We start from the raw sequence: 131,559 nt of genomic DNA, 5'->3' as shown, positions 1-131,559 counted from the left end.
GTTCAGCAAATGTCCGTGATCCTGAGACAGCAAGTCCAGACAGCTGGGAAGAGTTCATGGGGCTGCCACTGCCAAGTCCATGAGAGTGCCGGACCAATGCTGGTGAGGCCAGGCCATGGTGATCATAATGACTCGTGCCTTGTCCTTCTTGATCTTGAAAAGGACCCTGATGATCAGCAGGACTGGCAGAAAGGCATACATGAGATCTCTGACCACGACAAAAGGAAGGCATCTGACAGAGCCACCATTGAGACCTTATAACAAGCAGAATTGATGGCATTTTCTGTTCTGTCTGGTGGCGAACAGGTCCACTTGGGGAGCTCCTCACCTTTGGAAGAACATCCGGGCAACCTCCAAGTGGAGGGACCACTCGTGGTGATAGAAGGACCAGCTGAGGCAATCCGCCAGCGTGTTCTGAACCCCGGGGAGACGAGAGGCTTCTATGTGGGTAGCATACTGGTTGCAGAAGTCTCAGATAGGAAGAGCTTCCTGACACAGGACTGAGAAACAGGCTCCCTCTTGTCTGTTGATGTAGAACATGGAGGCCATGTTGTCTGTCAGTATGTGCACCACTCACCAGATAGAGGAGGAAGGAACACCTCGCATGCCAGGCGGATGGCCTTGAGCTCTCTGACATTTATGTGACACAACAACTCCTCCTGCGACCATAGTCCTTGAGTTTGAGGGCACTAAGGTGCACTTCTCAGCTGAGGTCAGATGCATCCGACACCAGGGACACTGTGGGCTGTGGAGGCACAAATGGAACCCCTTCCATCACTGGATTTGGACTGCACCATCATGGGAGGGAAGACGAGTAACCGGGGCGGGACCATGAGGAGTCTTTCCAAGGGGTGTCTGACTGGGGAATAGACCGATGACAGCCGCATTTGAAGGGGCCTCAGCCGCAGCCTTGTGTGCTGGACTACATAGGTGCATGCAGCCACGTGCCCTAGGAGTCTGAGACAGACCTGAGCTGTAGTGAGCGGGTGTGTGGTGACTTGGGCACTCAGAACTGACATTACTCTGAATCTGGCTTGTGATAAGAATGCTGTGGCTTGGGTAGAGTTGAGGACTGCTCCGATGAACTCTGTCCTCTGAACACTAACCAATGTTCGTTTACCAACGGGCCTAGGGTGCGACAAGTGACTCAGAGCACCTCAATACTGCGCTGAACCTGCCCTTTGGAGTGACCCTTGATGAGCCAGTTGTCCAGATAGGGCTAGATCTGGACCCCCTGATTCATGAGGTAAGCTGTGACTACTGCCTTGCACTTTGTAAATACTCTTGGTGCTGTCGCTAGGTCAAATGGGAACGCTGCAAACTGATAATGTGTCTGACCAAAAACCATAGAAATCTTTTGTGGCCGGGAAATATTAAGATGTGAAAGTAAGCGTCTTTTAGGTCAACGGCTGCATACCAGTCTCCAGGAAGGGGATGATGGAGGCCAGGGAGACCATATGGAACTTCAACTTTTGGAGATATTTGTTGAGGTCTCACAGGTCCAGGATAGGGCATAGGCTCCCTTTGGCCTTTGGAATGAGAAAGTACTGGGAGTAAAAATCTTTCCCTCTTCATTTTACGGGAACTTCCTGCATGGCTCCCAGCCGCAGGAGGGCTTGTACCTCCTGGCAAGCAATTGCTTGTGAGAAGGGTCCCTGAAGAGGGACAGGGAAGTGAGGTTGGAAGCGGGGGATAGAACAAAATTGGAGAGTATATCCTGCTGCCACAGTATTGAGGCCCAGCAGTCCATAGCTATGGCGGTCCAAGCGAAAAGGTAAGGCAACAAATGGTGGGAAAATAAGGGGTGAGACAGATCCTGGTTCGAGGCTGGGAGGTTGCCCTCGAGCGTCCCTTCAAAATGACTGCCTGTTCTTAGGAGGGGCCCGAATGAGCCCCCACTGCTGACAGCTGACCTTGGCGGTGCCTATAAATCCTTGTTCTTTTTGTGGTATGGTTCCGCTCTGGCCTCGCTCATAAACCTCTGAGCGTGTTGAGGCTTAAATTGCTTCCTAGCGTGGGTCAAGGTGTACAGGCTCAGCGAGCAAAGTGTGGCCCTAGAGTCTTTCAGGCTGTGTAATCTGCTGTCCATTTGTTCAGAAAACAGGGCCGAGCCACTGAACGGGAGGTCCTGGATCAATTGTTGGTCTTCTGCTGAGAGGCCAAATGACTACAGCCATGATGCCCATCTCATTGACACCGCCGATACCATGGCTCTGGAATCTGCTGTGTCTGAGGTGGCCTGGAAGGAAACCCTTGCAATCGCCCTACCCTCACCCAGCATGGCACTGAACTCCTGCTTAACGTCCTGCAGGATTGAGTCAGCAAACTTGGCTGTGGATTGTCATACATTAAAATGACATCTGCCGAGCAGGGCCTGGTGGTTTGCTATGCAAAGCTGTAGGCTGGCTGTACAATAAATTTTCCTGCTGTATAGATCGAGTTGCTTGGCGTCTTTATTTTTGGGGGTCGAGCTCCGTTGATCATGCCTGTCATTCTCATTGGCCGCTGTGACTACTAGCGACCGGGGGGAGTAGTGCGTATACAGGTACTCGAACCCTTTTGCAGGGATGTAGTACTTACGCTCTGCACCACTGCAGCCAGCACATCGAACAGGAAGGCCTCTGCTTTGGACATTTCCTCAGCCTTTAATCCCAGGTTCGCTGCGACCTGTCTATGCAGCTCCTGGTGGGATTTGACAACATCCTGGGGCACCGCCTGTGAGGGGCCTGCTACTGCCTCATCAGGAGGAGGAGGAGGCGGCGGCAGCCAGCCCAGGGGGAAGGGTGGGTTATGCGTCCCACCTGCCTGGGGAGCCACATGTCCTGGAGGGAATGGTTCCTGGGCCCCTTGGCCCGACCCAACCTCTGAGCCTGGGACAGGGTGAGACACTGATGCTGAAGGTCTTCCGACACCCCGGAGACTGATAGTACAGTCTGAGGTCCTCCAGCTTGGGAACATGCCCACGGGTTATATTCCTGCCAGGTCCATGGCCACTGACCTTGTGGCCATGCACTTGTAGACTCGCCCGCTGGCTGCGCAGGTGGTGGTAGGTCTCTGGGGGCCATCAAATCCTCGCTGTCAGAGATAGAGGAGCAATAATCTTCCTCTGGTGACCATGTCGGAGTCACCATAGGGTAGGCTTCCCCACTATATCTGGCGGCCTTGAACCTGCCCTTCGGGGAGCGGTACTGGGAATCCACAAAACCATGCCACGTATCCGGCGATCACTGGTGATGTGCATAGGCCCTGCAATAATCTGGAGAGTGATGCCACCTGTTTTGAGCATAGTGTGTCAGTTCCGATGCCCAGGAGTGAGGGGACCATCCGTCACGCAGTGGTGATTGGTGATGGGGCTCTGGTGACAAGGTTCTGGTAACCAGTGTCGTGGATCTGGCGAGGCTCTGAGGAGCGGTGCCAAGACCCCTGAGAGCATCAAGGGGGCTCTGGCGAGCAGTGCTTGGACACTAAGAAGAGATCTCCAGGGCTCCGAGGACTGATGGTGTGCTTCTGTGGCCCAGTACCGTGGGTCCAGTGACTGGTGTCGGGATTCCCAGGGATCGGTGCCTTGACTTCGGTCATCTGTGTTGGGAACTCGATGCCTGGTTGTGGGCCTGTGTTCTGGGATGCAGCTCCAGAGGTTGTTGGCATGGCTTTAGGGAGTGGGATGGGGCCAGGGTATGTTGCCTCAGGGATGACTTGTGCAGGGGTACCATTGAAGGCTTTCCTCTTGAAACAGGTGGGAGGGAGGGGTCCATGGGCCGTTCTTCCTGCGGAGTTGGCGGCACCAGGAGGGAGAAAATATCTCTTGCTATCAAGGCTTCTGGGTGGATGGCACTGTGAGGTACTGCGTGCCTCTAGCACTCTCAGGAGTGGGAGGCAGCTTGTGGGGTGGAGTAGGTCCCATCAGTGAGGCTGTCACCTGGCTGGGTTCCAGGGACAGTGAGATAGAATCATAGAATATCAGGGTTGGAAGGGACCTCAGGAGGTCATCTAGTCCAACCCCCTGCTCAAAAGCAGGGCCCATCCCCAATTAAATCATCCCAGCCAGGGCTTTTTCAAGCCTGACCTTAAAAACTTCTAAGGAAGGAGATTCCACCACCTCCCTAGGCAACGCATTCCAGTGTTTCACCACCCTCCTAGCGAAAAAGTTTTTCCTAATATCCAACCTAAACCTCCCCCACTGCAACTTGAGACCATTACTCCTTGTCCTGTCCTCTTGTCCTGTCCTCAGATAGCCTGAGTCCATCTGGGTTCCACCTGTGCCTTGTCCTTATGGGTATCCGGGGAGCGCCCCCTTCCCATGTGTTTTTTTAGGTCTTTTGGCTGGTACCTAAGGTGAAAGGACAGCCCATGGGAGAAAGTATAGAGCTTCCATTGCACTTCAAAGCAGTTGGATACAGCTGAAGTATGCACAGGCAGCCCTAATTTGGGCCTACACCATGTTTGAAAATCTTACTTCCAAGGATTTTAAATCTACCATGTGAAAAATTTCTTCTTTGTCTCCACGGCATCATTCAGCTATGCTGGAGGAAAATTAAGAATTACTTAAACTGTGATTGAGGTTAAGGAAAATTAGTCCTTCCTCTCCTTGAACCACCAAGTGAGGGACTTCAGACAGTCTTAAAAAGAGCAAGCAACTCTTTTGCCATTTCACCTTTTCCTCTTCAAAAACTGATTTTGAAGAAGAGAAGGGTTGACGGAATCAAGCCAAGAATACAAGACTGATCCATGATTCCAAGATAATCCAGAGCCAGGTCTCCTCAGGAGGCATAGGAGAAGAAGGATAAATTTCTCTTTGTGATAGTCAGTCTCTTCCTCTGCCCAAAAGGTGATGAAAGTGGTTTTGTCAGACTATGGTATCAAATTCTAGAGAACCACTCATCCTAGATATTTTTCCAACACAATTTCTTCCAATTCTTTTAAATAAGTTATTTCCTACTTACTAGCAATTAGAGCCATAAAATGTGTACCTAAAGTGGAGCAATGATAAATCTATTTTACATTCTTCCCAATTTCCAAATGCTCAGCTGGAAATACTGGATCTAAAATATTGGAACAAATCTGGCAAGAGGATAAAATTCCCAGTAGAGAATCTGCCATCTATGTTAGCAGTAATTTCCAAGAGGGTCTTATCTACATATGTCAGGGAAGCCTACCTCCAGCTGTGTCATGGAAATTCTTCTTGATTGAGTGCTTGCTCATGTCCATTACATTCTAGGTATGTGTGCTCACCATATGCAATGGTGCCGGAAGTTTTTCCTCAGTGGTATCCATAGGGGACCAGCTCTGGCACCCTCTAGAGTGGCCCGCGTATGCACTGGTATAAGGGACGCTGCCAGCTCCCTCTCTCCTTCCCTTCTTACTGCCAGTGACTGTGCTGGAACGCTCCCCTTCATCTAGCAAGCAGTTCCCATTCACAAAAAGGAGTATTTGTGGCACCTTAGAGACTAACCAATTTATTTGAGCATGAGCTTTCGTGAGCTACAGCTCACTTCATCGGATTCAGTGGTTCTTTGAACTTTTTCTTTGTAAACTGTTGGATACAGCTGAAATATGAAGTGCAGTGGAAGAAGCTCTGTACTTTCTCCCACAGGCTGTCCTTTTCATCTTGGTTCACTCAGGAAAAGTGCCATCCCCAAGGTAAAATGGCTGTGCCTAAGGTGGATGCAGTACTGCTTCCTTGAGCCATTATTCAGGGAGGCATTACTGCAGGCATCTGAGGCAAATTGGCAGTCTGTTTTAGTGGTAGGTATTGTGTAAAACTTCTGCACCTGACTTGAAAGACTTTCATATTTATTAGGCTATTCCCACTCTTATTTGAGGAGTTATTTTTGGTAGTCTCACTTTCTTTCACATCACAACTGTTCTGCAATGGTGGAACCTCATCAGCTTTGATATCAAGAGAAATCATTCTGAGTAGCATTACTAATTCAAAGCGATCTGCTTAGATACTTGTTTCTTCCATGGTCTCAATTTGGGATCCGAGAGGTCTTCATCCTCAGAAGAGGAAGATTAAACCCATACTAGATTTTCAGAAATTACCTCTTGTAAGGGAGGTAAACAGGTATTTTTAAGTAACAATTTTCTTGAGCTTTTTTAGTTTTGGTCTGCTGTGTTTGGTCTTTCCTTCTTTTGAAGGAGCGATCTAGACTCTAAAGGATGTGAAGAAAGTGGGCTCTCTCCCACTTCCTCTTCTGTTCGGTTCTGGACAAAGCAGTGGAGAACCTAAGCTTTGCACAGCACACTCAATTCTGGGGATCCTTTCTGAGAGGATGAACAATCCTTTGGAGGGACCCACATGTCATGGTAGGAGGGATGGACTGAGTTCAAGCAGGGTGTTACTCCTTTGAAGGGAGTAATTCCAGTAGGATGGGGCGTGAAGTTCCTCTCCTCCTGGAATAGGGTTCAATCTCTTTCTCAGCAAGGAGTAGAGGGGGAGGATGGAGCATTGCAAGGATAAGAATAATGTCTCCTATGGCTAACATACTCAGGAGATGGGATCTCAGAAGATACCATTTTGTTAGAATGAATAGGAAAGCAAAAAGACCAAGGAACTGTCCAAACACCGGTGTTTATAACAGGCTCTCTCAGGTCACTAATTGTGGTGGAAGGGCCAGAGAGAAAGAGACGAGGGCTTAAATGGAGATGTCTGCCCTGGAAGTGGATCCAGGCACTATTACTGTAGGATCAGTGCTGTTTAACTCAGTCAGGTTTCCTGGAGATAGCTACAGCAATGGTGAAGAAACTGCTGTCTGGGCCCAACACCGTTGGGGGCAAAGGGAGCAACCAGAGGTAAGAGGAACAGGATCAGCTACCCTTTTGGAGCACCCTCCTAAGTTAGTCGCCGCCACCTCCTCAGGAGAAGCAAAAAACAAAAAATACACTCGGGCAAGAAATTACTGGTGAAAGGCATTTAGTGTACTGCTTCATTTTAAAGTGCCATCTTGACCTGTTTTGGGTGAGGGACAGCTGCCAGCTGCAGACCAAACCTGTTAGGCAACACAGAAATTAAATATCCCACCACATCAAACACCAAGGAGGGGAAAGAAAAACAAAACAGGTTTACAAATTAAAGCATATGATCTGTGAATTTGCCTGAGACAGGGCCTTTCCTTGACTAACAGGTCTGGTCCTGTCTCATAGGTAGGGCCCTACCAATTTCACGGTCATAGGATTTAAAAAATAGTAAATTTCATGATTTCAGCTATTTACATGTGAAATTTCACAGTGTCATAACTGTAGGGATCCTGACCCAAAAAGGAGTTGTGGGGGGAAGAGGGGGTCAGAAGGCTTTTGTAGGGGGGGGGTTGCTGCTGGGAGCGGTGCTGCCTTCAGAGCTGGGCAGGTGGAGAGCAATGGCTGCTGGCCGGGAGCCCAGCACTGAGGGCAGAACCACCGCCAGCAGTAGCGCTGAAGTAAGAATGACATGGTATGGTATTGCCTCCCTAACTTCTGTGCTGCTGCTGGTGGGGCGCTGCCTTCAGAGCTGGGTACCTGGCCAAAAGTCGCCGTTCTCTGGCTGCCCAGCTCTGAAGGCAACGCAGAAGTAAGGGTGGCAATACTGTGACTACCCTGCAACTCCCTTTTGGGTCAGGATCCCCAATTTGAGAAACTCTGGTCTTCTAATGCAATCTGTATAATATAGGGTAAAAGCACACAAAAGACCAGATTTCACGGTCTGTGACGCATTTTTCATGACCATGAATTTGGTAGCTGATAGAAATAGAGACAACCCATTGTCTGAAGTGGTAAAGCTGCAGATGTCGGAGAACAGTATTTCAGCATTAGTAGTGGGGGAGTTTTCCCCCGTAGAATGAGACAGCGCACTTGATTGAGAAGTTGATTGGACTGTTCCAATTAACAGCTTAAAAAATACCCTAATTTTACAATACTGGAACACTTAAATGAAGGATTCCAATCCCCCTTTTTAATTTAGTTTTCTGTATATAGCAGCATCTAGAGCCAAAGAAGCTTGGATTAAAAAATATAGGACCACTATGCTAAAGCTGATGAGCAAGTGAGCTCAAGGCAGCCCACTGCCTTGACCAAAACTCAGTGAGCTGGAGGTGCTGAACTTCACAAAACTCTGCACCATGAAATCAGTCTAGTGAGTTAGACATATTAAGCCACTGACTGTGCAACAAATACTCTGTCTTGACAGTCATACAAGCAAGCTAGAGACACTGCATTAATAGTGTCAAGGAAGAGGACTGACATCAGCCCCAGCAGCTACTGGAACTATAAACGTAACCTCACAAGGGCCTATGTCTGACATTGGCTCAACACCTCTAGCTTGCAGAGAGATAGTGAGAATATCCAGACAAGTTAGAGCTATTGACCTCACAGAGGACTTATCCTTGAGATCAACCCAGCAAACTACTGCTGTTCTGCCCGTAATCTTCAGAAACCTGTGCCTTGACATCAGCACCAGAGCAAGATTCTGAACAAGAGACTTCAAAGAAACTTGTGCTTTGAAGTCAGCCCAACAGAGTAGAGGCGTTGAGCCAGTAACCACAGTGTGTCTTGATAGCTTGGCATTTGCTTAGCAAATCTTCAGGTGCTGAGTCAGGAACCTCAAAGAAGTCCATGTCTTGACATCATCACAGAAAGGTACTTAGCTAGTAACGTCATGAAGGGCGTTTCCATCAGGCAGCAATATCAAGTTGTTGAGTTAGTAGCTACAGAGGCTTGTGACTTGACATCAGCACAACAATCTGGAGCTCCTCAGCAACGAATCAAACTAAGAACTCTATGGAAGCTCCCCACCTCTTACAGAGGTCATTCCTTGCTCTTTCTGCCTCTTCATGATCTACAGAAATGAAGATTCTGGAGAATTTGAAGTGAGAACAGCAGGATTGACTGGCTCTTGTCCCCAAGCTTTCCTGACAAATGGTGAGGGTCCCACTCCTACTTCGATTTACTTTAAACCACTGTTCTTTCCATTTTTCTCAGCAGCCAACACTGACCCTATCTGAAATTAGCTCTAATGTACCTAATATTAATGATGGTTTGTATGGTTAACCTTAGTCAGAGCTATATACCGCAGAGAACATTTTCCTGAATTGTTCTAACTTCAAGTAAGAATTAAACTTTAAATTATTTGTAAAGCTTTCAGAAAAACTCTGCTATATTATTTCATTAACTGCAGGTAGGTTGCTATACAATTACTTATTTAAAAATTGTTATATGTAAACAGAGTCACAGGATAGAGTTGTTTTATATATTTATTAAAAACCTAGACATGTTCGGTGCTTTTGAAAATCCCACCTAAGTTTTTGAAGAGCACAAGTCCCAATTAAAGCGAATGGAACTCATGCTCTTCAGTCACTTTTGAAAATTCCACATTACTGTCTTAGTAAAGATTTACATTCCTGCCCTCTAGTGGCCATAACTGTTCTACACCACCAGATAAGAATAAACCTTCTTTGTGTTTGGAAAGCACCTACCACATTCGTGTCTGCTATGGGAATAAAAATATATTTTCAGTGTTACACTAACTGATCTAAGCAATGCTCTGCCTTTACTCATTTAGATAAAATGTACTCTGAAACACCTGTACAGTAAAGGATAGGCAATTGTTTTGAATTCCTGGATTTGGAGATTATTACAGGTTTTACAAAACTGCCTCACACATTCAGGCCAATTATCCCTTTTCAACCTTGACCATTTTTTGGACCAGCTGATAGTGTTTTAAGTGCAGAACTCTAAAAGTAAAATCTTAGTTTAATTCTTCTCTTATACCAAAAGAAGAAAAATTTCTGATCAACATCAATACCAAGCTGCAAATTACTCCAATACTCCACTCTTTTAATCTCTGTTAAGAACTTTTCCATATTCAGAACTACATTATGTTCTACTGTAATCAGTTTATTGTAATATGAATTCTTGTACTCAGAAAGGTTGATTGATTTACTTACATTATGCCTGTAATTACTATCATGCTACCAGAAAACCAGTGAATTTAAATTTATTTAGTGTTAAATGGGTATGGAATGTGGTACAGTACACGTAACACACTTCAAGATGAGTAAAGCAGACCTAATTGCACAAGAGATAAAAGTTTCACCTCAAAAGTCAAGACTATCAAACCATTACAATTTCCACCTTCAGAATGCAAGGTATATCATGCAAAAACTAAAACAGACAAAAACAACATTGTGGTGCCACTTAAATGCTATCTTACCCCAATATTTTACAAGATATGAAGTAATCATCCATAATGAAATATTTTAGCAATGAAACTAAAATATCAACATTTTAATCATATTTACCAGATTTTGCATGACCACCAGTTCCAGCATTACACTAAACCAAGAAGTGGTCAACATCCTGGGAAAAAATACCTTAAATTAAAGCACCTTTTATTCACTGTCAATATTGCTTTCTGCGAGAGTTAGATTTCATGATCTTATTTATTACTCAGATTCTTCACATAATTTTGTACTTTTCAGTACACTTACTCATGGACAGAATAATTACATCATCACCATATCAGCAAGACGATTTAGTAGTCTTGACTAATTATTACATTTAAAACCATGTTAAGGTTATATGACCTGCAAACAAATTAACTTATGGGACAGAGTCCTAGATGTAGAAATATAACCAATTAAAATATGCTTATTCAGTTTAAAATTCAGCCCATGGTATCAACTATAATTGTCTGCATTTTATTTACATATTTTTAAATATGTAGGTAAAAATTGCAGATGTAGTAAAAATAGAGAATGCAGATAAACTATGATGGGGTGAACAAGAGGGCAGTGCATTCATTTATCTGTAATGTGCCTTGATCAGGTGGTTTATCTCCTTTGCTCCCTTCTCCCCCAAGACATAGTCATGTGATAACTGTAGCCAATAACTGCGTAGAAGAGTAGCTCTTTCTGCTCATGCACAAGTGTTTTATCCATCAAGCTGAATGCAAGAAACTAGGATCCTACAATCCTATCTATTTCACTCAGCACAAAGCACTGCAGCAGCAAGCTTCTATTACTGCTGAAGCTACCAGCCTGAGCATAAACAAGGAGGAAGCATAAACAGAAAGACAGGGATGGTCTAAAGATGTCCATCCACCCCATAATGTTTATATTGTGTGTGCACCCACAAGTTATACGGGCTAACCATGATGTGCCAGAAAATAAATCAATTTATTCATTCTCACTAGACATTATGTATTCAGCTTCCTTGTGTTAATTTAAAGTATTAGGGACTTATCTAGAAAGACCTCCTTGAAGTAAAGTTTCCACCTACATTCAAGGAAAATCATTTATTAGCCATAATTCACAGGATCTAATAGCCTTGAAATAAGACTACTGATTAACTACAGATCTAGTCCAATACAAATTCTAGAAGACAATTTAATGATCATGAAATGTGAAATACTGGTAAACAGGTGAGAAAATACTTCAGTAATCGAATGGAGTGTCCTACTTTCATAGGCCATGATTCTCTGGAATGCATATTTCGTAAATAAAACCACAGGAGTATCTTTTGAAAAACTGTTGAAGCATTGTATAATTCTAAAATGGTTAATTAAAATCAAATTTATATTCTCCACCCTCCCAACAGACAAACCCTGGAATCAAAGACTTCTCCTATTTATGGTGTATGATGAAACATAGATGAACAATGCAATGTTTGGAAAAAAATACTTTGTACAAGGTTGCAGTTCTAAAACACTTATATTACAAAGCAATGTAAATAAATACCATGCTAGTACAAAAGCTCTTATTTACAATTTTACAAATGAAATTGTATTCAGTGTAAATGCAGTGTTTTAAAGAACACAGTATAAGTAAAATGAATTCCTGTGTGGAATATTATAGTTTCTGCTCGATTTCAATGTAGTATTATATAAAAAGCATAGTTCAAGTTAATTTATGCTTATAATTTAATACAGACAAACCCAGTTTACCTGGAATGGTAACTGTTAAAGTGCTGAAAAAGAGGAAGTTTTTGAAATTTTAGAAAACACACTGTACATTATTAAAGCTTTATCAAGTCAAAATGTTAATTTTTTTCACATTTTCTACCACAATGCCTGTGGATAAAAATTTTTCATCAATTCAGTGTAATTTAGAAGTTGTTAGGTATTGGTATCTTCATGTTCAGATCTGTTGATTTCCAAAAGCAATTTGCCTCAAGCTTCCATGGTGGCTTCAGGTTTCATAATCTGGTAAGTAATCAAATATTCTGGATAAGCCTGAAAAGCAAATGATTCAGTAAGGTTAATTTTCTCAGCAAATTCAGAACACACATTTTACAGGATTTCTTGCCATCTGAGGAAAAGATGCAACATTTATGTCAGGAAGAAAGGAGAGCAAAATATCTGCCAGAAGTTTTCAGTAAATAAGGACCTCTGGTTCTCAACTTTAAAAGCTTAGGTTTTATTTATATGCATTGAAAAAGAAAGCCCAATAAATCCAGAAAAGAGGCTCAGTGTCAACGGCATACCAGTGAAAAATGGCATTTGGGCTTCTTAAAATTAAGTATATTTTGACAAGAAAAAAAACCCACTACCTGTTCTCCTCTGTAAATGACGTATTCTGCTAAAGCTAGTCCATTTACACTAGGTCGACCAGTAACTGAATGATGTCCTGGAGGAGAATGAGCCATTTTCATTGCACTAAACTGCAGGAAAGACTTGCCCAATGTTACACGGCAAAACAGCAACTGCCTATAGTAAAGAAAAACTTTTACAACCAAAAATGTTTGGAAAATAGGAAAAACATTTCTTGGTCATTCAAAAGCTTTATTCAGGGAGAGCTGTAACTTTAAACCACTTTAGTCATTTTTCATATTCCACAAATTCTGAAGTTTTATCCATAGTATTATGTTCCCCTTTTTAAGTCCTGGTTCCTTTCCCCAACCTCCAGAGATTTTTCTGACCACACACAATGCATGTTATATTAATAGTTTGTGGAAACAGAATGTTTAATAGTGAACTCAAAAACTGCCACCTTAGTTCTTTATTTTTTGGCACAGTATATGTCACTCAAACAGATGAAGTCTACATAAAAATATGCAGTAGTTCCTGACACTAAAATTTGTGTATCTATCTCAGAGAAGGAAGCCAGATTCAAACTATCATCAGGGCCAACTACAAACAGGTCTACTATAAACCCTGGCTCAAATTAAACCCACTATGTATTAGAATTTGTCAGTATATTAGATGTGGTTGCTTTTTTTCTGTTTTATAAAAAGGGATACAAGGACACATATTTCCTTGTGTATCTCCAACTGGTTATCTAAATACTTGGATAAGAAATGTAATTATGCTTTACACACCACTGAAGTTCGTATGCTTGATTTCTACTTTCTTGGACATTTGCTTTCCGTGGCACAACCAGCAACAGTACAGACTATAAAAGAGGAACAACCAGTGTCCCACATGCTCCTGGAAGGGATGGTCAAGAGACCTACAGCTAGCCTGGAAAGAGAGTGTGGGCAACAGAGAGGACCAGAGAACAGGAAGACTAAATTTCCTGTTTCCTCCCCAAAGGAAGGTGGCTCTTATGGCAGCACAGCTCTTCATACACTCTAAACAAAAATGCATTTGCTGACCAGATGACAAATTGGCTGGTCAAGGTGGTAGCTCATATAGCTCGAATGACATTTCTCTTTGTTCTGTCCAGGAAGCAGCAACTGCCCAAGCGAAGTAAGTCCGGGAAAGGCGTCTCAGCAGCTTTGTAGGTCAACTAAATACTGGAGCCAATATGCTGGGCTGTGCTCATTCAAGACATGTCTTGCCCCTTTTCAAACCCTTCATATAGAGCAAGCAGTAAGTCCCTCTTATCTGATCTGCTGAAGGGAATCCTGAGTCCTCCTCAAATCTAACGAGTGCCATACCTTTCTCTTCTTCGGCTGGGCTACCAAAGAAGCTTGGAGAGTCTTGCTTTGCTTCAAATGAGAAGGGACACAAGTCTTAGGAAGGAAACTGAAGCAAGTCCCAACTACCACTTTCTCTCTCTTTGGAAGCCAGTGGGACAATGGTAGGACAAAGCTGCAATTTCATCACCATTTCTGGTTAAAGTGACAGCCAACAGGAACACGGCACAGTGAGAAAGCTTAAGTCTGCTGAGTGGAGAGGTTTCAAAAGGAGGTGCTAAGTTTCTGAAGCATTAGATTTAGGTTCCAAAGGGTAACCAGAGACACACAAGAAGAATGCTTTTAGGAACCCAGAAACTGGTGGGAAGGGAAGTTCTACCTTGCTCTTCCTCAGAGCACTAAGGATCAAGGTCTGAACCTACAAGGTGGGGTCAAACATTACTGAACTCATCTTGAAAGAAATACAGGATGATCATAATCTCAAGTCATCTAGCGGACACCTCCCTCACCGTGAACCACATAATATGCAAGTACTGTGCTCTTCTAGAAGTTGCCTTGTTTGTATACCGTCTGGCAGAAAAATATTTATTGATCAATTTTTACTGTACCTTTCATACTTTTAAAAATCTCTACCAAATCCTCTCTTCATTTCCAGGCTACACAATTCTGGGTTTTGGGATCTGAAAGGAGGTAAGTCTTGCAATGTCTTTAACTATCTCCATTGCCCCTCCCTGGCTCTTAAGTTTGCACTACAGTTTTAAAGGGTGGCAATCAAAAACTCATATAGCAGTACTATCTGTTTTAACTGTTACTGCATAGGCAGACATCTCTACTGAGCTACAGTCTTTCTTCAGAGACTCTGCTGGGGACTTGATTGCCTCTAACACAAGCTGCACTTGAAAAATCAGATTTCTTGGTATGAATGATTCTGGTACAAAGTATTGTAACTTACCTGTGGCAAGCATAACAAGATCTATCTTTGTGAACTGGGCATCCAGTGCCACCTCCAATTCCATATACATACTGATTGCTTTTGGAAGAGTTTTCAGCAAAATATATCCCAGCTCCAAACATTCCACCTATGTATGCATGTCTCTCATCAAAACCTTTATGAATGATTGCATTCACAAATGGGGAACCTAGAAGTAAATTAATAAGGAAAAACATTTAAATTAATCACCTACAGTTTTTATGTAATCATTAATTATTAAATCATTTCAAAAGCCTGTTGATTGTTATATCCTCCTTGTCAAAAACCCCTAAGATTTACCAGTAAAGTTACCTTTTGTTGAAATAGATAAATTTTCAGCAAGTCAGAGCAACTATGTGATGCAGTATCAGTCTGCCACAGCAAGCATTTAATATCCACTGTATTACAGCAGTGTACGCTGTTACATTCACAAAACATTAGACACCTAGGGACAATTCCTGACCTGTCTTTACAGAGAAAGCTGCATAGGTGCTCGACACCCTTTCTGTAGAGCTTAGTTCTACAAGTCTCCCTGGACAAGTCGGTTTATGGGGGTTTTGGTTGGACATATTCCTGGAGACTTCATCGCATGACATAATCTTTAATCAAATATTAATCTTGAATTCCTGGAGACTCCAGGACAATCCTGGAGGATTGGCAATCCGAGTGTGAATTATGGTGCAGCACTTTGGTGTGCACTGCTATTCATACGAGCAGTGTGTACTGAAGTGCTGCACCATAACACTACCATACGGATACTGTGGGCACAAACTAAAAGGTTCCTAGTTTGCATTAATGTAAACTACTCAGGGGACTTACAGTGCAACACTTTGGTGTGAACTGCTATTCACACCACTGTGGTCCAGCCTGCGGGGCAACGTAGAGAAGCTCACAGATTCCATTTCTTTACAACTCTGAGATTCACTAGAGCTGCAGAGCTTCCTTCAACCCTAAGGCTGTAGTAGCTGCACAGCAGCTCTGCTCACATTCAACAACTGAGGGTAAGGAGAGGGATTCTTAAAAGTATAGAAATGTATGGCTGGAAAGTACCTCGAGAAGTCATCCAGTCTAGCCCCCTGTGCTGAGGCAGGACCAAATTAACCTAGTCCGTCCCTGATAGGTATCTGTCCAACTTGTTCTTAAAAAACACCAATAGTGATTCCTCAACCTCTCCTGGAAGCCTATTCCAGAACCTATCGGCCCTTATACTTAGAAAGTTTTTCCTAATCTCTAACCTAAATCTCCCTTGCTGCAGATTAAGCCCAATACTTCTTGTCCTACCTTTAGTGGATATGGAGAACTGATCACCATTCTCTCTGCAACAGCCCTTAACATATTTGAAGACATCTCAAGTCCCTTCTCAGGCTTCTTTTCTCAAGACTAAAACATACCAAAGTTTTTTAACCTTTCCTCGCAGGTCAGGTTTTCTAAACCTTTTATCATTTCTGTTACTCTACTCTGGACTTATTTGGCCACAACTTTCCTAAAGTGTGGCACCCAATACTCCATTTGAGGCTTCACTAGTGACAATTACTTTTCATGTCTTATGTATAACACACCTTTTAATACATTCCAGACTGATATTAGCCCTTTTTGCGACTGTATCATATTGTTGACTCTTATTTCAGTTTGTGATTATAACCTCCTGATGCTTTTCAGCAATACCACCACCTAGCCAGTCATTCCCATTTTGTCGTTGTGCATTTGACTTTTCCTTGCTAAGTGAAGTATTTTCTACTTGTCTACTTTCATCTTGCTGATTTCAGACTAATTCTCTAATTTGTCAAGGTTGTTTTGAATTCCAATCCGATCCTCCAAAGTCCTTGCAGCCCATCCTAACTTGGTACAATTTGCAAATTTTACAAGCATACCCTCCACTCCATTATCCAAGTCATTATTGAAAATACTGAACAGTACTGGACATAGGACTGACCCTTGGGACGCCACTAGATAGATACAGCTTCCCAGTTTGACAACAAACCATCAATAACTACTTTAAGTACTATCTTTCAGCCAGTTGTGCACCCACCTACTTGTAATTTCATCTAGACCACATTTCCTTAGTTTGCTTATGAGAATGTCATGTGGAACGGTGTCAAGAGCCTTACTAAAAATCAAGATATATCATGTTTACTGCTTCTCCCCATCCACTAAGCCAGTAACTCTGTCAAGAAAAGAAATCAGATTGGTTTTTTTTTCTTGACAAATTCATGCTCACTATTCCTTATCACCCTATTATCCTCTAGTGCTTACAAACTGACTATTTAATAATTTGTTCCTGTACCTTCCTAAGTATTGAAGTTAGGCTCACTAGTCTGATTCCCCAAGTCCTCTTTGTCCCCTTTTTAAAGATCGGTACTAGTACGTATGCCCTTCTCCAGTCCTCTGGAGTCCTCCATGAATTCTCGAAGATAATTGCTAATCATTCCAAGACTACTTCAGCTAGTTCCTTAAGTACCTAGGATGAGTTTCATCAGGCCCCACTGACTTGAATACATCTAATTCAGAGGTTCAGGAACAATGTGAACTAAACTGTAAACTCTGTATATGATGGAAACCACTTAAAGTCCGGGACTATGGCAGTGTTCCAGTACCTATGATCTGATTTATGGTAAATATTTTTTTACCACATCTTCCTCTGCAAAGCAATGTTTAGTTATTTGAGCTGGGTATTGATCATAAAATTTAGTCTTAAGTTACCCATTCAGATTTGAAGGTGCGTTGTTTGCACTGCAGCACTTATCTCTAGAGAGACCTGATGAATTCAGTTTCACAAAGATGCACCTTTTTACTAAAAAGGTTTTTAAAATTACTTGTAAATATAAAGGTAGTTATAGTATTATTAGGACTGATTTTTTCAGAGGAGATGAACAAGAGGCGGCATGACAGAATTGAGACTTACGTAAAATAAGAAATGTTATACTGAAAGTAAATCAAAAACTCTTATTTACCTTCTGTGTAATAAAACAAGGAGACGTGAAATAGAAATAGAAAATGAAAAGTAATAGCTTTTATTTTTAAAATACACAGACTCATTAACTTGTAGAACCATCATAAGATATCACTGAAGTTAAGAGGTTGGCAGGATTAAAAAAGGGGAACACATATGTAAACATCCATTATCACTTTAGACAGATACAGAATTTATAAGGGATATAAGTGCTCATGCTTCAGGACATAATCCAACCACTATTTGACCAGGTTAGGAAGAACTTCCCCTATAGATGGGTTATACCATTAAAGCGTTGCCTGCGCCTTCCTCTGGGCTGATACTGGCTATTATCAGAGAGAGAATACCAAACCACTAGTCTGATCTGGTATGATAATTTCTGTTATTCTTATGCCCATCAAAAGCCTGCATGAAAGAAACATTAAAGTTACACTGTTAAGCACTCAGCTGGGAAATGACAAAGTTGCATCAGCAGCAGCTGACCCCTTTGTATGTAAGCAAGACTATGATCTTTAATTACAAGATCACATACTATTTGTCAGCTATGTCACATTTTTCTACAGCTTTAGATATACATGGTTGGCATCTTTTAATGAATTCTGGCATATACATAAATGATTTTATATGACAAACTATTCTTACACAACACACTACAGGTGAGTATAACAAGAATGATAGCAAAGGTTTGTTGGTGTATATAAATCGCAAGTCTGTCACCAAGGTAGTATAGTTTCATTCTGATCCCAAGTTATAGCTAAGGCAGACTGTGCTACTAATTTGGAAAAAATTGCAAACTACATGGCTGCTGACAATTCCTCAGAGAAGATAACTATGTAAAAAAAAATCTGTCAGAAATATGGAAGACCATTATTATTATAAAAATAGTGTAAGTTTATAAGAATGAAAATATATAAGCTACCACACAAACATGTATATCTGTGGTTATAGAAGAAAATGTTAAATTGTATTGGAGAAGGTTTGCAATCATGTAACTATTGTAATGCATATCCACAAGGGGCAGAATTAAGGTTGGACATGCAATCTTAATTCACATTCTGAAATTAGTCTGAACTATTTTTTTCCAAATAAAAAAATCCAAGGTGCTTACAACGGACACCACTGGACCACCATATCACACCAAATTATAAGCTCTGCAGGAGGGAGCTGTGCAGATTTTACTTCAGTGAACGTGCAGCTGAGTTTCTTACTATGCAGGTAACTTAGCTATTTAGTGAGTCACTGTGCATATGCAGGGGACAATTTTCAATTGGTTATAACTGTCAAATCAAAACTTAACTTCACTGGAGCTCAAGACAACATTTTTGAACAAGGGCTAATATGCCGAATGTAAAAGCCATCTTGGTCAGAGAGTTAGTAAAACAAATTGCAAGAAACCTTCCTTACTCCTACCCCCTTCAAACTGAATCTGCTGACCTGTTTTTCTATTTTTGATCAAACTAAACACCCCCCCCCCCCCCAAAATCCACACTTTTCTTGGGCAAAGGCAGGAAAATTTCAGCAAAAAGAGCAAAAGATTCAAAGTTACAAGGCAACTGAAAATGGGAATTAGAATAGATACAGCTATAGTTGTCACCTCTGCATAACATGCAATATTGATAACAGGATTTATCAAAATTATGAAAAACTTAACTGATTTACATTTTTATTTCCAGTTGTTAATTATATAGCATATTTACCTAAATTTTTGGCACCAACAAAAAATATTCCCCCTAAAGGTTAACAGCACTGATAATGGAAGAAAATTAAAATTTCAAAGATCTTACCATGAAACAGCATCCTTTCATTTGCATGGTTATGGTTTTCTTCAGAAACTTCTTTCCTTCTGTGAGTGTATCTTTCCCAGAGTTTTTTGTTACACACTTTTTGAATCTGAAATAATTAAATCAGAATTCAAATTCTAATTTGAAGAGAAGACCTTCCAATTTTTTGCTTTATCATTTTACAGACATTTTGATGAACAATGGCTATATCACAATAGATCCACTCCAAAACTGGGAACATGTAGTCAAATTTCTAGAGAAGAAATAAGATCATCTCCCTCAGATTCTAAGGAATCCAATTAGTCTTCTAGCATGATATAGTGAGTAAAATCATCATCATCATCAACTTAAGTTAAAAGCCATTCTGTTCTAAACCACTGTTCAGTGATCTCTCTAAAGTTTTAGACTGACATTTATCAGGCTTACTCACAACTTAAGCATTTTTTGGAAACTTTAAACAAACTAGATAAAAGGGATTTTTCAGATTGCAACCCCCAATCCATCCAAACTTTGATAAAATAATTCTCTCCTTCCATTCAAAGAACTGCTAAACCCCTTCTTTAGATTTCTTTACTGGCTTCCTCACTTTCCATATTAATTCAAGCTGCTTATTACCACCTTTACGGAACTGAACCATGTCCATCTCTGTTCTCAGTCTCATTCTAACTCCTGCCCCTCCAGTCCCGGTGGATAAAAACTGATTATTTTTCAAAACAAATTTGATTTTTTAAACTTTAAATTAAATACATTTTTCTTTTAAAAATAAACAGATTTAAAATTAAATTTTAAATAATTACAGCCTATATTAAGGCCTTACCTTACTATAACAAATTACAACTATTTATATAAATAAAAAAGTAATACGATGTATCAATGAGCCCTCCTCAAATCTTAATGAGTTAAAGGATGATGCTTTTTAAATCAGGGGGAAAACATCTTTCTGAAGTTTTCTAAATATATCACAATGGCCACGTTCTGCATTCGATAGCTATATTATTTTCAGTCATTACAAGGGCTGTGTTACAGGGCTGAATTGCTCCCAGAAACTGAAGACAGGAAATGACTATCCCGTATATGAGAGAGGCTATGCTGCAGAAAGCATGTTTTCCTCTTCCAACCTATATGAATAAAAAGCAGGCGGGAGAGGAGAAGATCTACTAATTCTAAAATCCTGCAGGACAAGGGATCAGATTTTAAACACCTAAAAATGCAGATAGGCACCTTATGGGGTTTTCAAAAGCACTTAAATAGATTAGGTGCCTAACACCCACTGATTTCTACTCCAATGATTTCAATAGGAGTCAGGCACCTAACCTTCATAGTCACTTCTGAAAATTCCACAAGGTGCCTATTTGCATCTTTAATTGCCAAAATCCTTTTGAAAATCTGATGCATGGTGATCGGAAACAATCCGTCAATTCACTAATTACAGTTAATACTTCCTTTGTTTAATAACTTTATTTTTAGAAGCAAAACATGTTTTAATAAGTTTACTTTATCTTATCTATACAACATATTTAAAGGTAACTTTATTTAATAACATTTTTAAATGGAGTTTTTATGCATTTTAATAGATTTCCAATTTCCATCCAAATGCAGCTTGACAGATGTCTCAAGTATAAAATTATCATCGAGAAAATAAGAAAATGATCATTTTCTAACATAATAAAATATAAACATTAAAAATCAGAACAAACGTACATTGAGCTATATAATTGCTTAAATAAATGTGTAGACAGTGTGTATCCTCCTGGTTAGCAAAAAAAAGCACCAACATTAATGTAAAGTCTATAATTAGCAGCAAGTCAACATATTTTAATAGTCATACCAACCAATGAAAATGAACCTCTCTTTTGGAAAGTAACTAAAAAGTACAAACGCAAAAAAAGATTAAAATAGATTATTTAAATCAAAGTTTATTACTTTCTGATTTAAATCTGATTTAAATCACAACCCTGAGTCTCCCTCACTCCAAGCCTTCCCATATGATCCCTCAGCCTCATTCTCTCACTTTTTGCTTTATGCTTTTTTCTCCTGTCACACCCTTAATGTGCAACCACCTCTCAATTTCTGTGTATTAAGCACTCTGCCTTTTGCTTCAAACTTTTCTGCCTTTCTCTGTGAAGCCTGTACGTGAACTTCTCAAACCACTTCTTAATGCCTTTTGGCACCTAATCTGTTTTCCTATATATCTCTTAGATTTCTCTATGGCAGGTCCTCTTCTTTTTATGTGTTTTGTAATGTACAATGTACATTTAAGGTGCTCAATAAATAAAACTACAAAAAGTACTTGATTGTAACAAAATTACTTTCAATCAAAGGGTTGAGAGCATAGCTATCATTTAAGAACTACAAAAATGTGACGGTACCTTCAGAAAATTGTATTTGTTGAACACTCCACCAGCATGCCCACCATCTCTGTGCTCTCGGACTGTACTCTGCATCTGAAGAATAAGAGTTTTATGGCTGTATGTTTTGGACAAATACTCCAATATTCTTAATTATTCTAGTTCTTAATTTACACTATTTACCTTATCACATCTACTTAGAATCACGTGCTGTGCAATTATTCAAATACTGGGCAGAAAGTAGAGAAAGAATTGATTAGAAGCTGGGTCTGGTATACAGGGAAATGACCGTGGTGAAGATTTCCATGCTGCAGAAATAATTTTACTTCAGATGGGGACCTCTCAAGTATGTTACTAGAAGGAGTGACATGAAGAGAGATAAAGGGTCTCTTCACTTACACTTTGGGCTGGAGTAGTAATGTCTAGCTCAAGAAGACACAAAATGTGGTAATTCTCATTGAGTTAATGTACTAAAAACAGACATGCAACAACAGCAGTAAGAGCAACGGAAGGGGCTAGCTGCCTGAGTACATACCTAATGCCTTGGATCGATACACAGCCTGTTGCAGCAGCTACACTTACATTTTTAATATGCCAGTTCAATTAGAGGTAGTGCGGGTATGTCTCCTCAAGCTGGAAATTACACCTCCAGCTTGAAGTGTAGACATACAGTAGCACCTCAAAGATACGAACTCCAGAGTTATGGACTGACCGGTCAACTGAACACCATGTGAAACCGGAAGTAACCAATCAGGCAGCAGCAGACACAAAAATAATAATAAAAATAAAAGCAAATACTGTACTGTGCTTGTATTGCATCTTAAAGGTAGACACATCTGGGCTGCCTGTCCCCACCCCTAACTTCACCCCCACACGCAGGGCACCCACTTACAGCTAGGAGTTGAAGATGCTAAGATTCGCAGGCAAAGCTGTGAGCCCCCGCCGCCAACCCAAGACAGCTGGAGCAGCATTTCTGTGGGTACTCTTTTCAGCCTGCCTCTCCCGGCCAGGGGGGTGTTCCCCCCCCCCACACCTGCTGCTGAGAACGGGTCATGCTGCCCCCCGTCTCCCCCTGCTCCCACCCTGGTCCAGAGGGGGACAAGCTTGCAGGGAAGAAGCTGCCTGCAAGGAAGCTGTCTAGCTGCCTCTGGAACCTGTCCTGAAGTGTGAACCTGGCCTGAAGTGTGAACTGCTGGAGTCAGAGCTGCATTTTGTTCAGAGTTATGAACATTTCAGAGTTACGGACAACCTCCATTCCCAAGGTATCCATAACTCTGAGGTTCTACTGTATGCTAAATTGTGGAAATGTCAAGCATGGATCATAACAATGGGACAGCACTGACAAAGAGAAATGGAATAAGTGTCTTGATGTAAGCTTTAATCCATTATGTAAGCTTTAATCCAATATTTGAGTCTTATATTAATAATCTACTGGAACTCATGCGTCTATCCATAAGTGACAACGCCAAAAAGAATTTGAGATGCTAGGGAGCAGAACATACCTCCTCTTCCACTGACTGAAATTCCTTATCATCAGGAGAGAGATCTATGAGAATTGTTCCACTACCAGAAGTATTCAAAGTCAGGTATGGGTTAAGACCTATAAAGACAATGAACACACATATTTCAGACGCAGAGAACAAAAATTAAAAACACAGGCATAGCTCAATTTCTCAGGAATGAAAACATGGAAGATGCCATATAGAGACAAAGGTCAAGAAAAAGGGGAACATTTGTGATTTTAAAGTTATATTAACTTTCAGTTTAAGTCTCATTTCTGCCATGGTTTTGGGATCTTAAGTAGTTTAAAGTTTTAGTTTTTTAAAACATGTTTTGATTTGCCTTTGTAATTCTGCTCTTCTGAAGATATCATGCAGGATTCTCATTTCATGGCCTCAGCTTCCTAGCTAAACACAGACAGAACCTATAGGTTCTTAATGGTAGTAGTGGTGGCCAGGGGCATAAGCCAACCCCTCATCCCCACAAATGATTGTGCACCACCTGAGACCTCTGCCAACCCTGAAACATTCCAGTCAGTCAGTTCCTAGCTGAGTACCAAGTAAAGGATCCCTAAAGTAACAGGCCAGTCACCTAACATTTTACAGAAAAATCATACCACAGAAGCAGAAAGACTTAAAGTACAGGTAACTGTGACCTAAACAGAAGCCCATCCAAACTCTGAGGGGAGAAGGGGGGGGGGGCAAGTATGTGTGACTGCTGCAAGACTTCTTTTCCCATCTATCAATAAGATTTCTCACATTGAGCATTAGAGCATCTGCTCAAATACATCAGGCAAGTGGCACTCTTCTCTCTCAGAAGTCACATCATCAGAGAGAGGGTCCTTAAAATGGGATAGAATAAGGTGTACCTTTGTCAGGGCCCCTGTTACTACAAGAACTAGTATCTAGACTAGAAGTTCCCAAACACGTTCCGCTGCTTGTGCAGGGAAAGCCCCTGGCGGGCCAGGCCGGTTTGTTTACCTGCTGCGTCGGGAGCTGCTGGAAGCTGCGTGGGCCGAGGGACGTATTGGCCACCGCTTCCAGCAGCTCCCGTTGGCCTGGAGCAGCAAACCACGGCCACTGGGAGCCGCGATCGGCCGAACCTGCGGACGCAGCAGGTAAACAAACCGGCCTGGCCCACCAGGGGCTTTCCCTGCACAAGCGGTGGAACAAGTATGGGAACCACTGATCTAGACATATCAGAGCACCTCTGAAGTACCGTATATACTCGATCATAAGCCGGTTCATTTATAAGCCGACCCCCCCAAGATGGACAAATAAAAATGGAAAATTTTTATGACGCATTCATAAGCCAACCCCTATAATTCAAGGGTCAGCAAACTTTGGCTCCCGGACCATCAGGATAAGCTGCTGGCTGGCCAAGATGGTTTGTTTACCTCAAGAGTCTGCAGGCACGGAGGTAAACCTAAGTAAATAAAGTGTCCCGGTGTTCCAGCTGCTTACCCTGACGGGCCAGGACAGCAACTGGTGGGGAAAATTCTTTTTTTGGGGGGGTGGGGGGGAGAGAGAGAAGATGGTGGGAAGGGATGGGGAGAAGCTGGGGGTCAGGGGAGTAACCCCTGTGACCATCCCCCACATGACCCCATCCCTAGCCCGGGACCCCCACTCTCTCCCCATCCCATCCCTTCCCATCTTATCTGGGGAGGGCCAGGGAAGGATGTCTCTGGCCTTGCTGGAGCTGCTCTGGGAGGCTGGGCAGCACGGCTGCAGCATGCTCCAGCAGGCCGGGCAGCACGGCCACAGCCTGCTCTGGGGGGCGGGGCTAAGCGTCACAGCTGCAGCCTGCCAGCCCCAGAGCTGCAGCTGCTTTGGAGGCTGGGGGAGAGCAGCCTGGCCAGAAGCAGAGACACTGGCCCTGCCTCTTCCCTTCTGGCTCTGCTGGCTGTGCTGCCTTTGCTTGCTCCCTCTGTTGGGGGGAAGGGCTGTGTCCCACCTCTCCCCTCTCTATACCTGTTCATAATCTGACCCCCTTCTCTGATGCTTCCCTTTTTTACTAAAAAAATTTGGTTTATGAACGATTATATACAGTAGATAAGACATCCCCTGCTAATTTGGCATGTTCTGGCTGTCACAAGCAGTTCCTTCTTCCTCAGACCTCCCATTTCTCCTTTGAGAAGGGGACCTGATCCATCATTCTCTAGGAAGAAAGTATGCAGAAATGTTTAGAACATACTGACCCAATGGTCTCTGCTGAATTGCATGTGCCCAATTCATATGCTTTGGAAACTACAAATACAGATGTGGGCATGAGAGCATGTCCTCGCTCTAGCATATCCTTGTGTTCCACAAACATCCTAAGCCACAAGGTTGATGTATTTCTGGTGCAGTTGCCACAGAATCTAGTTATCTATGGGGTCAGGATGAGACAAGGTAGTTCAGCATGAAATCTAAGGACTGAAACAATAGTTGCAACCAGACTATGTGCAGAAGGCACCAAAAACTGCTGGTGATGAGATCAGGGCTTCACACACAGGAGAGAGCTAACTCTCAAAGCATAAGCTCTGACCTCTGCACAAGAAATCTCTAACTGTGCTGAGATCTACTTTGGGTTATTTACAGTATTTACCACCTTCACCTGCAAGTGTTTCTAGCTCAGATTATGCTGCAGAGCAGTAAGAGAACTTTAAAGCAGTCCCCAAACCCAGGAAGCCAAAAGTTCAATGCTGACTATCTCCATTGAAAGTTCCAAATACACCAACAAACAACTGCAGCTTGATATGGAGACCACCATCACTTCTGATAATGACAAGAATTCTGAATGAGTTGGCAAGTAACTGGCAATCATTTATTGGATTTAAGAACCCAGATAGGTGCTCTGCACCAGAAGTTCTTATGCTGTGGCCTGCCCAGGATACATGAGCAGGTAGCTGCAGCAAGATACTGGGTTCCTCATCACTGCTCTGGGCAGCTAGATGCAGGTACATCCACAACTGACTGCAGCTCAACACTGGGCCTCCCAGCAATGCTTTTGGCCAGGAGCCCATGATGTTTGAACAGTCAGCAAACACTTGACTAGGAGTTTCCCTCTGGAACTCTCTGCTGGGAGTCTATGCTGACTGGTTTGTGGCTGGAACCTAGCAAGTTATATAAAAGTGCCTGGAGGCAAGACACTTTGACTTAACAAGAAAAGCATCAAAATGAAGCTCCAAAAGAAAGTTCTAGTTAACCATGAAACAATACTACTATCTCCAGGGAAGGGTGCTAAAACACTGATGGAAATGTGCTAAAGCACCAGATCATTGAGCCAAAGTACAGAGACCTGAGGAAAGTTCCACAGCTTGAGTATCAAGTCAAATGAGGCTTCAAGGCAAAGCTCTAAAATATTCAGGTAAGGAGTTGAACATCTAGAGATGACAATGCTAAGGCCTTTTAAGACAAAAAAGCTGAAAATTTCTAAAGAACCTGTGCAAACTGCAAGACCAAGGCTCCAGGGACCAGTTGATGTTCTTTGGCTAGAGTGTTTGACTGCAAATTCAAAGACAATAGATGAGACCCAATTGGAAAGCAAGGACACTTTCTAAAAGGATACTTGTAGCAGTGTAAAACTACACTGGCACAGGAACAGATTGGCCGCTGAAGAGATAGCTCCCACACAGAAGACCTTCACTGACAGCAATCAAGAAGCAACTGACTGTTCAAGGGACAGCTATTGAAGCTCTAGGGAGATACCTGAACATGGTGAAGTGGTTGTCTTGTGGCCTTGACTACTACTGCTTCCCTTAACGGCCAAAAAATCCTTTAGAGTATGGGGAGTTCTGCTTGTTTTATACTAGAGTCCAGATTTGGGAGCGAGAATCCACAGATGGTGTCTAGAGAAAAAAATCCTACCAATTCTAACTAATTTTATTCCATTTCTATGAAATGTAGTGAGACAACAGTAGCCAATGTTTCAATATGACAGAATCAATACACTGTGCTCTTTATTTTTTTCTTCAGCTGTAGTCCAGCAAAACATTTTATTCCTATGATTGTGCTGTCATCAACAATGCTGCAAAATAAAGAGATTTTAGCATAAAACTCAATGCAAGTTGAAGTTGTCAAACAAAGCAGCTATGCTTATTTCAGCTCCACTGGAAAGACACCAACTATTTTTTAAAAGAAAAATATTTAAAAACTTCAATTATCTTTTTGGGAAAAAGGGGACAGCCTGTGTCACTCTGAAAAGTGAATTATTATTTACTATCTGTATTGTGGTAGCTCATAAAAACCCCAGTCACTGACCAGAATGCCATTGTGCTAGGTGCTGTATAAACAGAACAAAGAAATGGTCCCTGTCCCAAAACATTTACAATCAAAATTCTCTAAATCTACAATCCAACTAATGAAAGTAAACGTGGACAGTGACCATTATAAAGGAGTCAAATATTAAAGACAATTGAATGCTGGTGTTCATGATAATTTGTGCCACTAGTGAAAGCTTCTCACACAAGCTTCAGATTGAAAGACAGTGTAGCACAATTTTACATTTTGTTGTATAAAGAACTGCATTATCAGCTCTTTCTACCAAGAGATGATTTGGAACAAAACTGGTAAAGTTTATAAAAATGAACTCTATATTAAAGCAGTATCACTTCATTAATTCAATAAAAATATACCTTGCTGTCCAGAGATCAATCTCTCAACTCCTTTAATGATTTTATGCCTATGTCCATATGCATTGATACCAATTTCCTTTAACTCTTTGTGGCCCATTTCAACCAATACATCCAGTGTTATCTAGAGCAAAGCACAATATAATTTGTTTAGATTGCTGTATACATTTTAAAAAAAATTTCATGACAAATATTTCATTAGAAAGGATCAATTATAACCTCAGAAATAAAATTTATGATAATTTAGTTAGGTTATAAAAAAGAGTAGTGTGTAGATATGCAACCCCTGGAGACCTGTATATTGTGCAGCAGAAGTCAAATTAGGGAAGTTTTAAAACAAGCCATAGTTATGAAGCAAGCTATAAAACAAGAGAAGATATTTTATAAGTATATTAAATTAAAATTAGACTAGAGTCACATTCTGAATGTTTTAATGTAACAGTTCATCCTTGGCTTTGCATCTACTGTCTTCCCTAGCATGAAATTTTGCTTTTGAATAGCATAAAACACGCTACAAGTCATAGTAGAATTGCTGTCATCTTCCCCATTTTTTTGTTCAACACTTTGCATGACTCTACCTAAAAAGGTAGGCCAGTGGTACTGCAAGAATCATTTCCCTGACTGGGAAATTTCACTTTCAGGATATATTACCAAGCTAACAGAATAGTCTACACCTTCGTAATTACTACACATAATTTCATGATATTCACTTCCTATTGACCTCATCACCTGTGCTAACATAACAGAAACAAAAACTTAACCTGTAGGTCTTAAATTGCAAGCGCTATCACTCCTCCCACTTCAAAAAAGGAACACACTGGTAAAGTTTTCTAACCCAATATTTGTACACAGCTACTCACTTGCTCTCTCTCAAATACGTCAATCAGATGTTCAAGTCCAAGATTCCTCACAAACTGATTTATGCTAAAATCTACACCTGGAACTGAATATAAAGAAGAATATATAAGTTACTTTCACATTCATATTATCTACAACACAGTATATTCCATACTTATGCTTCTGCAATAAGGGGAAATACAAGAATTTTTAAGAGACTTGGTAACATTAAGAAAAATATTTAAGTTACTAATAAGATTATATATTACTGTTTCTGGTGGCACCTAGAACACACTAGGTTCTTTATAAAAATAAAAATACATGATCCTGGCTTCCAAAACAAGTAAGTGTTTAGCTACTAGTACTGCATATTTAAGCAATGAACAGAAGTTATTAAAGCAACCTTGTCCATAAATCATCAGTCTTGCAAATACATTAGAACCTATGATACCATTTCATTGTGTATAAGACCATTCCAATAAGTATTTATTTAATTTCTATTTAAAATCTGATTTATCAGTAAGAGTCTATCCGGACAAAATGCCTGAAGACCCCTGTGCAAGAGTTTTTTTTTTTTTTGTTCTTTTGGCTATCCGTTCCTTATCAAGCCACAGTTGGAAACAGAGATAATAACAGAAGGCAAAGGTAGTTAATGGATAAATTGAAAATTCTAGTAAGAGCTGAAAAGTACCCACAAAACTCATTAAATTAGATAAAAATACTGAAAAAGAAAAAAAAAAATCAACAAAATCATGCTTTATTTAAATTTATATAAACTGCTTAAGAGTCATTAATTCACATCTACAATTAGAACAAAAGAAAACCTCACCTTCCTTTTTCTCTAGAACGGTTGCTCCCTCTGCACTGTTTGTACCAACAACTGAAGGGAGTTCAGAAAAGCTACCAGATAAGTTGTCAAGGCTACTGGCAGCAGACAGACTGGATGGGCTGGATGGAACGGAAGACAGGCAATCAGCAGTGGATCCGGTGGTTTGAGATACATTTATAACCTGAGGTTTGTAACAAGATGGCAACGCAGAAGGAGGCATAGCAGCTGTCAACAGCGTATTAACATCATCTGCCTAAATATCAAAAGACAGTTTATTAAAATGAAGGAAGCCTTCCATGCAAAGTTATTTTCTGGAATAAAGGTAATTAAATACTTGAGAAAAATTAAGCCCAAAGCCATAGCGAATAAATGTGTAAGTAATGCAAACATTTCAACCAACTAAAAAGCAATCTTTCACTTAAACAAGATTTTAAAAAAACTTGTTCTAAATTAAAAGTGCAATACATGAATGTTTTGATATTTGAAACTTTTTTCCGGATAAACACAAGGTCAAACAAAACTCATTACTAGTTTACTTTAAAAACAAGAAATCCCAATTTGAAGCAAGACGATCCATTCAGCATTACTTTGAAAATGTGAAGCTTTTGATTGTATTATAATAATCTAAAACAAAACCTTAAACAGCCTGCTTAAGTTTTATAAAATGAGAAGGTTTTAATAAAGTTAGACTAAATTTCACCTCTAATGCAGTTTTTTGTGGCAAAATATTATATTAGCCAGTAAAATAGGTAGATCAAGTACCCAAAGTAAAATTAAAAATAGATAAATGTCAATTCTGGAACAAATCAGTGTTTGTTTTCTTTCTCCATCAGGCAGTCAGAAGAACTTTGCAGCAATTTTGTGCAAGAGAACAGAGAAAGAAGATGTATGCGGGTGTACTCGCTTGCATAAACACCCAAGAAACCAGAGTTTATAAATTGTGCACTAACTCCAAATTTGTACTTTGAATAAAAATGACTAAAAGCATCTTATATAAACCAGGTGAGCAACCGCTAGCTGCAGCTAAGCACAGATTTCTCAAAAGATCCCATCACTTACGGTGACCAGGTCTAATGGTGTTTGTCCTTCCTGATTTTTCAGAGTAGGATCAGCTCCATGTGCCAATAACAAGGCACAAAGCTGTGTCCTTCCTTTCTGGGCTGCTTCATGCAAAGGTGTGAAAGCCCATTTGTCCGTAGCATTCACACACGCATTATACTTTATAAGTAAAGCTGCTACATCTACGTGCTGGAAAATAAAATATCCTGTTATATTCTGAGATGGTAGTTTAATATACTGAAACTCTCAGAATTATTAAACAACCCTTTTTGTAACTCATTCTGGATTTTCCTAGAATTGATCTAAATTACAATAAGGTCAGAAATAAACACTAACAAAACAGAAGAGACTATTCTGAACTATAATGTACCTGTGTATAATTAAGTCATTTTCTTCCATAAAACTGAAATAGATCAAACCAGAATACCAAATACAAACTCCTTTAAATTGAAGGAGTGCCAGAGGGGGCTTGAATTCAAATCCCTGAATCTGAAAGCAGCCCAGGCTGCATCCAAACACAAAAGGGCCTTATTTCCTGCTTTGGGTTCACAGATGTCTGAAATCTCACCAGATCACCCACAGAAATGTAAGTGAAATCTTTACTAGTGAAATTCTACTAGTATTCACATGTGAAAAGCAGTTTTACGGGACATCTTTTAGGCTGCTTGTTTTTACAATAGTTTTTGAATTACCTTTCTCAACATAATTTCCAACAGTGATTTTACAAATTTAAAAACTATTGCAGAAGTGAAGACAGTTGAATTTGAGCTGCAGTTATAATTAACTAATTCCAAATGAGGTGATATTATAACACAATGACAAAAGCTTTTTAGAGATTGTCAGGCTACATAATTAATGCCAATAAAAGCATCAAGAAAAGGAGTACTTGTGGCACCTTAGAGACTAACCAATTTATTTGAGCATGAGCTTTCGTGAGCTACAGCTCACTTCATCGAATGCATCCGATGAAGTGATGCATCCGATGAAGTGAGCTGTAGCTCACGAAAGCTCATGCTCAAATAAATTGGTTAGTCTCTAAGGTGCCACAAGTACACCTTTTCTTTTTGCGAATACAGACTAACACGGCTGTTACTCTGAAACCTGTCAATAAAAGCATCATATCACAACTTTTTACAAAAGTTTCAAACTGTTCCAAAAAAGATAGTAAGTTAGAGATTCTTACCCCATAAGATGCTGCATTATGTAGAGGAATTAACCCTCCTTTATCCTGTGCATTCACATCAGCTCCATGCTGTAACAGGTACTCTGCAACCTCCAAATTGTTGTAACCAGCTAACAGGCAGTTAAGGGAGGAAGGAAGAGAAAAATCGTCACCAGAATAATTACGATTAAATACAACTTTTTTATTTTTAAATCACATCTGAGGGGAAAAAGTCTGCAAATAAATCGCCAAATTGTGTTATGTTGTGTGAAACCATTTACTACAGCTATGGAACAAATTAATCTTGTGTATTCAATTCCACAATAAGTGTCACTTAATCAATTTGCAAAGAGTACTCCAGTGCTATGTTTTTTTAATAGTTCAAATATTTAAGCAAGCACATACTCAAATTCAACATCTTTACTTGAAAATAAATGTGTTAACTGTCTGCACCTAGACATTTAGCATTGAGTATTAAGATTTTCCAAAATAAAAATTAATGGATTTCAAATCAGCACTGATGTTGGAAAATCTAAATTGTCCTTTTACCAAGAGTTATATTTCTAATAGAGTGAGCATTAGAAAACTTCAGGTAAGCATCTTCATTCTGATGGAGAAGAAAATTCTGCTTCCATTCCTGACAGAAACAGCCCACTTTGGCCCCACCCTTCTCTGTCTCTGTTCTCCAGCAAGTTTTCTTCCACCTTCCTTCACCTCTTCTGCTGAATCCCTCTGAGCTGTCAACCCCTTGCAATCTGCCAGTTCTGGTGGCCCCAAATTAGCACAGTCACTGTACTGGAAGGGTATCAGCTACATTATGTCTCTCCTTGCTGGTGCCTGGTTTTAAGGAGAAATTGGGGAGGCAAGGTAAGCAGGAAGGGTACTTGTCAATAAGGACAGAAATTCATCATTACAGATGAGAATCCTGATTTGGTGTGTCTCACTAAAAACTCACTAGATTTGACAAGATCAGCTTAATAGTTCAGGTTACTACAGATAACATACCTGACACCAAACCAAAAAAGCAATATAAAGAAAAGTTAAGCCACCTAACAAAATACCCTCTATTCCTTTACCAACAGATAGTTAAGCAGCATACGTTTTTACACCTTACTTTTGCGTTGCAGATAACAAACAACTATCTAATAACATTTGTGCATTAACTTACTAGTTTTTTAAAAATAGGAATGTTTAAGCATTAGCTGTAACATCCCCATGCAAATCCACACAAGCCCTGTTTTGTTCAATATCTTCATTAATGATCTGGAGGATGGCGTGGATTGCACCCTCAGCAAGTTTGCAGATGACACTAAACTGGGAGGAGAAGTAGATACGCTGGAGGGTAGGGATAGGATACAGAGGGACCTAGACAAATTAGAGGATTGGGCCAAAAGAAATCTGATGAGGTTCAACAAGGACAAGTGCAGAGTCCTGCCCTTAGGATAGAAGAATCCTATGCACTGCTACAGACTAGGGACTGGAGTAGCTACGCAGCAGTTCTGCAGAAAAGGACCTAGGGATTACAGTGAACGAGAAGCTGGATATGAGTCAACAGTGTGCCCTTGTTGTCAAGAAAGCTAATGGCATTTTGGGCTGTATAAGTAGGAGCACTGCCAGCAGATCGAGGGATGTGAACATTCCCCTCTATTCGACATTGATGAGGCCTCATCTGGAGTACTGTGCCCAGTTTTGGGCCCCAAACTACAAGAAGGATGTGGAAAATTGGAAAGAGTCCAGAGGAGGGCAACAAAAATTATTAGGAGGCTGGAGCACATGATTTATGAGGAGAGGCTGAGGGAACTGGGATTATTTAGTCTGCAGAAGAGAAGAATGAGGGGGGATTTGATAGCTGCTTTCAACTACCTGAAAGGGGGTTCCAAAGAGGATGCATCTAGACCAGTGGTTCTTAACCTGGGATGCACGCATCCCTGGGAGTGCGAGACATGCCAGATTTTTTTAAAAGGTAAATAATTGAAAACACAAATTAAGCACAGGCACGTAAGTACAACTACTTTGTTTCATCAAACCTATGTATTTAACAACATTAGACATTTTTTAACAATTACTGTAATATACAATCAAAAAATATATCTAGGTTTAAAGAACTGACCTACTTCAACGATTTTTGATAAGGGGTGGAAGAACATATTTTGATTTTTTATAAGGGGTGTGAGAAGATATTTTGAGAACCAAGGGGTGCAGGCTGCAGTAAAGGTTAAGAACCACTGATCTAGACTGTTCTCAGTGATACCAGATGATAGAACAAGGAGTAATGGTCTCAAGTTGCAGTGGGGGAGGCTTAGGTTGGATATTAGGAAAAACTTTTTCACTAGGAGAGTGGTGAAGCACTGGAATGGGTTACCTAGGGAGACGATGGAATCTCCTTCTTTAGAGATTTTTAAGGTCAGGCTTGACAAAGCCCTGGCTGGGATGATTTAGTTGGGGATTGGTCCTGCTTTGAGCAGGGGGTTGGACTAGATGACCTCCTCAGGTCTCTTCCAACCCTGATATTCTATGATTCTATTCACCCCATGGCCCCTTGGAATGGCAGCCTGTAACAGTCTTGGGCCAATGGACTTGTCACAGGAGATCCTCCTGAGGTAAACCATGAGAAGCTTATCGGATGCAGAGGCTGGCTCAGTAAGAAAGCTTGGAGCTTAGCACATCAGGAGTTTGCCTAACAGTTCTGCCTCACCCTGTAGAGTTTAGGGGCTGTGACATTGAGAAGAGGACAAATGGAGATTGCTGTGGGGGGGCTTTAGGGAGGGTGACAGAAACAACACTGTCAAATAAAAGCTTTCAAAAATAATGAGACTGGCTTAAATATAATACAATTTAGAAACAAATTGCATTTTTGTTTGCCTACTGATTTTTGAGCCTTTAGATATAAGTCACCCACCCCCAAATTGGGTATGATCATTTTGGATTCAAAGGTCAATTTTAAAGGGACAAAAGTGCCAACCACTCCTCTGGCTGCTTGGAGAAGACTCCACTTATCCAGGTGCCACTCTGTCCTTCTCCCCATCATTATCCTGCTTCTCCCTCCTGTCCCACTCACATTCTTCCTCCGTGCTACCTACAGTCTTATGTCTTCCATCTGCTCCCTTAATATTTGCTCTCCCTATCTCCTCAGTTTCCTGTTCCTCACATTCTCCTTCCTGCCTCTATTTCCTTATACTTCTCCCAACTTACTCTTCTTGTCTTCTCTGTCTTCCCTCCCATATTCACTTGCTCCTCACAGCGCTCTTCTCTGCTTCTTTGGTAGAACACAGTGCCACCATCTTCCCCGAGGGCAGCTAGTTTTCACTATCTTTGCAAAGAGCAGCCTAAATTTCCTCATGACCAGGCTGTATAGAAATGGTGACTATCTTAACTGATGGCAACCTATAGTTTTAATTCCCCTGAGAATAATGAAAAACACCTACCTAGCCAGTGTTAGTTCCAGTCCCACCCTAGGGCAGAAATGTGGAAAAGGTTCCAAGACACGTTGCTAAAATTTGCCTGTCAGTATATTCTTTTATTTTGGGGGAATGTAATTAAAGTATTTTTTGAAAAAAGATTAGACATGCAAATGAAAGGGGCTTAGGGCTGCCGCGAGTAGAGGACGAATTATGAGGAAGGAGATAAATAGGGATGAGTGGTAAGGAGGAGAAAGGGGCTGGGGGAAGGGTTGGGAGTTGCAGTAGATGGGAGGGGAGGGGCACTGGGAAGGGAGACATGGAGATGAGTGGCAAGGGACTGGGGAAGAGCAGCAAGGGCACCTGCCAGTCCCACATTCTTGCTTCCCAATGTGTGCACCATAGTCTGGAAGGGCTATTTCTCCTTGGAGGTCTGAGTCTTTCTCCTTACCTGCACATGTGTGCCAGAAATAGGGAGGCCACTGCCCATCCGTGGGGGTCTGGCCTCCCCTCATGTGAGCCGGGATAAGGTGGTGAGGCTTATCTTTCTAGGAGTGTCTGAGTCCCTCTGCCTACCACCCTTTATGCGATCTGGGGGCTCCAGCCCCTCTGGGGTGCCAGAATTTCTCTCTCTAGCTGCCTCATGAATGCTGGGATCTGGGGGACCTTGTCGGGATGGGGAGTAGGGGGGAGCGGGAGGTGCCAAAGACTTCTCCCTGCAAGCATCTGGGTGAGAAGCTGAGAATAGGCATACCAGGAGCATGCATCAAGAACACACTGCATATCAAAGGCTCTCCAACACTAGGGGTCAAGGGAGGGGGAAATGGGAACATCCAAGAACATGAATGGAGCAGTTCATACATCTCAACACTTTATTCATCTCCATAAGGTGTTCTCATTCAGTTGAGACCATCACATTGAGATGAATAGGTCACTTCACACCTCTCAGAGTCTCCTAGGCTTTCAGGATTATCCTGTCACAGTAGTACATTTCCTCTCTAATAAATCTAACCAAGGGCTTGTCTACACTACCAAGTTTAGTTGACAAAACTTATGACGACTTTTGGCTGTCGACATAAACAAAAATCGCCAAAGGGTGTTCACACTTGCTCCCTCTGTTGAGGGATCATGTCCACATTGGGGACATCATCATCAACAGGATGAGCAATGCACCGTGGGTATGTATCCCACAGTGCAGTGTTGTGGGAAGGAAGAGCTGATTCTCTCCAAGTTCTCCCACAGCCCCCTCAGCAGCTGAGAGCAGCATCATGAGTAGCTATGTGAGCTCTCCATGATGAGGAATGGCAAAGCAGCACATCAGTCTGCCCCCCTCTTCCTGAAGCGGCAGAACGGGAGCATTCCAATTATTTGCTCTCTTTGTTCCCCAAATGGAGCAGCACACAGATACTTCCCCAAGCTTTGAAAGGGGAGGGGTGCAAGGCAGCAGAGATCAAAACACTGAGCAGAGCAATCAGGGCAAGTGTTGTGGAATACTGGTGGAAGACAGTTCTGTGAACAAAACCATCAGGAGTGTCTACGCTGGCTCTTCATCGACAATAAAGGGAGGAGAAAAGACAAAAGTCTCTTGTAGGGGTGGAAGTTTTTTGTCGCCAAACCTGGGCATTTTTCGTGACAAAAGTCCTATCGTAGTATGTACGCTCTTGCTGTTTTGTCACCAAAAGGCAGTTTTTGGTGACAAAACTTGGTACTGTAGACAAGGCCCAAGTCAATGTACAGAGTAACAGCCGTGTTAGTCTGTATTTGCAAAAAGAAAAGGAGTACTTGTGGCACCTTAGAGACTAACCAATTTCTTTGAGCATAAGCTTTCGTGAGCTACAGCTCACTTCATTGGATGCATACTGTGGAAAGCGTAGAAGATCTTTTTATACACACAAAGCATGAAAAAATACCTCCCTGCACCCCACTCTCCTGCTGGTAATAGCTTATCTAAAGTGATCACTCTCCTTACAATGTGTATGATAATCAAGGTGGGCCATTTCCAGCACAAATCCAGGGCTTAACAAGAAAGTCTGGGGGGAGGGGGGGTATTTTTTCATGCTTTGTGTGTATAAAAAGATCTTCTACATTTTCCACAGTATGCATCCAATGAAGTGAGCTGTAGCTCACAAAAGCTTATGCTCAAATAAATTGGTTAGACTCTAAGGTGCCACAAGTCCTCCTTTTCTTTTTGCGAATACAGACTAACACGGCTGTTACTCTGAAACCTGTCATTATGCAAGGCACTGCATTTAGCTGTATGGAGTGGAAATCTATCAACTGCATGAAAAAACTTGTACAGATACAGACAGACATCATCTTCCTTTCCAAATGCAAACAGATGGACATCGTACCAAAAGGACTGAAGGTAAAAAATCCATTACAATCTACATACCATGCAGACTATGCTGACAGCTTGTGCCACAAGCTCTCAAAGAAACTGCGGAACCACCTGATCAACATCCTCTACAGCAAACAGGGAAAGATAAAGAATGAGCTCTCAAAAATGGATACTCTCATAAAAAAACAACCTTCCACACAAACTTCCTCGTGGCTGGACTTTACTAAAACTAGACAAGCCATTTACAACACACACTTTGTTTCTCTACAAAAGAAAAAGGACACTAAACTTTCTAAACTACTACATGCCACAAGGGGCCATAGCAATGGTTCCCTCAACCACCCAGCAATATTGTTAACCTATCCAACTATACTCTTAGCCCAGCAGAAGCAGCTGTCCTATCTCGGGGCCTCTCCTTCTGCCCCTCCACCCCCACGAACATGATACAGTTCTGTGGTGACCTAGAATCCTATTTTCGACGTCTTCGACTCAAGGAATATTTCCAACATACCTCTGAACAACATACTAATCCACAGAGACCTCCCTACCAACACTACAAAAAGAAGGATTCTAGGTGGACTCCTCCTGAAGGTCGAGACAGCAGACTGGACTTCTACACAGAGTGCTTCCGCCGACGTGCACGGGCTGAAATTGTGGAAAAGCAGCATCACTTGCCCCATAACCTCAGCCGTGTGGAACACAATGCCACCCACAGCCTCAGAAACAACTCTGACATCATAATCAAAAAGGCTGACAAAGGAGGTGCTACTGTCATCATGAATAGGTTGGAATATGAACAAGAGGCTGCTCGGCAGCTCTCCAACACCACTTTCTACAAGCCATTACCCTCTGATTCCACTGAGATTTACCAAAAGAAACTACAGCATTTGCTCAAGAAACTCCCTGAAAAAGCACAAGATCAAATCCGCACAGACACACCCCTGGAACCCCAACCTGGGATATTCTATTTACTACCCAAGATCCATAAACCTGGAAATCCTGGGCACCCCATCATCTCAGGCATTGGCACCCTGACAGCAGGACTGTCTGGCTATGTAGACTCCCTCCTCAAGCCCTACGCTACCAGCACTCCCAGCTACCTTCGAGACACCACTGACTTCCTGAGGAAACTACAATCCATCGGTGATCTTCCTGATAACACCATCCTGGCCACTATGAATGTAGAAGCCCTCTACACCAACATTCCACACAAAGATGGACTACAAGCCGTCAAGAACACTATCCCCGATAATGTCACGGCTAACCTGGTGGCTGAACTTTGTGACTTTGTCCTTACCCATAACTATTTTACATTTGGGGACAATGTATACCTTCAAATCAGCGGCACTGCTATGGGTACCCGCATGGCCCCACAGTATGCCAACATTTTTATGGCTGACTTAGAACAACGCTTCCTCAGCTCTCGTCTCCTAACGCCCCTACTCTACTTGCGCTATATTGATGACATCTTCATCATCTGGACCCATGGAAAAGAAGCCCTTGAGGAATTCCACCATGATTTCAACAATTTCCATCCCACCATCAACCTCAGCCTGGTCCAGTCCACACAAGAGATCCACTTCCTGGACACTACAGTGCTAATAAACGATGGTCACATAAACACCACCCTATACCGGAAACCTACTGACCGCTATTCCTACCTACATGCCTCCAGCTTTCACCCTGACCACACCACATGATCCATTGTCTACAGCCAAGCTCTGCGATACAACCGCATTTGCTCCAACCCCTCAGACAGAGACAAACACCTACAAGGTCTCTATTAAGCATTCTTACAACTACAATACCCACCTGCGGAAGTGAAGAAACAGATTGATAGAGCCAGAAGAGTTCCCAGAAGTCACCTACTACAGGACAGGCCTAACAAAGAAAACAACAGAACGCCACTAGCTGTCACCTTCAGCCCCCCAACTAAAACCCCTCCAACACATTATTAAGGAGCTACAACCTATCCTGAAGGATGACCCAACACACTCACAAATCTTGGGAGAAAGGCCAGTCCTTGCCTACAGACAGCCCCGCAACCTGAAGCAAATACTCACCAGCAACCACATACCACACAACAGAACCACTAACCCAGGAAGCTATCCTTGCAACAAAGCCCGTTGCCAACTGTGCCCACATATCTATTCAGGGGACACCACCACAGGGCCTAATAACATCAGCCACACTATCAGAGGCTCGTTCACCTGCACATCTACCAATGTGATATATGCCATCATGTGCCAGCAATGCCCCTCTGCCATGTACATTGGTCAAACTGGACAGTCTCTACGTAAAAGAATAAATGGACACAAATCAGATGTCAGAAATTATAACATTCATAAACCAGTCGGAGAACACTTCAATCTCTCTGGTCACGTGATTACAGACATGAAAGTTGCGATATTACAACAAAAAAACTTCAAATCCAGACTCCAGCGAGAGACTCCTGAATTGGAATTCATTTGCAAATTGGATACAATTAACTTAGGCTTGAATAGAGACTGGGAGTGGCTAAATCATTATGCAAGGTAGCCTATTTCCCCTTGTTTTTTCCTACCCCCCCCCCCCCACGTTCTTGTTAAGCCCTGGATTTGTGCTGGAAATGGCCCACCTTGATTATCATACACATTGTAAGGAGAGTGATCACTTTAGATAAGCTATTACCAGCAGGAGAGTGGGCTGGGGGGAGGTATTTTTTCATGCCTTGTATATAAAAAGATCTTCTACACTTTCCACAGTATGCATCCGATGAAGTGAGCTGTAGCTCATGAAAGCTTATGCTCAAATAAATTGGCTAGTCTTTAAGGTGCCACAAGTACTTCTTTTCTTTTTTCAAGTCAACTTAGGGCACATCTACACTAAAAACTTAAGTCAGGCTATGTGTTAGGTCAATTTACGGCCATCATATTAATTATGGTGGCTCATGTCCACACTACACCTCACCAGCAGCTCTTCCACTGACCGAAGAGGGGCAGTGTGGGGGACTGGGGGTTTAGCTGCTCCCCAAGGCTCTGAGCTCCCTGCTGTGAGCCTGGCTGCCCCCACTCCTCACAGGGAGCAAGGCAGTTACCTCCGGCTCCCAGTGGGGGAGCTCTGCACCCAGAGCTCAGGACCCTGAGGTCAGCTGGGCTCTCGCTGGAGGCCCCCCCCACCCGAGGGTGACAGCCCAAGCTGTCTTGTTGATTTCATGGCTCCAGCATGGAGCCGTGGAATTCCCAACAGCCGATGTAAATAACCCAGTGTCTAATGGACATTGCATCACCCTAACTACACAGACATAAGCCCTACACCTCTCATGGTGATGAAGTTATTATGTCGGTGTAGTGGGGCACTTACATCGGTGGCAGCAAGGTTGTAGTGTGTACATTGACATAATTAGGTAAGATCTAAGTATGTACTAATTGTTTAGTATTTAACAGCACTAACCTGCTAAATGTAGTGGCGTTGAATGTCTTCCTTGTGTGTCACGACAATTTACGTTGTCAGGCGAACAAAGCTTCTTTACTCGGGCCAAACAACCCTTCTTGGCAGCATCTAGCAAAGCTGCATCTCCTCTAAGTAGGTCTTGAATATCAGTATCACCATCTTTAACTAGATCCAAAGCAGTATTTCCATCTCTGTTCTTCTTTGTGGAGTCAGCACCATGCTGTAGCATATAAAAGGCCAGGAAGATATTAAGTACTCATCTCACTTTAACTATTGTCAAAAATGGAAATAATCAGAATAAGTACTTGTAGATCTTAGATAGCTTATATACCCCATTGGTAATTTATTTCCATTCACATTCAACTTGTGTAGAGAAAAGCTATCATGTATTCCAAAGAATAAAAAAGTCCACACAATAGTGAGAGGAAGGACAGTGTACCCTTAAAGCGTATTTCTTAATTTAATAACCATTGACTGGAAACCCGACCCGAATAAAATCCAATTTCTTATAGAGCCCTACCCAACACTTCGGATTAAACACAACACACTTATTTCCATCAATTAACCTCCTCTCTATCAACCTGTAGAGTACCTGCAATAGAAGTTTGCAGATCTCGTATTTTCCTTTTGCTGCAGCTTCATGTAAGGGAGTGAATTTCCACAAATCAGCTACATTTACAACCGCACCGTGTTTAACAAGCAGTTCTGCTACTTCATAGTGACCATAGGAACAAGCATTGTGCAAAGGGACAAGACCTCTGAAAACAAGATTAAGCAAACTTCTCTTAATACATGCTACATTTTAGGTTTACATCATTCTGTCAAAAACAGCTCTAACTTTATTACACCATGAATATTCTACAACTTTTCTGAAAACAATCAGATGTTCTGAATTTCTGACTAATATTTATTTTCGCCATTGTGTACTGGTTTCCCTTGTGAACGCATATTTGTCTTCCAATGGCTTTAAATCTTTAACAATCCAATGCTAAAAAATGCTCATTACTTCTTTTGTCAACTAAAGTGGCCTTAATTTTATCAGTGAGGATAACTGTGAACATATGAACATAAGAAAGGCCATACTAGATCAGACCAATGGTCCATGTAGCTCAGTATCCTGTCTTCTGACAGTGGCCAATGCCAGGTACTTCAGAGGGAATGAACAGAACAGGTAATCATCAAGTGATCCATGCCCTGTTGCCCATTCCCAGCTTCTGGCAAACAGAGGCTAGGGACACTTCAGAGCATGGTTTTGCATCCCTGCCCATCCTGGCTAACAGCTATTGATGGATCTATCCTCCATGAACTTATCTAGTTCTTTTTTTAACCTTGTTATAGTCTTGGCCTTCACAACATCCTCTGGCAAAGAGTTCCACACGTTGATTTGTGCTTTGTGTAAAGAAACACTTCCTTTTGTTTGTTTTAAACCTACTGCCTATTAATTTCATTTGCTGACCCCTAGTTCGTGTGTTACAAGAAGAAATAACACTTCCTTATTTACTTTCTTCACACCCATCATAATTTTATAGGTCTCTATCATATCCCCCCCCCCCCCCGTCATCTCTTTTCCAAGCTGAAGAGTCTGATGAAGTGAGCTGTAGCTCACGAAAGCTTATGCTCAAATAAATTGGTTAGTCTCTAAGGTGCCACAAGTACTCCTTTTCTTTTTGCGAATACAGACCAACACGGCTGCTACTCTGAAACCCATCTTATTATCTGTCTCATATGGAAGCTGTTCCATAGCCCTAATAATTTTCGTTTCCCTTTTCTGCACCTTTTCCGATTCCAGTGTATTTTTTTTGGATGGGACAACCAGATCAGCATGCAGTATTCAAGATGTGGGCGTACCATGGATTTATATAGAGGAAATATGATATTTTCTGTCTTATTATCTAACAATGTTGGGAATCATTAGGAAAGGGATAGCTTTTTTGACTGCCATTGCACATTGAGTGGATGTTTTCAGACAACTATCCACAGTGACTCCAAGATCTCTTTTTTGAGTGGTAACAGCTAATTTAGACCCCATCATTTTATATGTATAGTTGGGATTATGTTTTCCAATGTGCTTTACTTTGCATCAACAATGATCTTGCCCAGTCACCCAGTATTGTGAGATCCCTTTGTAACTCTTTGCAGTCTGCCTGGGACTTAACTATCTTGAGTAGTTTCGTATCATCTGCAAATTTTGCCACCTCACTGTTTACACCTTTTTCCAGATAATTTATGAATAAGTTGAACAGTACTGGTCCCAGTACTGATCCCTGGGGGACACCACTATTTACCTCTTTCTATTCTGAAAACTGACCATGTATTCCTACCCCTTGTTTCCTCTCTTTTAACCAGTTACTGACCCAGGGGAGGACCTTCTCTTTTTCCCCATAACAGCTTACTTTGCTTAAGAGCCTTAGGTGAGGGCCTTGTCAAAGGCTTTCTGAAAATCTAGGTACACTGGCTCACCCTTGCCCGCGTGCTGGCTCACCCTTGCCCTCAAAGAATTCTAGTAGATTGGTGAGGCATGATTTCCCTTTACAAAAACCATGTTGATTCTTCACCAACAAATTGTGTTCATCTAAGTGTCTGATATTTCTGTTCTTTACTATAGCTTTGCTATAGTGTGATACTTCTGCTGATGTTTAAAATGCAAATTCTGTACTATATATACACACATCACTATTTCTCACTTGTGTGTTTTGACTGGCCTAAATTACATGATTCAGGTCTTGTAGACTATATAGTGGGTATATTTTAAAGTCCTATAGCAATAGAGAGAGTGAGAATTTCTTATAGCATTATATAGGAAGGATTTTCCAAAGAAATATAAAGTATCTCAAATAAGACAAAACACGAACCAGTCAGCAAAATTCAAGGGCTCAGAACTATCACAAAACACAGACAACATCTTTTGAGTACTTACCCTTTATCTTTTGCATGAACATCAGCTCCATGCTGAAGAAGATACTCAACCACAGACACTCTGTTATATCCTGCTGCAAAGTGAAGTGGTGTGGACTGACGCCCTTCAATATCTCTGCAGTTCACACTCTGAATTGTACATAACTTCTGTGAAACAGACAAAACATACATTACTATACATGTAACAAAATACAAGCATGTAGACACTGGTCATAAAATACTGTTCTGCATATCTGATTTGAAAAATTACTTCTATTTACCATAACCAGAAGATTTAATAATACTCATTATAATCTGTACATGACATTTATTTTGCCAATGAGTTTTTACATAAAGGCTTTACTTTTCAGGGATCCTGTATCCCTGACAGCGCAAAGAGAATCACCTGTTTCCCTCTCTTTAAACTTTTAACTATTGTCAGAACTATTTCTTTTCAATGAAGAACTGAATAGGACTCTTCAGAAAAATGGGCCAATATTACTCTTTAAATCTAACCAGGGGATTTTTGCACAGTACGGGGGAATCAGGACCAGGATCATGAATCTACAGCACTCAGACTGAGAAAGGCTCTCCCTCTTTTTAAGCAACATAAATATAGTTTGACAAAATATGCACCCAAGTAAATATTAAAACTGCGTGTTCTTACTTTTACGGTATCCACATCTCCTGCCTTTGCAGCTTCCAGCAACTGTCGATCTGCATCTGAATTACTTAATGGGATGCCTTCTACAAAAGAAAATAGGGCTATAAAGAAAGTAATTGTTTGTATTTTTAGAGTTTATTTAACTAGAGAAACATTTAAGATCAGACTACTATATAGTACTTCAAGGGCTACTCTTAAATAAATCAGGAAATTCTAGTCAATGTATGTCTTTTCATATAATCCCCAAAATTTAACTTGTGGTTATACCCTTGAATTCACAGGTTTCCAAAATTGTGTTAATTTGCCCCTTGCATTGTCCTCAACTTTGGAAAATTGCAGAACCAGTCAAACTTCCCTATTCAGTCTCTGAATTTCAATTATTCTAAAACGCTTATATATTTAAGCTTATAAATTTATTATTCATGTTTTTTTTCACTGAAAAAAAATCTTCAAGCTATGTATATACTTTCTTACATCTGGCCACAAAGGCAAAACAAAAATAGCTAATATTGATCCTCACTTTTAGCCTAAGAGATTTCTTTTCAGTGACTCTCCAAACTGACTGGAAGTGGCAGGTCTACTAAATATGCAGGAGCAGTCAGCAGATGACAAGCATATAAAATATTTTTTTGCTTGAGCTCAGTGCTATTCCTTAATGGCTGACGATGCAGCAAATGAAACAAAATATGACACCATTTTTTAAATGAACTTATATCCTAAAACAAACAAACATAGTACCTTGTAGTAATTGTTGTACATTTTCATTCCCCATTTGTAAAGCTGTGAAACCCTGCAGTGACACAATTGAGGGATCACATCCAGAGCTCAACAACAATCTGCATGTCTGCAGATGGCCACAATGTGCAGCTCTATGCAGAGAAGTCTGACCAAGATTGTCCAATGCATTAACCTAAAGAGAACATAGAATCTTAAGAATGTAGTTTTACAGGATTTAAGAACATCAGGGACCTTATTTTCACAAATGACCAGGCAGAAGTTCACAATGAGCACTTAGGTCAACAGATCTGACCCCTGGAACCGTGAAGGAGAATCTTGATTTTCACTTTAAAAAAAAAGTTTAACTCATTTCCATGCAAAGGTAACCTAGAAAATATGAAAAATGTAAGCCCGTCACTAATGATGAATACAACAAGCAGCTGGGCTTTTATTTTACAGCAAAAGGGTAGCAGGGACCTAAGGATCCTGCAGCCCTTAACTTCCAGTACATTTATTTAAAATGAATCAGTAAAGTTGGGGTTTTACCCAGAAAATTATTTCACTAACCCTCTCCAAAATCCTTAGGCAGTGCCTGTGCAAAGCAGTCAGATAAAGATGGACACGAATAATTGGTAGCTAGAGGTGTTGGCACAAGTTATATTGCTGACCATTTACCAAATCTTAAGGGCAGCTTTGCTTAACAATTTTAGCCCTCACTTAAGTTGGTACTGCCGCTAACCCAGGCAGCTGCTCTGCTAAGGGTGTGGCTCCCATTGCCACAGCAGCTGCTGTAAGAGGAACTCCCCTCCTTCATCTTACACCAGTACTGCCAGAGGCATGTGGAGAACAAACTACGCAGTCTCCATATGTTTCTCCCCACCAACCACTCCAGTAGCACAAAAGGATGATTGATCAATCTGCCACTGCACAGCTACTGCAACCTGCCAGTCCTCTCAGGGTATGTCTACACAGCAATGTAAGCCCAGGCCTGAGCTCAAGCCTGACTACCCTTGTGTCCACTCACCAATTGTGCTAAACTAGGATTCGGATCTAGGGTCCCAGGACCCTGCAGGGCTGGAGGGTCCAAGCCCTATTGCTTTCCTGCGTGCATGTGACCCTGGCTTAACTTGGGCCCTGTAAGTCCTCCAGATGTATCCCAGAGTTCCTGGTGGCAGAAGAGCTATTACTACCTGCATTCAACCACTTCCTGGCCAACTGCATTCCCACTTCCTGCTCCAACTCCTCCTTGCTGTTGCGTGGAAGAGCCTTGGAGCAGAAAGCAAAGCTGACAGGCGGGAGGAGGCTCCTGGCTGTTGGGGGTCATCCCTCCCCTGGCCTGTGGCCATGCTTAACCAGATCTGCTGCTCTGCCTCCCTGTAGGGCAGTCCCGGCTCCACTCTCTGGCAAGGGTGCCCGAGAAGTGTGCGCTGTGAGGGGAGTGAATGGAAGCCAGCCTCAAAACTCCCCCCCACCCACCCAGGGATCCTTTTTTCCTGCCTCCCAGAGTGTGGCAGGGGCAGGGATAAGGGATCTCAGGGGACTGCTGGAGCACACTGCACACTAGCCCTGGCGATGCACTTCACCGCTTTGCAGTTGGCAGCGGTCAGGCTCTGATGTGTGCGTATTTTTCCTCTGAAACCTTCTTAGGTCAAATATCAAAACAGACAAAAACAAACAGAAAAACCAACCAAACAAAACCACCTTTGTTGAACATCCAATTTTAAAAATTAAGAATTTCAAAGTTTCATTTTGAAAGACCTGGGCAGTGATGTCCTAATGATCCTGAGAACAGGTGCAAATGGGCATTTTCCTGCCAATGTGACTCAGCCTAGAGGTAGAAAGCCCAATTCTCAGGTTAGATGATAGTTCAGTATAAAGCCTTCTCAAACTACAGTCATTCTCCTGAGACAGCCACCAAAGGAGCTAGTTATGAAGTTTATGTACTCATGTGCTCCTTATGGGCACCTGAGTTCCATCAATGGCACCACTACAGTTAGGAAACAGGGTGGGCAGTAGTGTTTCCCACAGTGTAACACATTCGTGGGGCTAGTGTCAACACTAGGGAGTGGGGCGCTAGGCACTCTGGAATAGGATTACTTTGACTCAGATCTGTGCACTGCAGTGTGGATGCCAGAGCCCTAGGTTTGAGCACAGGTCAGAAAATTCTAAGTCTAGGGTTAAAATACAGTATTAACACTCAAGTCAGGGTTCTCTGACATGGGTCAGCTGACTCTAGTCCCACTAACCATAGGATTACATTGCTATGTAGACATACCCTTAGCTTCAACATGGAGTTTAAAGAGCCAGTAGCAGGAGTTCTGCTTCAACCAACATCATGCAAGGGAAGCCTGTTTTCCTTCCCTTCCATATCAGCCAAAGTAGACTAGACATCCTAAAGATACACAAGACACACATTCCCTGAATGACTACCCTGCCCACCACAAAGGGGGACCCACTCTTCACCTGTTTGCCCCATAGCTAGAAGCCTCAATATGACACACTGCTTCTAGGTAGGGGAGCCACCTAGAGAGTGCTCTGTGACATGCTAGGGAGGAATAAACACGGTGGGTTGAGAGTTATTAGGGAAAATGGCTTAGAGTAGCAATTCCCACTCCACATGGCAAATAGCATTACCATTCTCAGTTAAATGAACTAAGAGTTAAAAAAGGAACACAAAATATCTAGTCTGCTCTTGAACACAGCATCTAGGCTGGAAGAGGATGCATTTTTCTTTGAAGTTCAGCATTTAACAACAGGTCTTGGCAAGTACCACAGGTTCAAAAGGAAAATCTTACTGTTTTATTAATACACGTCCAGTGAGGCTGAAGGTACGTTAGACCACTAAAACATGGCCTAGAATGCATTAGAAAAGGGAACTGTGAAAATTCTCAACTGCAGTAATACTGCGTGAGACAAACGTTCATTCCTATTACTCTGCATATAGGGACATATTCAGTATGTTACTGAAGTTTAAGGAATTTAACGGCATATTACGCTGCATTAGTAGGAGCATTGCCAGCAGACTGAAGGAAGTGATTATTCCCCTCTATCCAGTTTTGGGCGCCCCACTACAGAAAGGATGTGGACAAACTGGAGAGAGTCCAGCAGCAGGCAACGAAAATGAGTAGGGGGCTGGGGCACAAGACTTATGAAGAGGGCTTATTTAGTCTGCAGAAGAGAAGAGTGAGGGGAGATTTGATAGCAGCCTTCAACTACCTGAAGGGGAGTTCCAAAAGAGGATGGAGCTAGGTTGTTCTCAGTGGTGGCAGATGACAGAACAAGGAGCAGTGGTCTCAAGTTGCAGTGGGGGGAGGTCTAGGTTGGATGTTAGGAAAAACTATTTCACTAAGGGGGTGGTGAAACACTGAAATGGGTTACCTAGGGAGGCGGTGGAATCTCCATCCTTAAGAGGTTTTCAAGGCCTAGCTTAACAAAGCCCTGGCTGGGATGATTTAGTTGGGGTTGGTCCTGCTTTGAGCAGGGATTTGGACTGGATGACCTCCTGAAGTTTCTTCCAACACTAATCTTCTATGATTCTATGAATTTTGAAAGTTAGTTACACTTTTAAACTACTTTTACTGAGGAACCAAAAGCCAATTTCAAAAGACATTTGTGACAAATAATTAACTATGACAGTTAAACCTACTGCTTGTGAGAGTTACAGTCAGAGCTTGAGGGGGGAGGAGCCTGGGTCTCATATATTATCCCCACCCTCCTCATGTCACTGTTTAACTACTAAACAAGAGGCTTTGTCTATATCAGCTAATATTGGCCATTCTGACTTGAGAACCTCTGGATTTTTCTAATAACTAAAAAGAAAAGGAGTACTTGTGGCACCTTAGAGACTAACAAATTCATTTGAGCATAAGCTTTCGTGAGCTACAGCTCACTTCATCGGCATCGGATGAAGTGAGCTGTAGCTCAGGAAAGCTTATGCTCAAATAAATTTGTTAGTCTCTAAGGTGCCACAAGTACTCCTTTTCTTTTTGCGAATACAAACTAACATGGCTGCTACTCTGAAACCTCTAATAACTAAGTCATTCACTAACTCAACCCTACAACAAGTAGCTTTCTATTCTCTAGACTTCTCTGTTTCTCTCAATAGCCATGTCAGAAGCCATATAGCAGTCAGCCTGTAATCAAGTTCCAAAAATCAGAATCCTGAGTCTTTATTTTAGCAGTCTTGTTCAATGTGATTACATTAAGTGGCACGCCCTATTTCCATACTTCCTCTATGTGAAAACTTGACCAAAATGCGGTGCATTATAGCAGCTGTGCAACATTATGACTTGATCTTAATTATTGCCAGTGACATCATTTAAATTTTTCTCCATTTTATCTTTTCAAATTTAAGTCCCAGATCTCTTACATACTATTTTTCTAATTAGTTTATCTGCTACCTCCTCTCTTGTTGTGTTTTTGTAAAACACGTTCACAATTCTACTGCTTGTAATTAAGCACCAAATACATCTTTTTTCTGTACTTAGTGAAAGTAGTAGAAATTAGTAAAACTATACTGTTTTCTCTTTTAAAACTTGACAAAATGTATGAAGTCGATAAACATAGTTCTATACGAGTGTGTATATCATCTCTCTGTCTTGCATATGTAAACATGTATACTTACAAAACTAATTCTATGCACAATGCTGAATTTACAACTGCAGTCTGTCATCTTTGTGCTACAGTGTTACATCTTATAGATAATTCTAGCCAAAGAAATACAGGAAGTAATTCATACCTTAGCTTCATGCTTCACAACAACTTCAACAACATCATTATGAGCTTTTTCTGATGCCACATGGAGAGGTGTCAAGAAGCTTTATTAAAAAATAAAAATTACAGTTAAGTTGTATGCTATAAAATTATCCTGAACAATTAATAGCATCCATCAGTAGCACTCACTCTTTTGTCTTTTCATTGATGTTGGCTCCTTTTCTCAGAAGTAATTCACAGACTTGCTTTCTCTTGGGATACAGAGATGCAGCAGCACAGTGCTAAATATTTCAAAATTGCAGCATTAATAATGATCTCGTTATATATAGCATTTTATTAGTTGCTAATGACTGGCAAACTAAAGCAAGATCCTGTATCAGGAATTGCTAGAACAGACCCATGCAGAGTATTATTAATTTCAATGGGACCTACATATGGGTTCAGGGATTTGCACCATAGCTTTCCAACACAACATTTAACTAAATTTCTAACACTAAGTCAGAGATTCTAAGGCTAGAAGGTCTATCTATTCTGACCTCGGTATAATATAATAATGTTGGGGAAATTAATGAACACAGAACCAGTAAATTGAAAAACAGGCAGATAACATGTTCTATATTTCCTTTATTAGCTTAATATAACTGCAATTAGACAAACTGGGTAACAAGAAGTTACATTTGAGAAGAGAAAATATCTTAAGGATAGAGTCCTCTCTCACCAGTGGAAAACGTGATACTGCAGATCTATTGTTGATACATGAGTTTGGGAGCAACACTTTTAAAGTGGGAGACATTATCCTGTAACAATATCCTATTACAATGCCATGATTTCTGTCCAACTAAACGGCTGATGAAGACTGTCACTGTACCTCAGGGATGTTACTGCAATAATAGAACAATTAGTATATATGATTGTCCTTCTATGTTTAGATTAGCTTGGAGAACAGTCCTACTGATTACTTCAATCACAGAGCAGCCTTCAATACTTTTAAGCTTACATAGTATCTTACTCCTGAGGGATTTAGTAATTAATATATTAATAATCAGAGGCATAGGTTCTAGAAATGGCACATAAATACATGAAAGGTATATGAGCACTTTGATGAAACTGATTCAAAGTGCTTTAAAACAAGGAATTTAGGCCCATTTTTAAAGGTATTCAGGTGTTGCTGTGCTCAGAGTTGCAACACCTAACAGATCTATGAGCCTAAGTCTCATGTTCAAAAGAGATTTAGGAGCCAAAATCCCATTGATGGCCAAAGAGTTTTTGGCTCCTAAGTGACTAAATCCCTTTTGAACAGGAGACTTAGGTGCTGCAACGCTGAGCGCAGCAATGTCTAAATATCTGGGCCTTAGTCTCAATATTTATAGTAAAGCAAATATCTCCATTTTACAGATCAGGAAACAGGCAGAGAGTGATTAAGTGACTTGCTTAATGTCACATGGGCATCTGGACCAGAGGGAACAGAACAAAAATTTCTGGACTTCCCACCTTACCTTTAGATCACCTGTACTCCTACACCCCAACAATTAACCACAAGCTGGTCTGTCTCCATCTTAACAGTTCCAGAATAGAAAATTATAACTAGCAACCCGGAGTTGAGATGTGTGTGGTCTATAACTATCAAAGAGTTATGTTTGTATGTCTGATTGATAACCTATAAAAAAAATACCAAGACTGATACCAAGCCAAAAGAAAAATCAACTAAAAACTCTAATATTAGTGTATGGGAGAAGATTCTCAGTATAGCCCACTTAATTGAGGTGGACAAAGTTTGGTATAACAGTGCCTAGGACAGGGGTCTCAAACTCAAATGACCACATGAGTACTAATGCATTGGCCCAAGGGCCACATCATTAACACCCCACCCTTGCTGCCCCTGGCTCCACCCCCACTCCACCTCTTCCATGAGGCCCTGCCCCTGCCCCACCTCTTCCTTGCCCCCATTCCAATCCCTTCCCCGAAGTCTCCACCCCAACCCCGCCCCCCTCCCTGTCCCCAGGGGGAGCAGGAGGGGTGCAGGGTGTGGTGGGGGCTCAGGGCAGGGAGTTGAGGTGCAGGAGGTGTGCATGGCACGGCAAGGGGCTCAGGGCAGGGAGTGCAGGAGGTGTGCAGGGTGCAGCAGGAGGCTTAGGGCAGGGAGTTGGGATGTGAGGTGCAGGAGGGGTGAGGGGTGCAGGGCGCTGCAGGCAGGGGCGCAGGAGTGCGGGGTGCGGCAGGAGGCTCAGGGCAGGGAGTTGGGGTGTGCGGTGCAGGAGGGGTGCGGGCTCCAGCCCCGCGCCACTTATCTAGAGCAGCTCCCGTGCGCACTGGGGCCAGGGCAGGCTTGCTGCCTGCCCGCCCTGGCCCCGCACCTCTCTGCTCTGCTCCAGTCCAGGAAGCAGCCGGAACCACGTCCCGCCGGGGGAAGGGCCTGCGCTACGGCACACAGCTCTGTGTGCTGCTCTTGCTGCTCCTCCAGGTACCTCCCCTGAAGCTCCCACTGGCTGCGGTTCCCTGTTCCCGGCCAATGGGAGCTGCCGGGGGGGCTGGGGGGGGGGGAGCAGCGTGTTTTTGCCTGGAAGCGAGAGTAACACACTGAGCCCCCTGCCCCATCCCAGAGCCACAGGGGCATGGTTCCGGCTGCTTCAGGGAACGGTGCGGGGTTCGCGGTGCCACGGGGTACGCAGAGGTGCACGTGGGAGGGGGTGCGCAGGGAGCTTAGTAGGCCGCACAAAAGAACCTTGTGGGCCGCATGTTTGAGACCCCTGACCTTTGAGAAGGACTTTGAGAATCTTGAAATCTATGTTAATTACAAAGATGGATCAATAATTTGTACATATTGGATGAAATCCTGGCCTCAGTGAAATCAATGAGAGTTTTACCATTGACTTCAATGGAGCCAGGATTTTACCCATTTTATTTCTTTGATTTGAGAATCAGTATAGTGAGATTTAGATTTGAAGGCTGAACTTATAAAATTACTCAAATAGCTAGCAACAAAATGTATTTAATTATTATTTATATAACTATATTAGGAAATCTAGTTTCAGGCTCTTAATATTTGCATAGATTTACTAGACTAAATTCATCCCTGGTACAAGAAAAAGGGCAAGGGAATTACATTAGTTGAATCTGGACCATGTAATCCAGTATTTCTGGAAACAACTCTTTTCAGGAACTGTAACTAGGTCATACCTAGGACCCTACTAAATTTCAAGGTCATACAATTTAAAAAATTGTCAATTTCTTGATTTCAGATATTTATATCTGAAATTTCATAATGTCGTAATTGTAAGTGTCCTGACCCAAAAAGGAGGTGGGGGGTGGGTCACAAGGTTATCGTACGGTGTTTGCGTTACTGCTACCCTTACTTCTGCTGGCAGCGGCACTGCAGGAGCCCAGCTCTGAAAGCAGAGCCACTGCCAGCAGCAGTGCAGAAGCAAGGATGGCATGGTACCGTATTGCCACCCTTACTTCTGTGCTGCTGCCTGCAGAGCTAGGCCCTCAGCAGCCACACTCTCCGGCCGCCCATCTCTGAAGGCAACAGTGCAGAAGTAAGGCTGGCATCGTATGGTATTGCCACCCTTACTTCTGCGCTGCCTTCAGAGCTGGGTGCCTGGCCAACAGCCACCAAGCTCTAAAGGCAGCGCAGAAGTAAGGGTGGCAATACCAAGACCCCCCCTAAAATAACCTTGTGACTCACCCCGCCGTGCAACCCCTTTTTAGGTCAGGACCCCTTTGAGAAACATTAGCCTCCCCTGTGAAATCTGTATAATATAGGGTAAAAGAACTCAAAAGACCAGTTTCATGATCCATGACACATTTTTCATGGCCGTGAATTTTGTACCATGGGCCATATAAAGGATATTACACAATACCATTTTCTGTTCTCTTTCCTCATCTCCCTTTCCTTTTACTTTGTTTGCCATTTCCTCTCTGTCTCCCTCAACGTATAATAACTATCAGAATAAAGTAATCAAGAGCAAGAGTGGGAATCAAGCATGAGTTTGTAATGATCAAGCCACACAAATCTGATTTATTTTAACAATTACTAAAATTACTAGATGAAGGTGCCAAACACTTTTCATATGGATTGAAAACTGGTTGGATTCTAAGCAAAACAAAATTAGGATAAATGGCTGTGTCAGGAATACAGGCAGAGAGAAAGCTGCCTACTGCAGTGCTGCAGCAGTTGGCATTAGACTTAGCTTATCTTTATTCTTTCAACTCACTGATGAAACATTCATATGAAATTACACTGAAAAGTGAAACGAACACATACAAGGATAGAACTACAAAAGCCATTTGAAGAGATTAGAAATAGGAGCATACAGTAAGTGTGGTTCAACCTGAAAAAATTGCAAGCTAATATATGTAGAAGAAAACTTAGAAACTCAAGTATTCAGTGGATTGAGACAAATGACAGTGGTATAGATAACCTAGAGAAAATAGACAAATTCGTTACAACCTTTCACTGATATAGTAGCAGAGAATTATCCTGCAAGACTTGACAGGAATGTGAAAAGTTTAAATTACAAAGGACACTCTAGATGTGTTATCTTAACTTATTATACACTACAGTTGACTTGCCAGTCTTTACAATGTCAGGTTCTCAGAAAATGGAATTTGTGTGTTTTAAAGCATTGCCCAACATATTTAGTTTAGCATCTTAACATCTTAAATCACTAATATATCTGAAATATTACCAATGCTGTTTCATGAGTTTGAGGATGCTTGAAATTCACTGTTTCCAAAGATAGATATTTTTTGATGCGAGCTACATCTGATTCTCGTGCCGCCTGTAGCAAGGAGTGACCTTTGAATTCATCTAGAAAAGAAAGATTATATTCTTAATCTGGTCTGGAAAGTATTAAAGGGATTGTTCGCTTCTAGTAGGGGAAATCCTGCTCTCAGTGCATGGTAGAGACTTTAGAAAGCCATTTCTAGTAATTTACTGTACACAGGTTCATTATATGATGTAGCCCAGCACTCTATATACTCCAGAAAATTGCTACTTTGTCCATGCACAGGCTGAGCATGAGGATTCCTTAGCTATGCCAGACAGAACTCATGTCCCAATTCTCCAATTCAGAAGTTGAGAGAAAGTGATAGCATTTCATCTTCAAAACAAATGTATTCATAGTTCTAAGTAATTATGCTGGTGGATTTTTTTGTTCAAATGACCTTTGCTGAAGAGAAAAATGATATTGCTGGGAATACGTTTTTTGAAAGATCATAGGGAGAAGTGGGGAAGCAGCAGGAAGAAAACAGGATTCTAGGAAAGAAAAATCTACACAAGCCATTACAGCCACAAGACTGTTGAATAGTAACTAAAATCAGTTTTTAAACCTATGTTCAAAAGGGCCCGTTAGTTGTATATATTTGAGACTATTTCATGTTTTAGGATAATACAATCTTCAGGCAGGCATTACACAATTGTTTTCAAAATGTAAACACTTTCTTCCCAACTTAATATCAGTGTGATACTGTTTATGAAACTTAAGGCACTCATTACAAAGAAAAACTAATCAATTGTAGATGAGCTATGAAATGCCATCTATCCTATTCATTTTCACATTCACTTTATACTCACATGCCAATCGTTCTTTTAATTGAGGTGTTGGGGCTAAATCAATGGTGCTTTTATTGTGACAGTTCAACAGTGTTGGATCAGCACCATAACTTAACAAGAGAGAACACACTTCCACCCTGTTCTTAGAAGCTGCTTCATGCAGAGGAGTGAACTGCCACAGATCCATAGCATTTACACATGCTCCATGCTGGGAAAGTTACAAAAACAAAGGAGACTATTAAAGAAAAATTGCAATTATTAATTGCCACAAAGCAGACAGCAAGATAAATATATAACTATATACATGCACACAGTTTCCAAGATATTTTTTTCAGAAATATCTATTGTAAGTCCTTTTACAGTCCCCATTACCATACTATCAGAGTGCCTCATAATATTTAATGAATTTATCCTTACAACACACCTGTGACGTAGGGCAGTATTAATATCCCCATTTTATAGATGGGGAAGTGAGGTACAAAGAAACTAAAGGCCTAGTCTACACTAGAAAATTAGGTCAGCATAATGACATCACTCAGGGGTGTGAAAAATCCAAACCTGAGTGGCGCAGTTAGGATGACCTAAATCCCAGTGCAGACAGCGATAGGTCATAGAATCATAGAATATCAGGGTTGGAAGGGACCTCAGGAGGTCATCTAGTCCAACCCCCTGCTCAAAAGCAGGACCAATACCCAATTAAATCATCCCAGCCAGGGCTTTGTCAAGCCTGACCTTAAAAACTTCTAAGGAAGGAGATTCCACCACCTCCCTAGGCAACACATTCCAGTGTTTCACCACCCTCCTAGTGAAAAAGTTTTTCCTAATATCCAACCTAAATCTCCCCCACTGCAACTTGAGACCATTACTCCTTGTCCTGTCCTCTTCCACCACTGAGAATAGTCTAGAACCATCCTCTCTGGAACTGCCTCTCAGGTAGTTGAAAGCAGCTATCAAATCCCCCCTCATTCTTCTCTTTTGCAGACTAAACAATCCCAGTTCCCTCAGCCTCTCCTCATAACTCATGTGTTCCAGACCTCTAATAATTTTTGTTGCCCTTCGCTGGACTCTCTCCAATTTATCCACATCCTTCTTGTAGTGTGGGGCCCAAAACTGGACACAGTACTCCAGATGAGGCCTCACCAATGTCGAATAGAGGGGAACGATCACGTCCCTCGATCTGCTCGCTATGCCCCTACTTATACATCCCAAAATGCCATTGCAGGGCACACTGCTGGCTCATATCCAGCTTCTCGTCCACTGTCACCCCTAGGTCCTTTTCCGCAGAACTGCTGCCTAGCCATTCGGTCCCTAGTCTGTAGCTGTGCATTGGGTTCTTCCGTCCTAAGTGCAGGACCCTGCACTTATCCTTATTGAACCTCATCAGATTTCTTTTGGCCCAATCCTCCAATTTGTCTAGGTCCCTCTGTATCCTATCCCTGCCCTCCAGCGTATCTACCACTCCTCCCAGTTTAGTATCATCCGCAAATTTGCTGAGAGTGCAATCCACACCATCCTCCAGATCATTTATGAAGATATTGAACAAAACCGGCCCCAGGACCGACCCTTGGGGCACTCCACTTGACACCGGCTGCCAACTAGACATGGAGCCATTGATCACTACCCGTTGAGCCCGACAATCTAGCCAACTTTCTACCCACCTTATAGTGCATTCATCCAGCCCATACTTCCTTAACTTGCTGACAAGGATACTGTGGGAGACCGTGTCAAAAGCTTTGCTAAAGCATAGCTATGCTTTGCATAGACAATCCAGGAAGTTTTTGGAAAGCGTAGGGGACAATTTCCTGGTGCAAGTGCTAGAGGAGCCAACTGGGGGGGAGCTTTTCTTAACCTGCTGCTCACAAACCGGGAAGAATTAGTAAGGGAAGCAAAAGTGGATGGGAATCTGGGAGGTAGTGACCATGAGTTGGTTGAGTTCAGGATCCTGACACAGGGAAGAAAGGTAAGCAGCAGGATACGGACCCTGGACTTCAGGAAAGCAGACTTCGACTCCCTCAGGGAACGGATGGGTAGGATCCCCTGGGGGACTAACATGAAGGGGAAAGGAGTCCAGGAGAGCTGGCTGTATTTCAAGGAATCCCTGTTGAGGTTACAGGGACAGAACATCCCGATGTGTCGAAAGAATAGTAAGTATGGCAGGCAACCAGCTTGGCTTAACGGTGAAATCCTAGCAGATCTTAAGCATAAAAAAGAAGCTTACAAGAAGTGGGAGGTTGGACATATGACCAGGGAAGAGTATAAAAATATTGCTCGGGCATGTAGGAAAGAAATTAGGAGGGCCAAATCGCACCTGGAGCTGCAGCTAGCGAGAGATGTTAAGAGTAACAAGAAGGGTTTCTTCAGGTATGTTGGCAACAAAAAGAAAGCCAAGGAAAGTGTGGGCCCCTTAATGAATGAGGGAGGCAACCTAGTGACGGAGGATGTGGAAAAAGCTAATGTACTCAATGCTTTTTTTGCCTCTGTCTTCACGAACAAGGTCAGCTCCCAGACTGCTGTGCTGGGCATCACAACATGGGGAATAGATGGCCAGCCCTCTGTGGAGAAAGAGGTGGTTAGGGACTATTTAGAAAAACTGGACGTGCACAAGTCCATGGGGCCGGATGAGTTGCATCCGAGAGTGCTAAAGGAACTGGTGGCTGTGATTGCAGAACCATTGGCCATTATCTTTGAAAACTCGTGGCGAACGGGGGAAGTCCCGGATGACTGGAAAAAGGCTAATGTAGTGCCAATCTTTAAAAAAGGGAAGAAGGAGGATCCTGGGAACTACAGGTCAGTAAGCCTCACTTCAGTCCCCGGAAAAATCATGGAGCAGGTCCTCAAAGAATCAATCCTGAAGCACTTACATGAGAGGAAAGTGATCAGGAACAGTCAGCATGGATTCACCAAGGGAAGGTCATGCCTGACTAATCTAATTGCCTTCTATGATGAGATTACTGGTTCTGTGAATGAAGGGAAAGCAGTGGATGTATTGTATCTTGACTTTAGCAAAGCTTTTGACACGGTCTCCCACAGTATCCTTGTCAGCAAGTTAAGGTCGACAGAAGAATCCTACCTCTTGGGGAGGTGAATTACCTATGACAACAGAACCCCTCCATTTGGCATAGGTAGTGTCTACACCAGAGGTCGACAAACTTCGGCATGCGCCCCATCAGAATAATCTGCTGGCCTGCCGCAAGACATTGTGTTTAGGTTGACTGTCCACAGGCACAGCACCCCACAGCTCCCAGTGGCTTGGAATGGGGAACCTTGGCCACTAGGAGCTGTGGGGGGCCGTGCCTGCGGACGGTCAACCTAAACACTTCTCACAGCCCGCCAGCAGATTACCCTGATGGGCCGCATACCAAAGGTTGCCAACCGCTGGTGTACACTGAAGCGCTGCAGTGGTGCAACTATGCCGCTGTAGCATTTTAAGGGTACACAAGCCCTAAGTGACGGGCACAAGGTCACAAAGAAAGCCAGAGTTGGAGCAAAGAATTGAGCCTAGGTCTCCCAAACTCTAGGCTAGCTCTAGCCACTGAATCATCTTTCCTCTCACTATGATCACCACTATATTATCATCCTTCCATCATTATTGTCTACATAACTGAATGGTTCTTTAGCCTAAGTAACAGCTACCATTTCCCAAGAGGAAGTTGACAGTTTTTGACAAAATGATAAATCAGTCTGTGAACACAAGAAAATGTTTAGAAACTCAGTTGCTTTAAGGCAACTTATATTTACTAAGAGTCACATTTTTTAGACATTAGTATTTTGTTATGTAACAAAAAAGGTTAACAAAGTCTATTGCAACACTAATCCTCATCCTGTCACTTGCCTTCAAATGCTGAGAAGCACTTCCTTTGTTACAAATTGTCAGTCAACATAAATCTGCTAACACAGCAAGAAAATACTTATTCAATAGTTTGAACTTTTAACTAGTTTTAAAATACACATTTAAAACGAGTTGTAGATTCATTCCCCCACAAATCATCAAAATGTAGTAGTTTCGGATTAGAAATAAAGTTGTGACATGCCCAGGACAAAAGAGTCTGTATTTTGTATCTACTTGAGTTACATATTTTTCTCCTAAAAATTTAGTCATTCTGTACATACTTCTATACTTACCTGAAATTTTACACTATAAAATAAACTCCAGGTAAAAATCTAAGCTAAATTAAGGTTTTAAATAGTTAGCAGTTACTTAAGGAGAAAAATATTTAAAATATTGTTTTAATAAAATCCTGTAAGTGCCAAGTTAAGGTTAAACCTAAAAATCTTAAACATGCAAATGCAGTTTTAGTCATCCAATAAGCCTTAAGTCTGATGCCATGCCTATGCTTTCCATTATGGAGAACTGTAACATCTGTGTCTAAGATAGAGACATTTCAATGTAATTTTTTATAAGAACACTTCAAAAATCCTCTTTATATTGCTTGCTTGTGAAGTCAAGGAATTTTTGAAATTTCCATTTTTTTAACATGTATATACAGTAGAACCTCAGTTACAAATGCCTAGAGAATGGAGGTTGTTTGTAACTCTGAAATGTTTGTAACTCTGAATAAAACGTTATGCTTGTTCTTTCAAAAGTTTACAACTGAACATTGACTTCATATAGCTTTGAAACTTCAGTATGAAGAAAAATGCTGCTTTCCCTTTATTATTTTTAGTAGTTTACATTTAACACATTACTAGACTGTATTTGCTTTTTTTAAGTCTCTGCTGATGCCTAATTGAGTACTTTCAGTTCCAAATGAGGTGTGTGGTTGACTGGTCAGTTCATAACTCTGGTGTTTGATACGCTGAGGTTCTACTGTATTATGTAAGCATTACCACCACCATCTGGTATGACCCTAAGTATTGGTTTGGTTCTTAAAAGTTTTGTACGCCCAGATATAAGCATCCATGTTAGTCTCAGAATACAACATGACATTTGATACACCAAATGGTGTATTCTGGAAAAGCTGTGGAAACCTATCTTTTCATAGTGGTCTAATTACATTCTTAAAGAAGGCAAGAAAGAAGTGCTATAATGTAAACACAGGTGCACACCTGCATAAGTGTATTTTGAACTACTGAATGCAGTTTAGATGTTTCAGTTTACAATTTATGATGATAAGACCAACAACAAGAGTAAAATAATCCAGTTAAACTACTTCAAGTTTTAGCAAGGCTATTTCCTGGGAAAAAATTGTTTAGGACAGGGCACTGGTAAATACTATCTAAAACTTAGTTTAAACTGGGAAACTGAGAAAAATAATTGCATCAGCATCCAGCAAGTTTCACCAAGCACAGAACAAATTTTTTCAAACTTTGGGTACATCCATTCAAAATTGAGGATTAGGTTCCATCTATCCACTGTATCAAAGTAGGTCTTCTGCTACAGAATGCAGCATGATCAAATGGACCTGAATTGGTAGTCTGCAATTCTGCATTCTTCTGATTGCTTAATGCTTCAAGCCTACAACTCTGCACGACTATCGTTTCATATAATCAAATGTTTTCAATATTTATATAACATTAAAAACTGAAATATGAATCATGACATGTATAACTTTCTTGAGAAAATACCACACCAAAATGTAGACAGACATTCCCATGTTCAGTATTATAATTACATGACACCTACTGCAATTTACTTTTTATTTGTACAACCCTACCTTATTAACCAAAACTTAGCTAAAATTGCGTGCAATTATGAAGCAGTTTTTAAAACAGAAAATGCCTTAAACTGGGACTAATTAGTTTTTCCCAGGGGTGTAAAAAACCACAATTTTACTGGTAAAAACCACCTCTGGTAAATACCATGCCACCCCTGATATTCTGAGTCACTCATGCAATGAAACTAGATACACTTCTCTCCTAGTTGGGGAGGTGGGAGTGGGGCAGAGAGGTTTGTGAGCAATGACACAGGGTCAGAGTGAAGGCAGTACTGTTCATTTCCACATGAGACTGATGACTTTTTCAGCGGTTCAACATTAAATGAATATTTGCAATCTCAAATATAACTTGAATTTTTTCATGGGCCCTTCATGCTCTGCTTTCTCCTGTAAGAGAGAGGGTTTGTGTGAGTGTGCGCAGAAGTGTCTTGCCAGCACTTCTAGGACGCTCTTCTCACATTTTATTGAAGAAACAGGAAGTGCCTATAAACATTCAATATAGGGTACAAAAGAGGATAGCAGGGAAGGAAAGTGTGTTTGTAAGGATAGAGTTTCCATGCAAGCAGATAATACACAAGGGGTAGTAAGGATTCTGTAGTTAGGCCCCAACGCTGCACCACTGAACTGGAGACCAAAAGGATGTTTTTAATAACCCTGCAAACTAATCAGTGGCTGAAGTTAAGAAAAAAGTTCAAAATGTCAGAACTGGTGCAAATAGAGCCATCTCTCAACATTTTAGTTCACTAATTTTTATATTCTCTAGATACAATAAAATTTGTAAAGATTGCTAATTGTTTAAATGTTATGTCTGGAGTATATACAGAATATATAAACACAAGTAGTTAAGGTTAATCATTTTTCCTATGTATTTTTTTCTTTTTCTTTCCTTTATCTCCATCTGATTGATAATTACTGTAACAAATCTAGCTGTAGGCTCTGAGGGAATATTTTCCAGGCTCAGAGACTATTATAAACAATAAATATTTCTGATTTATTATAAACAATAAATATGTCTGAGACGGATGAATGTCACTCTTTTCAAGACCCAATTCTGCAAATTTGTGTGAGCACATTGCTGTGTCAATGCAGAGCCCCTGTGGCTTCAATGGGACTCCACAGATATGCATTGTTGTGCCTGCATGCAAACAGTTTCAGGATTGGTGCCTTAATTTGTACAGGGCTGGAATAAGGCTTACAAATTATCTCTTTAGACAACAACTTTTTAAAAAGCTTTGCTAAATCTTTGTTTACATCTAGAGTGCTAGAACTATTGGGTCGGTATTTCTACAATATTTTAAAACCCTAACAATTCTAGCCCTACACTAATCTTACAAGCCATCATGACACCTCCATAACTTAAAAGTAAAGTGTATTTCCAAATGCTGACTTCCACTGCAACTCCATCTTGATACGAACAGTTCAAGTTTTAAAGTGGCAGTGCATTTCTATAACAAGCTTTACAGGGCATGCTTTAACTTATTCTGGGCAGGAGAGTGAAGTGAGTGTACATATATCAAATTAACCTACCAACTCTGCCTGTCTTTTTTAAATGATTTTAAATACAAGAAGATAAGTGACACTCAAAAAACAGAAAAAATTCACAATAGAAGAATTTCACCCAGTTTGAAAGAGGAATGAAATTAAATACCAACCTTTACTAGAAGTTCTGTTACTTCATAATGACCATAGGAACAGGCATTGTGAAGTGGCACCAAATCTCTAAGCAGTTGGGGGGAGGGAGAAACATGTTATATGCGCTTGGGTTACAAGTATGTAAACTCAGTAAATTACAAACAACAATATGTAGCTTTCTATCAATTCTAAAAATTAAAAAACCCAGCTATCCCACTGAAAAGTGATGGGAAAACAGAGATATGAGACAATAACCTCCAAAGTTATTGAAATCAATGTCTGTTTAACATACAATAAATTGCACAATGAATTCCATAATCACATGGAAATTGCATTGTATTTGTTGTAAGTGACTTGGTTCCAGAGATTTTATGAAATTAAACAGTAATTACACTACGTGGAAAGCACTGTATTGGGAGAACTTATTTCAAGGAAGACAGTAATTTTTCCTTTATCCCTAAAAAGTTTTGTTGCACAATCTCTTTTCTTTAGCATGCTAAAGAAGTCTGACTGGTTTAGTGTTAATATCACTGAGCAAGGTTCTGTACTATACATCTAAGAACACAGTATAGACCTTGCCTCCACAGGGAGGGAAAACTAAGATGGTTTAAGCCACCTCTGCTCCCTCCTGATCCTGTTCTGGTAGCTGGAGAAGCACGTAATGTAATTTAGACAGCCAGGAAACTCTATCATTGCAAGGGTAGCAATGGACTGACAAAGGTTTCAAGTTTACAAGGGCCTTGCAACCCTTTGATCTGGCAGCTGTTCTATCCATCCTGAAGTGATATGTTGGGAATAAAGACTTAAGATTCTATTTTCTATAATTTCAGCCTATTTATTCATGATGTTTAAAAAAGGTTTCTAGAGACTAAATATTTTCTGTAAATTTGTATGAATTTACCATGTTTCAATTAGCATTTCTATACTTAGCAATAGCAAAAGTTCCTTATATGCTAAGTGAATGCTTAGAAATATATTACTCCTACAGGAATTCTGTGCCACTGTGTGTGGGCGGAATTCATGTCCCCCACAGATTTCTTTGCTTCCCTGCAGAAAAATGACTTTCTGACAGGGAAGCAAGGGGAAGCTGCAAGAGCACCACTCCCTAGCAGCGCAGGTACAAGTTTCAGGCATCTGGAGGAGAGGTAAATCACTGGGGGATGGAGATCAGCTGCTAGTCTTGGCTGGGCTGGAGACAGGAGAGGACAGGACTTCCTCTTCCCCTACAAGGAGTGGCTGGGGCTGTGTCAGACCCACCCCCAGAAACTTCCGCTAGCTGCAGGAAGGTCAGCATCCTCCCCTGCTTCCTGCCCCCATCACTTCTCAGTTGTGGGGGGAGGGGGTCACTGTACAGGAAGCTGCTCCCCCATCCACCCAACTCCTGTGCATCCGGACCTCCCATACCCAGACACCCCTGCCAAGCCTTACCTGGTATATCCAGAAAGCCCCCTAGCCCTCCATACCCGAACCCCACCCCACTGAACCTCAACCCCTGCATCTGGAGCCGTCTGCACCCAGACCCCCTGCTTCCAGACCCCCATCCCTGCTCCCAGACCACTGCCCACTGAGCTCTCTGGACTCATACTCCCACCCTGATGCCCCAATCTCTGTACCAACCTGAGCCCCCACATCCAGACCCCCACACCACTAACTAACAATTAGCTGCACTCTGACCCCCACCCCACCAAGCTCCACTCCACCAGCACCAAGACCCCCCTCGTTGAGATCCCCACACCCAGACCCCTCCACGGAGCCCCAACAACCTTCACCTGGAAGCCCCTGCAGAGTCCCATTGCCCCTGCACCTGGAACCCCCTCAAAATGAGCCTCTGTGCATCCAGATCCCCCCCACACCTAGACCCCCCACTGCGCTGCCTGCACCCAGATTGTCCCACACAGAATCCTCTCACCCCACATGTGGATCTCCCCACACTTGGATCCTGCCTGGTTGAGCCCATCTGCCCCACACCTGGTGGACCTGACGCAGAGGGGCATGGCCCTAGGGTATTTCTGGGGCAGGCCCAGGCCTCTTGTGCTGTGTCAGGTGCAGCCTCACCGCTTTGTCCATGTTCTGGGGGTAGGAGTGCTGCAGGGTGATCTTCCACCTTTGTGCAGCCAGTGGCTGTGCTTCCCACTGCCATGCTGGAGCCTCTGCATTTATTTATTGACAAATAAAACACACAGAATTTTGCAGATTTTTAAAATACTGTGTATAGAATTTTTTATTTTTTGGTGCAGAATGCTCTCAGGAGTAATATATTATCAAATTCAGTGTTTGGGAAACAAAAATAATGTTTATTCTTTTGAGTATAACCTTTTAAAATGAGAAATCATGGGAATCCAATCAGAAAACCATTTTCAAAGTGAAAGGGGTCTTCAAAGGAAAATGAAAACTGAACTAACCACACATGTGTACTGAATTTTGATAGGTATGGTATGAAAGCATTTTTTTTTAAATGTAAGCCTTTTAAAGTCTTTTGGACATACACAGGCTGGCAGTTCCTCTCTTAGAATGAATATGTTTTATGGATGATTCAGTATTAGTTTTATTGCTTGGCAGGTTTCTCATAAGGTTGTGACCAAAAATTAGAATGTCACAATTATAAAGTTAGAGATGGTACATCTGCCTCAACTTTGAGTTTTCTGGTATTTGTTCCAGGTCAATTTTTTTTTTTAACATTAGAATTCTTTATTACACGTAAAAGTACATTATTGATACATTCTAAACACAAGTGAAAGAAAACTCACCCTTTATCCTTGGCATGTACATCAGCTCCATGCTGTAGTAACAGCTGCACAATCTTAACCCGGTTATACCCAGCTGCTAAGTGTAATGGAGTTGACTGGAGAGAGAGAATGAATCCAAATTATAAGTTCAATTATTAACTAATCAAACATTGTGAAATGTAAAAGGAATACAACTAATTAAGTTATCTGAGTCCTCAAAATATTTGTACCATCAGCAGAGAGAGAATGTTTGAACAGTTATTTAATAAGTATTTGTGTAAAGGACATTTTTTCCCTACCTGCTCACTCCCCCCCCCGTGATTTAGTTACCATCAATACACATTGCAAGGCTTTACTCACCACTAATACATTCAGGCAAACAACAACTACAGTGACAGATTTTTGGGCTCTGCAGTCAGCTCCCACTTCCTCCCAGGTTAGTCCTTCCACAGATGTGCCAAAGCCCTCCCCCTGAGGCTCCCTCTGTGACTTGGCTGTTACCAGCATATAGTGCCAGATTATAAACAGTTCTCTTTACCAAGTAAGAAGTTAATTTTAAAAATAAGCCACAGTGACAGTTAACTGTGCTGGAGAGAAGACTGTGATTATATGCAGAACAAACAGAAAAACTTCACCTTATCTTCCATCTGAACTCCCTAGGCAGACGACTGCTCTATGATCTGTCCAGTCAGTAGGCATGGGAGTGTTTAGTAAGGAGTACCGAGCAAAAGGCCTGAAGCAACAGGATTTGCACAGAGATGTTTTCTTCATTCAGGCTGTGGATAGGTTCATCAACTTGAGGGGATTGCACAGTTGGACCAGATTCATGCTCCACAGGGAGGGGGAAGTAGTAGTATTGATGCTCAGACACTTAAAAGCTTTGGAGAGCTTCAAATATCCAACTGCAAGGTGTAACACGTAAGAAACTGGCTTGGGGAAAACACAGAAACTTAAGGGAATGAGCCCATACAAATATCTAAATGGGAACCATGACAGGGCTATAGATAGCGACTTAAACCTTCAGGAAAGCTATGGGTTCAAACTAATGAAATTTCAAAAAAATTTTGGATGGGAATTTTGGCATTTTTAGCCAAGATACCCTTATCCTGCCAGGAATAAGTCCAGACCCTGTAAATGTAGCGTAAACTCTACTGTAAGAAGAGTGACGTCAGAGCCAGTGCCAAGTCTTGGGGACACAGGATGGAGGTGGTGCAAAAGAGGAGCATGGATACAACTCTTCAACTCACTTGGCAACTATTAGGATCAAAGAGGGAAAGCTTTTGTTGTAACTTTGACATCAGCACAGCTGCAGAGAAGGTCAGTCAGCATAAGAAAGTTGTTCTGCCACTACTCCTTGATCCAGAAGACAAATGCAAAAAGTGGTGGATATAGTTCTTTTTAAGCAAAGAAGAAAAGTATCTGACAGTTGCCACTGTCTTCAAACACAATTTTTTAAGTACAAGTTGAATATGACATACCAAAAATCTGACTCAAATGGTAGTTTTAAATGTAAAGAATTAAATCTAAATGTTAACATTTCAAAACAAAATGTCTTTAAATGTGGCTTTGAGCTAAAATACCTTTCTGCCATCACTTGCATGACAGTTGACATTTAATGGTGTAAGAAGAGCCATCATCTTTTCTTCATTACCACCCCTAGGAAAAAAAAGATTGTTTAAACAAACATGGGACATTTTGGCCAATTGATACTGCATATAAAAACAACTTTAGTTGCTTTCACTATTTACAGTGTTGCACAAATAGCAGAACCAACAAAACAGCTATTTGGGATGTTTCAAACCTACTAAAAACAACTTCTACAAAGGATTTCAAATTATACAATATGAACATTGACATATTACAAGCCAGTAGCTACTGTGCATCACATCATATATAGCCCTGAGCTATATGCTGGGACTCCATTAGGACAAGGTCCTGAGGTAAGAGTGCCATAATTGTTTTATTAATTTCACCCAAAAATGACTGCCCAAGGCCTAGTATGTACTCAGAAAGCAAACTTAAAATTAATTTGTATGTGTTATTAAAAAGTGGGTTATTCTGAAAATAATGCCATATGCAAATTGTTTTCTACATTTAATACATACCTGGCACTTTCTAAGAGTTCATCCTTCTTGTATTCACCTGAAAGTGAAGAGAAAATGATTTCCTTACCTATCGAAAGCATAAAATCCATGGAAAAAAGCTTTTATGATCTAAAGTTTTCTGCTTATCCTCCTCTTTCAGTATTTAGAGAGCAGTCTCCAGCTGTTTCCCCTCTTTAAAACAATTAGCACTTTGTGCTCTTGAAATTCTGATAGGTTCTGTCACCTATACTTGGGGTCTGGCCACAAATAAATAGAAATTAAACTAGTATTTAAGAAAAATCCAACGTATTACTTTTGAAGCATATTGAAGCATAAAAGCATATTACTTTTGAAATAGGAGCACTGGTAGCCATAATCTATCAGTTACAAATTTAAAAAGACACCACTTACCAGTCAGCACTACTTTGGCAGATGGGTCTGCTAAATCCAAAGCTGTCCTTCCATCTGTATTACGGATGGCTGGTTCAGCACCATGCTGCAGCAGTACTATAAAATAGCAAAGTCTTTTATGTGAAACAACTCTGATAGAAACTGGGCTTTTGAAATATGGCTTGTCATCCCACCAAGATCCATCAACAGAATGGCCCAGTTGGGGAGGCACAAAAGACCTAAGTCATTATGTTAAAGTTTCTGTTGCTTCCATGTGTTATGGGGACCAGCAGCAGGGCAGGATAGATGGGTCTAAGACAGAGTGTGGGAAGAGAGAAAGACCACTTAGTAGTCAAAATACTACTCCTAAAATAAATCCACTTTACATGACTACTTTTCCCCTGCCCCCACCATGTAATTCTCTCCACCTGAGAGAGAACCATATAAGGCAGCAGGGGGATTTTTGCATTTCTGTAACATGTAGTATGTGTCAACAGATTTTTATATGTCAAGTTTCCGCTCACAGTAAATTTTTTGTTTCTGTGAGCATGAACCTGACAAACCAGAATTTAGTGATGGGCAGAGATTGGTGTTTTGTTTTGTTTTGTTTTTTTTTATTAAAGAATTGGGCTTTGCAAGGTTTTAATCTCACACAAGTCAGTTGAGGGGGAAATTTGATAAAGTTACCTATGCAGACATCAATCTTGCCCTTAATGGCAGCTTCATGAAGAGGAGTATAGTTCCAATTATCTCGAGCATTAGGATCTGCACCATGACGCAAAAGAAGATTGACAACTTCAGCGTGACCGAAAGAGCAGGCATTATGAAGAGGAATGAGGCCACCATCATCTCGTGCATGGACATTGGCACCACTCTGAAGCAAATATTCAACTACATCCTTCCGACCAAAACCTAAAACAAGAAGATGACTCTGTATAAACCACTAGGCATTGAAAGAATCAGAAAGTCCAAGATTAAAATTAGAAAAGCAAGACACTTAAATAGGGAAACTGCTATAGAAGAAACCACAACTGAGTTCTCTGCTACAGCAGTACTTTTATTGAAACCAACGTATTAAAATTAAAAACCCTACATCTAATGCTAAAGAGTATACTGATACTACACCTACGTGTATATAGTCTAACTACAGCTATCTTGGTCAGAAAGGCTAGAATAAACAGTAGTAACCTGAAAATATCAGTGCAGGACGTCGACAAGCATAGGGAAGAAAGATGGTTGAATGCTTAAGGTGCCCCAAGCACTCCAGAAAACTAGGTTAAATTCTCTGCTCTACTACAGATTTCCTCTGTGAGCGTGAGCAAGTCACTAAGACCTTGTTTATACACACAACTACAATTATATCATTGCAAGCCCCGGTGTGGTCTCTCCACTCCAGTCCCTGCTTCCCCCCTAAAAATACTCTAAGGCTCTCATTCTTGGTAGAGCCCAGACTACAGACCATGATCTCCATGCAACAAGTTAGTTAAGCTGCTACCTCTGAGAGGTGCAAGCAGCATCAGGGGGAAGCAGAGCGATTTCCTCTGTGTGCAGCACCAGACAGTCTGGGTGCCATGGTTTTCCAGTGATTCACGCTTTTCTGGTGTTTCAATTTACACACACACTATTGAGCTGCATATTAGACCTTGCTTCACTTGGCCAATGAATTATAAGAACATTCATAGTCACCAGAGAATCAGAAATATATAAAGAATATATACACCCATTAGGGTTGGGCCTTTGACTGGTCAAGAAATAACTACTCAGCTGACCAGCCAAACATTGCCAAATGATGTAAAATATGGTTATATTTTAAAGAACTAATTTAATAGAATAGTAACAAAAAAGAATATAACGTTATGGTCTCCACTAGGCATAGCCTTAGATCAGTGGTCTCCAATCTTTTCATGCACAAGATCACTTTTTAAATTTAAATGCAACCCAGGATCTACCCCTCCCCTTCCCTGAGGCCCTGCCCACTCCATCCATCCACCCACCATTGCTTGCTTGCTCTTCCCCACTCTCACTCACTTTCACTGGGGGAGGGGGTTGGGGTGTGAGAGGGGGTGAAGGGTACAAGCTCTGGGAGGGAGTTTGGGTGCAGGAGAGGTGCGGGCTCCTGCTGGGCAGCACTTACATCGGGTGGTGGCGCAGCAGGGCTAAGGTAGACTGCCTGCCTGCCCGCCCTGGCCCCATGCCACTCCTGGAACCGACCATCACGCCCCGTTAGGGTGGGGCCACGTGGCTCCACGTGCTGCCCCTCTCTGCAAGCACTGCCCCCGCAGCTCCCATTGGCTGCAGTTTCCCATTCCCAGCCAATGGGAGCTGCGGGGGCTGTGTTTACAGGCAAGAGCAGCACGTGGAGACCCCTGCCCAGCCCTTCCCCTCCTTTCCCCTCCCCCGGGGCCTCAAGGGCATGCTGGCTGCTTCCGGGAGCAGCGCAGGGCCAGAGCAGGCAGGGAGCCTGCCTTAGCCCCACTGCACGGCCGGACTTTTAGTGGCCAGAGATTGTGATACTGGCAGAGGCTCCAGGATCGACCAGTTGATTACGATCTACAGGTTGGTGACCACTGCCTTAGAGTCATACTTATGCCTAATTACAAAAAAAGTTACTTTACTGAGTTATTTTAACTCAGAAAAATGCAAACACACAATCAAATGAAGCTCTAAAAAAATGAGAATTACTACCTTTTAGCAATTAGATGCGTATGTTATTCCAGACTCAACGGTTACAAAAGAAATATGAAATTAGAAATAAAACTATAAAAGGAGAGTCATTTTTAAATGCACCTATGCTAGCTAGGTAGCAGGCCAACTCCTCAAACCTCTTGCTTGCATCATCTGCTTCATCTATATCTGCCAAAACACAGCAGCATTGCCTTCGTCTGATAATTACTGAATCAACTCTTCATCTGCCATTTTCTTCTCTAATCTTGAACTGTGATACATGCTCACTAGCTTCCCACTGGAAGTCTTCAGTCTATTTCTTGTTTTTGAAAATTTCTCCTCAATCCTATCCATTTTATTCCACACATGTAGTAGTACAAAGAAGCACTAAAAGAATTTCTGCCACTGTAGCTAGAGTGCAAGGATGACGCAACCCTTACCACCATGACGAAGGAGCAACCTGTTCTGTATTCAACTGCTGGGATGGTACTCCATTGTTTTAGGACTGAACTGGATGTGTCTTGCTTTATAATTTTCTACCTCCATCCAAACTGTTTATATATCCTTTGAAATTTGCAACAGACACTATGAGGTCACGAGATTAATCAAATTCATCATCAGCAAAGTCCTGGCCCAGGAACTGTGGCTCAAGAAGGCAGGCAGCATTATGGGTGGAAATGATCACTTGATTTTTTTCAGCGATATTTCGTATATTTGTTTTCTCTTGAGCTTTTGTAAGTGGACTGTATTCAGTATTCTCACAAATAAGTTAATGTTCAGGTACTTTTTCTTGGCATCAGACAATGCAGAACTATCATTTTCCATATTTTGAGTGGCTATGGCTTAAAGCAGTGAAATAAATTTTGAGTTTTGCATCCAAAAATATATTGTCAAGAATGTCAGTAAGGATTACTCTTCTACTCCTTCAACAGCAGCTGTTTGAGGAGCCTTCTTGCTTATTTGAAGAACACAGACATTTAACAGAAGATGTCCATTGTACTGAGTAAGCCTTGTCATACTCAGATGAAACTGAGAGCTGTAATAAATTACGCTATAAAATGGCTGCTGGGCATTTGATTTTGAAAAATCTGATGATGCTTTTCTCTTTTGGCGTATGATGAGAAAGCTGACATAATTTTCAACATCACCAGTGAAAAGCTGCATCATATGGGCAGCACATATGTAACACAGATGGTGTGGATATTAATTTTTCAACAAAGCCCAAGCAGCTCTCATATTACCCACGCTGTTGGTCACAACCAAAATAACTTTTTGTGGACCCAATGCATTGCTTTTTTTTTTTTTAAAACTGGTCAGCAATAATGTTGGGCAATGTGGTGATGATCAGATGCTCAGTAAAACACTGGCTGCTGACTTGTCACTACGAAGTTGATGACTCACTCATTGCAAATATTACTCCATCATACACGAGACACATGTGAGGAGCTTGCACAATATGAACAACTCTTTTTCAAGTTGCCTTCTTTGTCATTCAAAAAACGTCCTGCAAATATTTGGTACTTTGTAAATTGGATGCAACCTATAAAAAAAATTCTAGCATATGAGGATTTTCAACTACATGAAATGGTGTCCTCATGACATAAATACATCCAAACACACAATCAAAGTCATTTTCTGGTCATTATTAGTTCTATCCAAAAACCTCTTTATCAATTTGATGAATATCTGAAGACTTTCCAGGAGTAGGAGTTCTGAAGCTGATAAAGTAGAAAAATTCTTATTAGAAGGTGAAGAAATGAAATCAGCTTCACTTTCACTGTCACTCATATCTCTTCATCAAAAGGCTCCATGCTTCATAATGCTGCTGTTGAAGACTATGTAGAAAGAGAATGCACAGTAGAAAAATTTCTCCTCCCCGCCCTCCCAAAAGTGACTGCAATAATCTCTCTAACAGTGGCTGGACACATCACAAGAATTCAAGAAGTGTTTCTGTATTCTGTCTACATGTTACATACTCAGAACAACAAAACTTGCACTCAACTTTAACAATTTTTTTCATGTTCACCTCTCGTAAAAAAAGTTCATAAAAATGATTTTGGCTTTCCCTGACCCTGTCGTTACAATTATAAATGCATCACTATTTCTAAAATGCTCTCTCGATTAAAAAAATATCTCTTGTACTTAAATCAAACAGTACCCATTCAGTTCTATTTCTAACTACTGCTGTTCCAGAATACTTAAGACAATAACAATGTCTTCAGGCATGCCGCCCCCTCCCTACAAAGACCCTTAAGGTGAAGGCATGCTGGTAGACTGACTTATGCTAATGGGGATTGTGCTAGTCAGGTGTATGAACACTGCAGCACTAGCTGGGACTTGGGCTAGACACCTGGGCTCAGACCCGGAGGATAGGGTAGGCTAAAGCTGGGGTAGCTAGCCCAAGTCTTTGCTGGTACTGCAACATCAACAGTTATTTTTAACACACTAGTGTGAGACCCTCCAACACAAGTCCCACTGACATATACTTACAGATTCTCAGAGGGAGGGCAGCCCCTTCTCCCTGCAGCAAACACAATGGACTCAAAAGGCAGGAGAAACAGAACAGGAAGGGAGTAGTAGCCTCTACAGAAATGCAATGTCACATCTCCTTCAGCAAAGAATTTTTTCATAGATCAACATGGCATAGCTGGGGGTATGTGAAGAGGCTTTTTGTTGAGGGGGAGGAATGAGTGCTTATTTACTTGAGCTTTTAATGTACATTGTTTAGCTTTGCTGAAGATCAGAAAGGTGTTGGGGGTTTTCTTTAAACTGATTTTTGTTAAGAGAGGCTTAGGGCTAGTCTACACTGGCAATGCTAAAGCACTGCCATGGCAGCACTTTAACAAGAGAAGTCTCCCTGCACTCTAAAAAAAACAACCAAACTACCTCTGCAAGGGGCGTGGCTCCCAGTGCTAGTGCACTGTCTACACTGGCACTTTACAGCACTGAAACTTGCTGAGCTCAGGGGCGTGTGTTTTTCATACCCCGGAGAATGGAAGTTGCAGAGCTGTAAATTGCCACTGTAGACACGCCCTTAATGGCTGTGCCTCTTTGCTCCTTGTGTTGGGGGAGGAGGTTTAATAACTGAACAGTCCTATACCTACCTCAGTCCTTTCTGAGTTAACTTCTGTATGTTTGTCTAGTAAATTTAGATTGTAAGATATTTGGGGCAGGGACCATATCTTTTGTCTTGTTTAATGTGCTTTGCAAACCACCATGTACTCCAGTGCCTTAATATACAAATAAAGATCTTCACACAATGTTTTCCTTGAAGATTCCAGATAATCAAAATGCTCATCTTTCTATTAATTCACCTTTCCCCAACCAATAGCATTAGCATGAAATAAAATGAATGATTGACACTTAAGTAGGCTTGCTAACCGATGGCACTATGATGCAATCAAAAAGGTAGGCCCAGGCTGCTGCCTACATTAGAGCGTTCCTGCTGAAATAACTGACCATGTTTGACTGGTCAAATAACAGGTGGCCAACTGACTGGCTTGCCAAGTCAAAACCGCATCCTTAAAAGCATAATCCATCCATTAAAGCAGGGTGTACACATTAGCTTTTATAATGGTATAACTATTTTGGTTAGGGGTATTTTTTGGGGGGGGAAGGGGGGGCTTGTTGTACCAATTTTCACTATACCAGTGTAGTTAATGAAGTACAACTTTTGTGTTTAGTCAAGTCTTAACTTCCTGGAATAAGGAAGAAATAGGATACCAGAGTACTTAACTATTACTCTGATTTGGTATGAAAATTCTTATGAGCTTCCAAGTATACTGCAACACCTCTGAACATGTCAGCAGCAGTGTTTAAACCTGGGATCTCTGAATCTAAAACCATGAGCCTCTCGATTTCTGAGGAAAAGATCCAGTTAGCTTAAAGGCTGCGAAGCAAAAATGTCCTTGTAGTCCAGCCACAAGTGGGGGGAACGGATGGCCACACTGCAACATGTAATACACAACTATTTTAAAAAAGTGATAATGGAAGGATGAAGTTTCTGGAAGGAAACTTAAAACCTCAACAACAGCAGCTTCCTTCAAAAAACATCTATGTTGGATAGAGGCTAGATTTTTGTTGTTTTTTTTTACTGTAGAGTACCTATATTTAAGTTTCATAGGAAAAAATGTTAAACTAAATTGTGTATAAACATTAAACAAATAGAAAAATTAGTTATGAATATGCTGGCACTTAGCCTATTTTTAACATACTTTTACTTGAACTTTCTTGGTTTGGAAGTAAACTGGGTTCTGTATTCTAATTCACTGACCAAATTTTGCTGCAGCAAAAACTTGGGTTTTTGGTTTGGTTTTCATTTTGTTTTAAAGATATAGAATATAGGTCTCTTGAAGAGCCAATGTCTCATTTCTCTAGTCAGTCCTTTTTCCAAGCAGAGAAAAAGAACCAACCACAAGCTTTTATTACTGACCATCCGGTGGGGGTGAGAGAACGTAAATCTTCCATCTACCAAAAACCTCCCAACAGACAACTTATTCAAGTCTGTAAAGGTCAACATTACATACGGAAGATCCTGATTGAACGCAAGTAGATTTCTTACCAATTTAAAGTTTTCACTGTCTCCCCATTCATTGGCTCAAAACAAACTGAATGTCCCCCACTTATAAAATAAATGTGGTTTAATTCTGAAATTGTACAGTGGGGGAAAATTTAGTGACTTTGCACAGCTACAATTTCAGGAAGTTCACCACTTCTATATTCAGTGATCCCTAATACAATTATACATATCTGAACAAAAGTGAAGCATGAACAGATTTTTATTTTTTTTTAATTAACAAGTGAGGCTTTACATTCCGATTAAGTTGCTGGCAAGCAAAAAATGTAGCCAATTTAACAAAGCACTGCAAAATTCTACTTGTCTGCTCATGTGGGGCAAGTAATATTTTTAAGTAAAATATCAATTTTTGTCCACCATGGAGTGGACAAGCAAATTATGCCTAGGCTGGCATGTGACAATTATGCAAGCCTGGTTTAATGTGATCTTGCACTAACACAAGCCTAAATTTATATAAAGCAGTTTTGTAATGGTGTTAGTCCAATGCTGGCTACATCTTAACTATTAACTATTAACTTAACTATTTCTCTAATTGAAAATGCACCAGCACTGCAAATCTCGTCCATTTTTTGAAGTTTTGACGGCTCTCTCTTTTCAAGAGGCTAGGATGACTTAGGGCACTTGCTCATGTATATCCTAGTCATAGAACTAAATCTTACAGGATGTGATTGATGCCTATGAAGGTCCTTGAGGCACTTCAGAATCACCTTTATCTCTACAGAAGAGGCACAAGTTTTTTTTTTTCCTGGAGAAACCAAAAACCTTAGTGAGCAGTGTAGATTGATTTTTAAATGATGATTTAAATCACCAAGTGGAAAAACTTAAAATTAAATCAACTTTCCAATTTGTACTTCCTTTATTTTCTAGAGAGGTGCATTATCATTGGTTGATATAACCATTAAAGCAGGGGTTCTCAAACTGGGGGTCACAAGGTAATTACATGGGGGTGTGTCACAAGCTGTCAGCCTCCACCCCAAACCCCATTTTGCCACCAGCATTTATAATGGTGTTAAATATACTTTAAAGTGTTTTTAATTTATAAGGGGTGGGGGTCCGCACTGAGAAGCTTGCTATGTGAAAGAGGTCACCAGTATAAAAGTTTGAGAACCACTGCATTAAAGCATGCTGATTTACAACTAAATAGAGCCTTTATACCAAATTAAGTACATCTTTCTGCTGCCTAGGAGAGGTACACATCTATATATTTATTCAAGCAATCATGCAGTTACTGATGACAGCTGAGGATCTTCCTCTGTCTACTTCTGTGATAGGTCTTATTCAGACTTTTACTTGACTGACTTCCTGGACTTTCCTCAGATTTGAAACTGATTTATATCCGTATTCTCTTGCTTCTCATCAATTCTAACAGTATTTATGTATAGTCACTAGGAGAGGCTCCTGTGTCCTCTTGGCATTGGGTTAATTTCCCTGCAAGTTATTTGTATACTTTATTGCCTAGGAGCTGTAGTCAGGGACCAGGACCCCACTTACTAGTTGCTGTACAACACAGACGTGAGGGACAATCCCTGCTCCAAAGAGTTTACAAACTAAATATATCTGTTCCTCATATCTTCCGGGGGTTTTGTTTTGTTTTTAAAACTGAATGTTTAGCTCCTAGGAAGGGCATTCTGGCTACTACAAATCCCTTGAATCTGTGGCATTTTCTAGTTGTCAAGCTCCATGACAAAGGGTTGCCTGCCTGCAGATCATCATCCTCAGACCAGTCTACACCTAGAATTTAGGCTGTCAATGCTCAGGGGAATGAAAAATTCATACCTCCTGAGACGCGCCACCTCCTCTTAGACAAGTGGATTAACTAGAGTGACAGAAAAACCCTTTCATCAACTTAATGAGTGTCTACACTATGGCCATAGCTGTGCTTTTGTAGCATAGACCTAGCCTTACACATGCCCCTAACTTTTGCTAATTGGACTTGATTACATGCCTACTTTGTGCAGACAGTGACACTCTTGACTTAAGCTTCAATACAACTTAACTGCCCTAGGTTCATCTTACGTGTGCAATGGAGTTAAGAAACATCAAGATTAATCTCCACCAAGATCCCCTGCTTCATTGTTTCCAGATAGCAGCACATGCATGAGAACAGCAAGTTCTCTCAATCCTTTTCAGTTAGACCAGGAAGAAGAACAGAAATCCATTATTTAAGGAATGGGAGAGAGAGGCTGCATCTTTTTAAAGTCTAAGCCAGAGTGACAATACAAGGGAAAAAGAAACACACATTCCCTGGTATAGTGCCATCATCTCTGTTGCAAAGCAACAACCTACAGGATAAGTACACTTCTCCCGAACTGAACTAAACCAAATAAAAAAGGTTGCCTAGCACATGCATTAATACAAAAGTGTGCACACCTAGCCTCATTAACAGAGGTTCTGCTGTGCAAAACTACAGCAGAGCCTTTGTTACCACTTCCTGGTATGTTACTTCTATCTTAAGTAGTCCAGTAATTCTCCAGAGACAGAAGACAGAGAGAGCAGCCCTTATTATTCACACTCTGAATGACGGAACAAAAAAACCCCAAACACGAGTTTGCTACCAATCACATTACTCTTTTTCATTTACTAGAGTTAGGTTCACAGTCGAAAAGTTCCATCCAATGGAAGGCTATAAGTCCGAGGTTCTCAAACTGGGGGTCAGGACCCCACAGGGGATCACGAGGTTATTACATGTGGGTGGGGGGGTCGCAAGCGGTCAGCCTCCACCGCAAACCTTGCTTTGCCGCCAGCATTTATAATGGTGTTAAATATATAAACAAGTATTTTTAATTTATAAGAGGGGTCACATTCAGAGGCCTGCTATGTGAAAGAGATCACCAGTATAATAGTTTGAGAAACATGGCTATAAGTATATCTTCCCAAGAGAGACTGACAGGTAGGTCTCTCCACCAGAAAGATCCTGCAGTTCTGGGAGGGAAGACATCAGTAACAGCCTTGTAATCCTCCTGTGTTCAGGAACCAAAGGGAGGAATATGGAACACATGGCCTCTCCCAACATCTCTGCTACCTAGTGGCATACATCACCTATCTAAGTGTGATTTATTTAAGGTTATTCAGAGTCTTTAAAGTTCCACTGGACAAAACTAAGCAGGGTTATTCTTATCTAGGCACTTACAGAGACTATACTGGGAGCATCCCTTCAGTAATTAAAAATAGATTACCTTCTAACTCCCAAGCCTGTAGTAGAAATAGCTTAACTGGCTAGCAAAAGAATTTGAGTTTATGAATCAACTGAAGGTGTGCTGTGTGTAAAGATCTTATTGAAAGAAATGAGTTTGGTACTTAGGTTTTGAAAGCACGAGGAGTTCCATAGTTTATTAAAGTTGTCTTAAGTGTTCATAAGCTTCCCTTTAATGGTAAACTATTTCACAGTTTCAGTGGAACACAGCTATCTTGCAAGAGGCTTTCAGGTAATTAGGGCTAATCCCATGAAGGCCTTTGAATATGAAAAGTCACACCTTCCGCAGGACTCTCTTCAATGGGGAATCCAAGCAGAGTGGAGCAGCAAGGCTACATGTTCATAATGACCTATGTTTGGCAAACAATGGGCTACTGATTTTGTACTATTTCCACCGTGAGTATTTATCCCTAGAAATGAGTTGCAATATACAAGCCTAAAGAGTCCACATAAGTGTTAGACTTATGTTAGCTACAATTAGATTTGTGCCTGAAGCGATAGGGCACAATCTCCTTGCCAGTTGCAATGACTACTTTGTGATGTCATGGTTATTTAGGCATCCAAAAGCACTGAATCCAAGCGACACCAACATCATCTGATGAAGTGAGCTGTAGCTCACGAAAGCTTATGCTCAAATAAATTTGTTAGTCTCTAAGGTGCCACAAGTACTCCTTTTCTTTTAACAACAACAAAAAAAGTGTGGGACTTACACTGTCTGACAGGTCCTAGTAATAGAGGGCAGTTTTAAAATCAACATGAGCTAAGCTAGTTCTCCTCAACTCTCAGTCCAGATACTTAAATACCCTACTCACAGTAGGACATAAAGTATCTCCTAACATTTCAGTAGAGCAGAAAGCATTAATACTCCAATTTTCCAGAGGGGAACCAACGCAGTTCCTGAGAGTCAAAGGACTTTACAAACAGGAAGTTTGGAAACACAGCCAACCTCTGACCTCAGATCGCCTGAGGCCTGATCCAGCACCTTAGCCAGAAGGCCATACCAGCCAGTCAGCGGCCACCGTCTTCCGCTCAGCTGGGCAGGCCCCAACCTCTGTGGCGCTTGGGACTCTCACCATCACCAACTGGGTGTCTGGCGCCCAGCAAGCAGGGCGGATCGCCAGGCTGGCGTGTGCACAACGGGGTGGGGGTGGGCAACCCCCCTCAACGCGCGTCGCTGAAGCACGGACACAGCCCCTTTCGCGGAGATACGCTGTGCAGAGCCACGAGCCCCCAGCGCCGGCCGCGAGCGGAGCCGACAGGGCCAGGCTCCCGGATTCGCGCTTTGGCCAGTCACCAGGCGGCTCGGGCCGGGTGCGTGGCACAGCCGGGCGCGGGCTGGCTCCCACACAGGCCCGGGCGGGAGGCGCCGGCCCCGCCAGAGCAGACGTGCGCCCGATACCTGCGGCGAAGTGCAGGGGGCTGGACTTCCTGCCCGCCGTGTCCCTGCCGTTCACGTTCTCGGACCGCACCAGCCGCTTAACCCGCTCCACGTCCCCGTTCCTGCAGGCCTCGAACAGCTCCCGGGCCGGCTCCGTCGCGGGCCCGCAGCCCGGCGCCTCCGCCAAGGGGGCCGCCCCGCCCGCGCCCCGCCGCCCGGCCATGGCGCTCCCCCTCCCAGCAGCAGCGGCGGCGGTTCGAGTGTCTGTCACAGGCCGCCCCCCGCCATGGCCCCGGCCCCCGACACGCGTCGCTATAGGTGGAAGCAAACCCAGGTCAACCCCGGCCAGACTCCCCCCCCCCCCAGTTCCAGCGGCCTCAACCAGGCACGCCGCGCGCGCGCGTGCGTGCGCCCGCCTTGGGGGAGGGGCTAGGTGCGCGGCACATAGAGCACGCGCAGAAAGGACGGCCGCCACCAGACTAAACGCCAGAGCATGAGTATTGCTGTGTGCGCGTGCGCGAGGCGAGGCTCGGAGTCGGCGGTGATATAGGCAGGGGCGGGGCCGATTCAGTGTGAGAGCCCAGTGGTGAGGTGAGGGGCCCCTCCCGGCGCACTAGTGCCTCGGCACCTCAGGGCAGGTGGTGGGCGGGCCTTTGCTTCTGACGATATAGCGATGGCCCTTGTGGGGCCCGAAGCACCATCCGGCGGGGCTGTGGTGGCGCACCGGTGTCATGGCTCAGGATAAGGCAGTCTGCCCGTGGTGCCATGCGGCCGCGTGCCTGCTGCTCCAAGGCAGCCCGGAGCGCTCCTGTGGACATAATAAAACCATCTTCAGCAGAGGGGGTAGCTATGTCTCCAGGAGACGCTCTCCCCCGGATATAGCGCTGTCCACACTGTGCTTAGGTCGTGGTAACTTACCTCACTCAGGGGGTGGCTTATTCACACCCCGAGCAACAGAAGTGGTTGTGTACAAGCCCTGAGATGAGTAAAGTGCGGGTCAGGATTCTAGTTGCATTTTACTGCCTAAATCACTACATCCTCTTTCTTCTTAAATCTCCAGGGCCCCTAGTGATTCTATACACAGAGGACCAAGGCATAGGTTAGATGAGGTCAAGGGCAGCCCAGGTATATAATTTTTAGGTGGATGCTGCCCATAGTTTTCTGGTAGGTCCAAAGAGACCATAGGCCATAAAAGTAATCACAAACTGACTGTATACCACTTGGCAAAATGGCTCCTTTAATCAGAGAGAGCTGGATGTGTGTGGAGTCAAGTAAGAAGTGAAGTCAAACTCATGGGCTTGGGGCTTGTATACTACCATCTATCTCTCTCTAAGGCACCAGCTGAGTCTAGACTTGTCTTCACTGTTTGCTTGGAGTTTATAGCTTGGTAAAACTAAAGAGCCTTCACTGTTTACCTGGAATAGCTCACATGCATTAGTGACAAGCCCTCTGTTGGCAGGTCAGTCCATCAGTCTATCACTCACTGAATTCTTCTTAAACAACTGTGAGCTGCTCATATTCAGGAACGAGGCTTTGCTTTCTTGAAGAATAAGCTTTATTTAACCAAAATTGCTGAAATTTAAACAGGAGTTTCAGGTCAGATTGTCACGTGCACAGTCTGCAGTCCTCCATTCTCTTGGAATTTGTGGGCAAAAAAGCATCAGAAGAGTAATTTTAAAAATCAGGCCTGTTTTTGGAGGACCTATATCTTTTGTCAAATTACCCTGATTTTACATCAGATATTATATGCCTATACTTGAGGTGGCCTACCAGTTTCCATGGCACTCTTCAGAGGCATGTGTATTTCACAGCATTTTATAAAGGTGGCTCTTAAATAGAAAGTTTGCTGCAGTCTTAACTACGAGGCAGGTGTTCTCACAGCAAAATTTTTTTGGTGGTCTCAGAGTGTGGCCACTGACAATCTTTCCTAAAATACGTAATTAACTTTAGGAAAAACAAATAAATATGCATATATATATGTCCAAATCATTGTAATTTATTTATGTAGGGGTTGTTTTTTTGCAGACTCAAGAGCAAAAATAATGTACAGTTGTCTCTTTTCTTTACGGGAGATAAACAGAATAGAAACACAAATAAAGTAAAAAGAAAAGGAGTAATTGTGGCACCTTAGAGAGACTAACCAATTTATTTGAGCATAAGCTTTCGTGAGCTACAGCTCACTTCATCCGATGAAGTGAGCTGTAGCTCACGAAAGTTTATGCTCAGATAAATTGGTTAGTCTCTAAGGTGCCACAAGTACTCCTTTTCGCGAATACAGACTAACACGGCTGCTACTCTGAAACAAATAAAGTACTTTTTTTTTTAAAGACTTGCTAGCTAGCAAGTCTGCTACTGTGAAAAAGTGATATTTGTATATTTGTTAATATTACTTTTCACGGCAGACTTACTTGTGCCCAGCAAGCAGAGGGACAAATTAAACCCTGGATGTGGAGGTTGGTAAGGAGGCAGGAGGGCTAGGGGCGATGGAGGGAGGGGGAGGAGGCAGCGTGGGTCAGGGCAATGCGGGCAACGTGAGTCCAGGGCTGTAGCCTGGAGTCCTGCTGCAAGACTGGGGTCTGGAGGAGGCAGCAGGGGCCAGGGACAATGGGGGGTGAACCCAGAGCTGAAAGCCCTGAGGCTCGGGGATGGAGCCTGCCACTGCATGGCTAGAGCCTGCTGCCCACCACCCAAGAGCTGAAGCCCATAGCCCAAGCGTGCTGGAACAATTTTTATAGTGGGGGCGCTGAGAGCCATTGAATCAAACTTTAAACCCTGGATATAATGGAAACCACTTCAAGCCAAGGGGTGTGGGAGCACCCTTAGTTCCAGCACCTATGCACAAGCCCCACCGCCCCCAGGAAGGTGGGGAACTCACACTGGTCACCTGCTCCTATAGTGTTTGTGGCTCCAGAAGGGGGCAGGGACCAACCCCTGCTGGCGATCCCAGGGGAAGGGTCACTGCTTTGCCTCCTCTCTCCCCCCACAAATCACCACCATGAAGATGTGGCCGCAAGAAAGCCCGTGGCCGCATTTGAGAAACACTGCATAGGGCAGCTAAGAGCCCACTTTAATTTCAGCTAGATCATGGAACTGACCTATGGCTCACAGGACCCTGTGGACTTGCAGGGCCTGAACTGGAAAGGGGGGGAAAATGGTTAAAATGTTTTTGTGCTAAGAACTTGATTCTTCAAAGTGCTAAGCATTCCGGCAAGGTGCTGCACATCCTCAGCTCCTTCTGAGGTCAGTGAGAGTTGAAGGTGGATCAGTCCTTTAATAGCTCCCTCAATCTTGCTGTTGGGGGCATTACACCACATCAGAATACCTTCAGTTTATTCATTAGTATATTTTATGTGAAGGTCATCTTTAAAGTTCAGGTTTCAGAGTAGCAGCCATGTTAGACTGTATCCGCAAAAGGAAAAGGAGTACTTGGGGCACCTTAGAGATTAACACATTTATTTGAGCATAAGCTTCCGTGAGCTACAGCTCACTTCAAGCTTATGCTCAAATAAATTTGTTAGTCTCTAAGGTGCCCCAAGTACTCCTTTTCTTTAAAGTTCAGTAATTTTCTCCAGTATATTGTAGGGCAGCTGAATTCAGAAAAAATGGAGCCACATTTCTGGTCACCATTTATTAGTTACATCACAAACTATAAAATAGCAACTAATACACACTGTAGCATATTAGTAAGTAAAGTTAGTGGCTTGAGATAGCCTCAGAAAATACAGTGACATCTTTAAAGTGTCTATAGATTTAAAAAAAAAAAAAGTTTGGTTTGTCACTAGAGGGCAGAAAAATACAAGATGAAAACTGCTTGTGCAAGCCTGATTTATAAAAGGGAAAACAATACATTTCCTATTTCCTTGTGAAAATAAAGGTTGTGCATGTGGGAATTCATATGCAGGGACATCTTTAATGTCAATCTGCTTGGCAGTCAGTTAGCTTGAGGGTTTTCAACTATTATCCCTTTTAATTCCCAATGAATTTCCCAAATCTTTCCAATTAGTCCCCATAATGACTTGTAGTGCTGGTAGAAGCAGTGACAGCTGTAATGTTGCTATTAAAAATCTCAAAGTGTCAACCAGTATTTTTCATTTCAAAAGAATAATTATTAAAATGCACTTGCTTTAGGATTTCCTATGGTAAGACTCAGAAGAGCAACTCTCTTGGTTGGTACTCAAGATCTGGACATTGTGAAATGTGCTTTCCAGTCAAAAATTCAAAGGTAACATTTCTGACTACTGTGCTGGAGCAGAGCATGGAGAATCTAGCCCATAAAACAAACAAAAGTACTTATAAGGAAAACTAAGGGAGTAGACTTTTAGTTAACTATTTATTATAAAACAGAGTCATTGACAGTCTGAGTTATTTTTTTCCCATAAGTTGTAGGAGAGGCTGACTATCAATGAGAGAGAAGGGCAGTACAGATTGTATGTTAACGTGAGCGTACAAACATAGATATTTTTAAAGCTTCAGGGGTTTTTTAATCAGATCATTTGATACATCAAAGAGGACATCTGATAATCTCATACAGGCAGCCAGTTGTTCCCTTCTTCTTAATTCCTGCCAACCACTTTTATCTAGTTGATATTTGTTTTTTATTTGCTATCTTTGTGTGATCAGCAGATGGGGGTGTAATGGAACAACATTAGTACCAGAGGCTGTGGAGTAATGAAGAAATTATAGAATATTTAGAGCTCAGAAACCTGACAGACAGAGTTAAGCACTAAGAGTGAGCACAAGGGAGTTTGGACCAGTTGTATACGAAGGTGGTTATTCCAGAAGGGATATAGTTGTGAGAGGTAGAGAAGCTATGGTGACAGGAAATTCAAATAGTTAGAATATTGATAGCTATATATGTGGTGACCATGAAAACCATTAAGTGATTTACCTCTCAGATATACAGGTGAGAGATCATATAATACATCTAGATAAACTTCTAGGCAGAGATGGGAGGAGCCTGTGGCTATGACACTAATGATACAGAAAGGCAAAAGACTGGTCATGAAAGATAAATTGAGATTACTAAAAAAAAGCTTTAGGTCCAGGGCCTCTGTGTGATAGCTTTCTCTGAAATTATTCCAGTTCTACACACAGGGCCAAATAGACAGGGGAAGCTTCAGGGATTCAAAGCATGGGGGTAAAGAGAAAGGTGTTTTTAGGTACTGCAGAACTTTCTGGAGAAGGGAGAGCTTTTATCAAAGACGTGAGCTCCACTTAAGCCACACCGGAAACACAGACTACTGGTACTGAAAATTGGCAAGAGTTTGGAGAATTATCCAAACTATTCACTGACAGAAAGCCAAGAGTTGCTGAGGATTGTTTAAAGTCAAGCAAAGACATCTGCTAGAAATGTTAGTGATAAAACAGAATTCTGTATCCAGTACTCAATAGGATGGGAGGAGGGACAGATTGAGATCAAAGACCTACATTCCTGAAGAGTAAAAGGGTGCCAGAGCCAGAGTTAAGGAAAAAGAGTAAAATAAAAATAAGCCCAAGCTAAAAATAAAGGGCCAGAATCTTGGCTGAGAACTGCTTGGCACAGGGGCCATTTACAGGTCCTGGATTCTTTGGCCCATGTCACAGGACAGTTCAGAACAGCCTGTGCAACTGAGAATAGCTAGAATACAGCAGTGCTCTGTCCATGCCCCTTCGTGTCCTTGCATTCCCCCTAAACTGGAGCCAGGACAGGGAGGAAAGGTGGCATCAGAGCTATGCCCGCTTTAGGTCAGCAGTGCAGGTTCTATGCCGAGTACCAGCAAAACTCTCAGTTGATCAGATTTCACCACTTTTGTGCCTTCAGCAGCACAAAGGGATCAGAATGAAAAAAAGAGAACCTGGCCCCAAAATTGTAGATATTGGTAAACCGGTGCAAGAAGACAGAAAGCAAAAACAGCAAACTAGAATGCCTACAATGGAAGAGAAGCTTGGCATAAGAGGCATTTCTGAAACACGTAGGAATGAAAAAATAAATCAGTTGGGTACTTGGCTTATAAATTATACAGAACAGATCATAGAGATGTGAGAGTAGCGCTATGCTTAAAGGATTCCATGGAATCTAGTGAGAGAAAAAGTCTGAGGAGAGAGGGCTATAGAGACAATCTGAATGGATTCATAAAGTTATATGAGTACCAATATTTTAGAAGAATTTTACTATTAACCTCCTGATCAGGAAAGGGACACTGATTACCCAGTGTCAGGGAAGATCAGAGAGGCAACTATTGTCTAATAAAAATAGTAGTAACATGTAACTTCATTTACTCATGCATAAACTGGCTAAGTGTCAATTTGGGACAAAGTTTAGAAAGGCAATTTCTCAATAATTTAAATGATGGCTTCTTGGAACAGCTCGTTCTAAATCACACAAAGAGGGAGATGGTTCTTGATTTAGTTCTGAGGTAACACACAAGAGTTGGCTAAAGTAGTAACTATAGTGTTGGTACCAAGTAATAGTGAACCAATATAATGAAGTTCAACATCCTTGGGAGAGGGACCAGACCCAAAATTAGCACTGGACACTAAATTTTAGAAAGGCTGATCTTGATAAAAAGGGGAAAAAGAAGACTAAAGGATACTAGTCAAAAAAGTCTTAAAATCAAAAGCAAAAACATGCTAAAATCCATATACTCAACATGCTGGAGGCTATATTTGGTTGTTGGCAGTTCTGAAATATATATTAAAAAAATGGGTTGGGTTGAACAAAAATGTTTTGTTCGACCTGAAACTAAATATTTTCATTTTGGGCATTTTTTACCAAAGCAAAGGAAATGAAGGCTTAGATTAATAAACTGAAGGAGGAGGTTGCGGCCCCTTACAACCAGTAGCCCAGTGTTTAGGAGGCTTACTTGGCATGTGTAAAACACAGGTTTGAATATTTGCTTTGGAGCAGATACTTGAATCCAGGTCTTTCCCAGCTCCCAGGCAAGTGCCCTATGCACCAGGCTATTGGCTATTCTGGGCCAATGTCTCTCAGCATATGTCTACACTGCAACTGGGAGCGTGCTTCCCAGACACATGCTAAAAGTAGTTCTGTGGCCATGGTGGCTCAAGCTAGTCATCTGAGTACAAACCCATCTGACCTTGGGAGGCCAGAGCCAAACTGTTATTTTTAGCATGTTAGCTTGAGCAGAGCTATCGCGTCTCTGGCCTTGTCTACACTACCAAATTTTGTTGCCAAAAACTGCCTTTTGGGACAAAGGCAGTTGTGCTGCTTTGCCATTCCTCAGCATGGAGAGCTCACATAGCTACTCATGATGCTACTCTCAGCAGCTGAGGGGGCTGTGGGAGAACTCGGAGAGAATCCCAAGATGCGCAGCGATCAGCTCTTCCTTCCCACAACACTGCACTGTGGGATACATACCCATGGTGCATTGCTCACCCTGTCGATGATGGTGTCCCCAATGTTGACATGATCTGTTGACAGAGGGAGCAAGTGTGAACACCCTTTGGCAATTTTTGTTTTGTTGACTTCTAGGTGTGGACATAAGTTTTGTCAACAAAACTTGGTAGTGTAGACAAGCCCTCTCTCTCTTCTCCTGCTGGGAAACATACTCCCAGCTGCCATGTAGATATGCCCTTGATCTCTCCTGCTGAAGCTGTTTCATTTTGTATAAATAAATAAATAAATAAATAAAATACTCATTGGACTAGGGACTGGAACCTGGGTGTCCCTCTTCCAGATGACAGCCCCAAACCCTGGGCTATATAGTAATTCTCACTCTTCTTTTCTGGCCCAATGACTATTCAAGAGAGAAAGAATGCATCACACAGTTCCAAAGTTTTTCCATTTTTCTTTTTTGTTTCAACAGAAACAATTCACTAAAATCAACATGAATTTGCAAAACGTTTCAGTCAACCTGAATCTCATTTTTCAGTAAAAAAAGTTTCAAAAATTTCATTCCGAACTCTTACCATAAGTGAGTGACAAAAGGTATGCAAACCCCAAAACAAAAAGAAAGCAAGAAGCAAGGTTCAAGAGATTACTGGAATCAAACAGGAATCCTTCAGAACATGGAAGTCCGGTCTCTCTGAAGCCAATAGAAATTGACTAAGATAGAAAACAAAGAGTCAGAATAAATGGTCAATTTTCAACATGGAAAAAGGTTATCAGTGGGGTTAATATGCTAGTGTTGTTAAGTGTTAGTATTGTTTAAAATATTTATGAGTTACTTGGAAAAGGGGATGAGCAGGTGTCCAATCTGCAGATAACTCAAAATTATTTAGGTTGTTCAAATAGGCTAGAAAATAATACTGAAAATATTATAATGCCATTGCGTAAACAAAGGGTGCACCATCATGTGGAATACAGTTCTGCTTTCATATAGCAAAAATAAGAGTCTAGAGACAGATGACAAAAATTATTAGAGACACAGAAAAACTTCAGTACCAGGAGAGATTGAAAAGATCAGGTCTGTTTAGAGAGGAAATTAGGTCTGTTTAGGAGTGCTCCTGGATTCCTCACTGACACCTAGCTCTCACATAGCAGTGTCTGTGATGAAAGCTTTCTACATCTCCGGTTGGCTAGGAAACTCCTTCCCATCCTGGCAGACAATGACCTGGTCTCAGTTATACTGAAAGAATGAGCCACACATGACAGATGTTATTCATGTTACTTTATTCACTTCTGGAAGATGCTCAGGTACTACAGTGATGAGGATGCTATAACACCTGTATAAAAAACAAAGACAAATAAAGGGGTGGGACACGATGCATATAGACTAATGAATGGTATAAAGACAGTAAATCAGATGTTCAAATTACAATTTATTACAATACCAGAACAAGGGGACTTTCAGTGAAATAGAAATGCAACACATTTAAAACAGATAAATGATGTACTGATTTGTAATATTTTTATGACTCTTATGTGTGCCTCACTTTTTCTTAGATGTTGCAGCGGGGGGAAAGGATTAAAGTTTGCTCTCAGGAAAAGCTAAGAGACATAGATGTATGTAAAAAGAACGAGGAGTACTTGTGGCACCTTAGAGACAAAAATTTATTTGGGCATAAACTTTCATGGGCTAAAACCCACTTCATCAGATGCATGTAGTGGAAAATACAGTAGGCAGAGAGAGAGATATACACACACACACACACACACACACACAGAGCACATGAAAAGATGGGGGTTGCCTTACCAATGTTAACGAGACAAATCAATTAAAGTGTGTGTGTGTGTGTTTCACCTCCCCGTCTGGGTGGAATTAAGAGAGTCATTAAGGAACTGGATGAAAGCGCCCCGGATCAACCAGGGGTCCAGCAAGATTATGGAAGCTCCAGTGACTCATGGATCCACACTCCCAGCAGGAAAGCCAAGCTGAGACCCCAGCTCAAGAACAAAGAGCTGGGTGGGGGATAAGTGTTGGCTTCTGGAGGAAGCTGAGAGCTCTCTCACCTGGAAACTGACTAAGGAGATCAGTCTCAGAGAGACACATAGAGCCTGAAAATGGAGTTCACTGCAGCTTGGCTGGGGTGGGGGGAGGGGGAGCAGGGGCGGCTCTGGACTGACCAGAATGGACTATGCTTTAACCTTTATTTTTCTGTGTAACCTAAGGCCTTCCTGTGCTATGTTCCAGTTGACTAAAACCCTACTGTTTTGAAAATGCTGTTTAAGTGTCACAGTAAATACTTGTTTACGTGCATTAATTCCAGAAGAGTGTACAAGTCTCTGCCAAAAGTCTGTCTCAGTTGGACTCACTGAACAGAGATCATGGTGTGAAGCAAGAGTGCTAATGGCCCCAGAGGTTCACTCTCAGGAAGCAGGGAGGCCATGTGTCCTTCCCTGAAGGAAGAGTAAGACCCCTTGAGGGCCTGGCACATTGAAGAGGTTCCTGGAAGAGACTGTACCAAAGCTGGGGGTGGAGCACTGATCCTGTGGATCTGTGACAAATGAAATTCTTTAAAAAAAGAAAAATAATAAAAAGCAAACATAGCACATGATTATGGATACTGAGGGGCCACCTGATAATAGTCGTCAAATATGGTAAGCGCTGTTATAAAGAGGATGCCGATCAATTGTTCTCCATTTCCACCAGAAGTAGGACAAGAAGTAATCAGCTTAATCTGCAGCAAGGGAGATTTTGGTGAGGTATTAGGAAAAACTTTCTAACTATAAGGATAGCAAAGTACTGGGATAGGTTACGAAAGGAGGTGGTGGAATTCCCATCATTGGAGGGTTTTAAGAATAGGTTGAACAAACACCTCTTCAGGTCTTCTTTGAACTGAATACCAAACCTTTACAGTGGGGTGGAGTTCTGGTACTATGGGTACCTGCTTTAACCCTCTTCTTGATAGGCCCTTTTGTTGGTCCTTCCTGTAACAGAATCCCATAGATCTGTTGTTATATCCGCTGGGCATTAAACCAGCTCCTCCATTTAAATTTCACACATTGGGATTTCCCTTTTCAAAGACTTGTGACATAATCTGGCCAGGAAAGCCCTAGAAATGTATTAGGAATGATGTTGTTCCAGGAAGAAGGATTGCTAGGAAGAGATGGGATCCACCCAACGAAGAGAGGGAAGAGCATCTTTACAGGCAGGATTGCTAACCTAGTGAGGAGGACTTTAAACTAGGTTTACCGGGGGATGGTGACCTAAGCCCAGAGGTAAGTGGGGAATTGAGATACTCGGAGGAAATACAAGGTGGAGGGTACAAGATGGGAAGCCTCCTGATTCATACTGAGAAAGTAGGGCAATCGGCTAGTTATCTTAGGTGCATGTACATGAATGCAAGAAGCCTGGGAAACGAAGGAAGAATTGGAAGTCCTTGCACAATCAAGGAACTATGATGTGATTAGAATAACAGAAACTTGGTGGGGCAGTTCACATGACTGCAGAACTGTCATGGATGGGTATAAACTGTTCAGGAAGGACAGGTCGGGGAAGAAAGGTAGAGAAGTTGCATTGTATGTAAGAGAGCGGTATGACTGCTCAGAGCTCCAGTATGAAACTGGAGAAAAGCCTGTTGAGAATCGTTGGGTTAAGTTTAGAGGTGAGAGCAACAAGGGTGATGTTGTGGTGGCCGTGTGCTATAGACCACCGGATCAGAAGGATGAGGTAGACGAGGCTAATATCAGGGGGAAAGGAGTCCAGGAGAGCTGGCTGTATTTTAAAGAAGCCTTATTGATTGCACAGGAACAAACCATCCCGATGTGCAGAAAGAATAGCAAATATGGCAGGCAACCAGCTTGCCTTAACAGTGAAATCTTTGGTGAGCTTAAACTCAAAAAGGAAGCTTACAAGAAGTGGAAATTTGGACAGATGACTAGGAAGGAGTATAAAAATATTGCTAGAGCATGCAGGGATGTAATCAGAAAGGCCAAGGCACAATTGGAGTTGCAGCTAGCAAGGGATGTGAAGGGTAACGAAGGGTTTCTACAGGTATGTTAGCAACAAGAAGGTGGTCAGGGAAAGTGTGGGACCCTTACTGAATGGGGGAGGCAATAATGACAGATGATGTGGAAAAAGCTGAAATACTCAATGCTTTTTTTGCCTCGGTCTTCACAGAAAAGATCAACTCCCAAACTGCTGCACTGGGCAACACAGTATGGGGAGGAGGTGAGCAGCCCTCAGTGGTGAAAGAACAGGTTAAGGACTATGTAGTGCCCATCTTTAAAAAAAGGGAAGAAGGAGGATCCTGGGAACTACAGGCCAGTCAGCCTCACCTCAGTCCCTGGAAAAATCATGGAGCAAGTCCTCAAGGAATAAATTCTGAAGCACTTAGAGGAGAGGAAAGTGATCAGGAACAGTCAGCATGGATTCACCAAGGGCAAGTCATGCCTGACTAATCTACTTGCCTTCTATGACGAGATAACTGGCTCTACGGATGAGGGGAAAGCAGTGGACGTGTTGTTCCTTGACTTCAACAAAGATCTTGACACAGTCTCCCACAATATTCTTGCCAGCAAGTTCAAGAAGAATGGGCTGGATGAATGGACTATAAGGTGGATAGAAAGCTGGCTAGATTGTCAGGCTCAACAGGTAGTGATCAATGGCTCCATGTCTAGCTGGCAGTCGGTATCAAGTGGAGTGCCCCAGGGATCGGTCTTCGGGCCGGTTTTGTTCAATATCTTCATTAATGATCTGGAGGATGGTGTGGATTGCACCCTCAGCAAGTTTGCAGATGACACTAAACTGGGAGGAGAGGTAGATACGCTGGAGGCTAGGGTTAGGATACAGAGGGACATAGACAAATTAGAGGATTGGGCCAAAAGAAATCTGATGAGGTTCAACAAGGACAAGTGCAGAGTCCTGCCCTTAAGATGGAAGAATCCAATGCACCGCTACAGACTAGGGACCGAATGGCTAGGCAGCAGTTCTGCAGAAAAGGACCTAGGGGTGACAGTGGATGAGAAGCTGGATATGAGTCAACAGTGTGCCCTTGTTGCTAAGAAGGCCAATGGCATTTTGGGATGTATAAGTAGGGGCATTGCCAGCAGATCGAGGGACGTGATCGTTCCCCTCTATTCAACATTGGTGAGGCCTGATCTGGAGTACCTTGTCCAGTTTTGGGCCCCACACTACAAGAAGGATGTGGAAAAATTGGAGAGAGTCCAGCGGAGGGCAACAAAAATGATTAGGGGACTGGAACACATGACCTATGAGGAGAGGCTGAGGGAACTGGGGTTGTTTAGTCCGCAGAGGAGAAGAATGAGGGGGGATTTGATAGCTGCTTTCAACTACCTGAAAGGGCGTTCCAAAGAGGATGGATCTAGACTGTTCTCAGTGGTAGCAGATGACAGAACGAGGAGTAATGGTCTCAAGTTGCAGTGGGGGAGGTTTAGGTTGGACATTAGGAAAAACTTTTTCACTAGGAGGGTGGTGAAACACTGGAATGCGTTACCTAGGGAGGTGGTGGAATTTCCTTCCATAGAAGTTTTTAAGGTCAGGCTTGACAAAGCCCTGGCTGGGATGATTTAGTTGGGGATTAGTCCTACTTTGAGCAGGGGGTTGGACTAGATGAGGTCCTGAGGTCCCTTCCAACCCTGATATTCTATGATTTTATGATTCTATTTAGAAAATCTGGACATGCGCAAGTCCATGGGTCCAGATCTAATGCATCTAAGGGTTCTGAGGGAGTTGGCTGATGTGATTGCAGAGCCATTGGCCATTATCTTTGAAAACTCGTGGCGATCGGGGGAGGTCCCGGACGATTGGAAAAAGGCAAATACACTGCTCATATTTAAAAAAGCGAAGAAAGACAACTCGGGGAACTACAGATCGGTCAGCCTCACTTCAGTCCCTGGCAAAATCATGGAACAGGTTCTCAAGGATCCATTTTGAAGCACTTGGAGGAGAGAAAGGTGATCAGGAACAGTCAGTATGGATTCACCAGGGGCAAGTCATGCCTGACTAACCTCATTGCCTTCTATGATGAGATAACTGGCTCTGTGGATACAGGGAAAGCGGTGGATGTGATATATCTTGACATTAGCAAAGCTTTTGATATGGTCTCCCACAGTATTCTTGCCAACATTAAAGAAGTATGGATTGGATGAATGGACTATAAGATTGATAGAAAGCTGACTAGATTGTTGGGCTCATTGGGTAGTGATCAATGGCTCAATGTCTAGTTGGCAGGCGATATCAAGTGGAGTGCCCCTGTGGTCAGTCCTGGGGCCGGTTTTTTTCAACATCTTTATTAATGATCTGGATGATGGGATGAATTGCACTCTCAGCAAGTTTGCAGATGACACTAAGCTGCGGGGGAAAGGTAGATATGCTGGAGGGTAGGGATGGGATCCAGAGTGACCCGACATATTGGAGGATTGGGCCAAAAGAAATCTAATTAGGTTCAACAAGGACAAGTGCAGAGTCCTGCACTTAGCAAGGAAGAATCCCATGCACTGCTACAGGCTGGGGACCGACTGGCTAAGCAGCAGTTCTGCAGAAAAGGAACTGGGGATTACAGTGGACAAGAAGCTGGATATGAGTCAGCAGTGTGCCCTTGTTGCCAAGAAGGCCAACGGCATATTGGGCTGTATTAGTAAGAGCATTGCCAGCAGATTGAGGGAAGTGATTATTCTCTTCTATTCGGCACTGGTGAAGCCACGACTGGAGTATTGCATCCAGTTTTGGTCCCCTACTTCAGAAGGGATGTGGACAAATTGGAGAGAGTCCAGCGGAGGGCAATGAAAATGATAAGGGGACTGGGGCACATGACCTACGAGGAGAGGCTGAGGGAACTGGGCTTATTTAGTCTGCAGAAGAGAAGAGGGATGGGGTTTGATAGCAGCCTTCAACTACCTGAAGGGAGGTTCCAAAGAGGATGGAGCTAGGCTATTCTCAGTGATGGCTAGGGTGACCAGATAGCAAATGTGAAAAACTGGGACGGGGGGGTAATAGGAGCCTATATAAGAAAAAGACCCCCAAATCGTGACTGTCCCTACAAAATTGGGACATCTGGTCACCGTAGTGGTGGCAGATGACAGAACAAGAAGCAATCGTCTCAAGGTGCAGTGCGGGAGGTCTAGGCTGAATATTAGGAAACACTCTTTCAGTAGGAGGGTGGTGAAGCACTGGAATGGGTTACCTAAGGAGGTGGTAGAATCTCCATCCTCAGAGGTTTTTAAGGCCCGGCTTGACAAAGCCCTGGCTGGGACTATTTACTTGGTGTTGGTCCTGCTTTGAGTAGGGGATTGGACTAGATGACCTTCTGAGGTCTCTTCCAACTCTAATATTCTACAGTTCTATAAGATCTTAATGGAGGGGCCCAGCAAAACCAGTGCCAGTATTATTGCATCTTACACAATGGGATGGATCAAAGGTAGGAGTACCTGCTTGTCAGAGAGTTATCACAGAAAGGGAGAGGCCTGGATAGTTTATTAGAAGACATAGGGAGGGAAGGAACCCGGGTGGATAAAATCAATGATTCTTTTTAAAACAATAAAAAAAATCAGATTTTTTTGATAAAATTCTTTTTGAGGAAAAAAACCTATCTAAAGATAGTTTTAATTAAGATACATTATAGCTCAAAGATATCTCATAATGGAATAGGGATTATAAATTCTAATTCTATACTATGAGACAACATATTCATGTAATGTTTAAGAAAAAATTTGTAAATGAGTTTCAATAGTTCATGGATTAGGGACCCAATCTTATGGTTCAGGGGCTGCTGTATAGATTATTTAGGTTAATCTTTCTATCTACCCAATGGGACTCAGTGCTCAGTTTAGAAGATACCACCAGAGATGCTTCGTTTTGCGGTTCTCAAACTGTGGATTTGTGTCTCCAGAGATAACATGCTTGTTAACAGCAAAAATGTTTTAAAATAAATAAATATATAGAGTTGAGAAATAACAGACTTCAACCCTATTGTCCCTCTGCAAATTTGTGTACACAGAGTCAATCCCTTACCTCTCGCTAGAAGTGCAAAGTTTCAAAAAGTTCAATGAATAGAAGATTGTGGGGACGGAATAGATCTGGACAAACAAAAAGTCTGGAGATAAATGTGAGAAGGTAGGGACAGGCAGTAGAAACAAAAGTCAAACTGTTTGAGCAGCATATTCCAGAAGTCTTGAGGTCTTTCTTGAGGGTGAACCATTCAAGAAATATATGTTTGCTGATGATGTTTTAAAGAAAGTCACACCAGTGAACTGGTGGAAGTCACTTAAGCACTTGGATTCAGAGACTGTTGAAGTGATAATCTCACTTTTAACAGCAGTAGCTTCTTCTGCCGATGTAGAAAGAATATTTTCTTCATTTGGACTAATTCATTCCAAATTGAGAAATTGTTTGGGACCTGAAAAAGCAAGAAAGCTTGTTTTTCTTTCCCAGATTATGAACAAACAGGAAAATGAAGATTAAGACGACTGAGTTAGCTGCAAAAGCCAATATTTTAAGTTTCTCATGGTGACCTGGCTGACATAGTCTATTTAATTTTTTTTTAAATATTTCATTTAACTATTTTAGTTAAAAAAAATTTTTAACAAAAACAAACCTAATTTTAAAAAACTCGAATGTTTAACTAAATTCAAATTCAAAATTCACCCTGGAAGGAACTAACTGGAGGTCATGAGTATGAATGAGGAGGAGCTGTAGACAGGAGATGTGGGGCGGGATGGGTAAACCGGTTCAGTCAATTCTAATCAGAATATATAGAGAATTATAAGAATTATAAATTATTATAAGAATTAGTCGTAGAGAGCCAACATATTCCTTTTACAAACTCCATTTAATTTCCTGAGAAAATGCTTGTGATTTCACTAGTGTATAAGCCATAAGCCAGACATAAGCCTGGCCTTGACACCACAGGAAAATTAAAAGAAACCCAAGTAGTACACAGAAAAAAGGGGCAGGATTTCAAATACAATAAACTATAATTCTTTTAGAATCTGACAAGAGTAAAAAAAAAAAAAGGGGGGGGGAGGGTTCAGGTAAACCATGGGAGGAGAGGATATTCTTCTACAAAACCCCAAGAGTTAAAATTGAGAGCCATTTTGTCACTCTCTGCCAGATTATACCAACAGTTTATATAACTGACAATACCACGCTGATATCTTCAAGTCCAAAAAGAGAGCGAGAGAGAGAGAGATTGACACCTCCCCACAAAGTTTGTAACACCAGAACATCTTTTGTCCTGATTGACTCTGTGCAGTCTAGTGCTGGTTACTGTAATTCATGAGTAATTTTATTGGTCATACTTTCCACATTGTCTAGAGGGAAAATTCAATGGAGTTGCTGCTTTCTGCACCACCCAGGTGCAAGGACTTTTTGGGTACGTTAGAATACTCTCTACAACATGTACTAGGAGGCAAGCAGCATGTGACACATAGTTTGCGATCAAGAAGTAGGGTGACCAGATGTCCCGATTTTATAGAGACAGTCCACAGATTTTGGGTCTTTGTCTAATATAGGTGCCTATGATTCCCTGCACCGTCCCGATTTTTCACACTTGCTATCTGGTCACCCTATCAAGAATTTCTAATCAGCAGACTAGTACATGACAATTGTTGGAGACATTCATATTTATTCCAAGGTAAATTCCATTACTGGAAAATAATGATGTGGAAAAGCACATTAACATTGCTATTAATGAAACTAATTTTATATAATCAAAAACATTTTTGTAATAAATGATTGAATTTACCTTGGAACAACTGGGAAAGTCCCTACCTAATTCATTAATTCAGTGGCACAAAACACTTTATGATCAAACTATAGTAGCACACAGACAAGATGGGGACTTCCTTTTCCTTTAGTAATATCTCATTTTAATTATATTCAGTAATAATTTTAGGACTGTCAAGCGATTTAAAAAATTGTGATTTTGGAGTGGTGAGTGAAATTCTGTGGCCTGCGTTGTGCAGGAGGTCAGACTAGGTGATCATAATGGTCCCTTCTGACCTAAATATCTATGAATCTATGAACAATAATACAATTTATTTAAATATTTTGGATGTTTTCTACATTTTCAAATATATTGATTTCAATTACAACACAGAATACAAAGTGTACAGTGCTCACTTTATATTTATTTTTTATTACAAGTATTTGCACTGTAAAAAAAACAAAAGAAATTGTGTTTTTCAATTCACCTCATACAAGTACTGTAGTGCAATCTCTTTATCATGAAAGTTGAACTTACGAATGTAGAATTACATTCAAAAAAACCTGCATTCAAAAATAAAACAATGTACAATTTTAGAGTCTGCAACTCCAATCAGTCCTACTTCTTGTTCAACCAATCGCTCAGATAAACAAGTTTGTTTACATTTGCAGGAGATAATGCTGCCCGCTTCTGGTTTACAATGTCACCTGAAATTGAGAACAGGCGTTCTCATGGCACTGTTGTAGCTGGCATCGCAAGATATTTACTTGCCAGATGTGCTAAAGATTCATATGTCCCTTCATGCTTCAACCACCATTCCACAGGACATGCGTCCATGCTGCTGACGGCTTCTGCTCAATAACAATCCAAAGCAGTGCAGACCAACGCATGTTCATTTATATGATCTGAGTCAGATGCCACCAGCAGAAGGATGATTTTCTTTTTTGGTGGTTTGGGTTTTGTAGTTCTACATTGGAGTGTTGCTCTTTTAAGACTTCTGAAAGCATGCTCCACACCTCATCCCTCTCAGATTTTGGAAGGCGCTTCCGATTCTTAAACCTTGGGTCAAGCGCTGTAGCTATCTTTAGAAATCTCACATTGATACCTTCTTTGCATTTTGTGAAATCTGCAGTGAAAGTGTTCTTAAAATGAACATGTACTGGGTCATCATCCGAGAGTTCTATAACATGAAATATATGGCAGAATGTGGGTAAAACACAGCAGGTGACATACAATTTTCCCCACAAGGGGTTCAGTCACAAATTTAATTAACCTCTGGAATGGTGGCTGATGCATGCAGGGGCATACAAATGTTTAGCATATATGACACATAAATATCTTGCAATGCCAGCTACAGAAGTGCCAAGCAAATGCCTCTTCTCACTTGGGTGACACTATAAATAAGAAGAGGGCAGCATTATCTCCTGTAAATGTAAACAAACTTGTTTGTCTTAGCGATTGGCTGAACATAAAGAAGGACTGAGTGGCCTTGTTGGCTCTGAAGTTTTACATTGTTTTGTTTTTGAGTGCAGTTATGTAACAAAAAAAATCTACATTTGTAAGTTTCACTTTCACAACAAAAAGATTGCACTACAGTACTTGTATGAGGTGAATTGAAAAATACTATTTTTTTTGTTTATCATTTTTACAGAGGAAAAATATACAATTTGATTTCAATTACAACACAATATATATGAAAATGTAGAAAAATATCCAAAATATTTAATAATTTTCAATTGGTATTCTATTGTTTAACAGTGAGATTAAAACTACGATTAATCACAATTACTTTTTGTGAGTTAATTGCATGAGTTAACTAATTCATCAACAGCCCTAAATTTTATACAAATTGGCATTTTACCCACTTTACAATTTAATGAAGTGATTCTAAAGAATTCCATTGACTTCAGCAGCTGTTGAATTGCGCAAACGTCAAGCTTTGTGTAGCAGAGGGAACTCTCCCCATGCAATTTCATTTTTATCTGGGAAGCAATGATCACAGAAGAGTATGCAGAAAAACATCAGAAGCTCCTAAGAATTTCTAATTTATGTAAAATTGTCAAAATATCTCTGAGCAAGAGAAACTTGGAACTAAAGTAAAATTGTTCTATACTCTCCTAATGCTCAGCAGCTACTCAAGCATTACAGCGGGGCAGCAGTCTCATAAACTAGGAGTCAGAGTCACCTCCTTTTGCTCAGGTGGTGCAAATTGCAGCTCTCAGCACCTGTGAGAGCAATGACATTAACTCCAGGTGAGGGCAAGTGGCAATACCCAAGCTCCCACCAGGGGAAAGCTGCTTTATTTTATGGCATAGTCTAGCTAGGAGATGTGTGTTAGGATATAGATATTCAGGTCTGTCTGTAAAGGCCTATACTTTAAGAATGTAGGTTTATGTTTATCATTTAGCTGGTTATAGAGGTATAAAAGAAAGAATCAAAATAACTGTTTGCTTGTGTAACGGCCCTCTCTCACTGTAACAGTGTGAGGCCCTGTTCTTAAGCTAAGGCCTTTGGCTAAGCAGTGGGAGCAGCCATAAGCTGGGAAACGTATGGTCACATCCTCACATTCCAAACTACTGTAGTTTACGTAAAAGAATAAATGGACACAAATCAGACATCAAGAATTATAACATTCAAAAACCAGTCGGAGAACACTTCAATCTCTTTGGTCACTTGATTACAGACCTAAAAGTTGCAATTCTTCAACAGAAAAACTTCAAAAACAGACTCCAAACTCCAACCTGCTGAATTGGAATTAATTTGCAAACTGGATACAATTAACTTAGGCTTGAATAGAGACTGGGAGTGGATGGGTCATTACACCAAGTAAAATTATTTCCCCTTGTTTATTCCGCCCCCCACTGTTCCTCAGACATTCTTGTCAACTGCTGGAAATGGCCCACCTTGATTATCACTACAAAAGGTTCCCCCTCCCTGCTCTCCTGCTGGTAATAGCTCACCTTAAGTGATCACTCTCGTTACAGTGTATATGGTAACACCCATTGTTTCATGTTCTCTGTGTATATAAAATCTCCCCACTGTATTTTCTACTGCATGCATCCGATGAAGTGAGCTTTAGCTCACGAAAGCTTATGCTCAAATAAATTTGTTAGTCTCTAAGGTGCCACAAGTACTCCTTCACTTTGTTATTGTTTATTTGCATGGTCTCTGTCTGGTTCTGTGATTATTTCTGTCTGCTGTATAATTAATTTTGCTGGGTGTAAACTAAGGTGGTGGGATATAATTGGTTAAAAATATAAAAATTAAGGATATAAAAATTAAGGTGGTGGGATATAATTGGTTAGCTAATCCTGTTACAATATGTTAGGATTGGTTAGGTATATTTCAGTAAAATGATTGGTTAAGGTATAGCTGAGAATATTACTATATAAATTAGGAGAAAACAGGAAGTAAATTGGGATTTAAAAATAAGGAAAAAGGAACTTGGATTTAAGCTTGCTGGAAGTTCACCCCAATAAACATTGAATTGTTTGCACCTTTGGACTCTGGGAATTGTTGCTATCTGTTCATGTGAGAAGGACCAGGAAAGTCGGAGAGTGAAGGAATAAGCTCTCTAACAAGGTACTGAATTGCCAGCAAAGCACTTTAGCACATGAGTAGCCATAGTGAAGACAAGGGAGCTACTTGTGTCCTTAAAGAACAGCCAGGTGCTTAAGTGCTCTGCTGGGTCAGGCCCTTAGCTGGCTGTGGCAGCCAGCTGTGGGTCCCTAAGGACATGAGATTACATTTGGCTTGACTGCTGTGCTCCTTTTTCAGGCAGATTTACTGCTATCAGAGATAGTTTTGCCTTGGCAGAAATCATGGAGGAGTAAAGAAACAAATGTCATTACAGATTCCCTTTAACTAATAATCACTCAGTATTATTTTACTTATATTTCAGTCTAAAATGTACTTTGATGCTGAGCTCATAGAACACATCAAAGGCATATTTAAGCTTCTGTATAGAGGAACTGCTTATTCCTCCATGGCAGCAAGATTTCACACTTCAAAACAGTAAGAAAAGAAACATAAAAGTGGACCCAACCAGCTCTTTCAAAATATTGATGCTATTTATAGAGCTGACAACAGCAATAGGAAAGTATGTCATGAAGGCTAGGTAGTCACACTGCAGAGTTGACTTGAGTTTTCTACTGGCTAGTTATCTCCTTTTGAATTAGCCTAGCTCAAGGGAAAGCAGCCACACTGATAAGTAACACTTGAGCTACAGCTGTACTTACTAGCTTGAGCATCAGCAGCGCTTGAGCGTTAACCCATAATCCCTGACAGGCCAGCTATTTCAAGTTTAAAGCACCACCACACTCAAGGTAGAGATTTTTGTGTGTGGACAGGAGTTAGGTTAGGGGTAACACTTGAGTTAAACCTTAGAGCTAACACAGCAGTGAAGACAAGCCCTAAGACCCACATGGATATTTGAAATAAGAAAGTTTTATTTAGCGTAGAAATAGCTTTTAGAGCAGGGGTTCTCAAATTAGGGGTTGGGACCCCTCAGGGGGTTACAAGGTTCTTACATGGGTGGGCGTGAGCTGTCAGCCTTCACCCCAAACACCGCTTTGCCTCCAGCATTTATAATGGTGTTAAATATGTAAAAAGTGTTTTCAATTTATAAGGAGGGGTCGCACTCAGAGGCTTTTTGTACGAAAGGGGTCACCAGTACAAAAGTTTGAGAGCCACTGTTTTAGAGAAACCAGCAATGAATCCCACTTTGTGTTTGTTTATTATTTGAAATTGCCTGGTGCCTTTTAGTTAGCTTGCCAACATACTTTGTTTAGATACTTTCAAGATCACTTCAAAGATAGTTTAATTACTGGTTATTTTTCTTTAGGCAAAATTCCACAGTGGTTCAAATTCTGTCCTAATTTAAATTTATGCTTCTGGAACTAACTGACCTCAGTACTAGCATACATGCTTGGGCGACTTCATATTTCCCAGACAGAATGCCCATGCTTCCATTCTGTAGTAGCCTGATAGTAACTTGTACACAGCTATATAGGAGGGGATTTATGTAAAGAATCCAGGAACATGGTTACTTGTGAGTATTGCCAAACCGTATTTTTTTTTCCCCCCACTGGTGCCAGGAAATCTGTTCATATCTTAAAACACAATCCGGCTGTAAACCCAGCCTTCTACTCACAAATCAGTGAGAGAAAAACTGATGTTGACTAACCAGAAGATAGCACAAACACACTGTACACGTTGTGTCAACATGTGCTACTATTTCCAACAGCTTAAAACAGCAAGAGACCTTGATGCTCAGAGAACATGATGTCTAAATTTTTATAACAGCTGACATTAAAAATGCAGCCAAGAAACTACCTCATATTACTACATGCAGATTCTACTTTGTGCTGTGATTTTTTGCAAGGGACTTGAACAAATACTTAATATTAGCACTTGAACTCTTAGCAACTCTAAATAAAAAAAATCTGTGAGTGTCTGACAGTTTTCATGGAATTGCAATGATGAAGGGAATATTTTGTTGGATATATGGCTGCTAGCCATACTGGGCTTGCTTCTTAGAGAGAATTGTGTTGCTATGCTCATGGGAAAGAACATGCTTTTAAAAAATGCCAAATGAAAGATACCCTGGTAAACTAGGGGCAGAGCTCTTCTTGACCTGCTGCTCACAAACCGGGAAGAATTAGTAGGGGAAGCAAAAGTGGAGGGGAACCTGGGAGGCAGTGACCATGAGATGGACGAGTTCAGGATCCTGACACAAGGAAGAAAGGAGAGCAGCAGAATACAGACCCTGGACTTCAGAAAAGCAGACTTTGACTCCCTCAGGTTTCAGAGTAACAGCCGTGTTAGTCTGTATTCACAAAAAGAAAAGGAGTACTTGTGGCACCTTAGAGACTAACCAGTTTATTTGAGCATAAGCTTTCGTGAGCTACAGCTCACCGATGAAGTGAGCTGTAGCTCACGAAAGCTTATGCTCAAATAAACTGGTTAGTCTCTAAGGTGCCACAAGTACTCCTTTTCTTTTGACTCCCTCAGGGAACTGATGGGCAGGATCCCCTGGGAGAACAACATGAGGGGAAAAGGAGTCCAGGAGAGCTGGCTGTATTTTAAAGAATCTTTATTGAGGTTACAGGAACAAACCATCCCGATGTGTAGAAAGAATAGTAAATATGGCAGGCGACCAGCTTGGTTTAACAGTGAAATCCTTGCTGATCTTAAACACAAAAAAGCAGCTTACGAGAAGTGGAAGGTTGGACAAATGACCAAGGACGAGTATAAAAATAATGCTCAGGCATGCAGGAGTGAAATCAGGAAGGCCCAATCACACTTGGAGTTGCAGCTAGCAAGAGATGTTAAGAGTAACAAGAATGGTTTCTTCATGTATGTTAGCAACAAGAAGAAAGTCAAGGAAAGTGTGGGCCCCTTACTGAATGAGGGAGGCAACCTAGTGACGGAGGATGTGGAAAAAGCTAATGTACTCAATGCTTTTTTTGCCTCTGTCTTCACGAACAAGGTCAGCTCCCAGGCTACTGCACTGGGCAGCACAACATTGGGAGGAGGTGACCAGCCCTCTGTGGAGAAAGAAGTGGTTCAGGACTATTTAGAAAAGCTGGACGTGCACAAGTCCATGGGGCCGGATGAGTTGCATCCGAGAGTGCTAAAGGAACTGGTGGCTGTGATTGCAGAGCCATTGGCCATTATCTTTGAAAACTCGTGGCGAACGGGGCAAGTCCCGGATGACTGGAAAAAGGCTAATGTAGTGCCAATCTTTAAAAAAGGGAAGAAGGAGGATCCTGGGAACTACAGGCCAGTCAGCTTCACCTCAATCCCTGGAAAAATCATGGAGCAGGTCCTCAAGGAATCAATTCTGAAGCACTTAGAGGAGAGGAAAGTGATCAGGAACAGTCAGCATGGATTCACCAAGGGCAAGTCATGACTGACTAATCTACTTGCCTTCTATGACGAGATAACTGGCTCTGTGGATGAGGGAAAAGCAGTGTAAAGTGGAGCAAACCATGTTTTAAATGTGTTTCCAAATCATGCTAATTCCTGGACCTTCCCAGGGCTATAGTCTGACTCAGGTTCATGTTTAAAATGTGATTCAGTCTCATCCTCGCTGCAAGATAGAACAGACCTGAAGTGGGTTTCTGATTAGGCTAGAGTTTATAGTGCCAGTGGGACCTTACAGATGGATTCAGTTAAACACATACATATAATAGCTGTACTGGAGAAAAAAATGCAAGTCGGACAAAGCTGAAAATCTTGCAGTTGTGGAAACCAGATACACTTTAGACCAGATTCTCAGCTGGTATAAATCATCATGGTTCTACTGAGGTCACCGGAGCTATGCCAGATGAGGATCAAGGTCTCATATTTTATTACTTATTTAACACTATTCAGTCGATGTGTCTGGTGCTCTACAGGTGAATAAAATGACATGGCCAGTGCTCCAAGGAGATTACAAACTAATATATACTAAGAACACAAAAAAATAAAAATAGGCCACTAGAAAAAGTGTGGGCCAGGCAAAAGACAGCAAATAATAAAAAGGGAAGTGAGTGCTTGGAGAAAGGGAAGTTTTGCATAAAATTTTTTTTGAAGCACAGTGCCTTGAGTCTTGCTTGCTCCTGGTTGGCAGGGGATCAGGGACTACTGCAGAGGCTTTCTAGTGAAACAGTATAAGGGAGGGGAGGGTCTTGTCCAGCCTTCCTGTGCTGGAATAATGGGAGAACACGTGACTGAAGGTAGTCAGGAGTGACTTGGGAGATAAAGAGAGGGGGCCTCAGGTCACAAAAGAGCTCAGAGGATACCCATTTCCCCTCACCTCTTGGAAGATTCCCCAGGTCTCTAAACTGTGTAGTTCTGTCAGTTTTCTCCTACTAAGTTATAGTTGGCATGACCCTAAAGAGAAGCTCTGCAGTCTTGTACTTGTTCCAGTCAGGCTCACATAGAATTTTGTCACATAGAGACAAAAAGTTTAACCCCAGGTTGAAGAATTTCCTCCTTGATTCCTTTGCCCTTAATGAGACCGGAGACATTTAGCTACTGGTGCATTCTAATGCAACTTTAGCAGAAGTTAAATGTGGGATATTCAGAGGACGATTATGAATTAATTATTAATATTACTACAATAGAAAGAAACCAAATGAATCTTTGTGCAGCACATAATGGAAACATTGTTTATATAGTGCTGACTACTAATACATCTAGAATTCATTCCTTTTCCTATGCAGTATCACTATGAGTAGTCTGAGATAAGCTGTTCTTTTTCTTACCTGGGAATAAGACTGGAGGTCCCTTCCACTTCCAGTGTATTCAGTACCATCCTCTTCATCTAACTCACACTAACTCAAAACACATAACTCCAGTCTCATGCTTTCTCTGCAAACAAAAACTCATCATACACTTAAGCAGGGCACATAGGTTTATTGTAAATATCAATCAGTGTTACCGAGATCAAAATGAGGGTTTTGTGTCGGGGTGTGTCAGATGAATTTGGTGAATGTACTGTGTTTCTTTATATGTTGGAGGTGCACAGTCTGTCAGATAGATCCTTAAAAGCAAAGAGATGACAGTTTAAGGGAACCATCTTTACCACTGGGTTACTGTGATATGTGGATAGTAAGGAATCTATGTGGGTGAGTTTGGCACTTACACAATCATAACTAGTTTGAATAAAGTTTTTGCTGCTGTGGTATTAGGGCAGCATGGCTAAAGGGCAGCTGCCATTTTTTCTTTCAAATTCCATTTTTAATGGATTTTAAATTGAGCTCTTCTAACAGTTGTAAGCAGTGTCAGGATGAGCTCCACCCTGACATCTGGTGGTGAGATGTGGCAAGTTGTGGAAAAGAACTTCAGGGGACGATCTCATTTGCATAGGCACACCCACCCCGCCTAGAATGAGGCCGAAGCTGCCCAAGTGGTCACTTTGACTGCTGTGGGATCCCCAGTGTCTCTGTTATTGGGGCAGGACGAATAAATTGTTATTACCCTGATTATGGGAACTGTGCTTGGAACTGTACTTGGCCTTTTGTTATGATGAAGGGACTCGCCGTCAACTAAGTAACACTCGCTAGGCAAGGGTCATGGGTTCCAAAACTCTGAATTGAGAGAGGCTGGGGACAAGTATTGATACTTGGTGGCATGGGCCCCTTGGTAAGGGCCTTACATGTTAATTGCACTTCCTCCTCTCTCCACTGTGGAATATCAGAGCTAATTTTGATTTCATTAGAAATCTAGTTACAGGCTGCTGAGCTCACTTTGGGCTAATAGCACTGAGGCTCCCCTATTACAAGCTGAATTCACCAAAGAGCTGAACTGACTAAGAGCTGAAATCACTGAGCGTTGTATTAAGTAGTGGGGGAGCCTGAAGATATATTGTGGAGCAGTTTGCGGGATGGCTGGAGTGCCTTGTGGACAGGCTGGTGGAGCAGTTCATAAGACAGCGGGAGCGGCTGGTGGGACGCGGAGCAGTTCGTGGGACGGCGGGAGCTGCGTGTGGGCCGTGGAGCTGAGCGAAGCAGTTTGTGGGGCGGCTGGCGGAGCCGAGCGAAGGCCTATGGAGCTGTGGGGCGGTCAGCTTCAGATCATGTAAGGTGCCTCTTACCTCTGCCCCTATCTCCACCCAGGTTGGGAGGTAAAAGCTCTGTAGATAAACTTTTGAACTCTGGGGCTGCCCTGACCAGGGACAGAGACTTTTGGGTCATTGGACTTTTGGGACTTTGGGTGATTTGGGGTTGCTGGACTCAAGAACCAAAGGGAAAGGGTATGCCCCAATTTGCTTGGGGTGGGTTTTTTGCTCATGGGTTGTGTTATGAATCCTGTTGGTGGTGTTTCCCCACATAATGCCACATTGTTTCTCTCTATTATTAAAAGGCTTTTTGTTACACTCAGACTATGTGCTTGCGAGAGGGGAAGTACTGCCTCTTGGAGGCACCCAGTGGGAGTGGTATATATTTGTCCCAGGTCACTGGGCGGGGGCTCGAGCCGGTTTGCATTGTGCTATTGGAATGGATCCCCTAGATATTGAACCCGGCCCTTGTTGCTGCCAACTCTGACGGGCAGAAGGGTTACACAGCGTGAAGGTGAAATTGCCAGTTTGGATGCACACTTCTCCCTAACAAAGTGATTTAGATGTAGAGCAGTAATAAAAAGTCCTGGTGGTTTTAGCAGAGATTAATAAGGTAATAGGCTTTGTGGGTAAATTGAGGTTTAAGGATGGCCTTAAGAAGAGAAGGTGAGGGCATGGTGGACCAGCTCCGGGAAGGGCATCCAGTCACAGGACTTCATGGAAGAAGGCACAGAGATGAGAATTGAAGGGGATGAGCAGTCATGTAGCTTGAGCAAACCAAAAAGGATAGTAGAAAGAGATGAAAGCAGTGAAGTAGGCAGGAGCTAGGCTGTGCAGAAGACACAAGGCCTTCCAGAAAAGAACAGGGCTCTTAAAGTGTAGTGTGGAAGGCAAAGGGAGGCTGCATATCACAGAAGCAACAGGCAAAATAAAGTTATTTTTGCAGCAGCATTTTGGAGGATTGAAAGGGAGTGTGTGGGGGAGGTAAGGCAGACATGGGGAGCAGATACTAAGGCAAAAGTCTAGAAGGTCAGGCAGAGGACGTTTGCATTAGTCAGTACCATAGTGTTGCTTTTATTAAATATGAGGGGCAAACTCTGACAATGATCGCTCTACTCTTTGGGAAGCGACACCCAAGGATAACTGAGAAACCAAACCATTACAAATGTGTTACTCAGGCAATAGCCCTAGGAGCAACTTTCCTATGCTCAGACGCCCTCTCTAGCTCCCTTTCTGCCACTTGGTAAAACAAGAATGCTTCTGTTATAGGACTAGGACTTAAGAGAAGCTTCATTCTTACTAGCAAATCTGAAAGCTATGCTATATAGCAATCATGACCCTAGAGAATTTTGATGGGGGAGAGACACATATGCAGGAAACTAAAGTGTAAACATACCAAGGTCTAGTAAACCCCTATTTTAAGGTTCAAGCTATTAGAAACTAGACTAAATCTGGAGGAGAAGGGGTTCGTTCATCTTAGATCTATCCCGTAGGGGAGCTTTCTTTGCAATGTAGCAAATCCAGGAAAGAAATGTGGACAGAGAATTCCACTGTACTACTTCCGAGCTCAAATCCTTCCTCTATGATACACAAAACAAAAAGGACCTTGTAAGAGAACCTAAAATATAGTAATGGACTGTGTATGTTTGGTGATGGAATAAGAAAAGGAGCATTATTCAGACTCTAGGAAGGCCTCTTAAAACTCTGCCGGGGTGAGCAGTCACATTACATGGAATACTGAGATCAGTGCAGACCTGAATGGCTCAGGCTGTGATCAGATACAGAAATATTCACCCAAATGCTCAGTCAACATAGCAGTACTCAGACATGAGCCTTGTGCGAATGCTACATCATCTTGACAAAACTGCACCATTCTTGCAAGGCTGTCAGGAACTGTTCCCATATAAATAAAGACGTCACCCTTTTGGCAGACAGATTGCAAAGAATTAGAACCCTTTACACATAGGTGGTGGGAGTGTCCACTAAGCCAACATTACTCTGCTGGCAAATAATCATTTGTATACATACTTAATCTTACCAAAACTACACAAAAGGAGAACTATGACTGTTTCTCTTAGAGTAACTACAGGGCAAGCTATCGTCAGATTTTTTTCCTCCCTGTTGTTACTGGTGTAGAGTAAGAAGCGAGGTGATAGAAATGGATTGTATAAATATGGCAATACAATCATATCTGATTGCATGAATTGTTTGCCTTGGGGACAATTATGTGGGCTACATAGCCTCATGGTTCAACTTTTGTGAACATTGGGGGGGCGGATCCAACCCCTCCCCACAAAAAAACAAACCCCTCTAGTATCCTAAGAAATTGAAACACCTCAATCCTTCCAATGCCCCTGAGGGCCATATCTGCCTCTCAGCAAACTGACCGATATACGCAAGCCCATGCAGGTCTTGTCTTCTCTGCTTTTGTGAACCATTCCTTTATAGTCCAGGCTAATGTAACAGTGAATACATACACTCTTGTTCTTTCTTATCTTACTCTATTTTCCTTTCTCCTCCATCATCCAAGTAGCAACTATGTATAAGCTACATTGATGGTTTATTTTTGTAACTGTATTTTTCTTTTTGCCCCTGCCAGTGATTGTACTACATAGAACCAAACTAGTGACATAACATTTAAAAAAAAGACATGTCTTGTATAAAAGTTGTTTAAGGGACTCTTGCTCAAAATACTCTGGATTTAATATAATCACATTGCATAAACTTTGAGTGCATAACACATACTTTCCAATTTTTTCATATGATCTTTATTTTTTCTTATTTGTCATAGACTTTTAATAAAAAAGTTAAAAAATAAGCACTAAAACCTAAACACTTATCTTGCCTTTTACATTTCCAAAGCATTGTACAAACATTGGCTGATCTACCACACACCAGTCTGATTAAATATTCTTTAATCAATTTCTTGCTTACACAATTTAAATTACATTCTATGTAGTGTTAGGGCCTTTAACTTGCGCGACTTGCAGTCAATGTAACTTTTGCCACTGACTTCAGTGGAAGCAGGATTGGGCCCCTAGTTTGTCGCTGCTTAGAGTCTAGCATTCTATATTTCAGGTGGTTCAGGCGTACTGTTTTCACATGGGTTATTATAGGATAAGAACTATTCTGGGGGAGTTCTGTGGCCTGTGTTATACAGGTCAGACTGGATGATCACAATGGTCCCTTCTGGCCTCAGAATCTATGAATAGGAAGCATTATATTCACAGTTCTGGAATCACAGTAGCCCACTGATACCATGTTTGGGAATCAGTGGGAATCACTGAACGCTTAGCTTGGCATTTCCAGATTCTCTTGAGGAATGAGAGTATTCAGTTGTTGCAGTCTGATTGGGCCGATTCTCACAAAGAAATTAGAGTGGAGCAGGAAATTGTTTTTGAGATTTTGAATTTTTTCCCCATCCCAAAGAGAGACAAATGTTGGAATTTCAATGATTTCTGCAAACCAATAATCTGAAAAAAAATTTCAGATACAGTAAAAGTGCTTTTGAAATGTTTAATTTTGATTTTGACCTTTAAATTTTGTAAATCCTAAATATAAATTAAACCAAAATTTCAAAACAAAAAGTAAAAAAAACCCTCAACAATGAAAATTCCAAAACTATTTGTTTAAAAAGAGTTGAAATGAGATGCTTTGACAATTTTGAAACTTTTATTTTTTTTAAAAAAAGTCCAAATCAGGAGATTCATCAAACCAAGCTTTTTCCATAGACCGTTTAGAAAAATGAGAATTTTACAAGGAAAATATTTCAGCAGAAAACTCCTGACTAGCTCTAACAAAAATGCTTTTAGATTCTACAGTAACCACCCTATACTGTGAGCAGTAGTTCTGGGACTAATGCCATAGAATATTGTAGCATATTTTGTAAGACTTGCATAAGAACAAATTGACCGTTCACTGAGTATGGGGTCATAATTCATTGACAAATCCCTTTGGTTAACTCTGGCAGAAAAGACCCTTTTGCTCCAAAAGGATCTAGAGGAAGCTAGGCCTGATTTTGGGGCCTGGGGTAGCGGAGTGTGCTTTGGGAAGTTTGGACTTTTCCTGTTAATTAATAGCTATTACTCCAACATGCACTATATTAATCTCCCATTGTGCAAACAGCAGCAGTGCTTTCAGTGAATGGGAAGCAAGTTGGGGATTTACAATTTTTCTTACCCCTCCCCCAACCCCCAACTATAAGGTGGTTGTGGCTTGAATTTGTTCTGAGAAAATGGATGGCTTATCTTTGCTCAAATGACTCTGATTAGCTGTCAGAGGCCTCTCAGTACTCTCAACACATCTCCCTTCCCTCATCCTATAGCTATAGGGACAGAGAAGCATGCCTTGCAGCAACAATCTAAAAGCAATAAAGCCAAATAAAGAACCCTGAAAGCTTGTGAATTACTTTAGTCTAGAAACACAGGTTAAAGAAAGTAGCTCTTTCATTCTACCCCTGCAGCAAAAGTACTGGAGACAGAAACAAACAAACAAACCATTAGGTGTCTATTAGCTGACCTGAAAAATGCTAACATTTATAATCTGCTTCAAATACTGCTGTTTAAAAAAAGAGTTGGTTAGTTTTGAAAGGCTGGAGACAGCAAGACCCGTGGTGTTACCTGCCTATAAAAGGATTCTTTGTGGAGTTAGAACGATATAATTTTGTCTTTGTCCAGAGGAGCCCAAAGGTGATTTGGAGACTTGTGACAAAGCATGCTTTATAAACTCACTGAAAAATTAATCCATGTCCTGCATGCTTATGGAGAATCTAGGCTGGAAACTGTAAGAAAATTTATCATGTACTGCAGGTCAACTGTAACTATAATCACAACCTCAGCATAATATATATATTGTAAAAAGAAAAAGAGTACTTGTGGCACCTTAGAAACTAACAAATTTATTTGAGCATAAGCTTTCGTGAGCTACAGCTCACTTCATCGGATGCATTCAGTGGAAAATACAGTGGGGAGATTTATATACACAGAGAACATGAAACAATGGGTGTTACCATACACACTGTAAGGAGAGTGATCACTTAAGATGAGCTATTACCAGCAGGAGAGCGGGGTGGGGGGGGGGAGAAGAAAACCTTTATAGTGATAATCAAGGTGGGCCATTTCCAGCAGTTAACAGGAACGTTGGAGGAGCAGTGGGAGGTGGGGGGAGGGGGAAATAAACGTGGGGAAATAGTTTTACTTTGTGTAATGACACATCCACTCCCAGTCTCTATTCAAGCTTAAGTTAATTGTATCCAGTTTGCAAATTAATTCCAGTTCAGCAGTCTCTTGTTGGAGTCTGTTTTTGAAGTCTTTTTGTTTTAATATTAGAGACTAACCAATTTACCTAAGCATAAGCTTTCGTGAGCTACAGCCGATGAAGTAAGCTGTAGCTCACGAAAGCTTATGCTCAAATAAATTGGTTAGTCTCTAAGGTGCCACAAGTACTCCTTTTCTTTTTGCGAATACAGACTAACACGGCTGCTACTCTGAAACCTGTTTTAATATTGCGACCTTTAGGTCTGAGATCGAGTGACCAGAGAGATTGAAGTGTTCTCTGACTGGTTTATGAATGTTATAATTCTTGACATCTGATTTGTGTCCATTTATTCTTTTATGGAGAGACTGTCCAGTTTGACCTATGTACATGGCAGAGGGGCATTGCTGGCACACGATGGCATATATCACATTGGTAGATGTGCAGGTGAACGAGCCTCTGATAGTGTGGCTGATGTGATTAGGCCCTATGATGGTGTCCCCTGAATAGATATGTGGACACAGTTGGCAACGAGCTTTGTTGCAAGGATAGATTCCTGGGTTAGTGGTTCTGTTGTGTGGTTGCTTCAAGTTGGGGGGGCTGTCTGTAGGCAAGGACTGGCCTGTCTCCCAAGATTTGTGAGGGTGATGGGTCGTCCTTCAGGATACAATTAACTTAGGCTTGAATAGAGACTGGGAGTGGATGTGTCATTACACAAAGTAAAACTATTTCCCTACGTTTATTTCCCACCCCCCACTGCTCCTCAGACGTTCCTGTTAACTGCTGGAAATGACCCACCTTGATTTTCTCCCCCCCTCCTCTCCCCGCTCTCCTGCTGGTAATAGCTCATCTTAAGTGATCACTCTCCTTACAGTGTGTATGATAACACCCATTTTTTCATGTTCTGTGTGTATATAAATCTCCTCACTGTATTTTCCACTGAATGCATCCGAAGAAGTGAGCTGTAGCTCACGAAAGCTTATGCTCAAATAAATTGGTTAGTCTCTAAGGTGCCACAAGTACTCCTTTTCTTAAAACAACATGAAACAATGGGTGTTACTATACACACTGTAAAGAGAGTGATCACTTAAGGTGAGCTATTACCAGCAGGAGAGCCGGCGGGGGGGGGGGGGCACGGGGGGGACGACACACTAACTTTTTGTAGTGATAATCAAGGTGGGCCATTTCCAGCAGTTGACAAGAACATCTGAGGAACAGTGGGGGTTCATGTTCTCTATGTATATAAATCTCCCCACTGTATTTTCCACTGAATGCATCCGATGAAGCGAGCTGTAGCTCATGAAAGCTTATGCTCAAATAAATTTGTTAGTTTCTAAGGTGCCACAAGTACTCCTTTTCTTTTTGAGAATACACACTAACACGGCTGCTACTCTGAAACCTGCCATATATATTGTGTGTGTGTTTTTAAGGGGAAGAGAAAGTGAAATCTGGTCAGTTTTCTTTAAAAGGTAATAATTAGTTTCAGGTACAACACCTGACAATTTGGGGGGCGGGTAGGGGTTTACAGTCACATTTGTCTATTTCTATAGAACTGTTTTTCTCTCCCATCTTCTTGTGTGGAAGACCCACACAACCAAATGGAAAACTAACTGACCATGTACAAAGTACTGTCACATACAAAAAATTTTTAAAAAAAATATTTTCTCGCTAGTCTTTCAGCTACAGTGGTATTAGGTAAAAAAATTCAAACAGAATTTTTTAAGTTGATGATGTCTCTTTAAAGTGAAAGATGCCAAATGGAAACCACAGGAAACTAGAGTTCTCTATTTATAAAACAGAACATGAACACTGGCAGTGCAATCTGCCTGGCTACTTTACACACCCTATTAGTTTGCCATACTGCAACCTGAAGAGCCTTCTTGTAGGGGTGAAAGAATAACTCAAATTCCATACAGATTCACTTTACTGAGACTGCCAGTGGGCAGCAACAGACATTTATCCATGGGATACTGATCTGAGATACGAATTTATTTCATGTGTAAATGCATGACAGTTGTTAAGTGCCAACATAATTCCTGATTCTGTTTAATCACATTCAGAGAATCCTGTGGCTTGGTTAATGCTATCATGAAAGAGGTTAGGGCTGAAGGATCTTCAGGCTGTTACTCAAAAGAATGAGAAATATTTTGCACCCAAAAGTTCTCAACTTCATGTGAATTCTGCATTGTTCTCTAGTACTTTCAATGGCAACTTGGAGAACCATCATCTGTACTTGAGTAGGAGCTGGGCAGCTGCTTCAGTCACATGGAAAAGTAAGTGAGAGAGAAAGAGAGCAAAAAAGGGAAGGAGGTTGGAAAGTAATATACTTGGGAGAAGGTCTCCTTGAATACCTATGGCTCTAGTGAAAAACAGACTCCATTCCGAAAAGCCTAATTTGTATCATAGATTAGTGCTTCACAATATCCTTGCCTGTGTGACAGATACCTTCAAGTACTGGCATGAACAAGCATGTCATTCACGAAGGACCTTAGCTCAGAAATCCAAATCTTATTGGCACATGAATTCTGAAATGTACAAAAACACAGTATTGATCGTTGCGTGCAACATCTCAACAGAAAGTCAAGTAGATCAAAATAATTCCAAAAAAAAGCAAGGCTTCCCTCCTCTCCCCTTTAATTTAGCTTCTCTCTACTTTTAGATGGCTTGTGTCCAAAACAGAGAATCCATTTTTACACCTCCCCTTCACATACTGTCACACTCTTATGCATTACTATTTTACAAGCTCTTATATACACTCCGTTAATGCCTTTCATTCTGCTAGATCACAAACAAAAAACAATCAACTAATGTGGTTGGACCAAAAGGCTTGTAAAATCTACTGATTCATCATCTTAGGCCCACTTGGTTTTATGTAAGAAGTAGGGCCACATGCTACCTATCTGTGGATAAATCTATGCAAGGGTAAAACATACGCCCCCAAGTACCCCCTAGGGTTGCCAACCCTCCAGGATTGTCCTGGAGTCCCCAGGAATTAAAGATTAATCTTTAATTAAATATTATATCATGTGATGAAACCTCCAGGAATACATCTAACCAAAATTGGGAACCCTAAACTACCACCATTTACAGTTCACAGACTTCAAGTCACATCCTCTGGTGCAGTGAGAGTCATCTTGTGGAGAGACTGAGCCAGCATGAACATGGCTAGTGAAATCAATGGACAGCTGGAACACCTACACTGACCTGTGAAAACCACAACCTAGCCCACAAGAAGTAGTAACTCCCATATGAATTGCCTTTGGGAAATCTGTACTCTGCAGATGGCAGCATGCTGCAGCCTGTTAACAGCTTTGTAACTATTGCACACTAGATGTAGACTCTTGCATGGCACTTGATGATTACCTGTTCTGTTCATTCCCTCTGGTGCACCTGGCATTGGCCACTGTTGGAGGGCAGGATACTGGGCTAGATAGACCTTTAGTCTGACTCAGTCTGGCTGCTCTTATATAATCCTGCTGACCTTGGCCTAAATCGTTGGTGCCAGCAAGAAGAGCATGTATTAGTGGAGTGACTCCCTTCCCCGCAATGTGTACATAATGGAGAATTTTTTTGCCCCCTTTTCCACCTTTTTCTAGCATAAAGAAAGGACACTTCTGACCCCTATGTAATAAATGTAACTCAAGCAGCTTTATAGGTCCTATAGCACACAGACAGAACATAGAACTGTGTGTGAAAATAAAAACTAATTAAATTACAGAATTGTTTAAAGTGCAGAAGTACTTTTTCTAACTGGCAAAGAGGTGTAGAGAGTCTTACATTGTGTATGGGGATATATATGTTCAGCTACATATAGATTTGTCTCCTGCAACAAATCATGGGTGACAGCTAGTGCAAAAGTTGACTTTTTATAGTTTAGGTTGCGTATTATTTTTGTTCTAAGTATGTAAGATCATGCCAACAGTGACTGAAAAAATAGTCATGATTAAACAATATCTATTTCATTTTGAAAACCCATATTACAAACGCAGCATGCTTCCCTTCCCTGCTGCTTGGAAACACAGGCCATTTGAAAAATCCATTTTAACCCCCTTACCTGAAAGCCTTTCAGTTTGAAAATCCATTCCACTGAGGCTGTAACCCTGCTGCTATCCCTTTCTTTGCTCCCCGAATTACAATGAGATGCTAAACCAGAGTTTAGACTTAGAATATTGGCAAACAGGCTTCTCCAAGTTTGTTAGTCCCCAGGTATTCACAATAAGGCTCTCCTTGAGCAGAGAAACTTCAGGTGTGACTGTCACTAATCAAGGAGTGCTCTGCTCAGCTTCTGCACTGAACCAATCAGTTGAAACTTTCTTCTCACAGCTAAATAAAAAGATTTAAGTGTGAACTGAAAGCGCAGTGGGAGGAGGGGCAAAGACCTTTACCAATAAGTTATATCAACTATTACAGTTCAGGAAACAGAGAGTTGATGAAGTTCTGCACTCAGCAGGGGGCACGAAGGGAAAAAGGAGAGAGGTATATTTTAGTCCTATAATTATGTGGCCACTTCAGTAATGATTCAGGTTTATACTTTAATGCAGCCTCAGTGAACTAACATCAAAATGGGAATCTCTCAGCACTGTGCCAAAACAAGAGACAAGGGATATTTGTAACCAAAAATATCATTAAGTGCTTCTTATGTGCAAAATTTGTCAGTTTGTCTCCATATTTTATAATTAGGCCCCCCACCCAATCCTACAGTACTAGACAGTATTTGCAAACCCCAAAGTTAAATTATATAGAGATAGATATAGATATATACATGAAAATATATGCCTCATAGTTTGCATTTTCTATTAGCATGGAATGAATGGACTTGATATTTGCCTGGTTTGTTGCTTGGAGAGCAGCTGTTTTCTCTTCTCTGTAAATTAGATATATTTTAGAAACCAAAGAAAAGTAAACCTAATTGAGAACCTGGTTTTTACATGTTGGGAGAAAACAGCTGTTGGGAGAAAATAAATAAATACAGTGCCCTAGATTTTCTGACACACCTTCTCCCTCCAGGGATACAAAGATTATGGCCCCAGTCCTGCACTCATGTCTGAGGTCAATGAGACAGCTTCTTGTGAATAAATTTGTGTCCAATCCTGCAAGACATTCATGTGGGCAGACCCCTCCACTGATTTCAATGGGGCTCTGTGCATGTCTGCCTATTCAGATGCCATTGCAGGACTAGGACTTTGCTTAGATGCATACAACTACCCCGGATCCTCCATTTCCCCCCTGGGCAAAGTTAGAATACTTGTTGAAATCTTGTAAAGTCAACAATACTTATAAATTATGCTACTATACTGTTTTATATAACTGAATATCTTGAATCTGAATATCTAATATCTTTTATATAACTGAATATCCAAGGGGTTGACTTTAGTCAATTTTTTCCTGCCAAGGAGATGAAACTAAGTTTAAAATAAATTTTTCTCATTAAAATTATTAGAATGGAAAGTTACTTTCTCTCTGCAGTGCTGATCTTAAGGTGACAGATCAGGGACGCAGAGACATCTCCTTATCATGACTGATACCTTAAAAATATATTAGTTTCTATCACTAAAACCAGCTGATTCTGAAATCATAGTTTCATGCTTTACTTTTCCTTCGCTAGAAGGCAGTCTCCAGCCAACACGTCTATCGAGTTTACAAATGCAGTAACATGAGCATGTAACTGCCCTGATGGCTTGGCAGGAGCTAGCTGCTAAGGGATTGGCTGCTCAGAGGCTTTTACGTGAAAAGGGTTGGGTGTCGGAGCAGGCAGCAGACTATGTTCTCTGGTAGTCTGCAAAGAGCAGCTAGTGCAGAGGGGAGGAAAGAAAGGGAGGAGATTGTGCAAAGGTTTAATCAAGCCAGAAGCATCTCATTAACCTTCACCGCTTCTTCTCCATGCTGTTCTCTTCTGGCTTAGTTTGCTCTATTTAATGCATTGTACCAGGTAAGCCTTCTGTAAGAGTTAACGTTGCTGATAGGGACTCCTCCTCATACTAAAAAATGCATTTTTAGGAGTTTCTGTGGAGCATAACAAGCCCCTCTTACAAGTGCAGAAGGATTATATGGGTGTTTGCTAGTGTACTAGTGCAGATTAACATAGTACTTAAATTGACTTTTGAGTCTATGAACTACCTAAACTAGTGCATGCATCTGTGTGTGAAATCAGCCATTTTCTCAGAATTTTGCTTTTTGGGAGGGATCTGAGACATTAAGATTTATATCATTACCCTTGTTTTGTATTACTTAAAATGTCAACATGCATCTGTAATGCTAACATTTAATGTCTCCAGAATGGTCTTAACTTCTGACTTTCTGATTTTTGTCAGTTTCCTAGTTCTCATGCCTGTTTGTTAATGCCCTGTAAGTGTGCTCTAAAGTTCAAAGAAGCACAACTAGCACAAGGAGTTTCTCTCAAAATAGCCATAAGTGAAAGTTGTTTTTGAAACTTCAGTGTGTGTTATTTTGGTTCTGTTGAAAAAGCTGAATTTATGTTGCTTTGGCTTCAGTGACTAATAGGGCTCTTTTTATTCCCCCCCTTGCCCCTGCACTTGCCTTAACAGGCAGAATTAAGAGACTCAGAGTCTGCATAAAAGGTTTTTCCCCCACTATATTTTGGTACTGCTCTGCAATACCAGTGAGAGCACTTAGAAGTAGAAACCTTTCTTAAAGTGATAAAGCAAATATTTGTTTCCTGTGACTCAACAGAATTTTATCTTCATTCAAACTACGCCAGTCTTCACAGATGTATTACATTTGAAACCCTAATCCACAAATATATAATATACACACAGTTTGTTTGAACTAGCCATGTCTTTTTATACTGTAATTGTGAATAATCTTTCATCAGTAGAAAGGTGATTTATTTAAAAAAAAAATGAATAGACGCCATGTAGCTTTTATGCAGACCTGTAGTAGACTTACACATGGATTTAGAGATGCTTTTAGGAAAGTATACCTTTATTAAGGGCTACTGTACTAGATTACTACAATGAAATCAGATGGGGTGAAGCATGTTCTTGTTGCATAAATTAAGCAGCCAAAATCATGATATTGGTATGCCTCTAACACCTGCAGCTGGGTGAATTACTCTTGGAGAACAATTTTTATCTAGTAGTTTGACCATTCTTGTCTGAATTATCCACTAACTGACGTTACAAATTATTCATTTTATAAGTGTTCAACAAACACTGTGAACGTATCCATTTTTACTTATTTGGCACTATGTGATGATGAGTTCATGCAGTGTTATCTCTGCTCCCTGATTGAGAGAACTTGCAGGAATCTATGGGTCTTGGCTTGGAGCCTGTATGACTGAAATGAGATGCGTGCACTGTAGTTGTAGCTGTGTCAAGTCCCAGGATATTAGAGACAAAGATGGGTGAGGTAATATCTTTTATTGAACCAATTTCTGTTGGTGAGAGAGAGAAGCTTTCAAACCATGCAGAGCCCTTCTTCAGGTCTGGAAAATCTGTTCCACTTTGCATTATGCTGTGACTCTGGGAGTTCCCTTTTCAAACCTGAAGAAGGGCTCAGTGGGGTTCAAAAGCTTCATTCTCAGCAACAGAAGTTGGTCCAATAGAAGAGATTACATCGCCCACCTTGTCTCTGAAATGAGATGAGCGCTTCCACTAGGAATAGCTAATACCTGTGCTGCCTTATGAAAATCTTCATCCATATTGCCACATGTACATTTGCAAGAAGATGAGACCTTTCCCTAAGATTTGTGTGAATAAAAACCTGTTTGCACAGGTGTTCATGGAAAAGCAAACAGCTGGGTGAGAATGTGGCTGAATCAAAACAATTCAGAATTTACGAATATGGTTGAATAACTTTTCATGCTATTCCTCAGCTTCCGTAATTGAAAGTCATAATCGTAATTTAGGTTGCATTATTTAAGAGTATGCAAAGAGCAAGCCATGAATAATTAAGATGATGAATGAAATCAAGTGTGCACAGCTTTTCAGAAGACTCTCTTCCAGTGTGTATTTGATGGAGCAAACACCTTATAACTTACCATCTTCCTGATCACATTTCAGAATGATACAGATCTTGGACCCAAGGCCTTTGCCCAGCTCCATGATGCCTGTTGATGTGGCCATGAGAATTTGCTTAGCCCATTCGCCACCTCTGAAGAGAATTCTCAGCCCTCTTGATGACTATCAAAGAAGAAACTTTGTTAACAGATTCAAGCCTCTCAGACCATGTCTCAACGTGAAACGTGATTCTGAGTGTCGAAATAATGAATGGAACCACTCCCCAAGCCGAGCCAAGAAGCGAGTTGTGTTTGCGGATTCAAAGGGGCTATCTCTGACTGCAATCCATGTTTTCTCTGAAATCCAGGAGCATCCAGTGTGGGATCTTCAGTTTGACTTGTTAGACCTTCAAGATATAACTGCTGGTTTAAAACTACATGAAGAGAAAAATTTGATTTTGGGTTTCTCTCAGCCTTCAGCTGATTACTTAGATTTCCGGAATCGCTTGCAGAAGAACTTTATCTGTCTTGAGAATTGCACCCTCCAAGAAAGGGCTGTGGCAGGGACTGTGAAAGTGAAAAACATGAGCTATGAGAAGAAGGTTCAGGTTCGAATTACGTTTGATACGTGGAAAACCTACACTGATGTTGACTGTATATATATGAACAATGTGTATGGCGACTCTGACAGTGACACTTTCTCATTTGCCATTGAGCTGCCTCCAGCCATTCCCACTCAAAAGAAGATTGAGTTCTGCATTTCTTACCAAAGTGGTGAGCACATCTTCTGGGACAATAATGAGGGTCAGAACTACAAGATTGTCCATGCAGAATGGAAACCTGATGGCGTCCAAGCACCAGCATCTACTCAAAGAGACTGCACAGTTCATAAGATTCCAAGGAAGACACATGAAACAGAGTATGAGCAGCTTGGCAGTCCGAGGCTGTCAAATGGCTTCTTTCCTGAGTGGCAAAGCTGGGGTAGGATTGAAAACTCAGCCCCATATTGGTGAATGAACTACTAGCCCATGAGCATTCCTGCTTTCAATAACTAAACAGTGTTAGTCTTCAGCCTCTGCTTCATGTACAGTACACCAAAACCTGCTAGAAAGTTTTGCTGACTCTTCTTACAAATCCAAATTTACTAGCACTTTGGGACTTGTTGAGTTAAAGCAATTGACCATCTGAGAACTTCTAAACTTCTCAGCCACATCTTACCCTTGGAGAAAAAGGGGTCCATTTCAAAATGGAAAAACAAGTCCCTCAGTCGGTTACCTACTGTAGAAATAGCATGTCTGTGTTAAGTATACATGACTTTCTTTGCTATTCACTAGCCTTAATCATGGGTTAAGAGACACTTGTGAGGAAGTACAATTGTGTGGTGGAGTTTTGGGAAGCTGTGATAATTGTGTGGGGGGACGTTAAGTGAACAGAGCCACAATTCATTTTGTGCATGGCACAGTATGTAGTAGAGATGGGATATTGCTGCTGAGACAGAGGTTTGTCTTAACCCTCTACATCCTCATGGAAACAAAATGCAAGGTTATGATTCTGTGGTATGAATAAGGAGTATCTTTTTGGGTGGATAACAGAAAAGTGAGAGAAGGGGAAGAGGTAAGATGCCCTGTATATTTTAGGAAAGCGCAAAAACTTTTGGAAGCTGGTCTTCCAAAAATCACATGGGAAATTTTTAAGGGGTAACAATGAATTAATCAATAAAGAAAGTGCAATTAGCTTAAACTGCAGCCTTTTTGTTCTAACTACTTCATATGTGAAAATAAGTGACAGAGTAATGATAGATGGGAGGGGTGAACTCTGTAAATATGCTTATGTATATTTAATCTTGTGGGAGGTGCCTATCTTGTACCATAAGCTCAAAGTTCTGCCTTCACTTATACCCATGCAACCCCACTGACTTCACAGGCAGAATTTGGCTCTATGTACATTTAAGAAGCCATGTGCCTTTTAAAAATCCCTAAGATGCCAAAAATCCTATCTTGGAAAAAATTATTTAGAAGACAGATCATGTAACTTATAAAATGCCCTAATTTATAGGTGAGGAGTTAAATGTGTTGGCTCATCTGCTGATCTGATCTTTCTTATGAATGTTTGTCGTGGCTCTTATGGTATCTTGTTCCCTATTGCAGTCAGTAACACTTCCCCTCAAAAATAGTTTTCCAAAGCAGTAAAGTAAACTTAGGCAACTGAGGTCCTTCATATTGAAGGTGCTGAGATAACTGCACTTTTTGAAAGCTAATCTGTTAAAAAGAGCAGGGTTGCCACTGGTTTTCTCTAGAAAGAATACTTGTCATAGTTAAATATCTTGCACATAAATAGGAGCAGTTTTCTATGCTTCGTCTCAGACCTCAGTCATTTTCTGTGAAGTCAAAATGTTTGGTATTTTTTTTTTTATTTTACGTATTTCAGCAAACCCAGTGTATTTTTGCACTTTGTGCTTCACATCCTGAGCTATCAAAGTGTAAAGATAATCTTTTTCCTGTGAGAATGAAGTGGGAGATACTAAGAATGTATGGGATGTAGCAACTCTAAATATATACAATACACACACCTGTGTTCACTTGTCTGGTATACTGAGCTGATGTTGACATGAAAATGCAAATCATATTACTCACTCAGATACTGAGCATTGGAGCATTTTTGTAATAAAAAGGTAAACGTTTAAGGTGAAATTAGCCTCTTCCATTCCCACCCAAATATTTTTCTACTGTAACTATCACTGTACTGTGTAAACTGGTCCATTTTAAGAATAAAACATATTTTGATATATCAAACTGTTTTCCTGAGGGATTTCAAAAACAAAACCCTCTTTCACGACCCATTGTCCTGCTTTATGTGATTAAGAGGGCAATTGAGAGTGAATGGTAGGAAGACCTGGATCAGCATTATGGTCTGCAAGGGAGCACTGCTAGAGTTGGTCAAAAATTAACATTTATCCCATGGAAAACTTCAATTTTCAACCTGAATTTAAACGAAAAAGTTAATTGTGAATGAAAGGCCTAAAATATTTCAGTAATATTCTTTGGGTCAAAGTGTCAAAACAACATTAGACATTACCAAATTGAAACGTGTGACTGGGATATTTTTGAACCAAATCGGAACATAAGTTTGTCAAACTTTCTGCCTGAGCTGCTGTCATGTAGTGTAGACATACCCTTAGAGACAAAATTAGGTCGATTTTATAGAAGTCAATTTTTAGAAACCGATTTTATACAGTTGATTGCGTACGTCCACATTAAGCGCATTAAGTCAGCAGAGTGCGTCCTCACTACTGTGGCTAGGATGGACTTACAGAGCGGTGCACTGTGGGTAGGTATCCCACAGTTCCCACAGTCTCTGCTGCCCATTGGAATTCTGGGTTAAGCTCTCAATGCCTGATGGGGCAAAAACATTGTCGCAGGTGGTTTTAGGTACATGTTGTCAGGCCCCCCTCCCTCTGTGAAAGCAATGGCAGACAATCGTTTCATGCCTTTTTTTTTTTCTTGGGTTACCCGTGCAGACGCCATACCACAGCAAGCATGGAGCCCGCACAGCTCACCATACATCTCCTGGGTGCTGCTGGCAGATACGGTACTGCATTGCTACGCAGCAGCAGCTCCTTGCCTTTGCAGCAGAGGGTGAAGTAGGACGGATAGCCATCGTATGTCTCCTGGGTACTCCTGGCAGACCTCGGTGAGCACCGAATGGGAGCCAGAGACTCCAGGTCATTCTCTTCTTTAAGTTTCATCTCATGGAGATTTAGTCCTGCCTGGAATATCATGCGTGCAGAAGGCTTCTGCCTCAGGCTGCTCTCCCAGCCGGCAGCACCACACGGTCACACCTACTCCAGCCTACCCCTTGCTCCCATGGCTCATGAAGCCTGGACAGTAGTAAGGAGTGGTTCAACTATAGGTTGAGCAAGTGCAGAATTGTGGTAGAATGTGCCTTTGGAAGTTTAAAAGCTCGCTGGCGCTGTTTGCTGACTAGGTCAGACCTCAGCGCAACCAACATTCCCATTGTTATTGCTGCTTGCTGTGTGCTCCATAATATCTGTGAGAGTAAGGGGGAGACTTTTATGGCAGGGTGGGAGGTTGGGGCAATTTGCCTGGCATCAATTTTGAGTAGCCAGACACCAGGGCGATTAGAAGAGCACAGCAAGGCACGCTGCGCATCAGAGAGGCTTTGAAAACCAGTTTCATGACTGGCCAGGCTACTGTGTGACAGTTGTGTGTGTTTCTCCTTGATGCAAACCCACTCCCTTTGTTGATTTTTAATTCCCTGTGAGTCAACCACCCTCCCCCCTTCAAAATAAAGTAACTATTGTTTTGAAACCATGCATTCTTTCTTTATTAATTTTTAAAAAAAAAAGGTGAGATAACGGTAGCCCAGGTGGGGTGCAGGAGGAGGGAAGGACAAGGCCACATTGCTTATTGCAGCCATGCTAAAAATCAAACTGTTTGAATGACAGCTTTCTGTTGCTTGGGCCATCCTCTGGACTGGAGTGGCTGGGTGCCCAGAGCCTCCCCCTCTGCGTTCTTGGGTGTCTGGGTGAGGAGGTTAATGAACATGGGGAGGAGGATACACAGTTATACAGTGGGTCTGTGCTCTTGTTGGCTTTCCTGCAGCTGCAGCAGACGCTTCATCATGTCTGTTTGCTCCCCCATTAGCCTCAGCATCGCATCCTGCTTCCGCTCTTTACACTCACTTAATTCTTTCCTGGCTTCTGCCACTGAATGCCTCAGGGCACAGCTTAATGCATGATCAGTGCAGAAGGACTGCATGAGCTCAGAAAACATGTCATCATGAGTGCGGGTTTTTTTTTTTGTTTTTTGTTTGTTTGTTTTTTTGCCTTCTAATATGAGAGAACCTCAGGGATGGAGATGATAGGGGGAGCATAGAAACATTCTACACTCTACAGTTCTGGGGGGGACTGCATGGTCACCTGTGCTGCTGAGTTTGCCACCCTGACAAAACAGGAAATGAATTCAAAAGTTCCCCGGGGCTTTTCCTGTGTACCTGGCTAGTGCTGTGTATCTGCCGCTAAATTTGACCTAATCCTGTAGAGTAGACTGGGCCTTAGAGTGGTAATTCAGGTGCCTTATGCCTCCATTCTCTTTTATGAGCCAGGCTTCTATGATAGACTGCATTTCCCATGACACACTATATTAGTGACTCTGCTGCAGTTCAGGCAAAGGGGGAACACCATGATCCAGGACCAGCCAGGGAGTCTGATCTGTAGGGGAGAATAGGGACATGACGCATCTGAACTGTCTCTCCCATACAGCAGCTCAGGTGGGCCTAGATTAATGTCAAATTGAATCAAAAAGGTTCATGGAAAAGATTCAATTCTGCAGAAACCCTTCCTCCTCTCCCCCTCCCCCCCCAAAAGAAAAAAAAAAAGCCATCTTCCTGGAAAGGTCCTGTCAGCTCTGAGCACAGCAAAAGCAACTCCTAACACAGCAGAATACGAAGATTGCTCCACTAGCATTTCTTGGCAGGGGCCAGTAGTGGGAATTGAACCAAGTCCATCTGCAGCTGGAAGGATAAGCCTCTATAGCCTGACTTAAAGACACAATACTTTAGCAGGCTCCCCCGCCCCTAGCTGGGGCCTGACGAGTAGCAGAGGAAAACAAAGTACCATAGAATGGGTTACGCTGTATAGGAGAACTCTCTCACTCCCTCAAAACAATCTGGTACTAATTTCCCTCCAGGGGGAGTAAGAAACTGGGGTTATGAGACAGAGTTACAGCGAGGTTGTTTGAGAGCCTTCCCCACCCGTTCCATGGCCCAATTTGTGCATCAACTCATTACTTCTCTCTAGTCACTATTCTGTATCTTGCTGGAGTAGAAGTGCTGCTTTGTGTCTGAGGCAAGGAGACATCCTTTCCCTAGAAATCCTTGCCAAAGGCTAGATCGAAAGGGATAGCTGGCACATCCTCACCCTGGGACGGGGAGAGAGGGTTTGCTTGAATTCCTACTGCAGAGACAGAAGTTGCTTTTAAAAAAACCAGGAGCAGTTGTTTTTAAAACAATGTAAACCTACTCTCTGCACCACCTGGGCTTTAAGTCAGCTCCCCTGGAAGGCTATCTTCCAGATACGGACGTAACAGAGAAGTGTTCCTTAGTACATCAGTCTCTTAACTATTTATTGTCAGTCACTGGTGCTCATGGTTGATGAATGTTTATTTGAGCTACCTCATTGCCTGAGTTTATCCTGCGTTTGTCATTTCGTTCTAAAGGAGACCCTTTGCTCATTAATTTTAACCTCAGACACAGAGTGCAATTACATTTTTATAAATTCTATTCCATGATGTAGGGCTAAACACCATATGAGGAAGAGTGTGTCTGGTTTGGACCAGGAACGTTGTGTTACAAATACAGGTCTCTTTGACCTTCCTCCAAGCAACAAAGCTGTTTCTTTGCCCATGTTTTTATTTCTTTAAAACTTCCCACGCAAAACCCCAGCAACATCACGTTGCAAAACAGCATTTGCCATAATTATACAACACAAAGGCATAGTCAGCACCCCGTGAAAAAAGATAGCTAAGAGCACATGGTGGTGCAGTTTAAGAATCTGAGACCTTGAACTGGGGAATAGGCTGATGCTCAGATTAAGGAATCCTGTTATTCAGATGATATTAAGACCCCCAGGTAGAATCATAGGACTGGAAGGGACCTTGACAGGTCATCTAGTCCAGTCCCCTGCAGTCATGGTAGGACTAAATATTATCTAAACCAGTGAGTCTCAAACTTTTTTTTACTGGTGACCCCTTTCACATAGCGAGCCTCTGAGTATGACCCCCCCCCATCAATTAAAATGCTTTTAAATATATTTAACACCATTATAAATGCTGGAGGCAAAGCGGGGTTTTGGGTGGACACTGATAGCTCACGACCTCCCATGTAAGAACCTTGTGATCCCCTGAGGGGTCGTGATCCCCAGTTTGAGAACCTCAGATCTAGACCATCCCTGACAGGTGTTTGTGTAACCTGCTCTTAAAAATCTCCAATGACAGAGATTTCACAACCTCCCTAGGCAATTTATTCCAGTGCTTAACCACTCTGAAAGTTAAACAGTTTTTCCTAATGTTCAACCTATACTTGCTGCAATTTAAGCTCATTGCTTCTTGTCCTATCCTGAGAGGTTAAGGAGAACAAATTTTCTCCCTCCTCATTGTAACAGCCTTTTATGTACTTGAAAACTGTTATGTCTCCTCTCAGTCTTCTCTTCTCCAGACTAAACAAACCCAATGTTTTCAATCTTTCCTCATAGGTTATGTTTTCTAGACCTTTAATATTTTTGTTGCTCTTCTCTGAAATTTCTCCAATATTTCTACATCTTTCCTGAAATGTGGCACCCAGAACTGGACACAATACTCCAGTTGAGACCTAATCAGTGTGGAGTAGAGCGGAAGAATTACTTCTCGTGTCTTGCTTACAACACTCCTGCTAATACAGCCCAGAGTGATGTTTGCTTTTTTTGCAGCAGTGTAACACTGACTCATATCTAGCTTTGTGATCCACTGTGACCCCCAGATCCCTTTCCGCAGTACTCCTATCTAGACAGTCATTTCCCATTTTGTAAGTGTGTAACTGATTGCTCCTTCCTAAGTGGTGTACTTTGCATTTGCATATCCCCACTATATATGCCCTTCCAGCATGACTGTGAACTACTCATAACTTACTCTCTGGCAACAGTTTTCCAAACAATTATGCACCCACCTCATAGTAGCTCCATCTGGGAATATTACTACAAATATTAATATCCTCTGAACACGGTCATCCTTCTTCTGATCTCCAAGTAGGCAGGGGCTAATGGGGAAGAAGATCTCCTAGACTATCAGCCCTCCTCTGAACTGTTCATGAAAAAAGGGTAATCCTTTGGCACCAAGCAGTCTTTCCCCTAGTTTCCTCCCTCTGCTCAAGGATTCCCAGTGGGAAACAAAGTGTCTGTCTATATATAGTGCACCAGTCATCCCAGTACATGCCAAACAAAGACCCCTGGCTCCTATCCATTGCTCCAAGTAGGGAGGGGATGAAGATGGTAGTGCACCCCCTACATTTCCCCATGCCTAGGACTTCCCCCTTCTATCAGGCCATGGGCTCCTCCTCTTACCTGGAATAGACTTCTAATCAGGATGGGAGAATAGGTTGCTGAGCCTTACCACGTTCAGCTCCCCCAGTCTTCTGTCTTCAGGAAATCTGGCAATGCAACAATGAAACTCAGTACAGAGGAATGATCTCCTAGGAGAGAGGAGGCACCAGCAATTGAGATGGGAAGAAGGAGTTGCTGGCCAAGAGAAGAAGAGCTTACATGGGGAGAAGGCATGTGATAAGGGCACTCATGGAAGATTAAGAGAAAAACTTGGGGAGGGGACAGTGAGGATTCCAGGCACAGGTTTACTCACTGGAGTAACAGCTGCTGGAGGCCCCATGCCAGCTGCAAGCAGGAGGCTAGAGCTTGAGTCTTTCTTCTATACTGACTGCCAGCAGCCTAGTAAGGAGGGAGCTTCGAATATAGATTGAATGGAAGGGATGTTTTCTATTGGCTGAACTGCTAACTGACAGCCACTCTATCCAGTACAATGCTTGTCTCATTTATAAAAAGGGGCTCTCATAAGCCATTTTCCCCCAGCAGCCAGGATGTGATTAGCACCCCAGTCACCTTGGGCCAGTCTGCCCTTTTTTATACATTGGCTCGAACAAAGAAGTAATTCCTAGGCACCATGGAAGAACTCAGCACAGAAGTAAGAGTCTGATAGCTTTGTGTTCTGTGCCTCCAGAGAGTACCCAGGAGCACCTGCTGCTGTGACTGATGGAAGATGGGCCTGGGGTGGGCCCGAGACCAGCTTGACTGAGGGTGGATAGGAGCTTACTCTTTCTGTGGGGGAAGCTCATCAAATCATGGTCTTGCCTGGCTTCTTGCCATCATCTCCTCCTGTGTCAACCAATGGGACTGGAGTACAATTGGTTGCAGGTACTAAGTGCCAGCAAGCTGATCCAAGGAACAGTCCAGTGGCACACCAGGCAGCTCTTCTCAACCACATTATCTGCTGTCAAACCTCCTGGACATCTAGCAAAGTGACAAAGAACCTGACTGCATCTCTGAATACATAATTACATACAGAAGATGCTAGAATCTCTCTGGACCCCCCTCCCGCCTCAGCAGCAGCAGTAGTTCATTAAAGTCATGGTCCTAAGCGTGGAAGGGCAGAGAAGAATAGGGACTGGCTGGCATTTGTCAAACAATTGTTCTACACAACATGTGGTGACTAGGTTCCTAGGATCACGGCACAGCCATTTGGCCCATTAAAGAACAGTCAGCATACCCCTAACTTTCTACTAATGAGCTTGGAGCAGGTCAGGCACATGAAGGGATTATTTAGGGTATGTCTTCACTGCCCGCCAGATCAGTGTGTAGTGATCGATCTATTGGGGATCGATTTATCACGTCTCGTCTAGACGCGATAAATTGACCCCCGAATCAACGCCTGTACTCCTCCTTGGCAGGAGGAGTAAGCAGAGTCTACAGGGGAGCCGCCACGGTTGACTCGCCGCCGTGAGGACGGTCAGGTAAGTCGAACTAAGATACTTTGACTTCAGCTACGCGAATAGCTGAACCCCCCCCCCCCCCCACTCCCTCTCCCCGGCCCCCAGTGTAGCCCAGGTTCTCGGAGTAATTCACAGGCCAATCCTGAAAGCAGAATAGACTGTTCCATGGAATAATCCCTTTTTACTGGAAATACTGTAGCTGTGGGTTGTTCCTAAAGACCCACAGTACTTATCCCTGCTAAGAGACAGTAAAGTGGGCCACTACAGTCTGTGTTCTAGATGAAGTCTCTGCTGCATGAATTCATTTATTTGTCTATTCTGCAGTTGGTTGGTGACTGAAGAAACTGACTGAGGCTGAAGTTGGTTTTAGCAAAAAGTCTAGAAAAAAATAACCTTTTGGTAATCAGTGGCACATAATATCGGTGGTTGCTTTTATCTAGGCTAAGCATTCTTCTTTAGAAAAGCTATTGTATCCTCAAGTAGCTGTTTATATAAATAACATACTTCTCTCTTTATTTTATTCCAAAAAAAGTCCTTGCCAATACTCTTGCCCTAAGTAAAGGGCTACTCCTTAAACCTAAAACCTCATGCAAAAAACACAACCACAAAAACCAAACGCTCTCTCACACTCTCTGGAAAGGCACAAACCCAAATTCTTTCTGTTTAGAGCAAAAGTGTCACCTCAGCCAACAAAATACAGCAGTGAAAATAAACTGACTCAGTGTGGCACTGGCTAAGATGGAAGTGCTCTTTTTTTGTAAAGAGGAAACATTCAGAGGGATAGCCAGAGGCAATGTCTGCACTAGCTACAAGTCACCATATCTGGTTGCAGATCATTCTAGATGGGGCATCTGTTTTTGGAATTAGCTCCCTTTGGCAGCCCATCAGAAGTCAAATCTATTAACTTTCAGGGCATGATTCCAGTCATGTTCATTCTATTGATTGTTTTCCTGTTGTTTCTGTTTCTAATTTTTATTCTGCAAATGGCGTGTCTGATTTGTGATTCGGTATCCAGCTATCATGGTACTAGGTGTTACAGAAAAAAGTAAATAAACAGAAAAACAGAGCAGGGTCAAGTATGCCACCAGAAACATCTCTCTGCTAGGTCTAACACTTCTCTTCTTCCAGAGATGGGGAGCCAGCCTTTCTCCCTGTGTTCTTCAGCAGATTCCCTCCTCCAATTCACAGAGGACTGCTCCCACCAATCAATTTCTGGGGGCAACTTGAAATAAAACAAGAACCGATATTCTCATGACATTTCCATCATTCCACTCCTGTTCCCAGGCAGGAATAACATGACAATAGCCTGTCTCATGATATTTCTGCAGCTTTGACTCTGGTATGGCTTGACATAGGAAGTAACTAAAACTTCTCAGTATATTTCAGATAATCAAACACAGGCTTGGAGCAAGTTCAGGTCTGGCAATGATCCAATCACTGAGTTGGGATATGGGCTAGTCTTATTCTATCTGCTCCTAGGAGTGACTGGTCTGAGTTTAAAAAATAAATAAATAAATCCTTTCAACAGAATCAGAGTCACATCCCATCCAGCGAAATTGGTTAAAATGCTACGAAAGTTGTATTGGGTTTCTCCTTGCAATAAAGTCACAATTTGCAGGTAGAGAGTCCACTCCAGTTCAATGCTCACATCCCAGGTAATCTCAGGAGGCTGGCGTAAGGTGTAAGTTGGCACTGAATTTGTTTTATAACTTCACAGTTGTGAAATGCATTTATCTGATGGACTCATAATGGCAAGCTTTGACTTTTTCAGCTGGCTGGCAGTGGTGGCTTTGCCACATGTTATATTAACGCAAAAATGTAATTTCTGTTGGCTAGAATCACATTTCTTCATTACATTAATTGCAATTGGAAAATGTTCTCTGCTTATGCAGTGTGTGTGGTGGTGGGAGGGGCTCCTATCTTTGCCTAAATTCTCAAATTATCACCCACTTTCCTTGGGCTAAAGGATCTTTTGGGGAGGTATGAATTTACCCTAGAACAACTACAATTCATATCCCAATATCTTTGTCAGCCTCTTGTGGAAGGGATGGAATGCTAGTATCACTGAAAGGAACAATCAAGGAAAGTCTCATATATGGTTAACTAACCACAGTTATATAACAAGAGTATAGCACGAGAAATGCTAAATCCTTAAACAAAAGAACCCTAATTCTCCCATAAACAGTCCAAACTGCCTGGCATTAGCCCTCCTGCTCCAGCAGTGAGTGACTGGCTCTCTCTCTGTCCCTCCTTGAGTGTTTTCAAAGCTCTGGAATGTATCTCCTGCTCTCCCACATGTATATGTGTGCTTTAATGGTCACAGG

At 41.8% G+C, this 131,559-nt stretch overlaps 2 protein-coding genes across 9 annotated transcripts; one reads left to right on the top strand and one right to left on the bottom strand.

Moving 5' to 3' along the window:
- Window positions 1-9,951: 9,951 nt before the first annotated feature.
- TNKS2 (tankyrase 2) lies at window positions 9,952-80,200 on the bottom strand. Of its 8 annotated transcripts, none has more exons than XM_073353834.1 (27): window positions 79,905-80,199; window positions 68,760-68,984; window positions 68,094-68,189; window positions 67,704-67,740; window positions 67,179-67,254; window positions 65,620-65,714; window positions 62,893-62,959; window positions 55,608-55,794; window positions 54,721-54,842; window positions 50,222-50,313; window positions 50,058-50,136; window positions 45,341-45,512; window positions 44,606-44,703; window positions 43,961-44,106; window positions 41,636-41,801; window positions 41,044-41,263; window positions 31,897-32,006; window positions 30,714-30,902; window positions 29,655-29,907; window positions 28,849-28,931; window positions 27,992-28,112; window positions 23,379-23,476; window positions 21,898-21,972; window positions 19,532-19,637; window positions 14,780-14,966; window positions 12,520-12,676; window positions 9,952-12,202 (listed from the first exon to the last, which is right to left on the bottom strand). In XM_073353834.1, exons 1-27 carry the CDS (start codon window positions 80,104-80,106, stop codon window positions 12,140-12,142), a joined length of 3,522 nt encoding a protein of 1,173 aa, XP_073209935.1. In that variant the 5' UTR covers window positions 80,107-80,199; the 3' UTR covers window positions 9,952-12,139. The 8 variants fall into 8 exon arrangements, with proteins under 8 accessions (XP_073209935.1, XP_073209938.1, XP_073209940.1 ...); XM_073353837.1 differs by having other exon boundaries at window positions 44,606-44,685; window positions 79,905-80,198; XM_073353839.1 differs by lacking the exon at window positions 12,520-12,676.
- Window positions 80,201-117,523: 37,323 nt separating this feature from the next.
- On the top strand, window positions 117,524-122,655 carry PPP1R3C (protein phosphatase 1 regulatory subunit 3C). Its single transcript, XM_073354934.1, has 2 exons — window positions 117,524-117,658; window positions 119,751-122,655. Exons 1-2 carry the CDS (start codon window positions 117,645-117,647, stop codon window positions 120,697-120,699), a joined length of 963 nt encoding a protein of 320 aa, XP_073211035.1. The 5' UTR covers window positions 117,524-117,644; the 3' UTR covers window positions 120,700-122,655.
- Window positions 122,656-131,559: the final 8,904 nt, after the last annotated feature.

Source organism: Lepidochelys kempii, chromosome 7 (genome assembly GCF_965140265.1).
Source record: "Lepidochelys kempii isolate rLepKem1 chromosome 7, rLepKem1.hap2, whole genome shotgun sequence".
Lineage (NCBI taxonomy): Eukaryota > Metazoa > Chordata > Testudines > Cheloniidae > Lepidochelys > Lepidochelys kempii.
The sequence above is the reverse complement of the archived record's forward strand: the minus strand, read 5'-3'. Positions and strand labels throughout refer to the sequence as shown.

Excerpts from the sequence above, each read along its gene's own strand:
- TNKS2 (XM_073353834.1), bottom strand. The coding sequence starts at position 80,106 with ATGGCCGGGCGGCGGGGCGCGGGCGGGGCGGCCCCCTTGGCGGAGGCG. Across the intron at positions 54,843-55,607 it reads ATTAAAAGAACGATTGGCAT|ATGAATTCAAAGGTCACTCC; the intron begins GTGAGTATAAAG and ends TTTCTTTTCTAG. Across the intron at positions 50,314-54,720 it reads AAACTCATGAAACAGCATTG|CACTGTGCTGCTGCATCTCT; the intron begins GTAATATTTCAG and ends TGAAATATTTAG.